Source organism: Entelurus aequoreus, linkage group LG02 (genome assembly GCF_033978785.1).
Source record: "Entelurus aequoreus isolate RoL-2023_Sb linkage group LG02, RoL_Eaeq_v1.1, whole genome shotgun sequence".
NCBI classification, from domain to species: domain Eukaryota; kingdom Metazoa; phylum Chordata; class Actinopteri; order Syngnathiformes; family Syngnathidae; genus Entelurus; species Entelurus aequoreus.
This window is the reverse complement of record NC_084732.1, coordinates 56,198,277-56,319,955: the sequence shown is the minus strand read 5'-3', so window position 1 is coordinate 56,319,955 and position 121,679 is coordinate 56,198,277. Positions and strand designations below refer to the sequence as shown.

The window sequence follows — 121,679 nt, the reverse complement described above, 5'->3', positions numbered from 1 at the left end:
ATTAAGTGTTTCACCGCCGAGTCTGTGGACGAGTTGCGTGCTTGTTGGGAAACGACAGACTGGGAGGCAATTGGAGCGGCCACAAACAATATGGACGAGTATACGGACACTGTGACCTCATACATACAGTTCAATGAGGCGCGCATCATTCCAACGCGCACCAGGGTTTGTTATAACAACGACAAGCCCTGGTTCACACCCAAGCTCCGACAGCTGCGCAAAAAGAAGGAGGCTGCGTGGAGAAGCGGGGACCGAAGTACATACAGAGAAGCGAAGTACCACTTCACCAGGGAAGTGGAGAAAGCTAAATCTGTGTACTCTAACCGTCTACAGGAACAGTTCCGCTCCAATGATTCTGCGGCAGTTTGGAGAGGTCTAAGGGCCCTTACGAACTATAAGCCCAAAACCCCCCAAGCCCTGAATGACCGGACTCTCGCTCAGGGCCTCAACACACATTACTGTCGTCATGAACGGCCTTCAGCTCATCAAAGCCATGCTCCCCCCACCATCACCCTCCCCACCAATGCCAGCACATCATTAAAGGAGTTAAAGGACTCAAAGGACTCCAATGACATCACAGGACTCCAAAAACATCATAAGACTGTAAAGACCCTCTCCATTAAAGAAGAGGATGTACGCCGGCAGTACTTGAAGCTGAATACGCGGAAGGCCCCCGGGCCGGATGGTGTCTCCCCCTCCACTCTCAGACACTGTGCGGACCAGCTGGCTCCTGTCTTCACTGACATTTTTAACACCTCTCTGGAGCTATGCCGCGTGCCGTCCTGCTTTAAGACCTCTACCATTGTCCCTGTCCCCAAGAAAGCATGGATCACAGGACTAAATGACTACAGGCCGGTCGCGCTGACGTCTGTGGTCATGAAGTCCTTTGAGCGCTTGGTCCTGCCCCACCTCAAGGACACCACCGCCCCCCTCCTGGACCCACTGCAGTTCGCCTACCGAGCCAACAGGTCTGTGGATGATGCAGTGAATCTGGCCCTCCACTTCATCCTGGAGCATCTGGACTCCCCAGGAACCTACGCTAGGATCCTGTTTGTGGACTTCAGCTCTGCCTTCAACACCATCCTCCCTGGACTGCTACGAGACAAGCTCTACCAGCTCAGCGTGCCCGACTCCCTCTGCAGTTGGATTAATGACTTCCTGACAGACCGAAGACAGCACGTACGGCTGGGGAAGATTGTCTCGGACAGTCGAACCACAAACACTGGTACTCCTCAGGGCTGTGTACTCTCCCCCTGGCTCTTCTCCCTGTATACAAACTGCTGCACCTCCAGTCACCAATCCGTAAAACTGCTCAAGTTTGCGGATGACACCACCCTAATCAGGCTGATCTCGAATGGCGATGAGTCCGCCTACAGGAGAGAGGTGGACCGGCTGACGTCCTGGTGCAGCCTCAACAACCTGGAGCTGAACGCCCAGAAAACAGTGGGGATGATCATGGACTTCAGGAAAGTCACAGCCCCACCATCCCCCCTCACCCTCACCCTGATTGACTCTCCCACCCCCGTCCCCATTGTGGACTCCTTCCGTTTCTTGGGCACCACCATCACCCAGGACCTCAAGTGGGAGCTGACCATCAGCTCCCTCATCAAGAAGGCCCAGCAGAGGATGTACTTCCTGCGGCAGCTGAGGAAACTTAAGGTGCCGACCGAGATGCTGGTGCAGTTTTACTCAGCCATCATAGAGTCCATCCTGACCTCCTCCATCACAGTGTGGTTCCCCGGCGCCACAGTCCAGGATAAGAATAGACTGCAGCGCATCGTACGTGCTGCTGAGAAGGTGATTGGCTGCAAGCTCCCATCCCTCCAGGACTTGTTCTCCTCCAGGACCAGGAGGCGTGTGGGTCGGATCACAGCTGACTCTTCTCACCCTGGACACACACTATTCTCCCCTCTCCCCTCAGGCAGGAGACTACGCTCCATCCAGACCCACACCTCCCGCCACCTGAACAGTTTTTTCCCCTCAGCCATCAGGCAAATGAACAATAACTCCTAACAGCAGCTCCTTGAATTCCTTGAATCCCTTCTAAGTCTATCTGATAGCTCAGTTACAGCTCTTTTTATTACCAAATATGTGTTATATGTGTTTTATGTCGCACGTTTGCACCAAGAAAAATTCCTAGTTTGTGAACCCGTTCTCAAACAATGGCAATAAAACTATTCTGATTCTGATTCTGATTCTATTAGTGCCCAAGACATGGGTAACTTACACATCTGTGAAGGCACCATTAATGCTGAAAGGTACATACAGGTTTTGGAGCAACATATGTTGCCATCAAAGCAATGTTACCATGGACGCCCCTGCTTATTTCAGCAAGACAATGCCAAGCCACGTGTTACATCAACGTGGCTTCATAGTAAAAGAGTGTGGGTACTAGACTGGCCTGCCTGTAGTCCACACATGTCTCCCATTGAAAATGTGTGGCACATTATGAAGCCTAAAATACCACAACGGAGACCCCCGGACTGTTGAACAACTTAAGCTGTACATCAAGCAAGAATGGGAAAGAATTCCACCTGAGAAGTTTAAAAAATGTGTCTCCTCAGTTCCCAAACGTTTACTGAGTGTTGTTAAAAGGAAAGGCCATGTAACACAGTGGTGAACATGCCCTTTCCCAACTACTTTGGCACTTGTTGCAGCCTAAGTTAATTATTATTTGCAAAAAAAAAAACGTTTATGAGTTTGAACATCAAATATGTTGTCTTTGTAGCATATTCAACTGAATATGGGTTGAAAAGGATTTGCAAATCATTGTATTCCGTTTATATTTACATCTAACACAATTTCCCAACTCATATGGAAACGGGGTTTGTAATAGAGAATGTCTCATTTGCACCCCTGGTGGTGAAATCTATCAAAATTAGGGTGGTCTCAAAAAGGAGGGATTTTTCCAATTGACTGTGTGTCGGTTTTAATAGTGCTCCCCCGCTGGTCAACATATGAAATAACAAGTGTGTGTAAAAAATGGAAGTGCTCCCCCTTTGGCCAACATATGTACTAACAAGTGTGTGTGTAAGAAATTGAAATGCGCCCCCTTTGGCAAAAATGTATTTTAAAAATATATATATACTCCGGCTTCCTCCCACCGCCAAAATCATGCACGTGGGGATAGGTTGATTGGCAACACTAAATTGGCCCTAGTGTGTGAATGTGAGTGTGAATGTTGTCTGCCTATCTGTGTTGGCCCTGCGATGAGTTAGCGACTTGTCCAGAGTGTACCCCACCTTCCGCCTGAATGCAGCTGAGATAGGCTCCAGCACCCCCCGCGACCCCAAAAGGGACAAGCGGTAGAAAATGGATGGATGGATAGTATGTATATATTATTAATGTTGTAAATACAAATCTTTATATATATATAAAGGGTGGTCCTAAAGAGGTAGGCATTTTTCTCAGGTCTCAAGAAGGTAGCATATACAAGAACATGCGTGTGTGTGTGTGTGTGTGTGTGTGTGTGTGTGTGTGTGTGTGTGTGTGTGTGTGTGTGCCCACGGCAATGCACTAGAATGCACAGTGCTGAATATAAATCAGGTGACTGAACAGGCGGGGGTTTTCTTCAGAAGATTGTGTAATGCCCACTCCTACATCACTGCATGTACACACAACCCACTTGGCGAGCAACACAACAGACAAATATCAGTCAGCCTTCACATGAACCAGACTGACTGACTGACTGGACTCTCTTTGCAGCGCTCATACCATCACTGGAAGGAAGGACTACTCTTTTGTGGCTTTTGGTTTGCTGTTTTTTTCTAAAGCTCTGCTGATGCTGAGGTGTGCGGGTGACCCCAAGAGAAAAGGAGGCGAAGTAACCATGTGGATCCCGACCCCCAGCATGACTCGCCCTCAGCGGATGGTCCTGTATGGGACGTGCGTGGTGGCGGTGTTGAATTCTGTAGGTCTCCTGGTGCTCCTGGTCCAGCAGAACCAGCAGCAAGTCTGGCTGAAGCAAACAGGGTCCAGACTGGCAGAGGTGGAGCAGAGCTCGGTGGTGGAGTTCCTCCAGGAAGTGCCAAGAGAACGAGCGGGGATGCAGGGGGCCCTCGGGAAGCCTCAGTATCAATACTCCAGGAACAAGAGGAGTGATGCCCAGGAGCAGGAAAGGGAGTTGGAGAAGGAGGCGCATCAGGAGGAGATCCACCAGCAGGAAGTCAGCCAGGAAGTAGGAGAGAAGGCGAAGACGAAGCATCATCCGAAACACAAGCAGCGTCATAACCGTCATCACGTGCAGGATGACATGATGATGATGCTCACTTACTCTATGGTGCCGGTAAGATGAACAATGTAATAATAATAACGTAATAACACCTGGCATGTTGAATTTTTGAATTCATTTGGAAAAAAATAATAATTAATTCAGTAGTATTTTGCGGTGTTTTTTTCCAGATTAAATTGTTGATGGACATTTGTAACAGCACCCAGGGAGTCTGCATCGCCGGTACAGCCTGACACACACTGTTCACTATTCACCTTCAAAATGTCACATCTTGTTCAATGTTGCTAACAATGTCTGTTGCAGGACCCCCAGGACCACCTGGTAAGTGGAATTTCGGTCTAAAAACGGTTACACGCTGATTACGTGTTCGAGTACCTGGACGCGCTGGGTTTTTTGATTTATCTTAAATAGGTCTGCCAGGTGCGGACGGGATACCTGGGACTAACGGGACTGATGGCGTCCCTGGGATCAATGGGACTCCCGGTGCTGATGGCAAACGAGGGAAAAGAGGTCAGAACTTGTTTACAATATGTCAACTTTTATCGCAAATAAATTACACAACCCAATTATCAGCAGACATTCTACATTCTACTTGAACACAAAAAGGAAAGTTTTCTGATCATGTTGTCGTATTACTAGAAATGCATGGCAGTAGATTGGGGTTCTTAATCTTTTTGACCACGGGGCCCAACTTTTCCACTACAGAGGGGCCCACTCAAATATTAACACTGAATTATCAATCAATCAATCAATCAATGTTTATTTATATAGCCCTAAATCACAAGTGTCTCAAAGGGCTATACAAGCCACAACGACATCCTCGGTACAGAGCCCACATACGGGCAAGGAAAACTCACCCCAGTGGGACGTCAATGTGAATGACTATGAGAAACCTTGGAGAGGACCGCATATGTGGGTAACCCCCCCCCCCCCCCTCTAGGGGAGACCGAAAGCAATGGATGTCGAATGGGTCTGACGTAATATTGTGAAAGTCCAACACATCAGCGAAAGTCCAGTCCATAGTGGGGCCAGCAGGAACCATCCCGAGTGGAGACGGGTCAGCAGCGTAGAGATGTCCCCATCTGATGGACAGGCTAGCGGTCCACCACGGGTTGGGAGCAGAGTAGAAAAGAAAAGAAAAGAAACGGCAGATCTAAAAAGGGAGTCTATTTAAAGGCTAGAGTATACAAATGAGTTTTAAGATGAGACTTAAATGCTTCTACTGAGGTAGCATCTCTAACTTTTACCGGGAGGGCATTCCATAATGTTGGAGCCCGAATAGAAAACGCTCTATAGCCCGCAGACTTTTTTTGGGCTCTGGGAATCACTAATAAGCCGGAGTTCTTTGAACGCAGATTTCTTGCCGGGACATATGGTACAATACAATCGTCAAGATAGGCAGGAGCTTGACCGTGTAGTATTTTATACGTAAGTAGTAAAACCTTAAAGTCGCATCTTAGGTGCACAGGAAGCCAGTGCAGGTGAGCCAGTATAGGCGTAATATGATCAAACTTTCTTGTTTTTGTCAAAAGTCTAGCAGCCGCATTTTGTACCATCTGTAATCTTTTAATGCTAGACATAGGGAGGCCCGAAAACAAAATGTTACAGTAATCGAGACGAGATGTAACGAACGCATGGATAATGATCTCAGCATCGCTTGTGTACAAAATGGAACGAATTTTAGCGATATTACGGAGATGAAAGAAGGCCGTTTTAGTAACACTCTTAATGTGTGACTCAAACGAGAGAGTTGGGTCGAAGATAATACCCAGATTCTTTACCGAGTCGCCTTGTTTAATTGTTTGGTTGTCAAATGTTAAGGTGGTATTATTAAATAGATGTCGGTGTTGAGCAGGACCAATAATCAGCATTTCCGTTTTCTTAGCGTTGAGTTGCAAAAAGTTAGCGGACATCCATTGTTTAATTTCATTAAGACACGCCTCCAGCTGACTACAATCCGGCGTGTTGGTCAGCTTTAGGGGCATGTAGAGTTGGGTGTCATCAGCACAACAGTGAAAGCTAACACTGTATTTGCGTATGATGTCACCTAGCGGCAGCATGTAAATACTAAAGAGTGCAGGGCCAAGAACCGAACCCTGGGGAACTCCGCACGTTACCTTAACATAGTCCGAGGTCACATTGTTATGGGAGACACACTGCATCCTGTCAGTAAGATAAGAGTTAAACCAAGACAAGGCTAAGTCTGTCATCCCAATACGCGTTTTGATACGCTCTAATAAAATATTATGATCAACAGTATCGAAAGCGGCGCTAAGATCAAGAAGCAGCAACATAGATGAAGCATCAGAATCCATCGTTAGCAATAGATCATTAGTCATTTTTGCGAGGGCTGTCTCCGTAGAGTGATTTGCCCTGAAACCGGATTGAAAAGGTTCACAGAGATTGTTAGACTCTAAGTGTTCATTTAGCTGCTGTGCGACAATTTTTTCAAGGATTTTCGAGATAAACGGAAGGTGGGACACCGGCCGGTAGTTTACCATGAGGTCAGGATCGAGGTTAGGTCTTTTGAGTAGAGGATGAATAACCGCTTTTTTGAATGCTAGGGGAACAGTGCCAGAGGAAAGTGATGAGTTTATAATATTTAACACTGATGTACCTAATAATACAAAAAGCTCCTTGATAAGTTTCCCAGGAATTGGGTCAAGTAAACATGTTGTTTGTTTTGTCCCATTTACACATTTTGACAATTCCTCCAATGTTATTTCATCAAAGAGAGAGAAACTATTTTGGAGGGCGGTATCCATCGTATATACAGTCGTATCTGTGTTAATAGAACCCAGTTGTAGCTGAGATGCATTGTCTTTAATCTCTTTTCTAATGACTTCAATTTTCTTATTAAAGAAATTCATAAAGTCATCTGCTGAGTGGGTGGAGCTACTGGGAGGAGTCCCTTGTTGGGTTAGCGATGCTACTGTACTAAACAGAAATTTAGGATCATTTTTGTTGAGGTGGATGAGATTTGAGTAATATTTAGCTTTAGCTGAGGTAAGCATGCGTTTATAAGTTATTAAACTGTCACACCATGCTTGATGGAAAACCTCAAGTTTAGTCGCACGCCATTTGCGTTCCAGCTTTCTACATGATAATTTCTGGGCTTTAGTTTCTTCTGTAAACCATGGGGTAAACCATGGGGTACGCCTTTTAGGGGCCCTTTTTAGCTTTAGTGGTGCTACACTATCAATGGTGTCGCGCAGGGCGTCATTAAAGTTGTTAGTGAGGTTATCAATAGAGCCCACATCATTTGGGAATGGTGCCATTACCGAAGGCAGTAGGTCAGTAAGAGTCGTCGTTGTGGCAGCATTAATGTTGCGGCTGCTATAGTAGTTATTATTATTATTATTAGTTTGTTGACAATGAGTCAGAACTTCGAATTTTATAAGGTAATGATCGGACATTACTTTAGTGTACGGGAGTATCGTAACTTTAGAGGTGGTGACACCCCTGACAAGCACTAGATCTATCGTATTACCGTTGCGATGCGTGGGTTCATTTATTATTTGTGTAAGACCACAGCTATCAATTATAGTCTGGAGCGCCACGCATGGAGGGTCCGATGGGGTATTCATATGGATATTAAAGTCCCCCATTATGATTATATTGTCGGCGTGCGTCACTAGATCAGCAACAAACTCTGAGAATTCACTGATGAAGTCCGAATAGGGCCCAGGGGGGCGGTAGATAACAGCCAGGTGGAGAGGCAGCGGTGTGACAAACCTCAAAGTGAGCACCTCAAACGTGTTATATTTATTATTTAGGTTAGGTGTAAGATTATAGTTTTCATTGTATATTAGTGCGACACCCCCTTCCCCTTTTAAGAGGTCGGGCAACATGTGTATTGGTATAGTTAGTAGGAGATGCCTCATTTAGCGCAAAAAAATCGTCTGGTTTGAGCCAGGTCTCGGCGAGACCAACGACGTCAAGTTTGTTGTCTCTAATGACTTCATTAACTAACAACGTTTTGGAAGATAATGATCTTATGTTTAAAAAGCCCTTATTATAGGTAGTGGGCTGTTTTGAGGATTGTTTGTTGAAATTATCCGAAGTAGCAATATTAATAATGTTGCGTTTATTATGCGTAGTGCACTTTAAATAGTTTCGACCATATCTAGGAATTGATACGACGGGGATATTCAGATTGTTTGCTTGATATTGCGATAAACTGAACGCATCATAGTTAGCTACCTCAGTACAATGTATGTCTGCCTCTGACACGGTCACAAAAGAAGAAACATTATGTGAGTTGTGTTTTATTCTAAGAGAATTGCTATGTGTGCAGGGATTATCCAGCCTGACGCCGGCTAGTTATAGTTTAAATGGCTTCTTACCCGGAGACTCCACGCTTCTTTGGTTAGTGTCACGGCTGGGTTTTTGCAGCTTACTGCAAGGTTAGTTATCCCGGGATGCAAACAGACTATTCCGGACAAGGAGTGCAGGTAGGAACATATTTATTAATCTTCTCAAAACTCAAAGTACTACAAAAAACGGAAAACAAGGCGAAGGCACAACGCACTGATCGCACTTGGAGATATACTAACACTGAGCATAAACTATGACAAGGAAAACTTACTAGCTGTGGCATGAACAAACAAAAACTTACGTATACAAGGCATGAAGCGAACACTTGGCATAAACTTGGAATCAGACATGAACCGAACAATGACGCCACGCCGACTGACTGGCAAAGGCAGGCTTAAATAGTGTCTCTTGATTAGAGCCAGGTGAGCGTCCCGAACACCAGCGGTAGGTGAAAATCATACGCAACCATGGCAACCAAAACAAACGAGACAATTAGTAGCAGTAGCTCTTTGGTGATGGAGGCAAGAAAAAACTGACTTTAAATAAGAGACCTCAAACAGAACTGCATATGTTCTGTCTTTAGTGACTGACAATGGGCATGTGTCATAATACTTTTATGAATAATAGGAGCACTGTTTTGGGTCCGCAGGACTACAAGGTGAGAAGGGAGAAACTGGGGATAAAGGAGATGGAGGAAAGCCTGGTCCCCCTGGAGAGAATGGCCAAGCTTCCAATGATGTCATCATTGAGGGTAAATTGTGATGTCACTCCAGTGATCATGCTACTTGATACACCATCACACTTCTTTGTGCAGGTCCTCCTGGACCAATGGGGCCTCCCGGACCAATGGGGCACCCTGGACCGCCAGGACCTCAAGGGCCTTTAAGAACGAGGCACCACAGAGCCCATCTGCAGGCAGCTCAGACCATGGGTAAGGGGATAAAAATGATTGACTTATTGTATATATCCAATAGATCATTTTAGTTTTTCTACTGTATAAGCATTTCCACCAAATTGATGCCAGGAAATAAAATACAAATGTACGCTTGAATCAATTGTAAAATCCATCCATTTTCTACCGCTTGTCCCTCTGGAGGTGGCAGGGGCTGTTAAAAAAAATCTATTGGGAGGTTAAAATCCCAGTCACAACAGTCTCGTTACCTAAGTTACTTTTTGATGTTATTTTTTATCTTTAAAATATATCTTTTTTTTGTAGAATCACCATAAAGCGTTTTGTGTCAACATGCAATTAGCATAAAGCCATGTGGCTATATTTCATGTACCGGTATTTACTGGTTCTGTGTTTTAAAAAAATACACTCCTGTCACTGAAATTAGTCATCTTGACTTAGTTGCTTGCCCAAAACTACCAATACACATTTTGAGTAGTTCACTATGTGTATGATTACATTTAGAGTTCACATCCGAATCACAATTATCATTCATATCCATTCACAACCGGTTACTTTATTTTTTTTAAATCAATAAAATGTATTTATTTATTGTTGAATATTTTAAAAAAAGGAAGAATTTTTGGCCATCTCTAGCTTACTTGCTGCGCATGTACATCATACATCAACAGCCAAGAGGAGCTTTTGCAACCTGTAACCTGTTTTTAAAAGGTTTTATCATAATTTTTATATAAAATAATAATTGGTTTGAAACGAAAATCGTGTTGAATTAAGAATATATTCTCAATTGAATAGTCACCCCAAGAATTGGGATCGAATCGTGTAAGCTTTACATCCCTAATTGATAGCAATGTTTGACGATGATACTAAGACAAATAAAATCTCTCTTGCAGAACCACTATATTCTATTCCTAATGACGAGACATCATTCACCAAAGGTACAAGCAGAGCTTACGAGAAGGCAACGAGGACCAATGGTGTGTTTAAAGACTGCATGCAAAATAAAAATATGACTTTTTTTCCATTACTCAACTTTGTTTTCCTGTCAGAGTGCATAATAAAGTCACTGATCAACCCCAGAAATGTGACAAAGATGGAGAACACATTTGGCACATGGATGAAAGACACTGCTTTGCTCAACGATGAACGCATTTGGGTTGCAGAACACTTTTCAGGTATGTCGGACACACTTTGAACGAGACATGCTTCTGGTTTGAGGAGTGAAGTCTTTTGGCGCACTTTATTGCAGGTCGTGTGCTGAAGGAGTATCGGAACGTTGCTTCTCTCCGGTCCAACAGCAGCGAGGCAGTGAATGTTCGGAAGTTCTATCAGGGCTGCGGTCACACGGTGCACAATGGCTCCTTTTACTATCAGATTGCTGGCACATGCAGCATTGCCAGGTGAGGCCAATAAGACTCATCCACCATCAACTTAAGAGCATAATTGGTTCTTTGACAGAGCTCTTAACTCAAAACACTTGTATTTGAAATCAACGTCACCCATTGATATGCCACAAGTTTAACATGAAACATGTCTTTGAAAAAGAAAATCTGACTTTTATTCAAGAAATATTGTATACAAATAATACAGTAGAATGTTGTACTAACAGTAGTAGTAAATGAAGTAATACAATAAAATGTACAACATTTACCTTGGAGAGTGGACTTCTACACTGCAAAAAGTCAGTGTTCAAAAACAATAAAAAAAAAAAAATTAGGGGTATTTTATTTGAACTAAGTAAAATTATCTCCCCATGACTGTGTGGGTTCCCTCCGGGTACTCCGGCTTCCTCCCACCTCCAAAGACATGCACCTGGGGATAGGTTGATTGGCAACACTAAATTGGCCCTAGTGTGTGAATGTGAGTGTGAATGTTGTCTGTCTATCTGTGTTGGCCCTGCGATGAGGTGGCGACTTGTCCAGGGTGTACCCCGCTTTCACACACACAAGTGAATGCAAATCATACTTGGTCAACAGCCATACAGGTCACACTGAGGGTGGCCGTATAAAAAACTTTAACACCGTCACAAATATGCGCCACACTGTGAACCCACACCAAACAAGAATGACAAACACATTTCGGGAGAACATGTAACACAACATAAACACAACAGAACAAATACCCAGAACCCCTTGCAGCACTAACTCTTCCGGGACGCTACAATATACACCCCCCGCTACCTCCTACACCCCCCCCCACCCCCCACCCCCCAACCATGCCCACCTCAACCTCCTCATGTCCCAAATTCCAAGCTGCTGTTTTGAGGCATGTTAAAAAATATATTGCACTTTGTGACTTCAATAATAAAAATATGGTAGTGCCATGTTGGCATTTTTTCCATAACTTGAGTTGATTTCTTTTGGAAAACCTTGTTACATAATAAAATGCATCCAGCAGGGCATCACAACAAAATTTGGCATAATAATGTGTTAATTCCACGACTGTATATATCGGTATCGGTTGATATCGGTAATTAAGAGTTGGACAATATCGGAATATCGGCAAAAAAGCCATTATCGGACATCTCTAGAATCTACCAATAGATGGAGCTCGTGTACCATTAGTGGTACTCGTACCACAGTTTGAGTAACAATTAGCCGAAAAACAGCTCCTAAAACACTCTGAAGTTGACAACATAAGTACTCCACATTCTTATAGATTCTTTTAAATAAACATTGATTGATTGATTGATAGAGATTCCCTTCACGGCCAGGTGGTGGCCCAATACTAATAACCATGTTGCATTTTGTTCCACAGATTTGACTTTCACACCCAGAAGCTTCACACGCTCACGATAGAGAACGCTCTCTACCACAACCTGGCCTATCTGCTGCACAACTCCAAAACCTACTTCAAACTGGCGGCCGACGAGAACGGCCTGTGGCTGATCTTTGCCTCCAGCGTGGACGAGAGCATCGTGGTAGCCCAGCTGGACCAGAAAACCTTCTCCATCACCTCCCATATCAACACCACCTATCCCCGCACCAAGGCTGGTAACGCCTTCATTGCCTGCGGGGTTCTGTACGTTACAGACACCAAGGACACAAGAGTCACTTTTGCTTACGATCTTCTCAAGGGCAAACCGGTTAATGTAACCTTTGACCTGAGGCCTCCAGGAGGAGTGCTGGCTATGCTGTCCTATAGTCCCAAGGATAGACATCTGTACGTGTGGGACAACAGCTTTGTCAAGCTCTATGTGGTCCACTTCATCTCGGATGACTAAACAACGCTGATAACTAAACTCCCAGTTTTTACAAACTGCTGAGGTTATACAGGAAGTGGAAATGATGGTTTCAGTCGGCCAATAGACAAGTGTGTCAAAAGAACAGTGCCGTCTTCCCAATCCACATCACAACTGATTTTTTGCACCATGCGTATCAATCAAAACATATTCTTACCTACATTTTCCAAGCTATGTTCAACTATTTGCATGATTTTATTCTATATTCTGTACATACCTTTGTATTTGTGAATGACCTTTACCATTAGGAGTGCACAAAAAATGGTTTCACATCCGAATCACGATTCATGTTTATCCCGATTGTAAATCAATTTATAATTTTCATAAATGTATTTCAATGTTGTTGTTTTTTAATATGAATCAAGTTTTTAAAATATGTTTTAAGGCCATTTATATGCAACCAGGAGTTTTTCTAACCTCTGACCTGTTTTGAAAAAGTTCCACTGCAATTATTATACCAAATAATACATTGTGAGAATCTGTTTGAATCGGGAATCGTGTTGAATCGAGTATCGATTCTGAATCGAATCGTCACCACAGATCAATGGTCTCGCCCCAGCTTACATCAAAGATCTCCTGGACCAACCTACCAGCTCCAGGCTTGGTCTTTGCCTTAGATCTGACAACCAGATGACCCTGAAGGTCCCACGGTCAAACCTAGTGACAAAGGGAGACCGTGCTTTCTCAGTGATGGCACCTAGGCTATGGAATAAGCTCCCTCTGAATATCAAGTCTGCCACCACTCTGGACTCTTTTAGAGCACAGCTTAAAGGCCTACTGAAACCCACTACTACCGACCACGCAGTCTGATAGTTTATATATCAATGATGAAATCTTAACATTGCAACACATGCCAATACGGCCGGGTTAACTTATAAAGTGCAATTTTAAATTTCCCGCTAAACTTCCGGTTGAAAACGCCTTTGGATGATGACGTATGCGCGTGACGTAGCCAGTGAAACAAAAGTATCGGTACCCCATTGAAAACAATACAAAATAGCTCTGTTTTCATCTCATAATTCCACAGTATTCTGGACATCTGTGTTGGTGAATCTTTTGCAATTTGTTTAATGAACAATGGAGACTGCAAAGAAGAAAGTTGTAGGTGGGATCGGTGTATTAGTGGCTGGCTGTAGCAACACAACAAGGAGGACTTACTTGGATAGCAGACGCGTTAGCCGACGCTAGCCGCCAACCGCATCTGTGATCAGGTGAAGTCCTTCGTCGTGCCGTCAATCGCTGGAACGCAGGTGAGCACGAGTGTTGATGAGCAGATGAGGGCTGGCCGGCGTAGGTGAAGCGCTAATGTTTTTATCATAGCTCTGTGAGGTCCGGTTGCTAAGTTGGCTTCAGCGTCGTTAGCAACAGCATTGTTAAGCTTTGCCAGGCTGAGAATTATTAACCGTGTAGTTACATGTCCATGGTTTAATAGTATTGTTGATCTTCTGTCTATCCTTCCAGTCAGGGATTTATTTATTTTGTGTCTATCTGCATTTGAGCCAGATGCTATCACGTTAGCTCAGTAGCTAAAGAGTTTCGCCGATGTATTGTCGTGGGGATAAAAGTCACTGTGAATGTCCATTTCGCGTTCTCGACTCTCATTTTCAAGAGGATATAGTATCCGAGGTGGTTTAAAATACAAATCCGTGATCCACAATAGAAAAAGGAGAGAGTGTGGAATCCAATGAGCCAGCTTGTACCTAAGTTACGGTCAGAGCGAAAAAAGATATGTCTTGCACTGCATTCTAGTCCGTCACTCTAACGTTCCTCATCCACGAATCTTTCATCCTCGCTCAAATTAATGGGGTAATCGTCGCTTTCTCGGTCCGAATCGCTCTAGCTGCGTTGAAAACAATAGGAAAATATGAGGAGGCGAACAACTGACTACGTCGCGCTACTTCCGGTAGGGGCAAGGCTTTTTTTAATCAGAGACCAAAAGTTGCGAACTTTATCGTCGTTGTTCTATACTAAATCCGTTCAGCAAAAATATGGCAATATCGCGAAATGATCAAGTATGACACATAGAATGGATCTGCTATCCCCGTTTAAATAAAAAAAATGTCATTTCAGTAGGCCTTTAAAACTCACCTTACCGCATATGACTTTTGATTTATGTGTTCATTGTGAATCTTAAATGTTTAGTTCAGATTCCTTTGTGTGTCTCAGTCTCTGATTCTGTTTTTTTTTTCTCTACTCGGGCTGATGTAACAGTTGGTTGGGGGGCGCATAATAAAGGAAAATAACATAATATAACATAACACAGGAATCAATCGAATCGCTGGGTGACCAAAGATTCACACCCCTATTTACCATGTTTCCTCAAATAGTGGCCTCGAATCTAATAGTCTCAATTATTGGGAAACAAATATGTGCATCTCTTCAAATAACATGTGAACTCTGTTGCTACATCAAACAAACTACACAGGGAGATACTCTATTCAGCTGCATTTAAAGGGGAACTGCACTTTTTGCCATCATTCACAATCCTCATGTGAGACAAGAAAACACATCTTTGCCCTTTTCTGTATTTTCTAAATCATAAAAGATTGCATTTAAGAGGTGGCTAACAATGCAGGTAATGGGGATATGATTCCGCCTATAAACCACTCCAAAAAGCATCCAAAAACCTCCTATACCAGGGCTGGCCAACCAGTCAGAGTCTGTTACCACAAAGCGCCACATTATACACATGGGCACACATGAACATCACCCCATCCCTCCACGCACTCACACACTTTTGCTCAGCCAGATTGATTGTAAATGTCACACACCAACATGATAATGACATGTATTGGCAGTAGGAAGATGTTCAGTTTTCTAGTGCAGTTAGCTCTTACAATAACAAGGTCACAGCGGGTAAATGGAGTATTGCTGGCGTTTTTTTTTAGAGGGCTTTATAGGCTAAATATTATGAATCCCGTTAGCTGCCTAGTGCTAGATTTTTTTTTTTAAGATTTAGAATACATTAACAAGAGAAATGATAGGCAATATTCCCAATAAAGTGTAGTTCCCTTGAAGTGGGGAGTCTTACAGGATGTTAAGTTTCCAGTGCAGCATTAAAGCTCATCCAACGTTACGCAGAGGTGACGATTTACTTGCAAGTTAAGTTCCCGCTGCCTCATTCGACACGTTGTGTCTCTTAATGGTTCTGTCCAATCTGCCTCTTGTATTCTCTCCATAATAGAGCTTGTACACTCCAGTTTCAATGGGCATATAATTCTAATCACACATTAGGATTTGGGTTAAGTCATTCAAATATAAGATGATTTAATATGACATGTATCAATGTGTTTATACAAATAAACACATGGTCCCTTTTGCAGTTGAGTAATCAAAGCCTCAGGTTACGATATAATAAAACAGTATTTGGTTACCAAAGAAAGAAGCAAGCAACAAATAGCACCAAATCAAGCCAGTGAAATAAAAATAATTTATTCACTTTACAAAGGTAAATCTTCCACCACAACCTGTTCTTTCTTTCTGGCATCGGCACTCTTGTAAGCACCTGTCCAGGATACTAGTTTTGTGTTGCATGCACACACACTCACACACACACGAGGCACCAGTAGGGCCACTGGTAGAACACGAACATTACACATAGTGGGCGGAAAGGGGGGAGCCAAACACAAATTTGTTTAATAAATACCTTACATACATCTAACAAAAGTAAACTAATTCAGCTGGTATGATACAAATCAAAAATAAACAAATGCTTTCATGTTTGTACAAGCTGCTGTGATATTTCATATATTTATATATTAAAACAATTTTAAACATTTGACTACTAGGCCAAATACAGCAAGACATTCATTCGTATTTAACAGATTATTCCTCAATAACCCATTTATTTGAAATAAAACCTTTAGTGTCTCCATAATTTGAGTGCAAATATCTGTTCTTTATAAATAAACCGGTACAAACTAGCAAGGTAACACACATTTACACACAACAAACTGTGTTGCACATCTCCCAGTCAAGTAAAGTCAAACCCCTTACATTCCTAAAATAAAAGGCATTCACTTAAACGGTTTCACAAAGCAATGGTCAATGAAACAAACACAAATAATTTAAATAACACCATTTTTTTTTTTAAACTAAGGAAGAAAAAGACTAGATAATAATTTTGTGCAAAACTAGAAGGGAGGAGCGCGGGGGGGTCTTTGTGGCGGCTTAATGGTACCAGACAGATGGAAACACTGAAATCACAGTCACAAGATTAAAATACATCTTCCCAAACAGGAATGTTCTAGCAGTGATGCTGCCACACAAACAGGCATTTGGAGGCAGGTAGGAGGGCAGACACAGGAAAGTGAACACACAGACAGACACACAAAAGCCAAAACCAGACAGGTCCGTGTGTGTTACTGGGGTGGTCTGTGACAGTGGGGTGGGGGATGTCACTATAGGAGCAATGCACCATCAACTCTTCCATAAGGACTGATAAAAAGCCAGGCATAAAAGAGGGAGGAGTTTAAAAACCATAAAAAGAAAATGTCCAACAACTTGATTCACACTTGGATACCACTGATTTAAGAACAAACCACAGTGCTGCTTACAGTAGATGCTAAGTGGGCACAAAATGACGACAGTTACACATTTTTAAAAGTTTTGCCAGAGCACTTTTACAGAGCACTATCAATAGACCTGTGATTGCACCGCGAAACGAGAACAGGACATGCATAGCTTCTCTATGAAAACGCTCTAAGAGTAGCGATTCTTCAATAAAATTACAATAAAATCTAGCTTTAAAATCAAGTATGTTACCTTTGCTTTCAGCCTTTGGGAAAACTAACATTTGCAGCTCTGTCACTTAAGATATAATCAACTGTTTACTTATGAACACTGAAAGATGCCAAAAGTAAGGTATTCTTCTGACCAGCTCTTTCCCCATCTATTACACTCTTAAAGCCTTGCAAGTGTTATATAAGCTTTTGTGATTCTTTTTTTCCCTATTCCCTCTTTGGGCACGCAAAATTGAAAGCAGAATTTACAGGATGTCAACCAAGTTGCTGGGGATGTTGTAACGGTCAGGGAGGACCCTCATCTTCAGGGTGCCGTCCGCCCCACAGGTAAAGATGCGGTTACCGGGCCGGGTTTCCACCTGCATGACTCCGGCGCCAATGTTGCGGAAGATGGACTGTTTAGCGTGTTCGCTGCCAAAAGAGTGCATGAGCCCGTGGCCAGCTAGCTTCCACACCTGGAGATAGATGACAGCACGGTCAGTAGTCAGACTCACACTCTTCTCAGTGATGCCTTTGCATTAGCAGCAGTGCCACCCAACCACATGGAACTGTTTATCTTTGGCTTTAGATTTAATACTGAGCAATGATTCTGAATTATGTGCAAGAATAGCTTATTGTCATATGAAACCATCTCAACATAGGCCAAAAATTGTATTGATATATATATATATAATATTGAAATGTTATGATATTTCTAATATTTATTCTCATCATAAAGTCAATGCCATTGATCAGGTTGGTTTGAACTGCAGCAGTGTGCATTTAAGGTCCATTCTCTTCTCTTGAAATTAGATTTCAGCAACTCAGTTGCTCAAGGGGCTTTATTTGTACCCAAAGGTAGATTTGTTCAATACAGGAGAATTGCATATGCATATATTAAAATAAACAAAGGTATTAACACAAAACAGATCACAACATGACAAACATGACAAAGTACTCAACAGGCTGCCTGGGACCAGGATCAGGAAAAGAAGAATGATAGAAAAAGTCACAAACGATAAAAAGAGGCAGAGTAAAAGTTAGTAAAGGACAGTAGGATAACACTACAATTAATTAATAAGTACATACAAATAAATAAATATGTGCAATATAGCTATAGTTTGTTTAAAATAATAACTGCGGCTGGAACAAAGCTGTTAATATACTGGGCAGAAAGATTACAACAAAAACTGACAGACATCAAAAGAGTCATAGAAAAACATATACAATAGAAACTGGATGTGCAATGTTCTAAGGCTGCAGCTAATGATTATTTTTCTATCGATTAATCTATAGATTATTTTTTCGATTAATCGGTTAATCTATAGATTATTTTTTTCGATTAATCTATAGATTATTTTTCCTTTTACCGATTATTTTTTTATTCAAAATGAAGATGAAAAAATAAATGTAGGCCCGTTTTTTCAAAAGGCATGGCTTTTATTTACAAAAAAAAAAGAAGTATGGCCACTCAGTCAACATTGACAACAACATGACTAAATATTCTGTAACAATGTAAACATTTAAAACTTTTAACATTTAACAAAATTAAAAGTAGCTTATTTGCTTTTTAATGTGCAAATATAAAAGTCAACATCCAGTGCAAATCTTAATATTCTGCAATAGTATAAGCATTTCAAAAGTAAAAGTATTGCTTATTTTGCTTTAAAATGTGCAAAAATAAAGATAAACATCCAATACAAAAAAGTGCAAAACGAAATATTCTGTAACAACAGTGTAAACATTTCAACAAAAGTGAAAGTATTGCTTGTTTGCTAAAATGTGCAAAAATAAAGATAAACATCCAATACAAAAAAGTGCCAATCTAAATATTCTGGAGCACTGTAAACATTAAGTATTGCTTTTAAAATGTGCAAAATAAACATCCAGTCCAACACAGTACACAATAACCAATTCTACTCATTCCAGTGAGTGACTAACAGTTGTAATGAAGAAAGGTTAGCATGTGTACATGTTTGGTTCTTTTCTTGTTTACAATATTCCCAGCAGCTGAAAATAGGCCCTCAGAAGGGGTCGATGTGGCTGGAACTGAGAGGTAATTAGCCTTCACCTCAAGCCAGGACTGCGAGTGAGCTGAGCTGCAGTTTATATTTCTAGAAGGTCAACGGGCTCATAGTGATGTTACTAGTAGTTGACTGGGAGGTGTTTATTATCATTTGGGGAGAGTCCGCTGCCTGATGCTCACCTGCTAAACACCTATCTGCTCCACGCTGAAGCGCTGACTACATGCGCTCTGAATACACACTGCTGATTGGCTGATAATGCTTCGTGTGTACCAATCAGATGGTTGTGTGGGTGGGACAATGCTGCGTGTGTACCAATCAGATGGTTGTGTGGGTGGGACAATGCTGCGTGCTGAGACAGAGGCAGAGGAGCGAAGCAGCTTGGTAAGACTTTAGCAGCTAAAGTTAGCTTTAGCTTAGAAACTCGTTCGGTACACCCCCGTGCCGAACCGAAAGCCCCGTACCGAAACGGTTCAATACAAAACACGTACCGTTACACCCCTAGCAGATACAAATGACACATTCATGTTTTTGTGTAATGATGACAACGTATGCTCGCGCGGACGATTGACTAGTTGATGGTTTTCTTTTCAAATGTTCGTTCATAGCCGTTGTGCTGCTATGATAGGCCATTTCCGCTCGACACAGTGTGCATACAACAACATTATTAGGCCGTTTATTGAAATACTCCCACACTTTTGACCACTTTTGGCATGCTTTTCCCCCCTCGCTCGCACCGCTCGCATCGTCTGCTTTGATCGTCTGCTTTGCGGTCCGCCATGACGGTAGTGTGACGTAAATATGCGACGCGTCGATGCACAAAAACGGCGTCGACGTATTTACGTAACCGATGACGTCGACTACGTCGACGCGTCGTTTCAGCCTTACAATGTTCATAAGACTGGTGTTCATTGTTTGCTTTCTGCTTTTACTTTAAAGGGGAACTGCACTTTTTGGAATTTGGTTCAGAACAATAACCATAATCCTTATGTGATAGAATAACACACATGTCTATCTCTCTTTTCTCTGCATTCTAAATAGTGAAAAACGGCGAGTAAGAGGCACCTAACATCTATCCATCCATTTTTTATCGCTTGTCCCTCTCGGGTTAGCGGAGGTGCAGGACCCTATCAATGCAAGTAATAGGGATTACGTATTTCTGCAAGGATTGGGATGCATAGCTTGCTGCGTGACCCACAAGGATGCAGAGGACGACAGGCGGGAATGTGAGTAAAAGATAAACAAAATCATTTAGCAACAAACACAAAACAGAGGGACACTGTTTGTAGCTCCGAAGTGCACAAAACAGAATATTTCTAGTGCAGTTAGGGAATGCACAAATAAAAGAATTAGACTTAGGAGAACCGCCATTCATAATGTACAATAAACAACGCTACAATGCTGTCTGAAAGACAGGGCAGGCATATATAGGAGCCTGATTGGCAACCAGAAACAGGTGTGTCCCGGTTGCCAATTGAGGACAGGTGTGAGAGTCAGCGCTTAGACTCAGACAGGGGAAGTGACATTACAAATTAAGAGCACTGGACAGGAACTCAAATGCCACACACAAGAAAAAAACAACACAACACACGCAAGTCCACCAAGAAGCAATACGTAAAGCTTGGTGAATATACGTCAACAGCGCTAAATACTGTATCAATACTAGGACCAAGATTGACATTTGTAAAGCTACAAATGACCTAAAGAGAGAACACACAGAAGCTAATACAAATAACTGAAGAAATTAACAAGTTTAAGAAATAGTTTGACAAAAACAGACTCTTTGAATCTCAGTAAAACTCAAATATTGCTATTTGCCAACAGCAGAAGAGAAGGTGAAACACAAATAGGCGGAGAAGATACTGAAAGAGTAATAGATTAAGAAATAGCCTGGAAATCTAATAATATTATGCAACATAAAATATTTCTATAATGAATAAAGCAAAATATGTTCAAATATGACCAACAATTACTATACATTCTTTACTGCTTTCTAGTGTTACCAAATCTGAGTTATTGTGTAGAAATATGAGAAAATAACTACAAAAGTACCAAAAGAGGTCAGTTAGAATAATACATAATGTTGGATATGGAGAACACACAAACTCTTCATTTATTGAATCAAAAATGTTGAAATTCAATGATTTGGTGCATTTGCAAACAGCTAAAATTATGCAAAGCAAACTATAACATGTTAACTAATAATATACACACATTCTCAACAAAAGAGGAGAAACATAACTTTAGTGAAAATGTAACTTATGCTTGCTGCAATCGTTGAATGCAATATGTATTATTTATTGCTAGTTTTTTGTTTTCTTGTTGTGTTTACCTTGTAGCTGTAAGTGTAGAAATGGCAGCTCTGAAGCGGCAGCTATTGCTCCTTTAATGTCTTTCATGTTCTTTGATGTTTTAAAATTTTTGTGGACTTTTTGTATCTGCACTGCAACCAAAATTTCCCCATTGTGGGATGAATAAAGTCTATCCTAAAACATTTGTATGCCCATACAACACTCACAACCTCTAGCATATACTTATGTGGAATTAAATTATGGAATGGATTGAGCAAACATGTCAAACAACGTACTAATATGATCCAATTTATGAAACTGTGTGTTAAGAGTACAGGAATAGTACAGGAAAAGTACAGGAAACTACGACAAAAGTCTTAAACTTTATTTAAAAAAATATATTATTCAATTCATTTTGTGAATCATAACTGACTTAGCGATTTATGAAGAGAACCGTTGTATTCAGAGTGAATTGATGTACAAATTAAGAACAGGAACTGAACATGTGTTAGTACCGGAATTGCTATGAGGTAGAAAAGGGTTAAGAATAAATAAGCTCTGCTTCTTCCTACTCCTTTTCGGACATGTTGTAAAGGCAAATGAAAATATGTGATGTATCATATTGAAATTGTATACATGATCGTAATAAAATTCAACCAACCGTTACAGAGGTCATAACAATTTTACCTATAAAGCTATAAACCTACAGTATAAGCCCTCTAAAAAAACCTCCATCAACTTTATATAGATCCTGTAAGTATGTATGTGATGTAGTAACAGATATATTCATGATAACATGTAATATTTATAGTATTTTGGTCATTTTAAGCATTACTGGAACTGGAGCAGCTTGTCTTTAATACCTTCAATGTCAGTACTGTGTAGCGTTCATTTATATTTAATCATGTGAAATGCTCCATCACAGTTATACGCTGGTTACTGGGGTTCAATCCCCACCTTCTACCATCCTAGTCTCGTCCGTTGTGTCCTTGGGCAAGACACTTCACCCTTGCTCCTGATGGCTGCTGGTTAGCGCCTTGCATGGCAGCTCCCGCCATCAGTGTGTGAATGGGTGAATGTGGAAATACTGTCAAAGTGCTTTGAGTACTTTGAAGGTAGAAAAGCGCTATACAAGTATAACCCATTTATCATTTATTTATCATTATATTGTTCAGTTAAGACTGATAGCCAAAGAATCATTAACACAAACCCAATGTGTGTTTTTGTGGTTGTAGTTTGCATTAGTGTAAAGCAGCGTTTCTCAAAGTGTGGGGCGCGCCCCACTGGTGGGGAATAGAGACATGACAGGTGGGGCGCGAGGAACGGGAGGAAATTTCACTTTTATTTTTTTTATTTTTTTATTATTATATTCTTTGATTTTTTTTTTTACTATGCTTTCATTTTCTATACACACTGGAAATCACTTTGTGATTCTGTCTGTGAAATCCGCTATATAGATAAATGTAAATTACTTATTTTTCCTGTATGCTTTACATTTCTAGGTAGGAGCGAAAGTTTGACAGACAGCAACAGTAACTAATGGGGGCGGGGCTAAGCGGAAGCTTTGTGAATGGCGAGTCACTGTGCGAGGATTTGCTGTTTTGCAAATACATAAAAAATAGAGCCACTGTTGATGAGCTGTTCAAGATAATGGACAGTTTCCTCAAAGAACACGACCTTAAATGGGAAAACCGTGTGGGCTTTTGCTCTGATGGCGCGCATGGCAAAGTCAAGAAACGGGCTGCAGGCTCTAATAAAGAGGGTTGCGCCAAATGCGCATTGGACACAATGTGTCATTCACCGGGAAACACTCGCGTCAAGGCAGCTCAGCCCCGAATTCAATGAGGTTTTAACAGTGGCAGTGTCAAGCCTGCAACCCCGATTTGAAAATCTGTGCAGTGCAAAACAGGCTCATTGCAGCCACTAATGCTGGAGTACTGTAAAACTCATGTTCACTTGCCCTGTCCTCCTTTTTTTGGCAAAGATTGCAAAGTGGCACTTTTATTTTCATTTATTATTGAACTTGATGCAAGTTATTTGATTTATTATTGAACTTGATGTAAGTTATAACACTTTTATTTGATTTATTATTGAACTTGATGCAAGTTATAACACTTTTTTTGATTTATTATTGAACTTGATGCAAGTTATAACACTTTTGTTTTATTTATTATTGAACTTGATGCAAGTTATAACACTTTTATTTGATTTATTATTGAACTTGGTGCAAGTTATAACACTTTTTTTTTATTTATTATTGAACTTGATGCAAGTTATAACACTTTTGTTTTATTTATTATTGAACTTGATGCAAATTATAACACTTTTGTTTTATTTATAATTGAACTTGATGCAAGTTATTTGATTTATTATTGAACCTGATGCAAGTTATAACACTTTTATTTGATTTATTATTGAACTTGATGCAAGTTATAACACTTTTTTTGATTTATTATTGAACTTGATGCAAGTTATAACACTTTTTTTTATTTATTATTGAACTTGATGCAAGTTATAACACTTTTGTTTTATTTATTATTGAATTGATGCAAGTTATTTTATTTGATATTGAACTTGATGCAAGTTATACCACAGCTGCACAGTTATTTTATTTATTATTGAACTTGATTTTATTTTATGTTATTGAGTTTGAATGTATAAAACTTGATGTTACTTGATGTTCGATAAATTTGAAAATGTTAAGCTTGGCATTAGCGTTCTGTTGGGGCGATGGGGGCAGGTGGGGCTTGAAAACTCCCCCTTGTCCAAAGTGGGGGATGACAAAAAAAGTTTGAGAACCACTGGTGTAAAGCATGGGTGTCAAACTCTGGCCCGCGGGCCAAAATTGGCCCGCCGTGTAATTTCACTTGGCCCTTGAGGCGATATCAAATTAACACTAGAGCTGGCCCGCCGATTACATACAGCGGCGGTGCCGCGGTTACACCGCATTCACCGCTAATTCTCATACTTGACAACCCTCCCGGGAGACTCCCAAATTTCAGTGCCCCTCCCGAAAATCGTCACGTCCGCTTTTCATCCAGTCCAACGAGTCCACATTTCGGGAGAACATCCGCACCGTAACACAACATAAACACAACAGAACAAATACCCAGAATCCTTTGCGGCATTAACTCTTCCGGGACGCTACAAGGTGTGTGTGTGTGTGTGTGTGTGTGTGTGTGTGTGTGTGTGGGGTGTGGGGGGTTTGGTGGTAGCGGGGATTTATTTTGTAGCGTCCCGGAAGAGTTAGTGCTGCAAAGGATTGTGGGTATTTGTTCTGTTGTGTTTATGTTGTGTTACGGTGCGGATGTTCTCCCAAAATGTGTTTGTCATTCTTGTTTGGTGTGGGTTTACAGTGTGGCGTATATTTCTAACAGTATTAAAGTTGTTGATACGGCCACCCTCAGTATAACCTTTATCGCTGTTGATCAAGTATGTGTTGCATTCACGTGTGTGTGCGTACAGAAGCCGCACATTTCTTGTGACTGGGCCGGCACGTTGTTAGAATGGATGAAAAGCGGACGTGACGACAGCTTGTAGAGGACGTTAAAGGCAGTGCCTTTAAGGCACGCCCCCAAGACTGTGGACTACGAGATATAATGACTGATGAACACCTTCGTTCGATAATGAAGGTTGCTTCAGCACAAAGCCTGAGCCCCGACATTAATGAACTAGCATCCAAGAAAAGATGCCAGGTATCTGGCTTGGGCACATCAGATTAGATCAGTGTGTTGCAAACTGAGCAGTTTATAGTCCTGAATGGTTGGTTTATTCATTGTTATTTTATTTTAAAATGTATTAGCCTGTGGAAAAAGTTAATGTTGATATTTACCTCAGAAGGCTGCAAATAGAAAAGAGGCATTCAATTTTTATTTAAATTGTATTTGATATGCTATTGATATTTTTAAATTATTATTATTATTATTATTTGAAACTCGATTTTGCATGTCACTTTAAAGTTATATAAGCCTTGCTTGTTCAATATTCAATGAAAACTTGTTTGGGTCCCTATTAAAAGGTTAATTTGTTCAACCTTGGCCCGCGGCTTTGTTCAGTTTTAAATTTTGGCCCACTCTGTATTTAAGTTTGACACCCCTGGTGTAAAGCATCACAGCATTATACTCCAATATTTAAATACCCTTTCCCTTTTTTCTCTCAAAAATATTCTAAGTTTTCAACATGATATTGAGCCATCTACAACCATAAAAAAATAGAAAATAAGATTGAATAAAATTGCTTTAACTGTGTCAGTCCAAACTGAGTCATCTACGCAAAGGAAGGAGGTTTTGTTTACCCCCTCTTGCTAATTATTAGTCGATTAGTACTTTATTTGTTTATATTTTCAGTTGCATTATAGAGGTCGTATGTCAAAGCAAAGGTGGGACTTTAAAAAAAAAATCATTTATCTTTTTTCAAACATACTGTATAAAATGTTATTCTTGCTTTGTTTTGTGTTGGAGTTCTGTGTTGTAAGAACAGAATGTATGCGTCACCTTCATGTTGCCCTCTGCCGAGCCAGTAACAAAGAAGTCCTCGAAGGCGTCCAGAGCAAGAGCCTTGATGGCGGAGTCATGGGCTTGGAAAGTGTGGAGCAGCTGTCTCTGGCGGATGTCAAACACGCACACAAAGCCCTTTCTGCCTCCAGTGATCAGCAGCTGCTGTTTAGGAGCATACTGCAGCACAGTGGCCCCGTTCTCATGACAAGGAAAGGCTGAAGGGAGAGACAAGAACACATCTTAAATCAATACAGCATAACTTGATATATAGGGAACACATATGAAGTTTTTTGGGATTCCTACCGTGGACCATAGTATTGCTGGGTGAAATCAGAGTGTCCCACAAACACACATTTCTGTAGAACAACAAGTTGTCAGTTGTGTTGCTATGTACTAAAAAGATTAAGATAAGCTCTGGTCAAAGAATAACTTGAGGCACACCTGTTATCATTGGATTGTCCGGCTGTGGCAATGAGACTCGAGGATGTGATGAAAGCAAAATCTCCACAGGTCTTCGTGTGGCACTGCCAACTCTACCAACAATATCAGACACAAGATAACTGGTCAAAAGTCTGTTTTTTTGTTCTCCAATGACGTGTTTGTGCTAGTGAAGCGCTTATTGTAGTGGGACAGTTAGGAGATGACCTCACCAGGTAGGGTTTGGGGTTGGAGGATGTCTGGTTGACTTGCCACAGACTGAGGAATCCCTCACCGTCAGCGACTCCACACTAGAACAAACAGAACAACTTTATCAATAGACAAAACAAAGAGGATGGATATCTGTGTGTGCGCGCACGCACTTTGTTGCCCTGGGAGTTGAAATAGAGTCGGGTGACTCGAGCGTTGCCTGCTTGTCTGAAGCAGATGAGCTGCTGAGGTCTGTTCCATTCAAACATTCTCACACTGCCATCCTGGGCCCCTGTCATGTCTGGCATACAAGCATAGACACAAAGACATACAGTAGATGACAAGTTGACTATGCTCTGGTTATGCCTGACAAGGCATTGGCTTGAAACAAGTGGCTGTTGTGAAATTATGTAGTTGTATAAGAAAACATAATATTTTTATTTTACTTTAAGAAGATAAAACATATATATATTTTGTGACGCTTTTGAGTTTCCATTTAAAAGTAATCACTACATGCTTACCATGTTGCAAGAGTAGGGTTAAAAGGTAAATGGGATTACAGTAAGGAACTAAAGTCTAAAGTAAGGCACCTTTATATTTTTTTGGGTTTCAACAGTTCTGTAATAACGATATAACTAGAATGACAATTAATAAAATATTAGAAAACATACACCAAGGCCAAACTGTTACTAAATGGGTGAGAGTGAGTATAACAGAAGCCAGCTAGTGTGTCTGTGACAATCATTGGTACTTTAACTTTAACTAATGTGGTTATGCAATAGTACGTTGTGTAAACCTCACTTTCTGATGCATCAAAAGCTGTGCTGGACAACGAAGTGACATCTGGTGGCATTTAACTAATGACTTAACTCTTTGTGGACCTGTGTTCAAAGCCGAGGAAGTGTGCTGTGCTAGACACACAGTACAGTGGTATACGTTGCCATGGAAGGAAAGCTCATTTACATACTGATGACAAAGCCTCAGAAGCGATGTGAGGTTGAATATGCGTAAGGATACTTCATGATGGTTGTGCGGAACCGGGGATATAAACTGCAAACTTCAGGTAGAGAGACAGACACTCCACCACCTGAGCCATGTCAGTGGCCCTTGTGAATGGAGCTCATGCAATATAGAGCCGTATGCACAGCAGTAATTTGCAAAATGTATTGTAAATTCTCACTGAAAAAAAATACTTACAATACTGATATATGGGATGGGATGTCATTCTCTTGACATTATTTAGATTTCTCTTCATGATCTGGAAAAGATACAGACAAAAGGTAGTTGGTTAAGACGCTCATCCAACAGAGATGTGTGTCATTCACACTGCACATATTTATCAACACGGCTGGAACAGGGAGAACCCTGACTGTGTGTAAGTGTGACGCAAAGCTGCACCTTGGGCCAGCTGGGAGCGCGGGCACTATCTGTATTTATGTGCATGTCCATCTAAGAGATGCACACAAGTTAGCACACTGTATCAGCCCTCAGACTCAGCAGGCTAGCTGTTTAGGCGGCATGGCTACATTTTGTTCGACAAAGATAAGAGTTAAAAATACTTAAACTCTAAGAAATATGCATGGGTCATAGACAGGCTGAGTAGAAGTATTTAGTAGAGCTAATTAAATGATCTGCAGATGTTGCCAACTATGGGGTGCCAGATATAAAAGTTCAGTCACACTTTTCTAGCAGATATATTTCTCATATTTAACTCCCTTTTTTCAGATTTAAAGGTGCCATATGTAGAAATGTCATGGCAAGTCATCATTAAATTGCCCTGCTATGTCAAAAGGCATTAATAAATAATGTTTTTTTCAAATACCTTTATAACTGATAACGGTAATTCAGCCGGGATATGCTCATTTCAAATTTAGATTTACAGCCCCGAAAGATTGTTATTTTTTTCATTTCGATGCTCCGCCCTCCACCGTTTGACCAATTTAAAAGTTTGTGAGTGTGTCACATCCAAGTTGCCAGTTCGGCACCATCAACTTTGTCGAGCTACTGCCACTGGTAAAGTTACTAAACATGTCAGACCTTAGTAAATCTAAAAGGCCTCGTTACGATTCTCAACTTATTCATGACAAAGCCAGGAACAAAACGAGGATTTGTATCGGGGATGCCTTTGAAAGATGGAGACGATTGAAGGCGGAGAAGATTTTTTCATATGATGCTAAACTTGCTAATTTCCTCCTTGATAGGTAAGTAAGGCATTTACGTTTTCTTATTACTTGTAATAAATGGAAATAGACATTTTGTATGTAAACTATACCAATACAGTCTATAACCTTATCTAACAAAGCTAGTATGTTCGTGCAACGAATGCTTAGCATGCTAGCCCGGTCAATGACACATCGACATATAGGCTAACGGGGGAAATACAGTCGTGGTCAAAAGTTTACATACACTTGTAAAGAAAATAATGTCATGGCTGTCTTGAGTTTCCAATCATTTCTACAACTCTTATTTTTTTCTGATAGTGATTGGAGCACATACTTGGTCACAAAAAACATTCATGAAGTTTGGTTCTTTAATGAATGTATTATGGGTCTACTGAAAATGTGACCAAATCTGCTGGATCAAAAGTATACATACAGCAATAATAATATTTGGTTACATGTCCCTTGGCAAGTTTCACTGCAATAAGGTGCTTTTGGTAGCCATCTACAAGCTTCTGGTTGAATTTTTGACCACTCCTCTTGACAAAATTGGTGCCATTCAGATACATTTGTTGGACATGGATTTGTTTCTTCAGCATTGTCCACACGTTTAAGTCAGGACTTTGGGAAGGCCATTCTAAAACCTTAATTCTAGCCTGATTTAGCCATTCCTTTACCACTTTTGATGTGTGTTTGGGGTCATTGTCCCATTGTCCACAGAACTTTCCTCCAGAAGGTCTTATCTTTGTCCATGTGATGTCAGATGAAACAAAAATTGAGCTGTTTGGCCACAATACACAGCAATATGTTTCGAGGAGAAAAGGCGAGGTCTTTAATCCCAGGAACACCAAGCCTACCGTCAAGCATGGTGGTGGTAGTATTATCCTCTGGGCCTGTTTTGCTGCCAATGGAACTGGTGCTTTACAGAGAGTAAATGGGACAATGAAAAAGGAGGATTACCTCCAAATTGTTCAGGACAAACTAAAATCATAAGCCCAGAGGTTGGGTCTTGGGCACAGTTGGGTGTTCCAACAGGACAATGACCCCAAACACACGTCAAAAGTGGTAAAGGAATGGCTAAATCAGGCGAGAAATAAGGTTTTAGAATGGCCTTCCCAAACTCAGGAAATGAGTTCCAACATTAGCACGGCTAATTGCGGTTTCTGGTACTGTATGTGCATCAGGCACATATAGGGTGGTATTTGCTTGGCACAATATAATGCATTAGATCTAATGATTTTCTACTTTGTGTATTGACATGGTAGTACGCTATTTGATTTATGCATAACGTGGGTTGGCTCATGGAATCGCACTCTGCACTGAAAGATGGTGATGTGCGTACATGGAAGAGAATGCAGTGCGTCAGGTTGGATGCAACATGGAGTTATGCTGAACGAAACGTGGCGGTAATTTATCTGTTGGCCTTGGCTTGCCATCAAAGTAGGCATATGTGATATATAATATATATTATTATACATGATATATTCCGATGGTGGTCCAAACTAGACATTTTAGCAGGGTAATGTCAACAATCTGTCCCGCCTAAAATATTGCTGCATAACTTTACAAATACATTTTGCCAATCGTTAATTAGTAAAATGTGGCATATTTACTTAGTAAACCATCTTGCAAGAAGCATAAACAAGAGAAACCTACAGTGTAGGACTCGTCCATTGCCATTTGAAGTTCCCTTGAGTAGGATTTGGATTCGGCTGCGTATCTTGCAACCTTAGTCATGGAGAGTGGGAGGGGACTACAGAATTTTGACTGTGATTGCAGTACCCTTTCTGGCCACATTACTACATATTTCTCCTTTAACTCCCTTTTCTCAGATGTAGCTAATTTTCATTACATTTAAGCTTGTATTAAATGTTGACCCAAAAAACTATATCTAAATGTTATATCTAAACTTAAATCTTAAATATAAATCTATATGTTAAATCTAAACCTAAATCTTAAATATAATCTATATGTTAAATCTAAATATATATGTTAAAAATAAATCTATATGTTAACTCTAAACCTAAATCTTAAATCTAAATCTGAGCGCTAATTGTTAAATCTAAACCGAAATGTTAAATATAAATCTTAAATCCAAATGTGAGCGCTAAATGTTAAATCTAAACCGAAATGTTAAATCTAAATGCACAAAGCATGTGCAGACACTCCTACACCTTTCTTACTGTGGAAGAAAAAAACATGCCAAATGCTCAATGACAAATAATGCCAATTAAGTTGCAAATCAATAAAAAAATGTTAGCTCCAAACGTGTGCATGGTGTGTTGAGACATTTAGACACTCAAACACAATAAAATATTAAAGATTTATATATAATATTTAGGTTTACATTTAAGAAGGAGGTTTACATTCAAGATTTAGGTTTAGATTAAAAATGTGGGCTCACATTTCGATTTAGCGTAAGATTTAAGATTTAGGTTTAGATTTACCATTTAGCGGTCATATTTAACATTTAGCGCTCACATTTAGATTTAGAATCAACATTTAGGTTTAGATTTAACATTTAGGTTTTGATTTAACACTTAGATTTATATTCAACATTTAAGCTTAGATTTAAGATTTAACATATAAATTTATATTTAAGAATTAGGTTTAGATTTAACATTTACATATAATATTTAGAGTGAACATTTAATTTAAACTTAAATGTAATGAAAATTAGCTAAATCTGAGAAAAAAGTGAGTTAAATCTGAGAAATATATCCGCTACAAAAGTGTGACTGAACTTTTACATTCGGCATCCAATAGCCAACTTTATGTTAGTGAATATACATACTTGTTGATTGCTTGTTTGGCAACACTTCACACTGGGGTCTCTTGCATACACAATTGAGCTTACTTTCTCCCCCGGCAGCGTTGATGATGAACTGCATTTAGTCAGATTCAGTTGAATTGTGTGTGAATGTGTGAACACGGTGTCACAGCAAAAAGGTTCCTATTTTAAATCTATTCTCTGAGTATGGGTTCTCTCAAGATACCCAGTCTTTTTTCAACATGTATGTCAAATTAAATGTGAATGGGTTAATTGTAATGTATTTCCCTAGAATGTGTGAGTCCCAATGGCTGGTGTTTAGCCTCTAATCTTAAATGAGCTGGAGCATGCTTTAGTGTCCAGCCACAACTAGACAAGGCCAGACAAGTGATATAGAATGAATGAAAATAAATGTGTGTGTGTGTGTGTGTGTGTGTGTGTGTGTGTGTGTGTGTGTGTGTGTGTGTGTGTGTGTGTGTGTGTGTGTGCATCACTCTGTACCACGCTGGCTCCCATGCTTGTCTGCCCACTGCCAAGCCATGGCATTGATGCAGAGACGGGCATCTGTGGTGGTGCAAACGGGACAGAACTGGCCTGGGCAATGTTGGTGTGAGATGAGCGGCAGTCAATGTCATCAGAGCTATAAAACAAAGTCACAATTTTAACAATGCTGGCAATGAAATAGCTCCTTTTAAGGAAAGTAAGTATCCATCCGACCTGCGTGACTCTTTATCAAAATCATCCCCTATCCAGGTGTAGGGCTGCACAGCCACAAGCGTAGACACGTCCACCTCCTGGACATCGTGGGTGGAGGCCAGCACTATTTCATTCGAGTTAGCCTGGAAATGAATGTGAACATGTTAGGGAGGAAAAAGGTAACAAGTACTGCAAGAGGATGGTAGAATTCATAGAAAGAGTCCCCTTTTAGCTACTCAGTATTTATCAGTGCAGCTATGCCAAGTGTAATGTTACACCCGAGAGGTTACGTGTCTTGCTTGCGGTGTTGCTCGCTCCCGCTGTCCAAGCTAAGTGCTATCTTTCTATTAGTGTGCTTTTAATTGTTGTATAGCTTGCTTCAATCCTTCTTTAACACATTTAGTAGTCTTACTCAAATTTACAAAGCACCCACTCTCTCTGTTTAACTGCTTCACTTTCAGCTAGCTGGCTGCAAGGCTAGCAAAAGTACGCTAGTCCCAGTCCGAAGCTACTGCGCTCCAAAAACAGCGAGAACTCGACTCGGTGACAGAAATAATGCGAGTATGGCTTCCTGTTCTTCGTGCACCTTTCTCATGGATAGGGTGTCCGCCAGTTACAGCAGAGTAGCGTCGTAAAATTAGACACCGCGGACACGTTTGCTAGCATTAGCTCTAGTTATCTGACTAGCCCAGATTGTAGTAGCCCAAAGCGGCCTACAAGCAATGGTGAACCGGTTAAGACGTATAACAGATTTTAGCCCTTTAGATAGTCCCAGAGGTGTAGTAACACTACATTTACTGCGTTACATTTACTTAAAGGGCTACTGAAACCCACTACTACCGACCACGCAGTCTGATAGTTTATATATCAATGATGAAATCTTAACATTGCAACACATGCGAATACGGCCGGGTTAACTTATAAAGTGCAATTTTAAATTTCCCGCGAAACTTCCGGTTGAAAACGTCTGTGTATGACATACTTGCCAACCTTGAGACCTCCAATATCGGGAGGGGGGGGGGGGCTTGGTGGGGGGCGTGGTTGTGGCGGGGGGCGTGGTTAGGGGCGTGGTTAAGAGGAGAGTATATTTACAGCTAGAATTCACCAACTCAAGTATTTCATATATATATATATATATATATATATATATATATATATATATATATATATATATATATATATATATATATATATATATATATATATATATATATATATATATACTTGACTTTCAGTGAATTCTAGCTATATATATATATATATATATATATATATATATATATATATATATATATATATATATATATATATATATATATATATATATATATATACATATATATTTATTTTATTATATATATAAATAAAAGAAATACTTGAATTTTAGTGTTCATTTATTTACACATATACACACACACCCACACAACACTCATCTACTCATTGTTGTACTTGAAAGTACAATGCTTTGTTAAGGGTTGAATTGTCCATCCTCTTTCTATTCTCTGTCACTATTTTTCTAACCATGCTGAACACCCTCTCTGATGATGCATTGCTGTTTGGCACGCACAAAAGTGCTTTCATCAAATGCACGAGAGTGTGGAATCTTCCATCTCTCCCTAGCATGGCCCAAAACCGGTCAATCCTTGCTTCCTGGGGAAGATCTTCCCTGGCAAGCAATTGGTACTCCAGTACTTGTACCCGGAGGCTGGTCAGGTCCAATCGCAGCTGCGGCAGACTTTTTTTTTTTTGGGCGTGGCCTCCAGCTCCGGCTGAATACCGGAAGTTTGTCGGGAGAGGCGCTGAATATCGGGATTCTCCCGCTAAAAACGGGAGGGTTGGCAAGTATGGTGTATGATGACGTTTGCGTGTGACGTCGATGGTTGAAACGGAAATATTCTGACACATTGTATCCCAATACAAACAGCTCTATTTACATCGCAAAATTCCACAGTATTCTGGACATCTGTGTTGGTGAATCTTTTGCAATTTGTTTAATGAACAATGAAGACTGCAAAGAAGAAAGTTGTAGGTGGGATCGGTGTATTAGCGGCTGGCTGTAGCAACACAACCAGGAGGACTTTGACTTGGATAGCAGACGCGCTATCCGACGCTAGCCGCCGACCGCACGGATGATCGGGTGAAGTCCTTCTTCCTTCCGTCGATCGCTGGAACGCAGGTGAGCACGGGTGTTGATGAGCAGATGAGGGCTGGCTGGCGTAGGTGGAGCGCTAATGTTTTTATCATAGCTCTGTGAGGTCCCGTTGCTAAGTTAGCTTCAATGGTGTCGTTAGCAACAGCATTGTTAAGCTTCACCAAGCTGTATAGCATTAACCGTGTATTTACAGGTCCATGGTTTAATAGTATTGTTGATTTTCTGTCTATCCTTCCAGTCAGGGGTTTATTTCTTTTGTTTCTATCTGCATTTAAGCACGATGCTATCACATTAGCTCCGTAGCTAAAGTGCTTCGCCGATGTATTGTTGTGGAGATAAAAGTCACTGTGAATGTCCATTTCGCATTCTCGACTCTCATTTTCAAGAAGATATAGTATCCGAGGTGGTTTAAAATACAAATCCGTGATCCACAATAGAAAAAGGAGAGAGTGTGGAATCCAATGAGCCAGCTTGTACCTAAGTTACGGTCAGAGCGAAAAAAGATGCATCCTGCACTGCACTCTAGTCCTTCACTCTCACGTTCCTCATCCACGAATCTTTCATCCTGGCTCAAATTAATGGGGTAATCGTCACTTTCTCTGTCCGAATCGCTCTAGCTGCTGGTGTAAACAATGGGGAAATGTGAGGAGCCTTTCAACTTGTGACATCACACAACTTCTGGTACAGGCAAGGCTTTTTTTATCAGCGACCAAAAGTTGCGAACTTTATCGTCGATGTTCTCTACTAAATCCTATATGGCAATATCGCGAAATGATCAAGTATGACACATAGAATGGATCTGCTATCCCCGTTTAAATAAAAAAATGTTATTTCAGTAGGCCTTTAAGTAACTTTTTGAAAAATGTTTACTTGTCAGAGAAGTTTTAATGTAACATACTTTTTACTTTTACTTGAATATTTTTGTGAAGAGCGCTACTTTTACTCTGTTACATTGATTTTCATTCCGATCGTTACATTTATTTACATCTTAATTATTTATAATCGATTGATTAAGACTTGCAAAGAAGAATTCATTGTGCCTGCCAGAAGAAAGCTTGCTGACAAAGTCACATGACTCTGTTTCGCCAATCCAGCGTAAGCATTAGTGACGTTTGACTCTATTTCACCAATCAAACAGAGCCTCATGGCGGGGACCAAATCACAACTACAACTACTGAGAGACACTGCGTTCGGATTTTTCACTGGGAAACAAAACTTCTGTGCATTCTCGTCTTCTACGGTATGTACATTTCCAAATAGCTAAACAAGCTGAATTAACCACAATCGCCCCCTAGTGTACGAGAGACACATTGTGTATGGCCAAGAGTCACATTAGAGATAAGATCATAAAAACTTGAACTTCACATGTAGCTGTGAAAATAGAACAAACTGAATTATTTAACAATTCAGACTAATTCAGTACATAGAAACATACTGACTGTAAAAAGTGCCATGACGTCAGACAAGGCAGCACAAATCTTCAATGGTTACTTTTTTAACTAGTAAAACGAACATTTATATCATGTGCTGTCATCAGTGTCAGTAGAAATGTTCACATTTCAGCCTACAAGAATTCCACTTCTAACTAGAGAAAACATGTTGCGATAAATTGTAAATTATTATTTTTTACACACACATTCTCACATCAATTACAATTGGCGTCCAAGAACCATATAAAAATAGCAACTAAAATATCAGAAGTTACTCACAAGTTTTTCAATACTTTTTCGCAGAATACTTACTTACTCTCAAGTAATTATTTTGATGACTACTTTTTACTTTTACTTGAGTCGTAACCCCAGTCTACCGGACACAACACCTTAGTCATAGGGGACTCCATAACACGCAACATATAGTTTAGTAAACCAGCCACAAATAAGTGTTATTCCCGGGGCCCGAGCACCCGACATTGAAGCTAATCTTAGGGAGCTGACTCGCATTAGGCCTACTAAACAGGTGCGACAGGCTAATCGCACCACTAGCTACGCGAACATAGTTGTACACGTCGGCGCCAATGACACTAGGATGAGACAGTCAGAGATTACAAAGAGGAACATAGCCTGGATTTGTAATCTCGCCAGAAAAATTACTCGGCATCGGGTACTTGTCTCGGGCCTTCTGCCTGCAAAAGGCAGTGATGAGAGGTATGGAAAATTAGTCTCGCTTAACAAGTGGCTGGCGAGTTTTTGTAGAGAACAGGGACAAACGTTCCTTGATAATTCTGGGGCAAATTGTGCTTGCTGCAGAGGGACGCCCTTCACCCTAACTGGGAAGGCGCCATCACTCTTCCTAAAAACATAGATCACTGTTTGAGTCACACTGTTTGAGTCACACTTGACTAACAACACTAGAGCAAGCTAAGCTAAATTAAGCTAGAACTAAACAGCGCCAGGCTGAAAAATTCCTGCACACATAGCATTTCTCGTAGCATAACACATAATGTTTTTTCTCTGGTAACTCTGTCAAAGGAAGACATGCAAAAATGACCGTGAGGTACCTATGGTATAAGATGGCTAACGGCTCAACAAGTCCAATTAAGAACTTTTTAAGACTTTTTTAAGACCATAATAAATATAATTTAAGACCATTACACATTCTTACGGACAAAAAAGTACAAAGACAGAAAGGAAAATCAGAAGACCAGAATAAATTGTAAGTATATGAATTCAACTAACTGAATACACCAGAAGCTTCTCTATTGTAAACTAATTGAAAACAATGTGAGCAAATATAACAGTCATTTTTCAGACTTGCCATAAAACTGTTTTCTTGCAAAAGGTGAAGTGAGCTTCATATCAAGTGTTTTCATGTAACAAAAAACAGAATGTCAACAATGGTAGAAGAAAGCACAACAATATATTGTCTGTAAAAAGGGACTGTTACCATCTCTGCTAAAGCTAAATGGTTAACTTTTGCAGTGTTTTTGCAGTTGTCAGAATTGAGCAAACAGATAAAAACATCTACAGTACTACTACTATATCTGTACAAAGTTGTGAAGAACAAGGAGTGCAGGCAGAGCGATTGTCTAAAAAGAAATAAGGCGATTATGGCTTGCAAGCCTAAAACAGAATTTAGATGTGAATATTGTGGATACAATTCAAATTTGCCCAGCTCATTTTGTATCTGGTATGTATAAATACATTTTCACCAGATTTTGTGTGACTTTTTTGAAAACATTGCTAATAAACAAGGACTAGTTTCTATTTAAGCATGACAAGATGACATTTGTGAATCTTTCTTACTTTCCTCACCCCATCATAAACTAAGTGTAAACACTAAACAGACAACCTTTATAGTTTTTAATGTCAGTTACTGTATAAACGTGGAGAAAAGAGGAGGCATGACAAGCTGACCTGAAATTATTTGAATACATAATTAAAATAATAGAATAGAATTACGTTTTGCCATAATGATCTCCTTCGGCAATTGGCGGTACTTTAACTACATAACATTCCTTTGGGGGGGTTAAGTTGATCCTTGTATTGTTGTGCAAGTGTTTGTGGCGTTTCAGCATCTTTTGACACTGACATATCCCGGATTTTTTACTTTTACATTTTTATTCTATTCACTTTAACTGCAATGTTTACAAACGTTTCCCTCCTCGATGGCTCCACATCCAGGTCCTAAACACGTTTTACGTTTCCATCCACCGGCTTCAACCATGCATTAAATTGATCGTTGAACTTGCACTTCCCCATCTTATGCAAGTAATTTGGCTTTGCTGTGGGCTTTCGTCAAGTTTTCTCCGCTGGTATGCTAAGTTGTAACAACACACCACTGCGCACGCACAGCACACTAGCTACTAGTGCGCGACAAATTCTGACCGAGCAGTACAGCCTACTTTAGTTTTGTTTTGTAGTTAATTTATAACTTCTTTAAAAACCGAAACATTTCAAAGAAAGACTGAATCTTATGTTAAGTTATATTTATAGATTTTTAAAGGCCTACTGAAACCCACTACTACCGACCACGCAGTCTGATAGTTTATATATCAATGATGAAATCTTAACATTGCAACACATGCCAATACGGCCGGGTTAACTTATAAAGTGCAATTTTAAATTTCCCGCAAAACTTCCGGTTGAAAACGTCTATGTACGATGACGTTTGCGCGTGACGTCGATGGTTGAAATGGAAGTATTCGGACACATTGTATCCCAATACAAACAGCTCTGTTTTCATCGCAAAATTCCACAGTATTCTGGACATCTGTGTTGGTGAATCTTTTGCAATTTGTTTAATGAACAATGGAGACTGCATAGAAGAAAGCTGTAGGTGGGACATTAGCGGCTGGCTGCAACAACACAACCAGGAGGACTTTGACTTGGATAGCAGACGCGCTATCCGACGCTAGCCGCCGACGGCATCGATGATCGGGTGAAGTCCTTCGTCGCGCCGTCGATCGCTGGAACGCAGGTGAGCACGGGTATTGATGAGCAGATGAGGGCTGGCGTAGGTGGAGCGCTAATGTTTTTAGCATAGCTCTGACGAGGTCCCGTAGCTAAGTTAGCTTCAATGGCGTCGTTAGCAACAGCATTGCTAGGCTTCGACAGGCGGCACAGCATTAACCGTGTAGTTACAGGTCCAGTGTTTGGTTCGGTGTCTCCTGATAGTAGTATTGTTGATCTTCTGTTTATCCTTCCAGTCATGGGCTTATTTCTTTTGTTTCTATCTGCATTTAAGCACTATGCTATCACGTTAGCTCTGTAGCTAAAGTGCTTCACCGATGTATTGTCATGGAGATAAAAGTCACTGAGAATGTCCATTTCACCTTCTCGACTCTCATTTTCAAGAGGATATAGGTGGTTTAAAATACAAATCCGTGATCCACAATAGAAAAAGGAGATAGTATGGAATCCAATGAGCCCTTTTACCTAAGTTACAGTCAGAGCGAAAAAAGAAACGTCCTGCACTGCACTCTAGTCCTTCACTCTCACGCTCCTCATCCACGAATCTTTCATCCTCGCTCAAATTAATGGGGTAATCGTCGCTTTCTCGGTCCGAATCGCTCTCGCTGCTGGTGTAAACAATGGGGAAATGTGAGGAGCCCTTCAACCTGCGACGTCACGCTACTTCCGGTACAGGCAAGGCTTTTTTTTAATCAGCGACCAAAAGTTGCAAACTTTATCGTCGATGTTCTCTACTAAATCCTTTCAGCAAAAATATGGCAATATCGCGAAATGATCAAGCATGACACATAGAATGGATCTGCTATACCCGGTTAAATAAAAACATTTCATTTCAGTAGGCCTTTAAGACCTTTCAAAATCGTAATTAAGACATTTTATGAAATTTTAGACATTTTAAGGCCCTAAATTCAAATTGTTGGATTTAAACTTTTTTAAGACTTTTTAAGACCCCTGCAGATACCCTGTGTATGATTCAGTCTTTCTCTGACCTTTTGGAACTGACTACTAACGAACATTGAGGTACCGCTGTACCTTGTGGGTCAAATAATTTGTTGTTGAGGATATCTGACCTAATATGCTGAGGTATATTATAGTAAATGAGGTGAAAAGCCGGGTTGTTGTGTACTGTGTATGCTTGCTATTGCCTATACATACTATATCAAGTTTTTAAATAGGAAATTGGCACACATTTTACCTTGTTGATTGCAAATGCCATGATTATGTCAGACTCCTTGTGAATGATTTTTGCTTTGCCTCCTGGATAGCCCAGATCTGCCTCCACCTGGATATTTCAGAAAAGTAGACAGAGTATGTTCAAACAGTGGGTATTTAGAAACCATTAGCCAAAAACATTGTTAGTTAAGTAAGAAGAAGGATGAGCAACCTAACCAATTTTAGCCAAAAAAATATAACCGATACTGTTACCCCATTTTATGTGAAATCAGCATCAAGAAGAAAGACATTCACAGGAAAAAAAGTAGATTAAAAAAAGTCTAGGTGAGTGGTGCATAGTTAAAATCAAAAGTGATTTGGTTTCCTCAGAGAAACCCTGCAAGGTTAGCATACAGTTATGACAGTGAGCATGCAAGTAAACGTTTTAATGAATAAATATAATTATTGTAGGTACCAGTTGATTTTGATAAAAGCTTTAATGCGTTTGCCTCCAAAGGAGTGTCAAAGAGAGTAAAAGAGTATTTGGATAATATCGGATGTGAGGTTATGTGAGTACAACGCAAACACATCCCAGAGTTGTGAAAGATTAGATTTTAAACGTTATGCTTCCACAGTCGTAGGAGCAGTCACTGTAAAGCCAAGCTGGGGAGGAGACTTGATTATTTCAAATCAAAATTGTTTTCAATAAATGTTTAAATGCATAGTATAGCTGCTTCCTCAAGTTAGGCTGTACAGGTACTGTCCCAACCAAATCAGGGACAGGATACTGGGTGACACTACCTTATTGAGACTGCTAGCTCCAGCTATGCAGTTTGGGCTTACATGGTCCATATGGTTCTCTAAAGACTACACAACACACAGGTCGAGGCACAGAACACACAACACAGCACAACACAAAACACATGCACGCACGACAGAAAATAAAACATGGGATGAAAAAAGAAAATCAAAAATACTGATTTTTGACGTATAAAATGCTCTCAGAATTCTGTGGCGACGCATCAACATGCAGTGGTAGTGGCTGTGGAAATTGTAACTCATATTGTTTTAGTCTACTAAAAGTCAATATCGTGACAATACAATAAAAATAAATAAGCATGTCCGTTTTGGGACGGGACATATGGCACTACTGAGCAGTTCCAGACAACATATCACCCAACTATACTGCATTAGCTTAGATATGTCTGAGAAAGTCAAAACAAATATAGTGGCAAGAACAATAGGTACTTAAGTTCTCAGTGTACAAATAACATTGGCAAAAAAAAGTCCATCGATTATTTTAAAAAATTTAATCATCACTGCAAAAAAACAGATAACTATATTTTACAGCTTCAACAAGTGCTGTAAAGTGACAACATATTTGTCAGGTAACAATAAATACTGTATAGCTAGTAAAAAAGTACAAACCCCGTTTCCATATGAGTTGGGAAATTGTGTTAGATGTAAATATAAACGAAATACAATGATTTGCAAATCATTTTCAACCCATATTCAGTTGAATATGCTACAAAGACAACATATTTGATGTTCCAACTGATAAACATTTTTTTTTTTTTTTTGCAAATAATCATTAACTTTAGAATTTGATGCCAGCAACACGTGACAAAGAAGTTGGGAAAGGTGGCAATAAACACTGATAAAGTTGAGGAATGCTCATCAAACATTTATTTGGAACATCCCACATGTGTGCAGGCTAATTGGGAACAGGTGGGTGCCATGATTGGGTATAAAAACAGCTTCCCAAAAAATTCTCAGTCTTTCACAAGAAAAGATGGGGCGAGGTACACCCTTTTGTCCACAACTGCGTGAGCAAATAGTCAAACAGTTTAAGAACAACTTTTCTCAAAGTGCAATTGCAATAAATTTAGAGATTTCAACATCTACGGTCCATAATATCATCAAAAGGTTCAGAGAATCTGGAGAAATCACTCCACGTAAGCGGCATGGCCGGAAACCAACATTGAATGACCGTGACCTTCGATCCCTCAGACGGCACTGTATCAAAAACCGACATCAATCTCTAAAGGATATCACCACATAGGCTCAGGAACACTTCAGAAAACCACTGTCACTAAATACAGTTGGTCGCTACATCTGTAAGTGCAAGTTAAAGCTCTACTATGCAAAGCGAAAGCCATTTATCAACAACATCCAGAAACGCCGCCGGCTTCTCTGGGCCTGAGATCATCTAAGATGGACTCATGCAAAGTGGAAAAGTGTTCTGTGGTCTGACGAGTCCACATTTCAAATTGTTTTTGGAAATATTCGACATCGTGTCATCCGGACCAAAGGGGAAACGAACCATCCAGACTGTTATCGACGCAAAGTTCAAAAGCCAGCCTCTGTGATGGTATGGGGGTGCATTAGTGCCCAAGGCATGGGTAACTTACACATCTGTGAAGGCACCATTAATGCTGAAAGGTACATACAGGTTTTGGAACAACATATGCTGCCATCTAAGCGCCGTCTTTTTCATGGACGCCCCTGCTTATTTCAGCAAGACAATGCCAAGCCACATTCAGCACGTGTCACAACAGCGTGGCTTCGTAAAAAAAGAATGCAGGTATGTTCCTGGCCCGCCTGCAGTCCAGACCTGTCTCCCATCGAAAATGTGTGGCGCATTATTAAGCGTAAAATACGACAACGGAGATCCCGGACTGTTGAACGACTGAAGCTCTACATAAAACAAGAATGGGAAAGAATTCCACTTTCAAAGCTTCAACAATTAGTTTCCTCAGTTCCCAGTCGTTTATCGAGTGTTGTTAAAAGAAAAGGTAATGTAACACAGTGGTGAACATGCCCTTTCCCAACTACTTTGGCACGTGTTGCAGCCATGAAATTCTAAGTTAATTATTATTTGCAAAAAAAAAAAAAAAGTTTATGAGTTTGAACATTAAATATCTTGTCTTTGTAGGGCATTCAATTGAATATGGGTTGAAAAGGATTTGCAAATCATTGTATTCCGTTTATATTTACATCTAACACAATTCCCCAACTCATATGGAAACGGGGTTTGTAATTTAGTAGTAGACTCAATTTGAATTTCCACTTCATCTTTTACATTTCAGTCAATTCTGTGGGGGCATTACAGAAAGTGGAACATTATGGTGTACACCACTGTAAATAAATAATAACACAATGTCTGGTTTCATTATGAGACCTAATCAAAAATAGGAAAAGGAAAACAGATATTGCAAAAGCATGTAAGCAGCTCACCTCGCTCTGCTTCCTTTTCTTGGTGAAGATATAACGAATTAAAGTCTCTTGGAGAACCTCTTGTTTGACCAGGAAATGCCACAGGCGTCGGGCTGGAAAAGACTGGTGATTCTTTGTTCTGAGAAAAAAACAATGACAAAAATTGAACATGTTAGATAGTTCATAAACTCCTTAATTTTATTAGCTACAAATAATGTTAAAATTGATTATGAGTGGAATTATTTTATTCTAGTGTATACACAAAACAAGATAAGCTGAATGACTGTACAATTATTCTCTTAGAAAATGAGTATAACAAAATCATAGTCCCTTTCGATGTAAAAGGGTAATCTGCTGATGTTGCAGTAATAAGCAGTAAGGTCTGCCCCAATGTCAGTGTGTGTGTCAGTGTCATTGATGTACAGTAAGTCTTACTTGAAAGGAGTGTTGTCTGGCTCCAACATGGCCTTGTGCCGCAGTATGGCAGGACCACCTCCAGCACTGAGGTCAGTAGGGTAAGTGTTAATGTAATTGGGAGGTGGTCCATCAAATTTATTCATTGGCTCCAGTAAAAGCTGTTCCCAGTTCTCCAGGGTCTTCAACACAGCATTGGTAGGAGGCGAAGTGACTGGCAAGTCTGTAAATACACACAGTAGACATGTCATGTTTGATGTATTTAGATTTACATTATATTTATTACTTGGTTATGTCTAACAAAAGCGTAAACTAGGTTGTGTGCATTTGTACCTGCAGAGTCGAGGCCAGTGATAGGCAGAAAATTCTTAATGCAGTTATGAGCCAGCTTGACCATGACCAGGCGGATCAGAGCCCAGCTAGGGTGCCAAACAAGAAAAAATTCAGGATTTCTAAAACCTAATGTCTCCCTGAAAGGGTTCACAAAAAAGAGCCTACCTGTAGGAGTTGGGGTCTGAGTGCTCAGTCATCTGTGTGTCAGAAAGGAAGGCATCATCATCATCATCATCATCCTCCTCTGCTCCACTTTCATCAGAGTCGCACAAAGTGTTGCTATCTGACAACGGCAGGAAGGGCTGAGGGGACAAGATTGAAATGAGAGGGGCAAGAAGATGGAATAGTTGGACATGTTGCATTATCTATGCATGCCAATTGTTGTACTCCACTTGCTGCCTACATTATTTGTATACTGTATTTTTTACTGTATATTGCCTGTTATACCTACATTATGCATATTAAGAACGCCATAAACCTCATTTTGTTGCAATGGTCTGTCAATTGTAATGCGATGACAATAACTATTATAGTCTGCAGTCAGTGCCTTACTTTGGCCACAAAATAGTCCCACATGCTGAGCTCTGGAGGAATGAACTTTTCCCTGTATGCGGGTCTCTCTATGGGCACAGGTGGTGGGGTTGCTGGTGTCTCCTTTACGGGGCGTCCAGGAACCAACATCCTCATGTTAAATCTGCGCCTGTATCGATCCACATCCTCTGCAGGGGGCTGAGGGAGCATCACTGGTGGACAGGACAAAGACACAGCGAATTTCGGACTAGCATAACTCCAGTTTTCTGCAATCTGTAAAATCCTGAAAGAGGGTAATGAGGAGTTGAGACATTTTTGTAATAGCAAGATATCAACAAATAAATCAGGAAAAACTGCCATCAACACTCCGTACAGCACATATCCACAATAGAACACTGACAATATGCATATGTTTAAAATGCACTATAGAGACAGACATTCAAAAAACATATATAGACAGGGAAAAAATCACTAAGGTGTGCACAAACCTGCACTAATATCCTGGAGCACTATCACGAGCATTGCACCAGACAAAACAAGACAAGACACAAAACAGTAGACAGTGCGGTTAGACTAACACAGACAATACACAAGCAGTTGTATTAGTGGAAGTAATTGTAGTGTATCATAAATGTATGGACAGTAACACATTAATGATGTTGGGGACTTTGTTGAAGAAAACAAATAATTTAACCAGTGACTGAATCCGTTTCTGTAACAGTGGACAAGGTATTTAGGATAACAACATTAAAATGTGTATGTGGTGTTCTGTTTATGAAATGTTGTGGCTTGTCCTTACATCAGTTCACATGATTCATATTAACACGTATCTCTGGTATAAAGAAACTCTCTACTTTGCCTCTGTTTTTCAAACACTGGTCTGCACTGAGAGGCATCTTCTACTTTAAAAGTCTAAAATGCAAAGCTGTATCTTCCTCCTCAAACACTATCAGAGTGAAGAGGAGTTTGGTCAAATTAACTAGAGTTTTAGAGCAAATTTTAGTCACCTGGTTGAAAAAACTGCTACTTTGAAATCCAATTTAAAAGTCAGCGATGAAAAACTATTGATAATGTTCCAACTAGTGACACACACTACCACTTGTAAATCATTAATAATTAAAAAAAAAAAGCTGTTTAAACAAACACGGGTCTTGATTACTCTTACAACCTCACAGGATGTACCTGGTTTAGCCTCAGCTTCAGGTTTAGTCAGGGGGGGCTCAGCTATGACTTCTGCACCCACCTTGCCTGCCCCAACTGTCACTTTAATGGCACAGTAAGGACAACAGCATGAGTTGAGCATGTAAGACATTGCACGTACATGCGGCATAGTCAATACACAAAGCACATGTACACTACACACAAATTGCGTTCAGGAAAAACACTTCAAAACAAACAGGGTTGGCTGTTTCAACAGGCATTCAGGTGTAATCTTGTGAAAAATTGATGGGGGTGGGAGGAGTCAAACATTTGCAAACCTGTACATTTACCATGCACTTCAATCCTGCAAACCAGCACTGCAATCCACCAGCTTCTTACTCACAGCTGGTTTTAGTTGCTGGTGTCACAGTGCCGGGCCCAACTCCCCGTAAAACGGGAGGAGGGAACTGTTTGAGAGACTGGTTTTCATTGGGAATGGGTTGGGGGATTTTGGTGAGGCTGCCCTGCTCAGGTCTTTGTGTCTCCAGAGACTCTTCTGGCCTGGCTGCCTCAAAATCAGCTGGCACTGGGACACAGGGCATAGGGCACACTCACACAAGACACAACACATCTGCAGAAACATCTTTGGGCTCAACAGAGCTCGGGGGACGATTTTTGCAATTACATCATAATTGAGAGCCATTAGAATGAAGCAGAAAGCGACAAGGAGAAACGGGGTAAGAGTTAAGACAACAGATGAGATGGCCACACAAAAACATCAAAAGTAATAAAGAAGCAACAAAGCCATAATCATACCTGGTGGTGCATCAGGCCTCTTTGGCTTAATAACTACTTTTGCTCCTCCTCCAAAGACAGCAGCCCACATGCGGTTGTTGAGAGGATGAGCTGCAAGGCGAAATAGTTCATTGCTGTTGTGAGTGCCCAGACCATGGATGAGCAAGGCTAGATAAACAGCCATGACTGCCTCGCACAACAGCACATTGAGCCTCGGCTGGTCCTCCTCCCTGGCAGACGTCAACAATGAAATCAGGGACGATACACCTGGAGAAATAAAACATACAAACTATAGTGTATCAGGTAAAAAGTAGCAGAGTAACATCTAAAGAACAAAAATGCTGTCTCTGCACAATATAAAGCTGATTTACTAAGCATTAGTATTATGAGCACAGTCTGTCTTTCTGTTTCCTTTCCAGAGGCCATGAAGCTCCTATTATAGAACACCATCTGCCTCTTTGCATAAACACAGACTTCATGCGTCGCGCTGCTCATCCGCTTCCTCTGCTTTTCATATTCTCTCGCAAAGATGTAGCTGATGCGCTCTAATAGCCCATGTTTTTGAACTCAAAAGATAATTATATAAAATACTTGAAATTAGAAACGCACTCAGGGATCACTGAGCTCCACCAGGCCCTATCTCCTGAATCCAGACAGTGATCTGAATCAATCCCCAAATAATAATCACTTGTTTCTTATTTCACGTCTGACTTTTCCCCAAAAGTCTAATAAAAATCAGCCAATAACGTTTTAGATTGTGTTGCTCACGAACAAGCTAACAACTGACAGACCGATAAACAAACCCCACTGAATACATAACCTCTACATCGAGGAATAAACGAAACTGACATTTCCGTGGGTGTTTGTATTGTTTGTCTGATGCTTCCAAACAGGCTGCAAGAGGGTTCACTGTTTGCATCGGTGTCAGCAACTGAGAGCTTTTGTTCTATAGCAAAATGAGATCAACAAAGTGAACGCTCTTGTAAGTCATCCACACTTTTTCTCTGTGGGTGGAGGCGGAGCCATGGCCGCTAAGACACGCACGCACGCACGCACACATGCACGCACGCACGCACGCACGCACACACACACACACACACAAAGTTCAGTCTCTCCAAATCAAAATCTAATCTAACTAAAAAGCACTCAGAGAGCGCAGATCTCTTCCAGACCTTATCTCCAAAGAGTAAAGAATCTTTTAAAAAGTCCTGAATTCAGACAGTGATCTGGCTCCACTCTCAAAATCAAACCACTTGATCCTTATTGCATTTCCAACATTTCTTGAAGGTTTAATGAAAATCCACTCATAACTTTTTGAGTTATGTTGCTAACTAACTGATAGACACACAAACGCTAGCGATCATATAAGTAAGATCAGTGTTTCCCACACATTCATTTATTTGTGGCGGCCCGCCACGAAAGAATTAAGGCCGCAACAAAAAAAAAAAATTATTATTTTTTTTTTTTTGTCCTGTACAGCTTCTCAGGCAAATCATATAGTTGATGTAGATGCCCATATCGTCGGCTCTTCAGATTTACTTTACAAAAGAGAAGTGTAGGATCAAGATTTTCGGAGCTCTTTGTTCAGTGGATCAGATGTTTGATGAAGCTCTGTGTCTATCTACCACCACTACTGTTTTCTGTTTATTTGTTACTGACTGTGGCAGGACACCTCTGCCTCTGTTTCACTGTGGACTGGACTCCCGCTGATGTGTTGGATCCACTGTGGACTGGACTTTCACAATGTTATGTCAGACCCACTCGACATCCGTTGCTTTCGGTCTCCCCTAGAGGGGGGGGGTTACCCACATATGCGGTCCTCTCCAAGGTTTCTCATAGTCACTCACCGACGTCCCACTGGGGTGAGTTTTTCCTTGCCCGTATGTGGGCTCTGTACCGAGGATGTCGTTGTGGCTTGTACAGCCCTTTGAGACACTTGTGATTTAGGGCTATATAAATAAACATTGATTGATTGATTGATTGATTCACTTTATGTTGCTGGTAAATAATATGGTTGTAGTAGTAGGCTAAAGTTAAATGATTTAGTATGCTCTAATTAAAGGGGCAGAGCTTTAAGAGACATTTTAGCTTTTATATTTTTATAAGATATATTTTTTGTAAGAACCACAATTAATAAATATATTTCAGTGAATAACTTATTGTTCAAATCTGTATATAAATATGTACATAAAAGTGTTGTAATTATATTGTAAAATGGATGGATGGATGGACGTTTAAAACAAAACTGTTATTATTAATTAGTAAGTATACATTTTTTGAGCCTTTTTAGAGAAAATCATATCATTGTAGTAAATTATGCAAATTACTCGATGATGTCATGGTGACCACGCCCATAGCCACGCCCCCACCGCCACAGATATCTTGGCTGTTTATGGGAAACACTGAAGATGTATTAATAATATTTACATTTCTATAGCTACAAATACAAATTGTGTTAGCCAAAATCATTCAATTTAACAAAGAAATAAAATGATCCAGATATTGATTATTTGTTCTTTTTACCTGGCCACTGGGCAGGAGCTGAGTTGGGAGTTACATGTTCCTCTATGCTTTCTGTGCGGAGTCGTTTCCTCTCACTGAGCAACAGGCCCTGGTACACCATGCCAGTAAACTGGTTGGCCTCTGTCTGGCTGCTGCACAGTTCATACCAAAACAAGAATGCAAAAGCATGTGATGAGAGAATATTGGTCACACTTGAACATATTTTTCTCCTAGAGTACAAAATAATATTTCTAATTGACCAAATTTAGCCCTTCTCTGATTAGTATCAATGCACTTAAGCGGCACATGAAAAAGCCAGTAATCAATGAAAAGCATAGGAGAGACTGATAAGAGTACCTGTAACTATGGCTGTCACACAGTGCCTGATAAATGCAAGCAGACAGAGAAGCTGCTAGTGTGTGTAGGGTATTTACCTGACGGAGAGAGACACAATTCACTTTACTGCTATTACATTAACTTAGGGAAGTAGCACAGAGGGACTGCATAGTTAAATTTAAGTTCTGACCCGGTCATCTTTGATGTCTGGATGTGGTGGAAGTTCCATGAGGGTGATGGTGTGGAGGATATCATGAATGTGGTTGCTGAGGTGAAGCACAGGGTTGGCTATAACTGTCTTAGTGGGCGCAATGCAGGCTGACAGCAGAGGCAAGGTGGTTGGTAGAGGGAGGGGAGACTGCAGCTGTTTCACTGTGATCTCCTAAAAAGGAAGATAAGATAACGATTCTTCATTTACTGAAGGCAAAAAAAGATCTGCAATAATTGAGTTGCAAACACATTGGGTACCTTATCCAGTACGTCCAACCTTTTCAAGCCCAATATCTGTGGTCTCAGCCAAAAACCAAAGTAAGATCTACCCCTGCGTCAACTGTTTTATATATATACATATATATATATATATATATATTTTTGCTTTTGTTTTGTTTGTTTGTTTGTTTGTTTGTAAAGACAAAGCTTTGTTTTATCATTGGCTGATGTCAACATTTTGTTTTGTTTTTTACATGTGCTTCTTGCTGTTTTCCCAATTTTTGCTGGTGTTTGTTTTTTTTCCTGTAATGTGCCTACGGCCAATGACAAACGAGTCACGGGCCACAGATGGCCCTTGTGCCGCACTTCCGGCACCACAGATGTAGAAGTTAACTGTTTATGGCTGCTATATTCTTAATATCGTAGTATATTTGTTCATCCTATGGTCAATTATGAGACACGAGTCAGCTTACGTCAGCGTCGGAAGTAGCAAAATCAGCTGTTCATAGGGGATAAATGGGGAAGTCCTTCTTTAGCTGCCGCCTTGTTTTATCATATATTACGGCCTTTGCACATGTCAATGTTTAATTTTGTATGCACAATAAATCAACACAAATACAATAAATCGACACAAAATCCGTACTTTGAAGCAATGTCATGGACATTAGTATTTGGCTTGTTAGCCTCCCGTCGCAGTCGAGCGATGATGGTCGTAGTCATGGTTGAAGGAAAAGTTGTTTGATGCAGAATGCTAGAAAATGTCTGATACGTTACAACAGTCAGCCTTAATGCATTGTTGCAGCTCGATGACTTTTGTGCACGTCATGACATGCGCGTTTGCAAGACGAGCGAGTGTAGTGTGCAGCACCGCTCGGGGGGTGTAGTGGCCTCGGTTTCGAGAGCGGCGAATGTAAGGCTGAAGTGAGCGAGGCGAGGCGTGTGTACGTGTTCAGGAGTTAAAGTGTGTGCCTGTTTGCAGGTTGCTGATTACTCTTCGGGTGGGCGTGTCACTGATGTAATAGTAATATATATTTTTTTTTTCCAATATTTTTGCGATCGACCGGTAGGGTTCCAAAGATGAACTGGTTGACTGCGAACAAAGAGTTGACAATTCTTGGCAAAGCTACTGTAAGAGTATGTGGCTACCTGTTGGCTTTCCTGAAGAAGGAACAGAAGCTCCATCCGCACAGAGGTTACGCCGCCTCCCTTGGCTCCATGAAGGCTGCAGTAAGAAAGGAAGACCCTCAGAAGGGCCTGGTTCTTTCTCAGCCAAGCCTTGCGCCTCTCTGAGTGCTGCTGCTTAGCTTGAAGACGACGGCGTTCCATTTGGTGACGCTCATACGCTCCAGCGTCTATTCTCTCTAACATGTCATCTGATATGTCCACAGATGCTGCTCGCTCTGCCCAGTGCTCTGCCTCTGACGTCTCCTCCTTTCCTTCTACCTTCAGGTCGATGAAAGGATATTAGCACCATCATGAAAAGGTGAATCATTACAAGGGGCTTCATATATTACATGAAAAATGTGTCATACTTTACCTTGTAGTTACATATGTTATGCATGGCAGCTATCTCCTTTTCCAGCCAGCTGTAGAGCTGAAAACGAAGTTTCCCTCCATCTACCTCAAAGCCGGTGGCTAGAGTGCGAAGCTCTGTCATTAGGATTTTCAGACAGGCGCGGAACTTCAGCTGCTCAGCTATCACATCTACCTCAGACTCACCCTTAGATATGACAAAGTGAATTAAGGTCAATTACATTTGTAATTGTATTGGTACAGTTGCTTTGATGAGTTACATTAGCATCTAGTATTGCCTACAATTGATTAATTCCTCCCTACTACTGATTTTATTTTGTCATCGATTAAGAGCCACCATTTGCAGAATTTTGGACTTACAAAAGGAGTGTACAAGAGTCTTACTTGCAAAATGCAGATAATAAAGACTGTCAAGAACAAAAACTTTGCTCTACAGTAGGGATATTGTAGATACCCCGGTATTGCGGTTTCAAAATCTTAATATTGCCGTGACGCGTGACTGCATCAAACGAAAACTTGGTGGGTGTAGTTTTTTTCTGGCACTTTTGATTTGGTGGGTCTTAAAAATAAACTACATCTACCAGAATCTTCTGCACAGCACGGGACCGACAACGTGGGGGGTTGGAGCACCGTAAAGTGGAGAGAGAGGAAGCAGGAACTGAAGCGTAAAACTCATCGTAGTAGATAAGACTTTTTTTTTTTTCTAAATCCTAATAACTGTTTTGAGTTATGTTGGTAACAAACAAACACTGGCGAAAACTTAACATTTGTGGCAGGGGTATTAAAGCCTGACATGTTGCGTTTTCAAGCCAAAACAGACTCGGTCAAGGCGCATGGTGCCGAGGGAAAGCAGCTGCTGCACACAGAAGATACTTGATAAGCTACCATCACCCAAAAAGATGAAGCCAACAAAACTAAATGCTAATTTATGAGGTATTTACATTATCGAAAGTTAAAATGTAAGTTAACTTTTCTGAGAAACTGGGATAGGCTCCAGCGCCCCCCACGACCCTGAGAGAGACAAGTCGTAGAAAATGGATAGATGGATGGATGGATGATTTTTCCAAACTGATACAAATGGGTTATACTTGTATAGCGAAAATGTCCGATGTCAAGGACATTGCTTCTAAGAAAGAGAGACACAGTAGATCAGGGGTGTCAAACTAATTTTAGCTCAGCGTTTTTTTGTCTCACTTTGGCCAAAAATAGAACAAGCACATTCTGAAAATGTACACATTGCAAAAAATCCACTTGGCAAAACACTACAAGTTAGTTGAAAATTCTGAGGAAAGAATTGGTGCAGTTTCAAAAACACCATGACGATCACAATGAACTTAGACTCAGTCTTAGTATATTTACAAAGCCAATAAACTTTAAGCACCTTCTGTTTAGGATTCAACTGTTGGCAGTTCACCATTAAAAACGTGTTTGGAAAACTGCCGCATTGGTGAAATCCAAAACTGCCACAACAAATTCATTTATCGTCATTCAAATATTACAATTATATTATAATCAATCAATCATTCAATGTTTATTTATATAGCCCTAAATCACAAGTGTCTCAAAGGGCTGCACAAGCCACAACGACATCCTCGGTACAGAGCCCACATACGGGCAAGGAAAAACTCACCCCAGTGGGTATCAAAACAATTGTCTATATGACACCATGATAGCCGAATTAAAGATAGCATAAATACAAATTTAACCAATGTGAACATGCTAGATTTAAGCATAAAATAAAATAGAACAAACAACAAATGTAGAAACACACATTTTTACAATGTGGTTCATGGATACACATTGTGCTGTTAACCAATTGCGAACCCTGCACTACTACAAAAATTATGGTCATGTTGACTTAAGTCCTTGCATCTTACCATATCATTACTTTGTCCGTTAAGTGGATAATTTAAAATTAAAGAAGGCATTGCGTTTAGCTACAGCATTAGTCTGCCGCCAGCCACAACAGGAGCAGCTGATTGCTTGCACCTGCGCTGATTGGAATAGGGACAGCCAATCCAGAGGGCGCTTGAAGTCAGCTGACACGTCACCTTAAACAGTGTGACGTGGGTTGCACGTGAATTGCTATTGCAACATCCAGTAGACACATTTAAAACAGCAGTTTATTTCATTAAAAATTGCAGCTCTTTTTTTTCTAAGCAAACTCATTTTGTGTGCCGCGAGCCGGAGTAAACCTGTTTGCTGGCCTGATACGGCGGGCCATACGTATGACACACCTGCAGTAGATGTTCCCGCACAATTCTTTGAATTTAAAAATACGTGTTTGTAGTAATAAATATGATTAGAACATTTTAGCATTATGTTTGTGTTCAATTACACGAAGTGTGTACATCCTAAAAATTACTGCCACTTAATTTCACCTGCTATGGTATATGTAAGGTTTTTTTTTGGACATACGCCACAATAACATTGTACCGTGGCCTTAATACGTGATAATATTGTACCGTGAGATTTTGATATCATTACATCCCTACTATACAGTGAACATTATCATTTCATAAAATTACGTTTTAGAACTGTTACTAATTTTCAAAGAGAAATATTAAAGTATTGTTTCCAATTTTAATGAATTTGCCCAACCTGTGAGTCATCTCTTTGTTTGGATTCAGAGGTTCCTTCCAATTTTTTTTCAGTTTCAGTTTCAAGTTTCTTCATAGTTAGACAGTCATCATCGTCATCATCTTCTTCTTCTTCCTTATCAACACCCCAGTCCAGCTGCAGCTCATTGTCCTGCATTTTGAGCTCAGGTTGGCTCCAGTCCAGGCCTCCTGCACTTTCATTTCCACCCCATGCAGAGGCAGCAGAAGCCCAGTCCAAACCTGTGCTCTGTTCCAGTGGCTCGGTTGAGTTTACATTAGCCTTGGAGGAAGCTTTGCTGAGAGATGAGCCAGATTTCTTGGTAACTTTGGGAATCTTAGAGAGCACCTCCAGGGCCAAAACTGGGCAGCCCACCTGTAAGGTATTCAAATATGTGTTATGACTAATTGCTAAATATCTCTGTCTTATCAGCATTTTATCATGTACAATATACATTATGTAATAGGAAATGAAGAGGTCAAGACTGCCAGATAAGTGAGCCTACCTTGAAATGAGCATTAGCAGTGGTGAAGAACAATTTGCGCTCTATGAGGTTGATCTCATCTGCACTGCTCTTTTCAGCAGTGAAACCCACAGTTGCTGCTGTACCCTCTGAACTTGCAAAGTGGCGCCGGATAATGAGAGGGCGTGTTCTTAGATAGTTGTAGAAACTGAACACCACAGGGTTGCAAGATTTGACCATGACATCTAAAGCAGAGGGTAAAAAAGCAGGAGAAAGAGAGAATGTAAGTTTAGCAAACGAAGCATAAAGTAAAGAAAATATAAAATGTAGTTTAGTTTTCATAAATAGGTGAGTTTCTGAGTGTCTTAAATCAGCTCACCAGAGTTATCATCATCATCTTTGGGGATGCGCTCTAAGAGTGTGTCCAGGGCTTGGGTAAAATCCTTCATGATCCAGTATGCAATACTGCGCAAGAACGGGTCAGGGTGAAGTCTAGAACAGTGGTAACCGCTCCCGTCCCTGTTACAACCAAGAACCTTCTCATAAAGGAGGCCTTGGCAGGTGGGCGAGCTTTCAAAGTCTGCTTCATAAAGCCTTGCCACTATGATGGCTAATTGGAGATCCTCCATCTTTTCCATCAACACCTACATGCCACAAAATAGGAGATAAGAAGCTGCATAAAACTGTATCTAAGTACATGTGTATCAAGTGGATAACATAAATGGCTCATTATGTAATGATAATGATATCATATTTAAATCATATTTGGAAGATGTTTCTCTAGGTTTCAGAGACATGGAAATGAAGCAGGCAATGCTTACCATTTTCTTTCCCTGTCCGGCTATCTATATTTTGACTATGTGGTATTGCAAACACTGGCCAAGGAAAAATATGTGCAGATTAACTACACCTATTCAGTATAATTTAGACTTCTAAGCAGTAACGAAATGTAGCCCCATTTGTGATATATTAATATGAATCATGTATGGACATGATCAATACAATGAACTATACTTATTAATCACACATGCTGCTTAGTGTGAGTCGTTCACACCTCAATGGCGTCTTTGAGTGATCCAGCTAGCAAGAAGAAGGCGGCCGACTGTTCAAAGCGTTGCTTTCCCAGCAGGGAGAAAGCATTTTTTAGAGCTGCCTTTCGCCAGCGGTCTTCACTGAAATTGTTCTTGAAGAATTGAGTCATCTTTTCATCATGTTGGGACCTGAGAGAAACAAACAATTTAACTTGATATCACAATGAGCTTTTCTTTAAGTAAAATAAGGGATATGTCAATAAAATACAGAATTGCTCATTTTTAAAAGCTGATAAGCGTTTCACCTGAAGAGGCCCCAAAGTACAGCCTTTTTCTTCATGGCCAGGTAGAACAGAGCAGCATCTAAAGGGTCGTTGTGCCTCTGGAATGCAGCTTTGCCCAACTATAATATATAAAAATTATCATTACTAAAAAGTAGGTTCAGCATTTACAATGTACTAATAAATTGAAAAGAATATTTAGCAATGCTTTACGCAATTAAGTAAGCTTTGCCCTAATTTTTAATAGTAGAATATTTGGGAACTTTAAGAAGACATTTGCTGACCCAGCTATGCTATACATATAGTACAAGCCTATTTGATGAGAACAACATTTTCAAACATTTTAAAATTGATGTGAAGACAAAACAATAAAGGTGGAAATTAAAGAGGAATTTGGAATTTTGCCTATCATTCACAATCATTACGAAAGACATGATGGATGGAGTTTTTAATGCATTGCAAATATTAAATACCGTAATTTCCGGACTATAAGCCGCTACTTTTTCCCCTCGTTCTGGTCCCTGCGGCTTATACAACGGTGCGGCTTATTTACGGCCTGTTCTTCTCCGACACCGACAAAGAGGATTTCGGTGGTTTTAGTACGCAGGAGGAAGACGATGACACAATGATTAAAGACTGACTTTTCATATACCGGTAGGCTGGTTATTTTGATAACGTACAGGCGAGCACTTTGTCTTACTTTGCACCGTTGTATTATTTGTACTCTGCACGAATGCTGTTCGCCATGTCAAAGATGTGAAAGTTTGATTGAATGATTGAAAGATTTATTGTTAATAAATGGGACGCTCTGCGTTCCCAAACAGTCATCTCTGTACCGACAATCCCCTCCGTGGTAGCAGGAACCCTTATATACTACGGTAATTACACATCAAAACCCTGCGGCTTATAGTCGGGTGCGGCTTATATAATGAGCAATCTGTCTTTTCCTCTAAATTTAGCTGGTGCGGCTTATAGTCAGGTGCGGCTTATAGTCCGGAAATTACGGTACATTATTTCAAAAGTCTGCTTACAATGGAGCATATCTATGGGAGCTGCTCTATTCTGCCTATAGAGTCCTTAAAAACATCTAAACACCTCCATTAAGGTTTTATATACATGATGTAAGTATATACGTAATGTAGTAACGGGCACATTTGTATTAACATTTAATACTTACGTATTTTGATTATTTTAAGCATACACGGGCGGCGGAATAATTTAAAAAATGCATCACAACGTTCGCTTTTTTTTTTATTTTTACAATGTCACTGATTATTGCTCACTGCAGACTTTATGAGAACCAACAAACATAATAAAACATCACTTACTGTATAAGGTCTGCTGTCATGAGGATGCCAACTGCTGTGATTTTCATAGATTTCCAGTTCGATGAAGAATGACTCATAATTCTTGCGAAGAAAAGGGAGGTAGAGCCAAGTGTCTTTACGTGTAGTTCTCGCCATTTCCGAGTAATTTGGCTGTCAAAGTGTACCAACTTAACGGAATACAGACTCAGCCTTTTTCTATCCAGGTAAGAGGCATAATGTATGATCTACAATGGAGTTTGACGAGCAAGGAAGCAAGGAAACAGTGGACCACACAATGATGTAAACATTACATACAACCTTGTGATCACGGCGTTGCTATAAATAGTTTGTCTGTGTTAGCGCTTATAATAACAATATCACTTATACTTGGTTAATATTCAAGTCACAAAATGTAAATGGAGTATTGTTAGCGCTTTTTGAATGTTTTTTAATAGGATTTTTGGCGGGATAGAGAACCTCCCATTGGCTCCACTGTCAATGAATATGAAAGATCTGACAACGGATGGATTTTTTTTAATGCATTCTACATATTAAATAAACGTAAATTAAAGTCCGCTTACAGCGCAGCTAATGGAAGCTTTACTGTTCAGCCCATAAAATCAGATAAATAACATTCAAAAAGCAGCAACAATAAAACATTTACATTTTGTGACTTGAATATTAATCATTAATATTATTGTTATTATAAGTGCTAACGCAGACCATAGCGGCGACTTGATCACTTCGTGTGTGCCTATGTTTACATTGTCGAGTGCTCTGCTGCTTCCTCGCTACCCTGCTCCCTGCAAGTTTATTCTAGATCCTAAATCAAGGCTCTCACCTGAAAAGTAGATGGCTGAGAAGATAATATGACAAGTTGGGACACTTTGACAGCCATTTATGACCTGGAACTGGCAAGAATGACACAAAAAGAACATCTCCCCCCCTTCCCCACCCCGTTTCTTTGCAAGGATATTGAGACATTTTTCATCTAAATGGGAATATATGAACATCCTAGCAGTCTGCATCCTAATGACAGCAGACCTTGTACAGTAAGTGATGTTTTATTATGTTTGTTGGCTCTCATAAAGTCTGCACTGATATCAATGATGAAGAAAAGAAATGCAAATGTTGTGATGCGTTTTAGAAATTAATGGGCTGCGTATGCTTAAAATGATCAAAATACGTAAATATTAAATGTTATTATAAATGTGCCCGTCCGCTACTACATAACATATATACTTACATAATGTAAATAAAACCCTAATGGAGGTGTTTAGATGTTTATTTTAGGGGCTCTATAGGCAGAATTGAACGGCTCCCATAGGCTCCATTGTAAGATGACTTTTGATCAAATGTATTAAAATTTGGAATGCGTAAAAAAAAAAAAAGCAATTCGTTGTCATGTCTTTTATAATGATTGTGAATAATAGGCAAAATTCCAAAAGAAAGTGCAGTTCCCCTTTAAAGGCAGAACTTAAACTGAATCAGAGGTCAAAACTTTAGTATGTAAAAAGCCAATCACGAAAAACTGGTTTAGGTTGTTTTTTATTTTAGTTATTTATTTTAATTAGTCTGTCTTAGTCAAATAATCTGTCCCGGATAAACAATTCAAGTAATTTTCTCAAAGTAAGCTAAATGTTTCTGAGGGTTTTATTTGTAGACGTACCTTTTCCACAATTTTCCGCAAGGTGTTGATGTTGCGTATCCACCAACCGACACCTACGGCCCGGAGTTCAGACCACTGTGGGTCACCTCTCTGCATGGCTGGGATCATGTTGAGCAGCTCCTCCTCAGCCTCAGAGTGGAAGGCCCAGGCAAAGTGGCACGTTGACAGACCTAACGTGGTTAAATAGCATCAGAAAATAAGTGACAGCTGCATAAAAGGATTAACTGAACTGGACAATTCTCATTTAGGTAATTTAGCCTCATTTTAAAAAGTGACATATTTTTACCCTGGTGGAGAAGTTGCATGCGATAGAGTGGGGGCAGAGAGGTGAGAAGACAAGTATGAAGACGCATGGCCAGCAGGTACCTTAGTCCACATTCATCCAGAGCCTCGCCTCCTACAAACGCACAAGGGAGTTGTAAACTTGTGACTTTTATCCTAAAGAGCAAGACATCTCTATATTAAAATATCAACCACAAAAAAGTCCTTCAGTGTCACTCCAGTTCGTGTACTCCTCAGTCTGCGTTTTATGTCCCTGAACCCTTTTACCCTCTTTGTGCTTACTTAGCTCTGGAACAATCTGCTAATGTCTTCTCCTCAAAAGACTAAATAAACAGGATTATGAATTAAAGAAAAAGACAAAAAGATAAGGAAAATGGGATGTTTATATACAGCTACATGAGCACAAACAATGCTGTTTATCACAAATATTTGATGGCTGAAGAATACCTATGTTAAGGAACACACAATCAACCGAAATTATGCTAAACATAATATTCATAACCTTTAACCAACCTAAACACAGTATGATTTCTTACCCAGGACAGACAAAATACAATATGGAGATCTTCAGCAGTATTAATATCTGTATGTGTATATATAGATCGTAATTGCATTAATCTCTTCACAGTTAACATGTGGTTTTCTATCCTCTCTGATAGAGACTGCCGCCACAAATTGACCGTTGGGATTTGTATGACATCGCAAAACACTCAAATCTACTGCGGTCTACACAGCTATTCTAAATACAGTATGAAACAATTTACTAGTCTAAAATTAAACATTCTGTGTTTCGCAATGTATAACAAAAATATAATTCCACATCCACAAAAAAACACTATTTCCGACCTGTATACTGTTGGTCAGTGGAGCTGGTGACTTCAGCACTGGTGGTTGCTACTGTGTCAGCCAGGGCCACCAAGAACATTTGCTCAAGTCGGGTCAGTCCAGGGAGGCTGGAGTGCATAAGGTGACTGGACAACACCTAAACAAACCCAAGATATGTTTAAATAAAGGAGCCGCGTCATGATGATGCTTCAGATCAATCATTGCACTGTAATTACTGTTTCACCATTGCTATGTAGCTCTGTTCAATGCCTCTTATTTTGGCTCACTAAAAAACCTACCGTAATTTCCGGACTATAAGCCGCTACTTTTTCCCCTCGTTCTGGTCCCTGCGGCTTATACAAGGGTGCGGCTTATTTACGGCCTGTTTTTCTCCGACACCGACGAAGAGGATTTCGGTGGTTTTAGTACGCAGGAGGAAGACGATGACACAATGATTAAAGACTGACTTTTCATATACCGGTAGGCTGGTTATTTTGATAACGTACAGGCGAGCACTTTGTATTACTTTGCACCGTTGTATTATTTGTACTCTGCACGAATGCTGTTCGCCATGTCAAAGATGTGAAAGTTTGATTGAATTATTGAAAGATTTATAGTTAATAAATGGGACGCTTTGCGTTCCCAAACAGTCATCTCTGTCCCGACAATCCCCTCCGTGGTAGCAGGAACCCCTATATACTAAGGTAATTACACACCAAAACCCTGCGGCTTATAGTCGGGTGCGGCTTATATATGGAGCAATCTGTATTTTCCCCTAAATTTAGCTGGTGCGGCTTATAGTCAGGTGCGGCTTATAGTCCGGAAATTACGGTAGGTAGGCACAGTAGTAGGTAATACAAAGCCTACTTAATGTTGCCATCCTTGTATGTGGGATCTGCTTTAAAATACCTGTGCATGCTCTGGTCCAAAGTAGGAAGGACCATATTGGGAAAGGTTGATAACGCGGGACTTCTTTTCTGGTTTGTCAGTTGCAAAGTTCACAAAGTCGTCTGTAGTGACTGTTGCCACCTGCAAACATAGCAAGGTAAGTATTAAGAATACAATAACAAAAAATCAGACTTTATCTTTATCTTCTTTATCTTTATCTTCATTATTACTCAGCCTAAACTTCCTAAAACAAAATAATGACAACTAACCTGAAATAGGTCAGAATATTGGTCCTCAGTAGACTTCTGTCCTGCCTCACCATTGGCCACCTTGGGTCCTTTGACAGCTTCTTCTGCTCCTTTGAAGGAAGTATCTTCATCGGCCAGCATGAGTGCATAAAGAGGGAGTGGAGGGATGGAGTTGATTTCGGTGTAGTCCCGTCCTCCATCACGACCAGCTACTATAGTGTCTTTTGCGGTGCTGCCAGTCACACTGATGGTTCGGGACAGATGTCTTCTGGCTCCTCCTTCACCTGCCTCTACGTCCCTTACCACAGCGACCTCTCCAGCAATACACTTCACCAAATGAGCGAGAATGGCCTGACAAAAACATGAAATGAAGCAAGTAAATACAAAGGTAAAATAATAGCTCCATTTGGAGGTACTAAAGGATGGGGATAACTCACCTTGGCACGACGAACCTTTCCCAAATCCATGAGTTCAAGGAGCTGGGTGGGATGATACTGGGGTAGAGTTGGAGACAAGGAATGAGCTGCCTCAAAAAGTCCACCCTCTTCAAGTCCTGCTGGAGCACGTAATGCCTCATCTACTGCAGTGCTCCCTTCGAAAACACTCTTGGATCTCGCTCTCCCTTCAAAAATTGAAGAAGCTGTGGTATGACCGCCGGCAATGTCTGCAGAAGACAAGTTGCCCTCTTCTCCCTCACCAGGCTTCTTGTCCTGGTGCCACTGGGCATACACATGCATCTCACAGTCCATTCCCACCACTAAGATGCCATCCCTCACCCAGGACAATGAGACTGGTAGAGAAGGCGTGCCATCCACAGAGGACAGCAGGTCCACGGTCCGGAGCAGGATCCAGCGAGAGCGGATCCCTTGTTTAATACTGCCCCCTAGAGGAAGTGTGATGACAGCCACACCTTCTTTGCTGCTCGTCTGTTCGTTGACCATGCCAGAGATTCTACCGTACATCAGAATGTTGGATCCAACTCCTACAGTGAGAATGTGTGATCCATCTTCTTTTGACAACCAGTCCAGGTGGACATAGTGCTTGATGTTAGGTGAGTTGTGGTCTCGGCACATGTACAGGTCAGATCTGGAAAGAAAATAAATTTTGTTTTACCTTTTATCGGCCCAGGCAGGGTTTTGCAGGTTTTTTGTGATTGCAACAACTTTTTCAAAAACTTGTGGCAAAATTTGCAATATTATGAGGTTTATATTTTTCAATAACATTGCATCAGCTTGTGAGTTTATTAATTTGTTAACCACAAAAAGTATACAGTAGAAGTTTAACAAATCTAACAAGTGTTTTTTTTTTTTGCACACAAATGTGAGCATAGTTTGGAAAACAAATTCTGTATTGATGTTTCACACGTTTTATTACCACTCAGCATATAAAACCAAACATACAAGTAGAAACTAAATGGCAGTAAAAACGATCTCAATTTATTGTTTTGATCAACTATAATGAATAATTATTAATAACAACTATAAAAGCACTCGGCGTGTGAAGACCTCTGTCGAGAAATTAAAACCCTTTTGTCAGTCATGCACTCTCTTTGTTTCTGTGGGCAGAGGCGTTGCCGCTGGCTTACACACACACACACACGCACACGCACACAAGTTGAGCTTTGTGACATAATCGTAGGGTAACGTAGAAGAAATGATTCTGTAACAAAACTCTAATCACTAGAACCTTATCAAAATTTTGACATTTCCTAAAGGTTTCATCAAAATCAGCCCATTACTTTTTGAGGTATGTTTAGGGCTATCCTGAAATACTACCTTTCAATACCAGTATCGGAGCCTTGAGTAATGGCCCATACAGAATTAATTTAATACGGTATTAGCACAAATCGTAGCACATAATTTTACAATTGTGTAGTGTGTAATGTTCGAAAAGGCTTGATCAAGTGTAATTACTCAAAAAGAGAACACTAGTAGGTAGGAAAAAGAATAAACGACAAGCATGTGAGCACCCTTTAGAGAAAAAAAGAGAACAACTTCTATCGGCACAAAGTGCTGCCACACAGGCCCCAAAAGAAAATTCTGAAAATCAAGACTACATTTCTTGCAATCGGGTACATTTCTACACTATATTTTACTTTTAGATTTATTCTCATCTTCCAACATCTTTTAGCTGTCTTTTTGACACTTACATGTCCCATTTAATGTACCACATAATATTTTGGGGTTTTTAAGACATAATTTACTAACATTATTATCATTGAAATTGTAATGTAAAATTCTATAACAATGCATACAAAGAACTCAGAAAACGTTTGTCATTTGGCAAATCTATGCTGTAGCCACGCCCCCTCGAGTAATATACCTACGGTGTTGTGACTTCTGTGCACGTCCGTCACATCAAAAATATACTTTCTCGCTGGCTACTGATAAATACTAACCGTTTTCGGATTGTAATCATCCAGATATGATTAGCAGCAAGGTGCACAGCCACCAACGCTGTGGCTCGGAGAGCGAACAGAAGCAACAGAAACAAGTAAGTTAGCCAGATGGTTAGCTAACTAGCAAGCTTTATCCTCCTGATTGTCTCCCTGTCCTGCAACTCAGTGCAGCATTTAGGCAAGAGAAACAGCGAGTAACTGGGGCTAAAGCAACAAATTTGGTGTGGATCTTTTTTTTTTTTTTTTGATATTTCATCAAAAAAAAACAACTTATAGTTTGATATGAAAATAACTGTTTAACACATGAACATCTCTGTCTATGTACGTACACCTAAAAGCATTACAACAGCGTTCGAAATATAATATGCGGTAGCCACCTGACCTGCTGTAGACAAAGAGGTTGGAGTCCACGCTGACTCTCGGGTCCAGGGTTGATGAGGGTCTGTTGAAGTCGTCCAAGTGAAGAGTTTGCTCCAAGACCCACTCTGAGCCACCAGTAGATTCACACTCATAAATAGACACATGCATGGAGAACTCCTCCTTAGAAATCTGCAAGAAAAGTTGAGCAATGATTAACATTTATACAATAGTAAAAATTGAGAAGCAATTGAAAAGTAATGTTGATTATAAATTATGCAACATAATCATTTTAAAACACACTGTTATTCATTTGGTATGTATTTACATTTTACATCAATAATTAGATCAATAAAACTATAAACTATTGTTGGATGATTTAGAACAATAATCCCCGAATGGTGGGTAGCAAGTATTTTTTAGGTCTGCACAATTTTGGCTAAAAATAAAATCCCAATTTCTTTCTCTGAAAACTTGATTTTTAAATTATTTTGGTAAAAACTACCAAAAAAACGAATGATGGAACTTGCTGACATTATCATGTTATTTGTAATGAAATAAGTTGATAAAAAGGTTAAACAAACGTTATACATGTGTTTGTATGTATTTGTTGTATCATCATTCATTATTTGTATAAACATTTTAGATTTCTCAATAATTATATTGTTTATATTATTTCTATAATGTGCTATGGGGCCATAAAAAAACTGTCCCACAAATGGCCCCTGGGCCACACTTTAAATATCACTGGTTTAGTACATCACTGGTTTGCATATTTCACCAGGAATGTGTTACAAAAAGACAGAAGGAAGTTGATCTCTACTCATGTGGTGAAAACTTGGCCTGTCGTGACCGCTTGCACTTGATTACAGAATAAATACACGACGCAAGACATACTCTTTTTCAGTATTTCACTTTTAATGCATACAGCACCTCTCTTCGCTAAATGTAGCAACAAAGTTGCAAAATTGGCACCACAGAACCCGCCTGCTGTTTTTTATTCTCTGGCAAAGCAGGTGTGTATGACGCCAGTGCACTATCCATCCATCCATTTTCTACCGCTTATTCCCTTCGGGGTCGCGGGGGGCGCTGGAGCCTATCTCAGCTACAATCGGGCGGAAGGCGGGGTACACCCTGGACAAGTCGCCAATTTAAAACGGAATTATGGTATATCCACCACCGTTTCATTATAATTTGTTTCTAAGACAGGGAGAACCCAGGAGTGCCAAACATGCATTTGTGAGATTCTTTGTGGCCACAAATAAATGTATAAAATGGAAATGTTGACGTGCTTGTGGGAAGCGCCATATGTTTAAGCAGACCGGAGAGTGTTCTCGCAGGACGGAGTAGCGTACGATAGCTTGGAGACGCAAGACATGACGAGAGGAAAAAAAAACTTCTTTTTTTTTTTTACATCGTCATAATTCATTAGATTATGGTTTAAAATTGATTAATTGTGCTACCCTAGTACTCTATTACTGTACCTGTCCTTGGCGTGGTTGTTTAAAAGCCACAGCCAGCCTACCAGTGTAGGAGCAAGACACAGCAACAGGCCGCCCTGGCACCAACACAGCACTGTTATTGTCTTCCTCCTCGTTCATTAGATCCCACGGCTCCCATCGGTAAAACCGCATGTCCTGGTCATTGTCACCATCTCCATCAGCCCCCTCTACAGCACAGCACCAAAACCGCACTCGAGAGTCCGAGCAGGTAGTAACAATCAGATATGGAGCCAGGCAAACTGGGTAAATGGAGGAGGAACTGAGATGACCTAAAACAAGGAAAATTATTAGTTTGAAAAATAGAAAAAAAATTGGTACCAGATTAGCCGTCTTATTCTATACCGTACTATACCAACTTTATTTATAAAGCTCTTTAAAAACAACCACAGTTGTAAAACAAAGGGCTGTACACCACAAACAAAAAACAGAAAAACAGAAAAATACAGGCAAAGGAAAGAATAAAGCATTTAAAACAGAGGTAAAATATACAAAAAAGATCAGATAAAAAACATTATCTTGAGAACCATCAGTCAGATAAAAGGCGGTTCAAAAGTTAAAAACATAAACAGTTCAAAGTCTCATGTTTGGTTAAAAGCCAGTGAGTAAAAGTGGGTTTTAAGAAGTGTTTTGAAAGTAGCCAAAGAAGGGCCCTATCTCACATGGAGAGGGAGATAGTTCTAGGGTTCAGAACCCACAACAGAAAAAGCCCTGTACCCTCTGAGCTCGCGCTTTGATTATGGTACCTCCAGGAGCAGCTGATTAGCTGAACGGAGTGACCTGGTGGGGGCATAGAGGTGGAGCAGCTCAGAGAAGTAAGGCAAGGCAAGACCATGTAGGGATTTAAAACCGAATAAAATAATTTTAAAATGAACTCTAAAAGACACAGGCAGCCAGTGAAGTGAAAACAGGAGTAATATGCTATCTTTTACTTGTGCTTGTTAAAAGTGGGCAGCTGCATTTTGTACCAGCTGTAGGCGAGAGAGAGTACTAGCTAATTCCAAAATACAAAGAGTTACAGTAATCCAAGCGAGATGTAATGAACGCATGGATTACTGTCTCAAACTGTTACCTGGAAAGAAGTTTTTTAACCTTGGCCAGCAAATGAAAAAAAATTGGCTTTCACGACTGTGGCAATCTGACGTCCAATTTAAAATCACTATCAATACAAAAGCCCAGGTTGGTGACAATGGGCTAAAGTGCATCGCCAAGGGGCCTAAGTCAACGGGGAGTGCTCACAAATACCACTACGTCCAAATACTATTACTTCCGATTTCTTATCATTAAAATTTAAAAAATGTAGGGCTATCCAAGCCTTGATATCATCAAAACAAGTGAGTAGTGGCTACATTGAGGAGACATGTTTTCTCTTTAACAGAAAATACATTTGTCTGTCATCGGCATAACAGTGAAAAGTAATGTCATGCTTTCTTTGGATTGAGCCCAGGGGATGTAAATAAATGGAAAATGGTAGTGGCTCTAAAACTGAGCACTGTGGAACCCCACATGTCAAGGGAGCAACAGAAGTTTATCAACCAGCAAAATTTACAAAGAAGGTTCTATTTGTTAAATGTGACTTCAACCAACTGAAGATAGTACCGCAGATGCCCACTTGATGCTGTAGGCGGCTAATTAAAATATTATGATCCAACGCATCAAATGCTGCTGTTAGATCAAGTAAAACTAAAATCACATGATCACCTTAATCAGTTGCTCGGAAAATGTCATTAAAAACCCTTCATAATGCTGACTCAGTACTATGGAGGGGTTTAAAGCAAGACTTCAATTGTTTAACTGGGTAAAAAAAATCTTCTCTAAGATCTTTGGGAGGAAAGGCAGCTTATAAATGGGTCTAAAATAAGCTAAAACAGAATTGTCCAGACCAGGTTTCTTTAAAAGGGGTTGAACCACGGTGTGTTTAAAACTGGTGGGAACCACACCAGACGACAGACCGCTAATTAAATTGTTAAGAGCAGGCTGCCCTATGCAAGAATGAACTACTATTCTTTTGAATTGTGCAAAAATATATGGATATTGATATGAGTGAGGATGATGTTTGCTCATACTTACCAGCAGAAGGTGTGGCTCTGGTAACCTCCACACCATGGGGCAAGTCAAGTCGTTTGCTGTATACCAGTTTGGAACTAAGGATGAGTTTGCTGGCTGATTGCAAGTTGGCCGTGGAGGCTGAGCGGGGCAGAGGCCTGATAGGTGAGGTTTCTGGAGATGAGTCGACATTCATAACTTGATTGGGAACCATTAGCTGGCTCTGGAAGCCATAATCTTGGCTGATATCATCTGTACAAAAAGATATGTCAACATTAAAGCTAGCCTACACCTATACCTGAGCTATGAAAAGTTAATGCAGCACACCTGAACAAATCAACACTACAAAGAAAAACACTGTTTTTTAACAAATATCTGAAGCCCTCCTCTTACCAACACAAGCCTGGACAGACTGTAGGTGCAGGTGCCACATTTGTAGCACAGAGTTCCTGTTGAGATCCTTTTCTATCACCACCAAAAAGAACTTCTCCGAAAAAGGGGGAGGTTGGTAATCTGGTCAGAGCAAAGTTTAATTCAAATACTTCTCATATCATCTGTTTCAATTCAGGTTTACACTGCTATTCAGAATTACAGAAAGTAATGTAAAAATATCAAATGGCACACCTTCACTAGATGGAAAGGTAGTCATGTGTGTTTCTGGTTCCTTCTGAGGTTTATAACCTAAAATGAAATCCTCTTGGAAGACATGCAGTAGCTGAGTGTTGGCACCACACTATAATTGGACATAGAACATAGGATTTTATTATGTTTTGTGTTCACAATTTCAGCATTTAGTTAAATGTCAATGCAGCTTCTCACCTGGTTTGTAATGACATCCAGCTCTATAATACATCCAGGTCTGGCGGTGGACTGCTGGCTGACGATGTTGAATACTTCCCCTACTAGTTTCTGAGTGGTGAAATACATTTAAGAAATGTCAAATGTAAATTAAATGTAGTGACAATTAGGTTGTGTAAACTATATTGATGACATTTTGCAAAAAGGACAAACATTATATAACATTGTAAATATTTTCAAATTACATGTATATTATTGTATTTGACAGCCCACCCAATAAAAAAGTCCACAAAGTACAGTATCTTTACATTTAAACACAGGAAAAAAATGACAAGTTATTATGATTTTATCACATCAGAAATGGCACTTATGTAAGCTAGTCCACTCACAGATGTTTCTGGGTCTGACAGTTCATCTAGTAGTTTTCTGGCATCCACAACAGCTTGGTAGAGGCGTAGATTCTTACCATCTGATGCCACAAAGCAGGCGCTTGCACTATTACAGTAGGTTCCTGAAAAACACAAAATGAGTTGGACAGTTTTCAGCACAGTACATTATTACAGATCGATAATGCTGCAGAATACATACAAACAAGATGGTGATAAGGTAAGGTAGGGAATTTTGTACATCATAGGGGACTAGTGCATCGCATTGAATGCACTCCTAAATGCCAAATGTATGTGTAAATTAACTTAAATATCAGATTCAACCCAAAATCCAAGTGCATTTGTTAAAACATAAATTTAACAATTTATTTTCAATGTAATTTAACAAATGAATTTAAACAATTTGCTATATTTACCAAGTACAGAGCTGGGGACAAGTGAAGGTAACCAAGCAACATTGCTAAAAGCAGAGGTGTGTAGAGAGTTGATACGGGCCAGTTCAGAGACCCCTCCAGTGCATGACAGGGGTCCAATGTGGTCCACTCGCCACAAGATAAGCTCACTATATATGGCATTGGGGTCATGGAAGGTCCTTGTTGCTGCATTACGAAGCTGCTTCCTAATAAACAAAAAGATAAATTGAGTAGTTTGTTCATGGTTGCTTCATTAAGTGCATTTTTTCTGCCTTGTTTTCACTCTTTACCTAGGAAGTCCCTTTGGTATGGGAACGGTGGGAAGTTGTTCTTCTTCCATGCTGCCAGGAGCCGAGGGAGGCGTGAGGAGCGCATTATGGTGTGAAGAGGTGAGCAGCAATGGCAGCACTGTATGACAGGCTTGGTCATTCAGATGGAAACGGTGGCCACAATAGCGAAACTTGTGGGATACGGTCAGTAAATTTGAGAATGCGGAACGCTCAGCAAATGTTACAGCCCACTGAAGATGCAAGATCAACAAGAAATTAGGACGGAATGCTTAATACACACATAACATACTCATCTTATGAAGTTATGGGAAGACTAAAGCCATTTTTCATAACGTGTTGCACTTTGTATACCTGGTTGAGAGATCCATCAACATGCTTGGAAACCATCATGACAGCTGGACTAATGCCAGGTTTAGGGTTAGAAGAAGGTGTCATAACAGGTGAACCAAGGCCAGCTGAGGCTGAGGCAGAGTGGGAGACATGTTGAACCATCTGGCCCTGCGCGCCTGTCCTGGAACTCTCCATTTCCGTCAAAGTACAGGCGTACATCAGGATGTTTTTACTCAGTGAGTTGGCATCACCTGTAGGAAATGCCACTGGTATACGCGAGGAGAAGGACACCTGAAGGGAGAGTTCAAAGGAAAGAAAACCCAAAATCATTCCAACAGACAGAATATGAATTAACCAGCCACAATACTGTATACAATTGCACAGTCAAGAGACAATACAAGTGCCTTATAAAAAAAGGATGTAACTACAAACATCCATTAATTTCCTACCGCTTGTCCCTCTCAGGGTCACAGGGGGTCTGGAGCCTATCCCAGCTGCACTCGGGCGGAAGGCAGGGTACACCCTGGACAAGTCGCCACCTCATCGCAGGGCCAACACAGATCGACAGACAACCATTCACACTCAATTTCGAATGTCACATGGGTCTTTGTTGCGCTGCGCTCTAATATTCTAATATTTTGATTATCAAGCTTCAGGAAAGAGGCTTAAACCTTGTGTGGTATTAAACAATGCGGTTATAAACCACTGCAAACTACAAACACAAAAATAACTGTTGTATTAGATTTTATTTTATTTTGCAGGTGGAACTAATGTGGCCAGTGAGAGTGTGTGCTAGTGTGGCACTGTAATTCCATCCATCCATCCATTTTCTACCGCTTATTCCCTTCGGGGTCGCGGGGGGCGCTGGAGCCTATCTCAGCTACAATCGGGCGGAAGGCGGGGTACACCCTGGACAAGTCGCCACCTCATCGCAGGGCCAACACAGATAGACAGACAACATTCACACATTTACATTCACACACTAGGGCCAATTTAGTGTTGCCAATCAACCTATCCCCAGGTGCATGTCTTTGGAGGTGGGAGGAAGCCGGAGTACCCGGAGGGAACCCACGCAGTCACGGGGAGGACATGCAAACTCCACACAGAAAGATCCTGAGGCCGGGATTGAACTCACGACTACTCAGGACCTTCGTATTGTGAGGCAGACGCACTAACCCCTCTGCCACCATGATGCCCACACTGTAATTCAATACTGTTTAAAGCCTACAAGCTAATAATTAGGAACATGATTTTCACCTACACTTTCATAAAATCAAAAGCCTTTTTTTTTATCATTATCAATTATGTTCTTACCTGAACCTGTCTAAAGATGCCTTGGTTGAATTCATCCAAGTACTTGACATGCCAAACCAGGAAAGAGCCATCAGTTGGGTGGATTGTGAAAAGCATGTCGGGACTCTTGTTCCATTCTGTGGTTAGAATCTCCATTTTCCTCTCCAGCAGCATTGAGGGCAAAGGCAAGCTGGAGCTGGATCCTGGGGAAGATGCCTTTGTACTTCCCTGCTCCCCTGGCTCTTGCTCCTCTCCATGCTCAGATGAGGCTTTGTCAGACATCTCATCCAGGTCTAGAAATTCAAAGAAAATGTGCTTAATCAACAGCTGCATTAAATGTTCCTCTTTATCTGTTGTCCACTGGTCTGGTCGAGGTTCTTACCAAAGTCAAACTTTATAGGGGATCCCTCAGGGTCAATGGTGTATTCTGTGACATTGTCAAGCTGCTGTTCGGAGAGCTTACGAAGCTGTAGCATAAAAACATCCATAGAGGAAGTAAAGCTTAGGTCTTTATTATTGAGCCAGTGAACTACAAATCCTCCTGCCCCTGTGCCATCATCTGTGTTGAACAATGTAGAATCTGCCAGCACTGATGGGATGTCTGATTGAGAAAAAAAGAGTGAAAAGACAAGAGTCTATCAATATATATATAACCATATCGCCGTTACTTTTACTACTAAGGAGTAATCTAATTAATTACTTTTATGTACATCACAACGCCGTTACAGATACGTTTGATGTAACGTGACCAGTGTTGGGACTAACGCGTTACTTTCGGCAGTAAATAGTAATCTAATGCGTTATTTTTTATATCCAGTAACCCAGTTACCGTTACTACATGATGCGTTACTGCGTTATTTTATGTTATTTTTTTATGTAGTATCGGCTAGAAACAGAGGATCTGAGTGTGTTTTATTGGAGCGCTGCAGAAAAGGCAACGGAGAAGAGGCGCGCTGCTCTGTGTGTGGGTGTGGGGCGGGGAGGGGGGCATGTCTGTGTTTACTAACAAGACATGGCAGAGCCAAAGTCGAGTTTCTTAACATGGAGATATTCTCACTACTTTTCTTTTGTCGACCACAAAGAAAAAAACATTTTAGTTAAATGTAAGTTGTCTTGGATCAAAGATCCTATCCTAGCAATTCAAAAGCAACATGCTTCGACGAAGCTAGTAAAGAGAGACACACTTCACCTCCTAAGCAACAGCAGCTGGATTTTAACAAGGCACTGCGCACTGAAGGTACACACACTCTGTCAATTCTCTTATATACTCTTTCATTTTACACTTCTAGAGTGTTTGATTATCACATCACTCTAAATGTATAGACTATAAAGTTCACAAACATAAAGAGGGATGCTAGTGGGCCAGGCCAATCTTTCCTTATCTCTAAACTAAAACTGGGGAAATGTGTAGAGCGTTCTGGGCTTCAGACATGATTTTATTTCAGAAAAAAACGCCTGGTTAGGCTTTGTGTATGTAGTGTGTGCCTACCTTGGTTTACACCTATGTTGTTATTATGCTGTTTGTTACTTATGTATGTTATGTTGCAGCTATTTAAAATAGTTTTGTCAATTTGTTCTGGCCTGAAACAAATTGGCCCTTTGAAACATATCTTTGTCTTTGTGTGTTGTACGTAGACCACATTGCTTAGCAGAGTTTAGTGATGCAAATGCATGTCAAGTTGATCAACAGATTGTATTATTCTCCACTGCAATAACAGTACTGAAATGAAGGCTAAAAGGGCATTAAAGGGGGTCTTAAAAATTTTTTTAAAAATATATAAGTAACTAAATAGTTACTTTTCACAATAACGCATTACTTTTTGGTGTAAGTAACTGAGTTAGTAACTGAGTTACTTTTGAAATAAAGTAATTAGTAACTGTAACTAGTTACTGGTTTTCAGTAACTAACCCAACACTGAACGTGACACGCTACTTTAGATGTGGTTTTATGTCAAGATGTAATCGTCAAAAGCACAGCAAGTATAATGCAGGAAATATATATTTACTTGTGAAAGCAACAACCAGCACTACACTAAAATTAACTTGATATCAAATACAACGAAGAAATGTCACAAAACAAACAACACAAAAGTACACATTCTCATACACACACTACTACATTAAAGTTAAAGTTCCACTGATAGTCACACACACACTAGGTGTGGTGAAATTACTCTCTGCATTTGACCCATCCCCTTGTTCCACCCCCTGGGAGGTGAGGGGAGCAGTGAGCAGCATTAGAATAGTGAACAACAAATCAATGATTGACGTGACAAGCTTGCAATCCTACAATATCCCGTCTGTAGACAAGAAGACTACAGCCATGGCAGCACATCTCTTTATTGACAAGAGGTAACAAAATCCAGTGAAAATATTCTACAGAGCTGCCGTTGCAAGAGCTGACAATCACAGCTAAGCTAATTCTGCTCTGTCTGGCTCTCTTGCTGACGTCACATGGCAACATGCACTGCCTTTGAAAGGCACACATTCTACAATCTGCTTTCATGAAACATCTTTAAACTGCATATGCCAGATATTTTGAGTTTTTTTTCTTTAAAAAGTAACACAATATTTACTTTTCCTAGTAATTATTACATTTATTAAAGCCCAACTTAAGAACTTTCAGTTTTGGTTGATTTGCTAATGGACCAAAGTGGAAGTGTTTCCCAGAACGGAGACCACATTTCACACAAGGACCAACACGTTTTGCGCCAAACTGACACGATAATACCACAATGATTAGGTATGACTGATCGCAGTTTTTTCTTTACGCAGTACTTTTTTTTACGTTTGTTGCGTGGCTGGTCGTGTCAGTGTGGAACTGCGAACGATCAAGCTAGTGGCTATTTATTTCTACCACGCAAATTTCATAAAGGTAACATTAACATTATTATTTTGATTTGAGCATCGAAAGTCACTGACTAGTTTAGCAGGAACAGAGCCAAACCAGCATCAATCTGAAAATCCCTCCTCATTTTTTAACTCACGCCAGCGAGTGAAAGCTGGGTCAATCTTGATCCTTGACTGTCCTTTAATCTGGGTAGCCTCCCTTTTTTTTCTCTCCTCAGACAAAACTTTTTGTTTCTTTTGTTGTTTAACAGCTTCTACTATAATTTCACGTAGGTGTTTGCATCGACTTCCGTCTTCTTAACGAATAGGAAAAGGGAGAGTGATGTATGCCTTAAAGCAAGTCAGCAGTTTTGTATTTTTTTGTGTGGAAGGTTTCATGCCATCCTCCTCAAAGTTGCTTAGTGGCAGTGAGAGCGATACACAACCCTTAGGCCATGACAGAGGTGTCAATCAACAAGTTGTAAATCAATGTACCATCCCAAAAGTTCTGAAAATATTTTGTGAAGATTGAAAAGTTACTTAGTGCTGCTTTAAAGAGTAATTCCATTACTAATGTAATTACTTTTTTGGAAAGGTAACAGCAAACTATATGTAATTACTTTTTAAAATAACTTTCCTACCTCTGGAATATAACCACTGCACATAACTTATCGGATTTTAAGTGGTTCAAAGAGGAAGACAGATACTTCTGAGAAATGAATACCTGTGTTGGGGTTAATGCTGGCTGAGATGTGGAAGTGACACAAAGCATTGGCATGATGTGCAATGTGGCGGTGAGTGTGTGCGTCTTGCGTGCCAAGCTGAGAGGGTAGCAGCTCACTGTGAGCTACCAGAGCAGATGACCGTCGCCTTCCCCGGCGCAGATGCTTCAGGTGGTGAATTGACTGCACAAACAAAGCAAACATTTTATTAGTAAAAATCCAACATATATATTGATAAAAATAATTTTTAATAAATTACTTCTGGTCGATACCTCTAAAGCATGCTGAATCTTGTCCTTATTGCCTGCCAAGCCTGGCAAGCTGGAGCTAAATGAGTGTGTGTTCTCAGATATCTGCCCACCAAGCAAGCTGTCCTCTGGTAGCAGGGTCTCAGACCACAGCCTGCACACGCCATCCTCACAGGATGTCAACAAAACATTGCACACCGAACCCCTAAAGGACAAAGGACAAAAAACAGAATGAGAATACAAGTGTTCTCTCCAGGGGTTCTGAACCTTTTTTCCAGTACAGAGGGTCCCATGAACCACTCAAATATTAACAGTAAACTAGCCATCTTACTCTTGATTTTAATCATATTTACTGTAACTGTTATATCTAACCTACTTACAGTGTCAAACAATATGCAACCGTGTGTTAACCAAAAAGATTAGTATTTATTTGACTCATAAACCAGCATACACAACAAAATGCGGAACAAGGCCAAAGTCAGGCTGATTAAAAAATAAATACTAATCAAAAACAATGGTATCTCAACTGGTTCCACAACCGAGCTTGTAATTTAAAACACTTGTATCTAAACTTAGGCCCGCCCATTGAAACAAACTGAAATCAATTTAATCTGTTATTGTCCCAGCCCCCCCAAAAAAACACCACGATTTGAACACATAACATACCTTTTAAAAAAAGAAAAACAAACTTTTAGATAAGAAATATAGATATAATAAAACATTACATTCACATGTACTATAAATAACTACAGTGGAACCTCACTTTACGAACCCCTCATTGTATGAACTGCAGACCAAAAAAACTATTCTTTTTAGTCGATGTTTTACCCATCCATTGTGTCAGAGCAGGGCAGCCATTTTGTGCCTGGCAGCACAGTCATTGTGGGCGGGCTAATCGCTCTCATCATTATGGTAGCTACCTGGTTGTTAAAATTAAGGAATGTTGTGATTTCAAACTGAGAGTGCATCACAGGTCTTGTGACAGTGTTTCTGTGTTTAAGCAGGATGGCTGTGTAAGGAGGAGGTTTAAGTCAGTGTTTCTTAGCCAATTGTTGGGCCGCCAAAAATATCTGTTTCGGAAATTTCTCATATTTATCTTGTGGAGTGGACTAATCTGTGTCTCTTGTTACTAGACGGGGAAGTGCCGTCGTGTAACAATAGGAACTGTTATTGGAGTTCATGTTGCACACTGACGTCTTTGAGTTATGGACTGGAGAGTTCAGAGTTGACAGCAACTGACATGTATGTCTGCGAAAGACTAGGTAAGCAAGGCTAATGCTCACTCGTCCAGTTTGTAGCGTCATGAGACAGAATGAATTGAAGTGTGGCACACCATTCAGCAGCTTATCGATTTGGATGTTGTTTTAGCACAGACGCTGGATTCTGTTTCAGAGTGGCGCACACTGACACCGCTGTGGTCGGACTGCCTCGCCGGGACACCTACACAACTGGTAACGTTTTTAATCGCTTGTTTTTCTCATTCAGTGTATGTGTTGTCCGCATTATTGCCGCTCTCCTTCTCACTAACATTTTCATTTCAGGTGGTTGGAGGGCAGGATTGTGTCGATTATTACCAGCGGTGGGGATGCTCGTAATTCAAATTCATGCTCAAAACGTAACAAAAAGCAGACAGAACGCTTGTATCTCTATATATATTCAAATATTGGTGTACTTGTAAATTTAGCTACCACTGTATACAGCAAAAGAAAGGACTTTGCAGTAGCATTTTTCACTTGAAATAACTTTACGACAAGAGCCAGCAGGAGTATGAATGTTAACAATGTAGCTGTCTGCTACTAGTAGAGTCGGAAAGCACAACGAAAGCTAAATTAACAAAACCTGAAGAGGAACAGGTGCTAAAGAAGAACTCCTTTGTTTGGATTCAAATTAAAATTATCAGTTATTGACCGCACAACGGTAATCTCAAAATGTGCCGCCAAGGAGTCATTGCTGGCGATTTGAAAACATCTATTCTTTCCTATCACTTGAAGACACGACATGAAGAACAGCACAGAGACAGTGCTACAATGCAACAAAATATGAACGTTACCTCAAAACATTGAAAGGATGAAAAGAAAAATCTCACAAGACAAGCCTAATAGGAGTAGCTGACAAGTAGTCCTGCGGACAACAATACATTACAGATATTTATCTCTAAATTAATGTGTAAACATTATAATAGTATTTACTGTTAAAAAAAAAAAGAAAAAAAGAGTACTTTGTTTTTTAATAGTTTTCTAATTTTTATTTTTATCAAGTTTTGTTTTGTAGATTTAAGTGTTTTGTATATTGTGCTCCTGAGGTAATGTTGCTGATTAATTTGAATGTATTAATATTTATTGAGGTTATTTAATTAAATTTTTCAGTAACAAATGGTTCAAGTCGGTCAAAAAGTGTTTATAGTTTAAATAAAGCTTTTTTTTTCAGGCGAACTGCCGCAATTTAAATCTTTTCTGTTACAGACTAAAAAACAATGTGAATAAAGTTATTCTTTATTGTGAGTTGATCTATACTATATACTTTTCTTTAATGTTAATAAGGATACAATGTTATGCAGAGGTGTACGTATAACAATTTCATAGACAAATTATACTATTTGTAATCGCCACGCAGAGAGTGGGTGCGCGAAATGTACTTCACGGTGGGGCGTTGACAGAAAATAATTGAGACTCACTGCTCTATCTGCACTTCACTAGTCGCACCCCTCTTCACACACACATAGCCCCCACTTTATCAGCAGCGCAGGCTAAATTACCAATAGGCTTACTGCTCTCGTGTTCACTGGAACAATACAATGTCCACATATTTTACTTATCAAACGAATCATCGAAGCAACAAAATACAAAAACAATGCTTTTATCTAATCAAATTCATCGATTTAATCAGTAAATCATTGCAGCCCTAGTTGACTGTATACTATTATAACACATCTGTGCATCAATATAGTGATAAATTACATGTACAATGATGTGTAGATTATATTTATAATCAGAGCAAATTTACATGCAGAGGAATGTTGCTTTAATCGCCAGTGCGCCTCATAAGTCGCACACTCGCGTGTGCGCTGGTGGACAAAATGACATCGCAACTCATAACTAAATAAGTTCCTGTTCTGTCGTTAAATAAGTTTTAAGACATATTGTAGTTAGGGCTGTCAAGGGATTAACATATTTAATCGCGATAATCGCATTTTATTCATAGTTGACTAAAAATGTATCGCAGATAGGTATAATTTTTCATCATTATCAAGTGTATCCTAGACAGATAATATTCAGGGGGAGGGAGGGCTATCGCAGCTGTTATCTTTGATATTTCTACCTGAATAAATGCTTATGATATTCTGTACATTACATGTTGTAGAAGTTAATCGTCTTCATATTGCAGCATGACAATTTTTTAACCGTCTCTAAAAATTTATAAAATGGAATATTGAGCTTGCTAATCATTCTGTAATTGAGAACTCGGCCAGAAAATGTTGTTAGAGAACTTATACAATATTTCAGCCAGCCAGAACCCCCACCCCACTCGTACTCATATTCCTAAACTGATGTACTAGCATTTCTTTAGGTGCAAATATCACAGATTTACATTACAAAACATCTCTGTCAAAGCATGATCATAATGTAAGACATTTTATTTTGTTAATGTCAGGGTTTCCCCTTGATAGCCAAAATACCTGTGGCATTGGGGCGTGGTTGATATGACGTCATCACATGATTTGCTATGATGCATATATTCTTTAAAAAAGGTATAAAATGTGTGAATATACATTTAAAACAAAGCTGTTATTATTAATTATAGTCCCAATATATAAATTTTTAGGCTACAGCACCCCCCACGACTACGACAGAGACAAGTTGTAGAAAATGGATGGATGGATGGAATATCATTGTGTTCTATTTTTAAATTGTTGCTGCTTATTGTACAATGTACTTGTTTTTGTTTGTTTGTTTTAAGAGATTTCTTTAATCATTTTACTTCATTTTTCTGTAATAAAAAGGACTGGCAACAAATCTAGCTTTTTCTGGTGTTATTGGAGACTGTACTCGTGTTTACATTCTGTCGCACCATGTCTCTGACGAAAAGCGAGCCTGACGTCACACTTGCTTCGTGTTGCTGGGAGCCTTTCTCTCATTAAAAGCCGCCAGTGTCATCTTAAATTGTGAAGATCACTGTCCGTGGGTACATCTAGACTTTATTAAAGTATGTGTACAGCGCGGACGCTCTGCCTCCGCTCCAGACACCCTTGTGCATATAGCTTACATCATCACAACATCGGTTTCGGGAGTGCTGTTCCAGTGATGAAAGTACGTCTTTTTCTGGCAAAGATTTTGGTGCATCATTAGTGAATAGTGCACAAATAATAAACTATATATAGCCATTCATACTGTAACTACCTACTGGTGTTAATGTGTAGGTTAGTGTGTTATGATGGTAATTTTTCCCATGGTCTGTAAACACACCGTGTCGGCGGAGAATGAGCAAGTGTGTGTGTAGAAGTGAAGCACGGAGGAAGACGTGTGTGCACGGAGGAAATACGAGTTGGAATTGGGCCCGTTGCCATCATAAAATTGGCAATAAACTCTAAAAAGAAGGTCAGACTTTATTTGTTTTCTCCTGGACGCCACAATACATTATATTACTTTATCTTGTTAGGTGTGGCAGCTAATATGAAGTTGTACATTAGGAGAAACCCTAAATGTAGTTAAACCGGATGTATAGCGTAACGCTTTTATTTTGAAGCCGGAAAAGTGTGTGATTGTTTTCAGAAAGTGTCTTCACATGTTTTAATGTCGAAATAACGGTTTGGATCTGTCCCGATACAGCATCTACATGTACATGTACATACATTAGTAAATGTAAATGTAACTAACTTTGAAAAATACCTGATTAATTATCGTGATTTTAATATTGATAAAAAATAATCGTGGTTATAATTTTGGCCATAATCGTGCAGCCCTGTGTGTAAGACTAGATCTCATATATGAACACTATTTTGATCTAAATCAGGGGTGTCCAAAGTGCGGCCCGGGGGCCATTTGCGGCCCGCAGGTAATTTTTTAACGGCCCCACGGCACATTCTAAAAATACGATGAAAAAAAAATTAAAAACATAAAAAGTGGTATAAAAGAGCAACCAGGTGAAAGGTAACAAGGAAATGTTGCATTATTTACTCTAATAACACAAAGCTGCCATGCAGGCAGTTTCTTTCTTTAAAAAATAATAATGAATCAAAATCAATGTCATTATGAATTATTGACCTATTCAAGGCTCCATTTACTTCACATTAAATATTCCACTTTGAGATATTTTGGGGGTAAAATGTTGCATATTTTTTGGTTGCCATTTAAAAAACAAAGTTTTTTAAAGAAGGGCCTAAAAAGAACAAACAAAAAACATAAACAACAATAAAACTTATAATTGACGGATAGATCTGAAGTTGATCTTGAGACTATTGTGGTAAAAGGTTAAAAAAATGGATTTATTTTTTTAAACTTTACTGAGCAGTACCCTTTTGGATCCCCAATAATTTTAGTAGGACTTTGGTTTTTTTTAAGTGTCATTGCTCAAAAAATAATGAATTAAAACCAATGTTGTCATGAGTTATTGACCTTTTTAAGACTCAAATTATTATATAATCTCAAATATTCCACTTTAAAATTTTATTGGGGGAAAATATTGCATATTTTGTGTTTTTTTTCCATAAAAAAACACGGTTTTCCTTGACAAAAATGGCATACAACTTAAATCTTTAAAAGCGTTATATTGACAGATAGACCTAATGTTGATCTAGAGATTTAAACCTTGAATAATAATAATAATAATAATAATAATAATAATAATAATGACACATTTGTAATTTTTTTTTTTAACAAAACCTTTTGGGGTCCCCGGGATCAAGTATGAGTGGAGGCCTAAATGTATCTTTTTTATACATATATTGTATTGGTTTTTAAAATCAAAAATATCAAAATGGCCCCCACTTGCTTTGTATTTTCAGTGTGCGGCCCTCAGTGGAAAAAGTTTGGACACCCCTGATCTAAATAGACAAAATGTGCAGTTACGTCTTATGGCCATCAGGTGCCATCTTGAAAATATCTTACATTTATTTTAATAGTTCATCTCTTATGTTCATAAAGTGCCATCTTGTACAATTTTCATATATATTAATTTATTTATGCTATTTATTTCTGCCGCATTTCTTTGTTTATAATGCTTGTGTTGCTTTCATATGCACATTTAATTTCTACATTAGGTACATGAAACACAGTGTTCTAATCTACAATGTTTCTTCTACAAAGGAAACCATTTTGAATATGTTGTTTGTGGGGTTTTTTTCAATAAAACTTGGTTAAAAGATTTGACATAAGTACTTTTAGAAAATTTTGAGCACATTTTAAAAAAATACCACGATAATAATCATAACAGTGATCGTTTTGGTCACAATAAACGTGATAAGAAATTGTCATTCAGCGACATCCCTACTTACGACCATTTGATATTTCAGTTTTTATTTTTTAATAAATTTGCTAAAATGTCTACATTAGTTTTTTTTCTGTCAAAATGGGGTGCAGGTGGCGGCCTTCCGCCCGAATGCAGCTGAGATGCACCCCCTGCGACCCCGAAAGGGACAAGCGGTAGAAATGGATGGAAAATGGGGTGCTGATTGTACATTAATGAGAAATAAAATGAACTTGATTTTAGCAAATGGCTGCAATGAAGTAAAGAGTGACAAATTTAAAGGGGTCAGAATACCTTCTGTACCCACTGCATATTTATTTGTTAAATCTGTTCTCATAAATCAATATTGGTAACATATGCTAGCACTGTAATTTATGGGTCTGTTTTATTTATTTTATTTTATCTGAAGTAGACGAAAAAGAACAAGTTCAACATTCAATACTTATTACCCAGAAAATGGTTCTGTTTTTTTATGTCAAATGAAACCGATTGCATATGATCAAGTCAGTTAAAAACAATAGAGGACTTTTAAAAAGCCACTTTATTTGTTTAAATACCTATTTTAATAATAATGTAAGGAATTTATTAGAAAATATCTTAAGTTGAGGGCTTGTCTCATCACTTTTAGGTTTAAAAAAATAGATTCATTAGATTAACTAATTACAGAACAAAACTCCAATGAATGTCTTTCTTAATCACAGAACATAATTAAGTAGTGCCTCATATCAATAGCCATATGAGGCACTGCCATGTCACACCCATGCAGTGTTTGTTTGTTTCTTACTTGGACATGTACTTGCTGGTCTTCCTCCAGGACATACCAGTGACCGAGCGGGGATGTGCCAGGTAAACAAAAGAAAAGTGGACAGCAGGGGGCTTTTTATCAGAAGGGTCCTTGACTACCACTGCAGAACGCCAGCCAGTGGTGGGATACCACACTTTAAGTAAACAGTCATCCTACAAACACAAACATGCACATACAGATATTGTTTATTACAAAGTATTGTTTTATATTGTGTAGATTTATTTTTCCAAGTGACATGGTTAAGATACCTTCCCAACTGTTGCAAAGTACTCTCCATCAGGTGACCATTTGGCTACGTGCACAGATGCAGCAGTCCTGTTGGGCAACAGTGACATTAACTTTATGTACAGGAAAGAAAACGTATTTATAGCTACCAGAATAAGCTGTGAATCTGCAAGTTTTTGAAGGTTTAAGATTAGTGCAACAAATTACAAAACGTTCACTTCCCAATTCTGGTGGTTTACTGAGCAAACATTTTTGCGTAAGATTAAAATTTACTGCTGAGTGTCTACAGGGGAGGTCAAGGTTCGGCCGGAAACACACTTTAAATTTGAAGCACATTACAAATGCTTTAAAATGATATACAGTACACCAAAGTTTTCACCAGTATAAATAAAAATGTTTTTATCAATATTAAAAAATACTTCATAGAGAGCGTCTCACTTTCAAAATATATGTAGATGTTGGGCATATGTTCTGCAGATCTTAAAAAAAGGAACCAAATAGATTTTTTTAGACATACTTGCACTGCCATACACAGTTCCAGTCATTGAGAACTGGATGGCGTTTGTCTTCAGTCATCTGGCCATCCTCCTCCTCAATTAGGGCGTCTGCCAGCGGTGGAGCCCACAGCTGGAGCTTCTCAGTTGCTGCTAGAATACGGTTCCCTGAGGATACAATATCACTAGGTGACACACCTTACGGTCAAAGTTAATTATCAAGGAACACAAAGCATCATGCACACCATGGTGGTTACATAATGCACATGTTGTTCTAGACAAACTGAGGGGATGAGGGAGTACAAGTTTTGTATGAGTAGGATTCATTTTGTGAGGAAAACAAACATACAGTAAGTTGATTTAATGACACAAAAAGCATTAGCATACCCTGTGGATCCCAGACCAGGTTGTAGGTGATGGCATCAAGGAAGAACTGCCCTGTCTTTTGCCACTGACAGTTAAGATGCTGTTAGTGACAGGAGAGCGACACATCCCATGCAACATTATTGGCTCACTGCCCACTTCATTGTATCATTTTTTATTGTGAACTCATGCACTTGTAAAATAAAATGTTACCACTGTATGCCTACCTTGTGGCGTTTATTTGGGTTGGTAGAGAGTGGTTCAAAGATGCAGACTGTGTTTCCGTAGGATGCAGCAATCTACCAATATCCAAAAGTATCATGAATTACAGTAAAATGTAGCTTTAAAAAAAGTTAGATCAAATGAACATGTTAAAACACACGAATGGCACAATTTATAATAATTCAAAATAATAACTAATAAGTAAAAGTATATGCTTATATTCATGATACTGAATATTGAAAATGGAAGTTGGGAATTTTCAGTACTTTTTTTCTGTCCTCAATATTTCATCTGCTGCCACTTAAGTATTGGTCAGATTTTAAGAGTTGCAGCTCAAGTTGTACGGTATACCGGTACTAATAAAGTACCACGGTACTAATGAACTAAAAACTATACTATACTGCTTTCGAAAAATACTGTCATGCGGCGGTGACGTATAGAGCCGAGGAATGATGGCAAAAAAAACAGTATTTCTATTGTTAATAGAGAGGGTACGTGAAGCGCAATATGAAGGTATTTGACCACCCTAGTTGCAGCTAACAAAGTTAAACACACAGAGAGTTTTCAATACATGCCTTCCAGTTTGTGTAACTCAATGACAGATATTGTAGCAACTATCTATTTTTCACTGAGGTTGTAGAGATGCTATATAAACCAATGTCTACATTACAGCATCTAGTCTTAACTCTTCAAATAGCTTGTTTGTATTTGTATTGCATGATTGGCCAAATATCTCTTTCAGGGAATGTTAATTTCACATCAACACTGATCTTATACATGGTGTACTACATTGGATAAATAAATGAGCAAATGCATGTCTAAGTTAACTTCTAAAAGTGAAGAATAATTAAACATACCTACAGGATTAATAATGAAACTAAAACTGTCTTGGAGGAGTGAATCTGAGTGGGAAGTCAACACTTACCCTTCCAAGCTGATGGGAGCACTCCACACAGCCCACCTGGATGTTCCCATTCTGAGCTCCTGGGATTATCTGCACACACTCGAAGTCGCTAGCCAAGATCACTACATCACAACCTGAGCCGTAGGCCTGAAAATGAAATATCTGTATTAAAATGGAGCCTTATTTACCTTGACAATTGCCTATAATTTATAAAAAGCAAAAAAATCACTGGAATATGTAGAAAAATGATTGACATCAGAATCAAAACAACAATTTAATAGTACTACAAACCCCGCTTCCATATGAGTTGGGAAATTGTGTTAGATGTAAATATAAACGGAATACAATGATTTGCAAATCATTTTCAACCCATATTCAGTTGAATATGCTACAAAGACAACATATTTGATGTTCAAACTGATACACTTTTTTTTTTTGCAAATAATCATTAACTTTAGGATTTGATGCTAGCAACACGTGACAAAGAAGTTGGGAAAGATGGCAATAAATACTGATAAAGTTGAGGAATGCTCATCAAACACTTATTTGGAACATCCCACAGGTAAACAGGCTAATCGGGAACAGGTGGGTGCCATGATTGGGTATAAAAGTAGATTCCATGAAATGCTCAGTCATTCACAAACAAGGATGGGGCAAGGGTCACCACATTGTTAACAAATGCGTGAGCAAATTGTTGAACAGTTTAAGAAAAACCTTTCTCAACCAGCTATTGCAAGGAATTTAGGGATTTCACCATCTACGGTCCGTAATACTATCAAAGGGTTCAGAGAATCTGGAGAAATCACTGCACGTAAGCAGCTAAGCCAGTGACCTTCGATCCCTCAGGCTGTACTGCATCAACAAGCGACATCAGTGTGTAAAGGATATCACCACATGGGCTCAGGAACACTTCAGAAACCCACCGTCAGTAACTACAGTTGGTCGCTACATCTGTAAGTGCAAGTTAAAACTCTCCTATACAAGGCGAAAACCGTTAATCAACAACACCCAGAAACGCTGTCGGCTTTGCTGGGCCTGAGCTCATCTAAGATGGACTAATACAAAGTGGAAAAGTGTTCTGTGGTCTGACGAGTCCACATTTCAAATTGTTTTTGGAAACTGTGGACGTCGTGTCCTCCGGACCAAAGAGGAAAAGAACCATCCGGATTGTTATAGGCGCAAAGTTGAAAAGCCAGCATCTGTGATGGTATGGGGGTGTATTAGTGCCCAAGACATGGGTAACTTACAAATCTGTGAAGGCGCCATTAATGCTGAAAGGTACATGCAGGTTTTGGAGCAACATATGTTACCATCCAAGCAACGTTACCATGAACGCCCCTGCTTATTTCAGCAAGACAATGCCAAGCAACGTGTTACATCAACGTGGCTTCATAGTAAAAGAGTGCGGGTACTAGACTGGCCTGCCTGTAGTCCAGACCTGTCTCCCATTGAAAATGTGTGGCGCATTATGAAGCCTAAAATACCACAACGGAGACCCCGGACTTTTGAACAACTTAAGCTGTACATCAAGCAAGAATGGGAAAGAATTCAACCTGAGAAGCTTAAAAAATGTGTCTCCTCATTTCCCAAACGTTTACTGAGTGTTGTTAAAAGGAAAGGCCATGTAACACAGTGGTGAACATGCCCTTTCCAAACTACTTTGGCACGTGTTGCAGCCATGAAATTCTAAGTTAATTATTATTTGCAAAAAAAAAATAAAAGTTTACGAGTTTGAACATCAAATATCTTGTCTTTGTAGTGCATTCAATTGAATATGGGTTGAAAAGGATTTGCAAATAATTGTATTCGGTTTATATTTACATCTAACACAATTTCCCAACTCATATGGAAACGGGGTTTGTAATTGTATAAAACTGTATCTAACAAAACCAAACTGCTTAATGATAGCCTCATTGAGGTCATACATGGCATATGACATTTGCTAATCCTCAGTTGCTAGATCTTGGTTTAAATTTGAATTATGAACAGCAAGGTGAGTTTAAACAAAGACAACCATGTGTAGAGAGTCACCAGAAGCAGGATGTAAACTGGCCTCAGAACAGCACAGCACTGTCAGAATGGCGGCTTATGTCTTTCATTATTCAGGAGAACAGGAGGAGATGGCAGGAACCACTGAGTCACAGGGAAACTTTACAGTCCCTGCTCCAAAACAAACTGTTTCTAGTGTATATCGCTGATGGTTGAAGCGGAATGAAGTCTTTTTACGCTGTACGCGAGAAGCAAGTAAAAGAAGAAAACTGCAGTCTATGCTTTACTACTCCCCTGCTGCATTTGCTGTGGCCCATTACGACTTGGAATTAAAACGCAGTCATCGTCACGCACCGTCTGAGGCCGGTGTGTATGCTATGGACAGGACCCTTTTAAGTCTCCATCCGGACAAAGAAATTCAGAGCTGACGGGACCTTGAGTCAAACAAGTAAACATGAGTCCAGCTGTTATGAACAGGACAGTCTTTCATCACGTCTTTGTTCATCTGGTTTGTGTGTCCTGTTTCTCTTTCATCATCTACATGCACTCACACAACAAATGAGATGAGGAAAGGGTGTACAGTACAAGAAGGGACTGTTTGCTAGATATACAAACATGATACAGATTCATACCACAATTTACTTGCACTTGAAAGCATTGTTCATAACTACTTACAACAAATGAGGCTATGTCTGTGTTCTACTTCGTGACATTCTAGTCATACTGTAGATGGTTATTACAACAAATCTAATGATAGCCTGGAACTTTTACTTAGTATTGTATTTGAAGTTAAAAAACAGACCACTATTAGTTGGAGCCAAGATTTCATCCATCCATCCATCCATTTTCTACCGCTTATTCCCTTCGGGGTTGCGGGGGGCGCTGGAGCCTATCTCAGCTACAATCAGGCGGAAGGCGGGGTACACCCTGGACAAGTCGCCACCTCATCGCAGGGCCAACACAGATAGACAGACAACATTCACTCACATTCACACACTAGGGCCAATTTTAGTGTTGCCAATCAACCTATCCCCAGGTGCATGTCTTTGGAGGTGGGAGGAAGCCGGAGTACCCAGAGGGAACCCACCCAGTCACGGGGAGAACATGCAAACTCCACACAGAAAGATCCCGAGCCCGGGATTGAACCCCAGACTACTCAGCACCTTCGTATTGTGAGGCAGACGCACTAACCCCTCTTCCATCGTGCTGCCCCCAAGATTTCATGAAATAGTTTAAATATTGTGTATGTATGTAGAAGGTTTATGCGTATGCAGAGAGTTTAACATTTGTAATTTGTTGATTTATTCCGCCCAATCCTTACATCATAAAGGGAGGTAATACTGGTTTAGGTGGATTATAAATCAATTCAACACCCACAAAATGGAGATTTAAATCTGCTAAACGAAAAATACAGATGCAGATTCCATCCCGTCAGTCTTCTGAGAGTTTATAGAGACAATGTAATGTAGCTGCCTCAAGATAAATATTTACTTTATGCAGCTGGGATATGCTCCAGCACCCAGAGGGACAAGCGGTAGAACATGGATGGATGGATGGGCAGTCTAACTAAAAGCCCGCTTACAATGGAGCCAATGGGAGGTCCTCTAATCCACCCATAAAACAATAAATAACCGCCCAAAAAACGACAAAAATACTCCATTTACATTTCGCGACTTGATTATTAACCAAGTATTAGATGTATTGTTATTATAGAGGAGGTGTCGTGGGCCTATCATTGAAACACCGGTGAAGAAGGGTGCCCACCTGATGACCCCAATGAAGCTGTCAACCATCCCCCCATCTCCTCTGTCCCCTATTTTGTAATCCCACCCAACTAGGTCCAACACCATAACCGCTTTGAAGCAGCTCCGAAGGAGGTAGCCTACTGTTACCACTCTACTCAGGTTATTTGTATCATGGGATTGTTCCATCTAGTCCTAAAATTGAACTAAGTGCTAACGCAGACAAATTATTTATAGCAACACCGTAATCACTAGCTTATGTGGTTTTGTTGACATCATTGGCTGGTGAGCTGCTTCCTCGCCTTGGTGCTCGTGAAAGTTTGTTTTAGATCATAAATAATGCCTTGATAGTAGAAGGATGAAGACAAATTTTTTATGTGTGTGAGCAAACAAAAACTCCCTGCGTATTAAATTGCGCACATGTAAGCGACATCAAACGTGCACACTGTGGCCATACCAGCAGCACACTCGTCTCAAACCTGACATCATAACAATTTAAATGTCTTATTATTATGATCAAATGACAGCAGTCATTTCCATGTGATTATTTTGTAATATAGGTGATTTGGCCCACTGACAAAGAAAATAACAAAAAATCTTGTTTTTCATCAGCTATGTGCTAGTATTTTATGCCTGGGTTGGGGTGCTGCTTTGGAAAGAATTTGTACCCCTTTCAAAGAATATTCATATATTGCACACTTAAATGTAAGCATGAGATAAAGTGTGCATTCCTGTAACTTTCTGTTTGCATATTGTATCTTTTTGTGAGCATTTCTGTAATCTAGTTACAGTATTTTATGATTAATATCCATAAAGTAACATTCTCAATAAAGTACCGCAAAATAAGCACACATCTGATTGAGGAGTCATAGTGTAAAGACATGGATGACTTTTTGTGTGGCCGTAAACGCATCACTGGCTAAGTGACATGAGTGCGCATGTTGGTGCAAGTGAGAAAGAGCGAGCGGCTGCTGTTGATATGACAGATAACAGAGAGTTGGTTTTGGCCTTAGTGCGCCATAAATTTGCTGTGCATAGAAGACACGTGATGAGTGTGCAATTGCTCACGGGAACGTTAATGAGGACGTAATCCGACAAGTAGGTACACATTGACTGTCAATTTAAACCTGGAGATGGCAGGAAAGACACAAAAAAGTGCAGTGAGTAGTAATCAGTTATGATGTTGTCCAAGAAAAAAGCAAAAGTCATTATGCGTTTTAAAAATGTATGTGCCGCCTAAACTTAAATTGAGCAAACTACGTAAATATTACATGTTATTATAAATGTGTCTGTTACGACATTATATTTATACTTACAGTATGTATATAGAACCTTAATGGAGGTGTTTGGATGTTTTTAAGCGCTTTATAGGCAATATAGAGCGACTCCCATAGGCTCCATTGTAAGCAGATTTTTGATCGCATTTATTTACTAGTTAGAATGTATTAAAAAAAAGAAAAACATGTGTTCTTGTCTTACTGAAGGATTGTGAATGATAGGCAACATTCCAAAAAAAGTGCAGTTCCCCTTTCAAATATAATCGACATGTTACAGTTTTTATTTTTGTATTTTTTTTCTTTTTATTTTAATCAACATAAAAAAAACACAAGATACACTTACCATTAGTGCATCAACCCCAAAAAAACCTCCCTCCCCCATCCACAATCATTTACACAAAAAGGGCTGTCTCTTTCCGTTATTAAAAACTTCTGGTTCCTACAATATAGAATAATATAGTCTGCAAGGGTTACAGTCCTTAAAGTACACCTGATTGTGTGCACTGCTGGTCCACTAACATTTTCATTATTACTATTTTTTATGTAATTGTTTTTAGATTGTTTTACTTTCTCTTTTATTCAAGAAAAAGTATTTTTTTAAATTTATTTATCTTATTCTATATTATCTAAAATAATTTTAAAAAATAAAAAATTTAAATAAAAAAAAAAATAAAAAAAATAAAGGACTTTATCTTCACCAGACCAGGTTGTCAATGAAATCAGATTGTTCAAAAGGGTTCTTAAAACCAGGTCCAGTTCAGATTATGTCCAGATCGGGCTCAGCAACACACACCTTCACCCATGTACACTGAAAACCAGGGAACACAACAGGTTGCCTACAATCCACAAACAAAAATAAATTTTCAAATTAAGCACCCATGTACAGTCCAGATCACATCCAAGTCGGACTCAGCAACTCCCACCTTCATTTTTGTACACTTAAAATAGGGAATACAACAACAGATTGCATATCATATATAAACAAAATTACATTATCAAAATGAGCCTTTTAGGACTTCCCATCTTATTTTTATGTTTTTTGGCATCATTATCGTTTTCAACCATGTAACTTTCTAAAGTTAAAAAATACTGAATAAATGTTTTAAAGAAAGAAATATTAAGTGAATATCTGTTTTTGGCCTTAAAAATAAACCTTTTACCGAGTACTATAATTAAATTTACTAAATCATGACTGTCAATGAACTCTCCTAAAATAACAGAAACCACATCAAGCTTCATAAACAAACCAATCTTCAAACACATTTCTTCAACTTCCACCCAAAACAAAGACACATGTTACAGTTAAATCACAAAAAACACACCACAATAAAGTTGTAAATGTCTCATTTTGACCAGTTGGATTTCTAAATGGCTGCCTTCCTCAGAATTATGAGAAAACATGAATCATTTTTGTAATAACGTATATTCTTCTTTCCTCAACAACAGCTTTGTCATCCACATGACATTTTTTAAATTAGAAGACGGATGACTATTTACAGTACACCATGGTTTTCTAACAGCATCTTTTAATGGCTATTCTGAACAGACACTACCACTACAGGTAATTTGGTTTCTTGAAACCTTTGTATTTGTTTTGTCTTTGAAAAGCAAACCGTGTGAATATGGTCAAACAAGCAATGAAAGTAGATAAGAGGAAGAGTGTGAGAGATCACTTCTGCCTTCCTTCTATCAGATGTCTCCTATTCCCAGTGCCTAACGCAATCATGCAGACATGTTCTGCTTTCGCAGCTGCTACCGGCATTTTCTTGCACGAGCTTGGTTGCTGCAGTCCAAACCCAAAACAGACAATATTCAGAATCCCGAATTAATCGTTTCTCAGCAGCAAGAGAACGCTGTGTATTTATTTCGACAGCCTATAACCCAGAAATGTACTTTGATCTCCACAACTTTGAACCAATAGTCACGCTGTGTGGGGCTCGTTATATTCACTGCAGGATGACTTCAGTAACCATTACGGTGCAAATTTACTCTCAAAACACAATACTGAGTTCGAACCAATACCCATTTTGTATATTGTCAATATAACCATTGCCATTCCTAGCATATTGATTCGTACTGTTGAATATAATCTTATTATCGGTTGGAATGAGTATTGGTGTTGATGTTGATTGCACTAATACAAATGCAAATGCACCAATTATTTCAAAACACACAGTAGCTTCCTCTTCATAATTCTGAGAGTTAAACTGCTCTGACAATGACACCAACCTTTATGCAAGCTAAATAAAAAGAAAAAATGGTGCACTTCAGCATATCAATCCTAGAAACTTTTACCATCTAAATCCAACTCAGGGAACTCCAGAATTCAAGTAAAACGTCACAGAAAGAGTCTGCTTAAGCCTGTCATAATTTATGTTTACACTAGATTCTTCATTAAAATTGTGATGTACATTCTTGGGTACAGGGATTTTACAATTAATAGTATTAATGATACACTAAAGTAAAACTCCTAACAGTTAGTCAATTGCTGTTTTTAATTAAAACAATTGTAAAACCGTGATTGATAACCACACTTTGATGAACTAGTAGAACAGTAACTAAATACAGTGTACCTCAACTTACGAGCACGATTGGTTCCACAACCAAACTCGTGACTTGGAATACTTGTATGTCAAAGTAGCTCTGTCCATTAAAAATGATTTAAATCAATTGAATCCGTACTTGGCTCTCTGAAAACACCACAATCCTTTTTGAAAGAAAAATCAACTTTTAGATAATAAATACCATTTCAAAATCAATACAATAGAATATATTACAAACAACTACAGTAGTTTGATGTAATAATATTGGACAGTTTTTACATTGGGAAGCGGACTAATGTTGTCTCCTTTGGGCTCAGTCCCAGTCCAGTGTTGCAAAGTCTGTGTATTATTCCTTTTTATAAAGAAATGGTTTTCATAGAGCTGGTAGGGTGTTTTTCTCTGAACATCTGGAAACAATGTCTCTGACATCTTTGAGTGACTGTAGGAAGTCAGCGTTGACAAAAGCGATGTGTTTGTCTGTGTACCAAAGCTAGTTCGACCATCCAGTTTGTTGAGTCGGTACTAAACAGAAGCTTCTCATTATTTTTATGGATACATGTTCATTGTTTGGGCGCGGGTGGCATAATGCCGCTAAGGCTGGCTGCAGCTTGTGTGATGTGGCCTTCAAACAGGTAGAAAATATCTGAGCGGTGCTGAAACATGCACGTCAACTGTCTAATCAAAGCATATATTTTTTCTTGTGTAAACAAAGCAAGAACAACAACATGCAACAATATATTAAATCTTTATTGCTCAAACGGTTTTGTTTCTTGTGTAAATGAAGAAGGAACAGCAACATGAAACAATAATTTGACTCTTTTATTGCTCAAACATGCTCGTAACTAAAGGTATTCTCGCAACCTAAAGCGTAACAAAAAGCCAAGAAGACAGCTTGTATATCAAAGTTGAGGTACCACTGTACTGAAGTACTGAAATCAGCCAGTGATGTTTTTTTCCCTATGGGGACTGAAGTTGTTTTGCTTAGGAATTAGCGGTGTAACGACTGATCGATAGATCAAACACCTTAAAACCTAATGTACGGCCTAATGTATGGAAGAATTCTCATTGTGCTTACCGACCTCGAAGCAATTTTATTTAGTACAAGGTGTAATGATAAATGTGACCAGTAGATTGCAGTCACACATTAGAGATATATGTGGATTGCAAGTTAAATGGCGCTAGCATGCAAGCCCAAAACTTTGATGTTCATTGAAAATATAGAACATTACACACAGGGCTGCAAAATCTGTCAAAATGTTATGTAGGATCTGCAAGAGTCCCGAAAATTTGAGCCCGTCCACCATTGTAGTACAACGCCGTAGTCAATAAGGTTTTTCTTTTTCTCTATCCTCTTGTTGTAGGGCATTCATTCTCCGCTGTTGTCATTTCTAATATAAAGTAGCGTACAGTTCTAAATAATATCAGTCAGTAGACTCAATATGGAAGCGCTAAAAACTACCCGTACAACAAAGATGACGGAGAAAGACGCTGTCGAAGTGGAGCCACTTAAATGAGACCGCCCACAAAACAGCGCATCATAAATAAGGAGACAGTTAGAAACTTGTCTTTAAGACATACTTGCCAACCTTGAGACCTCCAATATCGGGAGGTGTGTGGGGGGGGGGTTAGGAGCGTGGTTAAGAGTCACATATATATATATATATATATATATATATATATATATATATATATATATATATATATATATATATATATATATATATATATATATATATATATATACTTGACTTTCAGTGAATTCTAGCTATATATATATATATATATATATATATATATATATATATATATATATATATATATATATATGTGACGGTCCACAACTGTATATGGCAAAATGCAGCTCCACACTGCTGTCGCTTCAACATATCACTGGCACCAGGTGGATTATGAATTTCTTTTATTACAGTGTCCTGCAAAACAGTGCAAATAGTGAGACTGTGAGTCCACTTGGGTGGACTCACAGGAGGAGCGTGGTTAAGAGGAGAGTATATTTACAGCTAGAATTCACCAACTCAAGTATTTTTTATATATATATATATATATATATATATATATATATATATATATATATATATATATATATATATATATATACTTGACTTTCAGTGAATTCTAGCTATATATATATATATATATATATATATATATATATATATATATATATATATATATATATATATATAACTGTATATGGCAAAATGCAGCTCCACACTGCTGTCGCTTCAACATATCACTGGCACCAGGTGGATTATGAATTTCTTTTATTACAGTGTCCTGCAAAACAGTGCAAATAGTGAGACTGTGAGTCCACTTGGGTCACGGGATTATCAATTGGAAGGCGTCACAGTTCTGAGCACTTCCCGCAGGTAAAGTACATACCACTTCTCGCCAGCAACAGGCGCTGTTGCAACACTTCATTCATAATTTAATCAAGCATAATGAACGTCTGTTTCTACATCGTTACACATATATATATATATATATATATATATATATATATATATATATATATATATATATATATATATATATATATATATATTGATTTTATTATATAAATAAAAGAAATACTTGAATTTTAGTGTTCATTTATTTACACATATACACACACACACACACACACACACACAACACTCATCTACTCATTTTTGTACTTGAAAGTACAATGCTTTGTTAAGGGTTGAACTGTCCATCCTCTTTCTATTCTCTGTCACTATTTTTCTAACCATGCTGAACACCCTCTCTGATGATGCATTGCTGTGTGGCACGCACAAAAGTGCTTTCATCAAATGCACGAGAGTGTGGAATCTTCCATCTCTCCTTAGCATGGCCCAAAACCGGTCAATCCTTGCTTCCTGGGGAAGATCTTCCCTGGCAAGCAATTGGTACTCCAGTACTTGTACCCGGAGGCTGGTCAGGTCCAATCGCAGCTGCGGCAGACTTTTTTTGGGGGGGGCGTGGCCTCCAGGTCCGGCTGAATACCGGGAGTTTGTCGGGAGAAAATCTCTGTCGGGAGGTTGTCGGGAGAGGCGCTGAATATCGGGATTCTCCCGCTAAAAACGGGAGGGTTGGCAAGTATGCTTTAAGATTGTAAAACATAACGTATGCTACATTTTGACCAAAGGACCACCATTAATTGTTATGTAAACCACATGTAAGTGTTTTAAATCTAGAAAAAAAATCATAATATGACCTCTTTGTTCTGCTTTATAATCCGGTGCACCTTTAATATAAAAATAGACCTGAATAGACCCGCTCATTGGCAGTGCACTTTATAATCTGGTGCACCTTATGGTCTGAAAAATATGGTACTTGTGCAGAGCTCGAAGGACATACAAAAAGTTTTCTTATGATCGGGCAACCTTAATAAAGCTAATAAAGCGCAGCAATTTCTAAATTTTTGACCCAGCTATGCTGGAGTTAGCATGCTATGCTAACCAGACGCTCAGACTGCTGCAGACGGGGGCAAAAGACAACAACAACTAAAGCGGCAGACAGAGATGAGCTGACTATGGACTCGGGCGCATGGTTAGCAAAGGAAAGCTAAAATTCTTCCGCTTATACTACTGGAAAATGTTCAGTATCTGGGAAATATGATGAACAAGCTTCAACTTCAGCGGCAAGACTTGGGGAAGAGAAACGGCTGCCCTCGTTAAACAAGCGTAATGGACGGACAAGTAAGTTGATTTCAAACTCCTGCTCTGGAAATGTGGAATATCTGACTTTGAAGTTAAGGCCATTTTATTTGCCCAGAGAACTGCAATGTATTGTGAGTGTCATGTAGATCCACCCATCTGCAAAAGAGGAGGCTGCACTGAAAGAAATACATGACGTCGTCATGATGGGCACTAAAATGCTGCTGTAATCATATTGGGTGATTTTAAACACTGTAATCTATGGTAATTCCCTTACAAGAAATTACAGGAATATAGAAAATGTCACCTGCAGTGTCCAGTTTCCAGTATTTATTTCACAGTCACACTGTTTTTTGGCTAAAAATATACATTGATTTCAACTCACTGAATCGATTCGGAACGTATCGTTCTAAAGAAAATAATAACGTCTCTGAATTGTATTGGCAACTACAAACTCTGAATCGAATCCAATCGTTGTTCAAACGAATCATTACACCCCTATTAGGAATTGTGTTTTTGTTTTGTGGGCACAACATGATGTCTCTTTGATGTGTCATTTTTCCTTTTATCCATCCATTTCCTACCGCTTTCCCTTTTGGAGTCGCGGGGGGTGCTATCCTAGCTGCACTCGGGCGGAAGACGGGGTACACCCTGGACAGGTCGACACCTCATCGCAGGGCCAAGACAGACAGACAACATTCACATTCACACACTTGGGTCAATTTAGTGTTGCCAATCAACCAATCAAACAGGTGCATGTCTTTGGAGGTGGGAGGAAACCGGAGTACCCGGAGGTAACCCACGCAGTCACGGGGAGAACATGCAAACTCCACACAGAAATACCCAGAGCCAGGGGATCGAACCCAGGACCTTCGTAGTGTAAGGCACATGCACTAACCCCTGTGCCCCTTATGTTTTTTTAAATGACAAACTTTTTGGCAGAGCATGTGAACACAGCAGCAACTCTCTCCCAGAAGCTGGAAATTTGCTGAGAAATACAGGGTTAGGGAACACGGTATCTCGATTCTTCCGTATGCCTTCCATGTATGGGAAAGATTGACTATAAAGAATCTTTAAAGTCTTTGTCTGCTATAAACTCATTGATGTTTCAGCAACTAAGATATTCAATTGTGCACATTGAACCTACAGGTTGTGTTCTTTTAGGACAAAGGTAAAAACGACACAGAAATGTTTTGACATAGAGAGCAGATACGAACCTAAGTCCTCTATATTCTGTCACTCAAACAGAAATAAGTTGGGCATCACTACAGCATCCTAAAAGATTGAATTACATGAACGGGCACACTCACAACACTGTGCTAGTTCAGGTGGAATGTAAAAAGTAACATTTGCATAAAACACAGCATGCAAAATAGACATCAAGCACTTAAAAAAACTGAAAATGTTGAGGATATTGTCTCATGGGACATACCGTATTTCCTTGAATTGGCGCAGGGAATATAGTATTCGCACGTCTAGAATTACTGCCGGGTCAAACTCGTTTTTCAAAATAATTAACGCATGCTTGGCCTTATCGCCGGTTTATTATTGAAGCTGGATCAAATTCGTTTCGCAAAATATTAATTTTATTATCGCATGTCTATAATTTTCGCCGGGTCAAACTCGTTTCGCAAAATATTTAACATATGGCTAGAACTTCCACCGGGTCAAATTCGTTACGTCACGAGTGACGCATCTGTCCTCATTTTCAAAATGGAGGAAGCTGCTTTCAGATTGAGTGAGCCTATGGCTTTGCACTTTGTTTATATTATATATATGTTTTTTTGCATTCTATTTTAGTTACTTTGAATTTATAACCCCCTGGCGCTGCTTTGTATTCTTTTTGTACTGTTTTGTACTACTTTTGTACTTATTTGATTGTTGAAATGTTGAAATGTATAAATAAAACTTTAAAAAAAAAAAAAAAAGAAAAAAAAAAGGAAGCTGCTTTCAGTAGTTTACAATCGCACAAAGGAAAAAAGATAAAGAGCTTTTCAGTAGGATTTAAGGTCCAAGCTATTGAATACCGGTACAGTATGCTAAAGAGAACAGTAAGCAGCTATGTTTTATTAATATACCGTAGCTGCGTGTGTGAAATACTGTATAAGTCATTAAATGACTCCCGCCTCCTGGTGGTAGAGGGCGCTGCCGCGCTAGTGATCCTTCTTGCGACTTCCGGTACTGCAGAAGAAGTGAACACACGCAGCAAGAGATTTTTTTTTCTTTTAACAAGGATTTCATACCGGTATCTAAAATAAAACAGTTTTCTAAACTGGACTTTCAATCGAAGCTGGATGTAATAATTAAAGGAATATCTCCATCGAAACAGAGACTTTTAAAACTGAAGAAAGAAAATAAGGAAGACTTCTATAAACAAGTTATCGATGCTTTTGGTCAGAAGGAGCTGCAAATGGACTCCATTTATAAGTACAGGTAAGACCATAATAACGTTTTTTTAATTAAATGTGCTTTTCATGATGGTATGCTTACATCACACTCAAAGCGCACGCCTAAATTTTATGGATTCCTTTTGGTAAACGCCGGAGTGAGAAGAGGTTTTAAAATAATTACCGCATGCACGGCCATCCCGCCGGTTTCCGGTAAACGCAGGTGTGACAGGAGGTTTTAAATTAATTAACGCCCCTGCGGCTATTCAAGGAAATACGGTAGTAAAATATCATCCTCTAATAAATGATCTCATTCCAGATTCCCTCATTTGCTTTGCAAGCAATGTGAATAAAACATGTTTTCTTTCACTTGGCGTCTGCTTGCTCTAGGGCTGGGCGATATATCGAGTTTGTAAGATATATCAATATATTTTTAAACAAGATATGAATCAAGAAAATATCGATATAATTTATTTCACGTTAAAATGACCAAACGCCGCTTATTTGTTGTGTTTCTGGTTCTCCCCCCTCCCTCTCATGGCTACTAAACCCCTCCCCTTCCTCCTTCCAAGACGTGCTTGGACGTATAAGAACATCCATGAATGGTTGGTTGTTTACTATGATGAGTCACAATTGGTTGAGATTAGGCCAATCAGAGGCAAGATAGGGCGGGTCATCGAACCAGGAAGGGAAATCACAACAGACATCCCAAATGACTGCGAGAGAGTCGTAAGAGACAACAGCGATTTATATATTAAAAAACTAGTGGTAGATGGCAGAGAGATTCTCTTTTTTAGATTTTACTTTTAGCGATGTAGATGACATCCAGGAAACCCACAATGCGTCTACTTGGCCACATTTGGACATGCGTCTGGATAAAACATTCATTTGAGTTGTTTACCATGTAAGCCCAAATCAAAACTGTTCTCGAGTTGCCAAGCCGGGCATATTTCGCACGAGAAGTGCTGCCAAAAATGTATTATTTGCACAGCTATGTTATTTATTTTATGTAGAAAGAATATTTTTGTATTTTATTTATGTTATGTAATTCTGTGCTACTTAAACAGTTTTTTTCCTGTGCTGTTAATACCCATGTTGACTAACTGGGTTAATAAAAGTGCCTCTGACTGTTTACAGTACAGTTGTCATTCACTTCAATTTCAGTGACTCTTGCTCAAAAAATAATATCTTTATATGTATACTTTCACCGGAAAATATATAAAGATATATATTGAATACGGAGTTTAAGTAAAAATATATCGAGATATACAACTAATTAGGGCTGGGCGATATGGTCTTTTTTTAATATCTCAATATTTTTAGGGCATGTCACGATACACGATATATATCTCGATATTTTGCCTTAGCCTTGAATTAACACTTGATGCATATAATCACACCAGTATGATGATTCTATGTGTCTACATTAAAACATTCTTGTTCATACTGCATTAATATATGCTAATTTTAAACTTTCATGCAGAGAGGGAAATCACAACTAAGTCAATTGACCAAAACTGTATTTATTAAACAGCTATTAAGCAGTGGCACAAACATTCATGTCATTTCAAAACAGAAAGTGCAAGATTGTCAGAGACATTTTAAAACAAACTATTAGTGCACTTTTGTGCATGATGTCACTAAGATGACATATCAAAACAACACTAAATTAAAGAGCACTTTTTGTACAGAATGCCACTACAATAGTTTAAAACAAATTAAGTGCACTTTTGTGCATGATGTCACACAAGATATTTCGATAACTGTCAAATAAAAATTAGCTGCATAATAGGAAATCAAATCGCTACGTGGTAGGTTACTGCGGACGTAATCTCCTTCTGTTGTTCACTATTTTTTTCATACGGTGTTGATGTGTAAATGGTTGCCTCGGCATTTTGTTGGTGTGGCACCGAACGGAGATGTTGACATGCGGAGTAAGCATTCTTTATTCTCCAGGGGGTGACTTTTCAAATTATGCTACATATTAGCAGTAATGCTACTTTTTGTAGCAACGCTTTTGCCCCACACTTGACATATTACGGTTGTCTGTTCGACATATTCTCACTTGAAGCCAAACCACCGCGAGATGATGGACCCCCTGCTGTTTTTCTTGGGAATTAATTCTTCCTTCATTTGTTACCAGATTCGCACCTTCTTTCTCTCGTATTACCACTCGCACCACAGCTAACGTTACCCATGCTGCTACCTCTCTGCTCCGAGAACGCGTATACGTATGTGACGTATGTAAGAAGGTGCGCTTGCTATCTGTGAGAAGGAGAGACAAGAGTGAAAAAAGCCTGTAGTGTAATGCCTGCAGCTAAAAGCAACTGCGTGAGAACCTATACTCGAATATCACGATAGTCATTTTCTATATCGTACAGAGACAACCCTGCGATATATTGAGTATATCGATAGATCGCTCAGCCCTACTACTAATTGCTAATTCAGGTGGAATGTAAAAAGTAACATTTGCATAAAAGACAGCATGCAAATTAGACATCAAGTGCTTAAAAAAACGGAACATTTAGAGGGTATTGTCTCATGGCACATAGTAAAATATCATCCTCAAATAAATTATCTCATTAGCATTATCATTAGCTTTGCAGGCAATGTGAACAAAACACGTTTTCTTTCACTTGGCGTCTGCTTGCTCTATTTCAAACAGTCCAATTGAGGAAAATGAACAACATAATTATGAATGCTCAAGCACACTATTTGCCATCACAAAAGTTGCTGTAACACTATAGGCATCTATTCACGTCTTGTTAAGACAAAATACAATATTAACCGGTCAGCGTGCGGCACAAAGAGAAAGGCTGGGAAGCTGTCAGACTTCAGACAAAGAATATTTATAGCCCTTGGGGTCACCGCATTGCTCATATGAAATCACTAGAACACACTGCATGCTCTGAGAGATGGTTGTTTGAACCCATATTTGTATGATAGGACATAAAACATGTGTTTCCAGAGTTTTGTCATGAGCACCAAATTAATTTTCGTCATTGTTGATTTCCAAGAGTCATATTTGGGCCCTCCGGCATGTGTATCCATATAAGGCTGTCTACGTCATGGCTGATGCTGGGATGACAACGAGCTAATGATTCGTGAGGAGGATTTAATGCCAAATGGTTGAGCGCTACGCCACTTCTACAACCAAATAATGTCTCTTTGACACAACACAACACATCGTTAAGTGCACACCAACACTTCAATCGTCATACAGTAACATCATGGCCGCACGCAGGGATTCCCTTCCAGTAATTGTAACGTGACAAGATGCTGCTAAAGGTCATTTGAGTGACGGACGTTAGGTATTCCAATGCATAAATAGCAGAATATCAGTTGACAGGCGTGGGTATTGAAGTGAAATGATAGACTTATGCTTTTCAAGGCTGTTTGAAGGAGGGTGCTTTGAGCAGTCCCGACTGTTTGTGATTCTCTCGGTACGGCAGTTTGCTAGCTTACTAACCGGTTAGCCGACCGCCTTAGCTGGGTAGCTAGCTAGCCCGCCTTCAGCTAGTTCGGCGCTAGCTAGCTTCCCACTTAGCTAGCTCGCAAATAGGTAGCATCTATCGGAATCATCCTGGGCAAATACTAGAAAAGGAGCTCACCGTGAACGGCACGTCATTCACGCTTCCCACCGAGTAGCAGCAATCTCCGGGGTTCACGGCTCCCGTCAGCACCTGGTGCAGATGCATCTTTCTTATTTTGCAGCAGCAGATGCTTGTTTGTTTTTTTTAATAATTCATTACGAGTCCACCCTGTCGTTTTCTCCACCTAGCAGCGGCTGGGAGTTCCATCAGTGAACCTTTGCCTTCTCCTCGGCCTCGTAACGTCGTCTTTGCTCCACAGACGATCGGGTCGTGGAGGGGTGGGGGGTGTTTGTCTCCGAGCCGTATAATGTGCCTTCACATGGCCGTGTCATGCATTTACAGGAGTAAAAGTGGCCGTCCGTCGCCTCTCGCTGTCAACACATCACTGCGAGTAATGGTGAAAGCCGACGAGCAGAGGCTCTGCAGCAAGGCTGACATGCGCGTTCACGCCGTTGCCAAGGCACGACTGGTTGGGTATAGAAACACATCAACTAGATTACAAAGTATCTGTCAACTTCTTACCTCAGCCTGGTCTGTTGTTAATTAAAATATAATCATTTAACTAGAGCGACCGATGTAGCATAATACGTGTTTTTTTCAAAGGGCGGACTGTTTCTGTCCTCTAGTAGTAGGTTTATACCACATCTATTAACGCTTTTCTATGAGGATGGCGTGCCTGTCGTAGTGCTCGTACCTCGCAGTACATTGATAAAAAAAACGGTAAGGTTGAGTACACGTAGAACACAACTTAATGAATACTTGCCAACCGTCCCGAATTTTCCGGGAGACTCCCAAATTTCAGTGCCTCTCCCGAAACTCTCCCGGGACAACCATTCTCCCGAATTAATCCCGATTTCCAGCCGGGTTTAAGGCACGCCCCCTCCAGGTCCGTGCGGACCTGAGTGACGACAGCCTGTCGTCACTTCCGCTTGGCCAACCAAAAAGTAACCATATAGTGTTCTGTGGTTACTACAGAACACTATATGATTACTTTTTGGTTGGCCAACGGTTTACGTTATATTGCGCACCCTGACGGCAAGTGTGGGAGTCGGTTCTGAAATATGAAGTAAAGAGACGTAACTTCATCACCTCGCCTGGTTATTGACTCCAACCCAGAATATTACACTGTCCATACATATGCTCCTTCAAAGGCTGTGCTACTGACTGCAAAGCATTGCACTTTCAAATACAACAATGAGTAGAAAGAAGTGTTATGTGTGTATATGTGTGAATAAATGAACACTGAAATTCAAGTATTTATTTTATTTATATATATATATACATAATAAAATACTTATATATATATATATATATATATATATATATATATATATATATATATATATATATATATATATATATATATATATATATATATATATATATATATATATTTATATATATATATATATATATATATATATATATATATATATATATATATATATATATATATATATATATATATATATATATATACATATACATATATATATATATAGTGGTTAGAGTGTCCGCCCTGAGATCGGTAGGTTGTGAGTTCAAACCCCGGCCGGGTCATACCAAAGACTATAAAAATGGGACCCATTACCTCTCCGGTTGGCACTCAGCATCAAGGGTTGGAATTGGGGGTTAAATCACCAAAAAAATGATTCCCGGGCGCGGCTACGCTGCTGCCCACTGCTCCCCTCACCTCCCAGGGGGTGATCAAGGGGATGGGTCAAATGCAGAGGACAAATTTCACCACACCTAGTGTGTGTGTGACAATCATTGGTACTTTAACTTTAACTTAATATATATAGCTATAATTCATTGAAAGTCAAGTATTTATTTTATTCATATATATATATATATATATATATATATATATATATATATATATATATATATATATATATATATATATATATATATATATATAGGAAATACTTGAATTTCAGTGAATTCTAGCTATAAATATACTCCTCCCCCCTTAAAACTGACCCCCCCGGCACCGCCCCGCCCCCCCGACCCCGCCCACCTAAACCCAACCCCTATTTTGAAGAATGCAAATTTGTTTGGCAAATAAGAACAAAGAGGAAAATACCATACTAACCATTTTTGGTTCCCAGAGCGTATTTATTACATTCCCTAATGCAGTGTTTTTCAACCTTTTTTGAGCCTAGGCGCATTTTTTTCATAGAAAAAATCCGGAGGCACTCCACCAGCAGAAATCATTAAATGAAACTCAGTAGACAATAAAAAGTCGTTGTCGCAATTGTTGGATATGCATTTCAACCATAACCAACCATGCATCACTATACCTCTTGTCTCAAAGTAGGTGTACTGTCATGACCTGTCACATCACGCCCTGACTTATTTTGAGTTTTTTTGTGTTTTCCTGTGTGTAGTGTTTTAGTTATTGTCTTGCGCTCCTATTTTGTTGGCTTTTCCTTTTTTGTTGGTATTTTTCTGTTGCAGTTTCATGTCTTCCTTTGAGCGATACCCCGCACCTGTTTTGTTTTAGCAATCAACAATATTTAAGTTGTTGCTATCTTTTTTTGTGTGGACATTGTTGATTATCATGTCATGTAAGGATGTACTTTGTGGACACCGTCTCTGCTCCACACGCTGTAAGTCTTTGCTGTCGTCCAGCATTCTGTTTTTGTTTACTTTGTAGTCAGTTCAGTTTTAGTTTCGTTCTGAATAGTCTTCTCTAAGCTTCAATGCCTTTTCTTAGGGCCCCTCACCTATTTTTTATTTTTATTTTTGGTTTAAGCATTAGATACCTTTTTACCTGCACACTGCCTCCTGCTGTTGCCTGCATATTGTGATCACAACAAACCATTGTCGTCTCACATGACCTGTTCCCGACATCTACAAAGCAATTAGCTACCAGCTGCCACCTACTGATATGGAAGAGAATAACATGGTTACTGTGCTAAGCTCTAGACAGCACTGACACTCAACAACAACACATAATTTGCAGACTATAATTACTGGTTTGCAAAAAATATTTTTAACCCAAATAGGTGAAATTAGATAATCTCCCACGACACACCAGACTGTATCCCGCGGCACACAGTGGTTGAAAAACACTGCCCTAATGGATACTTTGGTCATGTTTTGGTTCATTGGTTCAAAAGACAGTTTGTTGGTTCCCGGAACGTTACACTACAAAAAGGAGCTGAAAAAATATAAGATAAAAAGACTAGATTTGAAGAAAAAAAATACTGAAAACGAGTTAAATTATCTGTCGAAGCATCTAGTTATTTTTACTTCGTAATACATCTTGAATTAGGAATTGTATATCTAGAAATTAGCAGGACTTTTAAGATACAAAAGGGTATTTTATTCTGAAAACAAGCATTATTTAATTTGTTATCCTTAAATGACGCATCCTCGGGATGTTGCAGAATCTTTAAACAAGATTTTCTGTGTGGGGAAAGCCAAAGATAATTTGCTTGAATAGTTATTTTCTCGGGCAGCACGGTGGTAAGTGGTTAATACATGTGCCTCACAATAAGAAGGTCCTGGGTTCGATCCCCGGGCTCGGGGTATTTCTGTGTGGAGTTTGCATGTTATCCCTGTGACTGCGGGGGTTCCCTCCAGGTACTCCCACATCCAAAGACATGCACCTGGGGATAGATTGAATGTTGTGAATGTTGTCTATCTGTGTTGACCCTGTGATGAGGTGGCGACTTGTCCAGGGTGTACCCCGCCTTCCGCCCGAATGCCGCTGGGATAGGCTCCAGCCACACCGCTACCCGAGAGGGACAAGCGGTAGAAAAATGGATAAATGAAGTTATTTTCTCAATTTGTAATTTTTTATAGTAGAATAGACACAATATAATTATTCATGCTAAAATTAACTTTATGATGTAAAGGCAATGGCCGCGGCCGCGGTTGTTTGTACTGCGGATGGGCAGTGGTGGTGGTAGTGGTTGCTGTGGTTCTATTGCATTAACTAAGGGAATAAGCGGTAGAAAATGGATGGATGGATGGATAGAATGACTTACAAATTCCTGTACACCAGGGAGTATTGTCATTACCTAACGTTACATTATTATTTTCCATAACAATTTAGCCCCCTCCACAATATTAACCCGACGTTAAAACAGAACTATCTACATTGTTATTGCATTAACTAAGGGAATAAGCGGTAGAAAATGGATGGATGGGTGGATGGAATGACTTACAAATTCCTGTACACCAGGGAGTACTGTAATTACCTAACGTTACATTATTATTTTCCATAACAATTTACCCCCCTCCACAATATTAACCCGACGTTAAAACAGAACTATCTATTTATTGATTAGCAATTGCCGAATCATGTAACATTAGCTTAATGCTAAAAAGCCAGGTTACTATCACATTCTGTAACAGACAAATAATTTCATGTAGGCTAACGTTACCTACCTGCTACCTCTGTCTTTTTCTCGTTTCTCCCCTTCTTTTCTCTTTTTTCTTCCCTGGGCACCTGACAGTTTTGGCCGTTTTGACATCTTGTGTTGATTTTTTTATGTGGTGACGTCCAAAAAGAGTCATGATACGGGAAGGGAGGGGGCGCACCGTGCTGGGGGAGGGGGGGCGTAATGTTGTAACAAATAATATTTATATTAAAAAGGTTTTTCTTTGCATTTTAATTAACGTGGGATTATTTTATGTATTTAGAAATAATAGTACCAACTTTTTTTTTTTTTTCCCTCCAACATTTGTGGCACTGGCGTGGCGCCCCCTGATGGACGGCGCCCTTAGCATTTGCCTATACGGCCTATGCCACGGGCCGGCCCTGATGGCTAGCCTCCTAATTTTAACTACACTCTGGGGGCCTTATGCACTCCCACATCACATGTATGAGTGGTTTGGGATTCGGGGGTGCGGCGTGCCCCTCATAGTCTCCTAGGCCGGCGCAGGCTCCGGGGACTGCGGTCTGGTGGCCTGGTGGCCTGCCATTCCTGTGCAGAGACCTGGTGTGAGTTTTTTTTTTTTTTTCTTTAATTAATTTTTTTATTTTTTTTATGGAGGTGGATTGGCTGGTCAGTTGTCTTCACTTCGGGTTTGTGTGTTTCGCTTAAGTCTGGTGGCTTAGTGACATTACCGTTACGGAGCGGATAAAAGCGCCAAATTTTTTATGGGCCTTCTTTATGACCTACTGAAGGATTTTAGAAGGGTACTCAAACTTAAATATTGAAAATACCTTTATAGTGCACATAAGTTATTTTGATCAATAACTGCAAAAAACGCCTATACTAAAAAAGGACTAATTCTTGTCATGTGTCCTCCTGCTGCTAGTTTTTACATCATACTTGCACAGGGTGTCTACAGGTAGTGTCTTCACATCCCAGAACAGCCAGAATGCCAATATTTGATTCCATTATGAACCATTTGGCTTTCAAATAAGGCCTCATTATGGACGGAAATAGCAAAAAGTATCATTTTCAGATGATGATTCAAGACCCAGCACATGAAGTATTATCCATAAAACCTTTAATGCAATTATAATGTTAGAACTCTGATTGAGGCCAAAAATAAATTAAAGGGGCAAGTCAGCTGGTGCACATGATCAGCATGGGGGCTGAGGACCAATGGCCTGGATGACTCTTCTTACTACACTATGAAGTAATCTGCACGTGAAACAGGCAAGAAAACAATTGTTGTCACAATTTAAACAAATTGACATGCATCATAATGTGGAAACTTGGTGTATTGGTGTGCATAACTGTACCTGGTGTCTATTTGCAGCAGTTGCATTTGCAAAGTGGAGAACAGTCAATATTAGCATTGCTGCATTTACAGCTGGAACAGTCACCTTTACATGAGCATTTTATCAGCTCTCTGCAGGCAATGGAGACCTCGGGAATGGTTATCCAAACTGGAACCCATGACCCTGTTTCGTCCTTGGTCCATCCAAAGTCCTTTGGAGAAGGAATCACTTGCTGTGTGTCTGTGCTGGTTGCCCAGATTCCTGCCTGAAACACAGCCCGTTTTACATGCTGGAGTAGGGCATCCTGCGTGGGAGGTAATCTCTCCATCGGCCGACTGTCTTGACAGAAGAGTTCCTTCCTTGTTTGACTGATGGAGTTCAAAGGACTGGATCTGTTGTACAGGATCACAGTCAGCCTCTCAAGTGTCTGGAAATGCTCAGAGTCAACTTTTAGTTCCTGGAATGGATGCTTTGCCAGATACATAAATGTTTCTGTAGCAGCATCATAGGCTTGCCAGGCCCTCCAAGCTGACTTCTTGCCTTTTCCGTTAAATGCAGATGTTGTGTCACAACCTGAATATGCGTGGAACATAAGCAGACCTTGTGATTTGGGTTCCCCCAGGCTTTTGCAGATGTGGTTTATGTGGTAATATCTGAACCTTTTTCCCATGCCAAAAGCCACCCAGATGTCAGTCAATGGTTGAAGCACCACCAAATCATAAAATAAACCAGCAAGGATCACGATGACATCAGTGTCCACAGTTCGCACAAGAACTGTCTTTGCTCCCTCCTTCAATGCGCATTGTAGATGGACCACTATCCTTGTGTCTGCCTCCTCATGGTTGCAACAGTCCATCATGCTAGTGGAACCAAAAGCTTGTCCTGACACCGCTTGCCCCGATGTGACATACACAGCTTTGGTTGGTGGCCAGCTGAACTCTTGGATCTTGGATGTCAAGAAATCAAACAACTCCTTCTTGTTGATTGGGTCGCGAAGAAAGTCCATCCAGTTGCCTGGCAACTTTGTCGGGCCTGACACTTTCCTGCGAACACCACGTCCTCTTTTTTCTCGGGTGGACTCCTTCAAGCTGTCAGGGATGTACGTGTCCCATACAACATCCAATCGTTTTGCATCCTGCAGCTGCTTCTGCAGGTAGGGGATGAAAACCTCATTTGCATAAGCATCAAATTACTGCCCCATCTAGGACTTTGAAGTCATAGGTTGAGGGTGGCTCTGATTGTGCTGGCTGCTCAAGACATTGTAGCAGGTCTGATTTGGTGCCTGTCAGATGAAGTTTTCCAAAGTCTGAGAGAGATGGAGGGAAGGACTGCACCTCATGTGTAAAGAATTCATCCAAATTACTCTCACGGCTCTGCATAGCTACATATAGCTGGCCAAAGAGTGCCACGTTGTTCTGAAGCACTTTAATCTTTTTCCCATCTTTAGACATTGTCTTGCGTCTAGGTTGCCTGAAGACTGCCAAGGAATTCCTTTTAATCGGATCATGGATAGATTGTGTGCGTTCATCAAGCACCTTCTTGACAAACTCCTGATATTGTCTCTTCCCTGTGTCCTCCAGGATGAGCATGGTATTTGCGACTAATTTATCTGCGCAGTTGCGACTATCAAGAGTCACAAGTTCCTCGAAGACATCCAGGAAAGGGTTTCCCATACGCCTTATGGTATCTGACAGACTGTTGACCTGTCTCTGGAATGTCTTCTGTGTGCCAAGACCCTGCTCATGGTGCTGGAAGCTCTCTTTGTCATCTTGGAGATATTCCTCTTCAAATTCCTTTATCAATCTTGCCATTTCTGGGCCTGTGAGCATCCATCTTCTGAAGGCAGTTGGATTTTACCCACACTACATGCAGAACATGACATTTTTTCAGCTTTTTTCTTAATTCCGCCTATACTGTACAGGACTTTATGGAGGATGTACCTGTACCAGGTGCCTTGGTAATGCATTTTAGACATCATTTTGAATGTTTATCCATCACTGGACCCAATTAAAAGCAAATTTACCTTCCTAAGTGGAAAAAAACAACAATTTATCAGCAATATACCTTTTATGACTCCGGAATAACATTTTTTAAACAATTTTGTGCACTATATGGGTATTTTCAATATTTAAGTTTGAGTACCCTTCTAAAATCCTTCAGTAGGTCATAAAGAAGGCCTGTAAAAAAATTGGCGCTTTTATCCGCTCCGTAACGGTACGCCTAAAAATGTGCGCTAACCCACCGCACTAAGTAGCCCTCTTGTTTGAGCGAGAGAAGTGAGTACTATTTTTATCAATACAGCTACTATCAAAGATATTTGACAAAGCACATCAAGTTAATGCAAAGTGGAGCTGTTATTTATTTTATATTCATTTTTACTTATAAAATGTTCTTAATTACCTGAAATGATCCGAACAGACACGAATAATGTCATCAGCACGTCACATCTCGGTTGATTGTAGCAGTCCATGCTTGCCTTCGCCGTTCACTCCTTTTAATCATTTCACCCAGTACAGAAATAACCTTGGGAATTTAATAAAAGCTAGTTTTATTTCAAGTCGTCGGCATTATGAATATTACTGATTAAATGAACGCCGACCTTAGTCAAGTCACTTTTGGAATGTAACTTCCGCTCTTCAATATCAATCAATCAATCAATCAATGTTTATTTATATAGCCCTAAATCACAAGTGTCTCAAAGGGCTGTACAAGCCACAACGACATCCTCGGTACAGAGCCCACATACGGGCAAGGAAAACTCACCCCAGTGGGACGTCAATGTGAATGACTATGAGAAACCTTGGAGAGGACCGCATATGTGGGTAACCCCCCCCCCCCCCCTCTAGGGGGGGGGGGGGATTACCACAATATGCATTGTGGGAAATGTTTAAAAAAATCCAGACCCTTTTATCTGCAAAATATATGCTGGATCATCAACACACCCACAATACTAAGAGTAGAAGATGCAAATATAATTATTTAGCACGAGCAATGTGATTTATCAACACTCATCACTGTTTTGTATTGACTATTTTGCCTTTTGTTTAGCACGTGTCTCGGTCTGCACCTCTTTCCAATTGCACATGCGGTGTTAGTAGGTCACACGCAACATAGTACATGCTATTTTATTTTTTGCACACAGTGTCTAGCTCTTGGTAATTGTATCTTAGTAAATCAGGCTCTTGGTGCGGCCCAGTGTTACCCAAACTCCACCTGCAGCAGACCCCCAGGGTAAATTGATTTTGAGACCCCTGCATTAAGCAATAATATTTACCATACAGACCTACACACATTAAACTTTTTCCATGTTGAAATGTACAGTAACTAATACAAATGAGTGAGACAGACCTGGCTAAAGTCTAGTCTTCTTTATCTGTTGTCTCTGTTTTATCTGCTCCCCTTTGTCTCGCTGATGAGATCTAATGAAGCAAATCATATGAGACTGTTTCCTTCCTGTTTCCCTTTTGTGACATCCCAGCAGCCCAGCACATATCCATTGTCACATTGCTCTCCTTTATTTTTCTCTTCTTAGTGGTGAATGGGTGTATTCGCATTACAAAACCAATCATGAATGCAGTGGCCTAATTAGTAATCTGCAGTGACATCATCAAAAGGGGCCTGCTTGCCAGCAAACATGACACACAGGACCTCAGAATGGGATATAGTAATACATTATAGTCAGTAACACTGTAGAGCTTAATTCCGCTTGTATAATAATTGAGGGTGAGCAATATTTTGCCATCTATCCACTTTACCAATAGTAATGATTGTGTGATAATTACCATATTGAAAGAACACAATACCTATGAAACTGACAAAGGCAAAACATTCTTCCACATCAAGCATACAAATTCTTTATTGAATAGGATATCAAACTTTACTCTGGTATTAAGCAATGTCCAATTAATGTTTTTTTTAAATGTCAAATTCAGCCCATTATAATGGATGAATAACTGCAATGAAAGCTTTGAAACAGTGTCAAAAGAATGCAATACTGTTTTAAGATCTATTTTTCTTCCAGAAATGAAATACCAGATTACATGTACAGTGTCTCACAAACGTAAGTATACCCCTCATATTTCAGGTGGCATTTATCTAATATTTTCAAGGCACAATCAACTTTGCCATAACTCAGATTAGTCATTGTACACCTTATTCAGCAGTAAGGATTTACAGAACAATCCTCTGAAATTAAGTCAACACACAGCTATTATTGTATAGATATCTGGCAACACAAGTGAGTACACATAACAAAATGTGCAAAATCTTGTATTTGGACTACTGTTAACTACAACTGTTTATTGTATTTCAGTTATTATGTACTGTACTGCAGGGGTCCCCAACCACCGGTACCGGTCCGTGACACATTTGCTACCGAGCGGCACAGAATCATTAAATAATTTATAAACGATTGTATTTTCTCCGACTTAACTTTTGCCGGTCCCACTAAACACACCAATAAGCTTAGATGTACAATAAAACACCTCATAGAAAGTTGCCATTTGACATATTTGTTCTAACTTTGTGACATGATACAATGCACACAAATTAACATATAAAATATAAATGTGACAGATTGTAGCCAAAGGCAGATTTCCGTATGCATTACCATCAACCAGTGGGGGATCTCATTGCAAAGAAACAAGCCCACGGCTCCCACTAATTCAGCGTTATTGTAAGTTGTATTTTTCATGCACTTACATATATATGTAAGTTGTATTTTTCATGCACTTATTTTTGCTGTATTTATCTAGCACAAGTGGAAAACCAGTCCCTGAAAAAACTTCCTACATTAAACCGGTCCGTGATGCAAAAAAGGTTATTATGTACATACATACTAACATTCTTGTGGTAGTTATTGGACCAAATCTGGGACCTAAGGTTCTAAATTCCGTGCCATCTCATGTGTCTCGCGCACTGATATGACAATTAAGTTCCTTGAATCCTTGAATTGAATGTTTAATTTATCCACACATAGAAAATACTACTTATTACTTGAATTCTCTTCCACTCTTATATGTTGACATCATTGAAAGGGTGGATGTTTGACACATTCCCCATGAGGATGCCCCACAGGGGCTGAATTGGGGTCAGGTCTTGAGACATAACCTACTTGGCCACTTCAGCACGTGCTCTTTCAGCTTCTTCAGCGCGGCACTCGTCAACTTGGAGGTGTGTTTGGGTCCCAGCATCCGTAGACTGTGAAATAAATATACATATATATAAATAAGGCTGTCAAGGGATTATTTTTAATCATATTAATCACACTCTTGAATTGTGATTATTCATGATTAATCACAGGTTATTACAGTACTCACTTGTATAATTAAATTTTGGTTAAGAAAATACCCCAATATTTGGACACAAATGCGATTTTGTTGCCAGAATGTAATGCAGGAAACATTTTACTTAAAGGCCTACTGAAACCCACTACTACCGACCACGCAGTCTGATAGTTTATATATCAATGATGAAATCTTAACATTGCAACACATGCCAATACAGCCGGGTTAACTTATAAAGTGCAATTTTAAATTTCCCGGCAAACTTCCAGCTGAAAACGTTTAGATATGATGACGTTTGCGCGTGACATCAACTGTTGAAGCGGAAGTATTCGGAGCCCAATGAATCCAATACAAAAAGCTCTGTTTTCATCTCAAAATTCCACAGTATTCTGGACATCTGTGTTGGTGAATATTTTGCAATTTGTTCAATGAACAATGGAGACTGCAAAGAAGAAAGTTGTAGGTGGGATCGGTGTATTAGCGGCAGACTACAGCAACACAACCAGGAGGACTTTGAAGATAGCAGACGTGCTAGCCGAACGACCTCACCTTGACTTCCTCCGTCTCCGGGCCGCCGACCGCATCGGTGATCGGGTGAAGTCCTTCGTCATACCGTCGATCGCTGGAACGCAGGTGAGCACGGGTCGTGATGAGCAGATGAGAGCTGGCGTAGGTGCAGAGCTAATGTTTTTAGCATAGCTCTGTCGAGGTCCCGTAGCTAAGTTAGCTTCAATGGCGTCGTTAGCAACAGCATTGCTAAGCTTCGCCAAGCTGGAAAGCATTAACCGTGTAGTTACATGTCCAGAGTTTGGTAGTATTGTTGATCTTCTGTCTATCCTTCCAGTCAGGGGCGTATTTGTTTTGTTTCTACATGCAGTTAAGCCCGATGCTATCACGTTAGCTCAGTAGCTAAAGTGCTTCACCGATGTATTGTCGTGGAGATAAAAATCACTGTGAATGTCCATTTCGCGTTCTCGACTCTCATTTTCAAGAGGATATAGTATCTGAGGTGGTTTAAAATACAAATCCATCCATCCATCCATCCATCTTCTTCCGCTTATCCGAGGTCGGGTCGCGGGGGCAGCAGCCTAAGCAGGGAAACCCAGACTTCCCTCTCCCCAGCCACTTCGTCCAGCTCTTCCCGGGGGATCCCGAGGCGTTCCCAGGCCAGCCGGGAGACATAGTCTTCCCAACGTGTCCTGGGTCTTCCCCGTGGCCTCCTACCGGTCGGACGTGACCTAAACACCTCCCTAGGGAGGCGTTCGGGTGGCATCCTGACCAGATGCCCGAACCACCTCAACTGGCTCCTCTCGATGTGGAGGAGCAGCGGCTTTACTTTGAGCTCCCCCCGGATGGCAGAGCTTCTCACCCTATCTCTAAGGGAGAGCCCCGCCACCCGGCGGAGGAAACTCATTTCGGCCGCTTGTACCCGTGATCTTGTCCTTTCGGTCATAACCCAAAGCTCATGACCATAGGTGAGGATGGGAACGTAGATCGACCGGTAAATTGAGAGCTTTGCCTTCCGGCTCAGCTCCTTCTTCACCACAACGGATCGATACAGCTTCCGCATTACTGAAGACGCCGCACCGATCCGCCTGTCGATCTCACGATCCACTCTTCCCTCACTCGTGAACAAGACTCCAAGGTACTTGAACTCCTCCACTTGGGGAAGTGTCTCCTCCGCAACCCGGAGATGGCACTCCACACTTTTCCGGGCGAGAACCATGGATTCGGACTTGGAGGTGCTGATTCTCATCCCAGTCGCTTCACACTCAGCTGCGAACCGATCCAGTGAGAGCTGAAGATCCTGGCCAGATGAAGCCATCAGGACCACATCATCTGCAAAAAGCAGAGACCTAATCCTGCAGCCATCAAACCAGATCCCCTCAACGCCTTGACTGCGCCTAGAAATTCTGTCCAAAAAAGTTATGAACAGAATCGGTGACAAAGGGCAGCCTTGGCGGAGTCCAACCCTCACTGGAAACGTGTCCGACTTACTGCCGGCAATGCGGACCAAACTCTGGCACTGATCATACAGGGAGCGGACCGCCACAATCAGACAGTCCGATACCCCATACTCTCTGAGCACTCCCCACAAGACTTCCCGAGGGACACGGTCGAATGCCTTCTCCAAGTCCACAAAACAGATGTAGACTGGTTGGGCAAACTCCCATGCACCCTCAAGGACCCTGCCGAGAGTATAGAGCTGGTCCACAGTTCCACGACCAGGACGAAAACCACACTGTTTCTCCTGAATCTGAAGTTCGACTATCCGGCGTAGCCTCCTCTACAGCACACCTGAATAGACCTTACCGGGAAGGCTGAGGAGTGTGATCCCACGATAGTTAGAACACACCCTCCGGTTCCCCTTCTTAAAGAGAGGAACCACCACCCCGGTCTGCCAATCCAGAGATACCGCCCCCGATGTCCACGCGATGCTGCAGAGTCTTGTCAACCAAGACAGCCCCTCAGCATCCAGAGCCTTAAGGAACTCCGGGCGGATCTCATCCACCCCTGGGGCCTTGCCACCGAGGAGCTTTTTAACTACCTCAGCAACCTCAGCCCCAGAAATAGGTGAGCCCACCACAGATTCCCCAGGCACTGCTTCCTCATAAGAAGACGTGTTGGTGGGATTGAGGAGGTCTTCGAAGTATTCCCTCCACCGATTCACAACATCCGCAGTCGAGGTCAGCAGAACACCATCCTCACCATACACGGTGTTGATAGTGCACTGCTTCCCCTTCCTGAGGCGGCGGATGGTGGTCCAGAATCGCTTCGAAGCCGTCCGGAAGTCGTTTTCCATGGCTTCCCCGAACTCCTCCCATGTCCGAGTTTTTGCCTCCGCGACCGCTGAAGCTGCACACCGCTTGGCCTGTCGGTACCTGTCCGCTGCCTCAGGAGTCCTATGAGCCAAAAGAACCAGATAGGACTCCTTCTTCAGCTTGACGGCATCCCTCACCGCCAGTGTCCACCAACGGGTTCTGGGCTTACCGCCGCGACAGGCACCAACTACCTTGTGGCCACAGCTCCAATCAGCCGCCTCGACAATAGAGGCGCGGAACATGGTCCATTCGGACTCAATGTCCAGCACCTCCCTCGTGACATGTTCAAAGTTCTTCCGGAGGTGGGAATTGAAACTCTCTCTGACAGGAGACTCTGCCAGACGTTCCCAGCAAACCCTCACAATGCGTTTGGGCCTGCCAGGTCTGTCCGGCATCCTCCCCCACCATCGCAGCCAACTCACCACCAGGTGGTGATCGGTAGAAAGCTCCGCCCCTCTCTTCACCCGAGTGTCCAAAACATGAGGCCGCAAATCCGACGACACAACTACAAAGTCAATCATGGAACTGCGGCCTAGGGTGTCCTGATGCCAAGTGCACATATGGACACCCTTATGTTTGAACATGGTGTTCGTTATGGACAACCTGTGACGGGCACAAAAGTCCAATAACAAAACACCGCTCGGGTTCAGATCCGGGCGGCCATTCTTCCCAATCACGCCTCTCCAGGTTTCACTGTCGCTGCCAACATGAGCGTTGAAGTCCCCCAGTAGAACGAGGGAATCAACTGGGGGCGCACTCTCAAGTACTCCCTCGAGTGAATCCAAAAAGGGTGGGTACTCTGAGCTGCGGTTTGGCGCGTAAGCGCAAACCACAGTCAGGACCCGTCGCCCCACCCGAAGGCGGAGGGAAGCTACCCTCTCGTCCACCGGGTTGAACTCCAAAATGCAGGCTCTGAGCCGGGGGGCAACAAGAATTGCCACCCCAGCCCGTCGCCTCTCTCTGCCGGCAACGCCAGAGTGGAAGAGAGTCCAGCCCCTCTCGAGAGAACTGGTTCCAGAGCCCTTGCTGTGCGTCGAAGTGAGTCCGATTATGTCTAGCCGGAACTTCTCCACCTCGCGCACTAGCTCAGGCTCCTTCCCCCCCAGCGAGGTGACGTTCCACATCCCAAGAGCTAGCTTCTGTAGCCGAGGATCGGACCGCCAAATGCCCTGCCTTCGGCTGCCGCCCAGCTCACATCGCACCCGACCTCTATGACCCCTGCTATGGGTGGTGAGCCCATACAATACATTTATATTTTTCACAGCAAATAATTATTTCATTTTTGAAAGACGGTAAAAGTTAGGAGAACACTAAGATACTTTTTAAGGGCTATGCACAATATGCTCCACACTGCAAGTCCAAGGATGTAAAGTGGAACATCACCAAACCATCATTGTACATACCTTTCGGTTTATGAACCACAGACCAAATAAAATTATGATTTTGTCTACGAACCTTGTCTCAGTGTACAGACGTTTCAGCCACCCATTGTGTGCCTCGCTGTTCTAACTATAAAATTGTGTGTACTACTGTTAAATTAGGCTTTTGCGTGTAGTACTGGATTATAATGCCATGGCATTATAATCCCTCCACATTCATGTTATTGTGCTCTCCCACCTGTGTGCGATGTTGTTGAACTATAGCAGCTCACATCAAAAACACCTTTTCTGCAATACCAAAATACCCAAAATTATATTGCTGAATTGGCCATGTGTTACATTATGACAGGTGAAATATGTTGACAGTGACACACACATAGGACAGAGGATTCCCTGTACATCGCCTGTCTTTGCCAGACCTCCTTTCTTTGTACATACTTTTCAGACATGCTCAATATCAATCAATCACTTTATTTTACTTGGATCATGCCTCACAATACGAAGGTCCTGAGTAGTCCTGAGTTCAATCCCGGGCTCGGGATCTTTCTGTGTGGAGTTTGCATGTTCTCCCAGTGACTGCGTGGGTTCCCTCCGGGTACTTCAGCTTCCTCCCACCTCCAAAGACATGCACCTGGGGATAGGTTGATTGGCAACACTAAATTGGCCCTAGTGTGTGAATGTGAGTGTGAATGTTGTCTGTCTATCTGTGTTGGCCCTGTGATGAGGTGGCGACTTGTCCAGGGTTTACATCACCTTGTGCAGCTGAGATAGGCTCCAGCACCCCCCACGACCCCGAAAGGGACAAGCGGTAGAAAATGAATGGATGTTAAAACTTCACAAGCGCACAAAGAGTGGGAAAAGGCAGAGCTTATTGGGTCCCACCCTTGTGCCATAAGCAGCATTCCAAAAATAAAAAAAGTAATCAATAAAATAAAGACGTAAAATCGAGCAGTGATCAGCCTAGATAAATCACATTGCGCCTGCTGAATGAAAATATTTGCATCTTCTCCTCTCAGTATTGCGGGGGTTCTGGTGATCAGCATGTATTCTGCATATATTAATGAAAACAGACATGCTAAATTAATTGTGTTGATGATTATTCTGCACTCTGCGCACAAGTTTAGAAGATCAGCTTAGCATGTGCTATCAAGGTTGCACATGCCTTAGTACACACTTTTAGTAGAAACCCCGTTTTCATATGAGTTGGGAAGTTGTGTTAGATGTAAATATAAACGGAATACAATGATTTGCAAATCCTTTTCAACCCATATTCAATTGAATGCACTACAAAGACAAGTGGTGAATTATATTTATATAGCGCTTTTCTCTAGTGACTCAAAGCACTTTTACATAGTGAAACCCAATATCTAAGTTACATTTAAACCAGTGTGGGTGGCACTGGGAGCAGGCGGGTAAAGTGTCTTGCCCAAGGACACAATGGCAGTGACTGTAGGTGGAAGCGGGGATCGAACCTGGAACCCTCATGTTGCTGGCACGGCTACTCTACCAACCGAGCTATACCACCCCAGACAAGATATTTGATATTCAAACTCATAAACTTAATTTTTTTTTTTGCAAATAATAATTAACTTAGAATTTCATGGCTGCAACACGTGCCAAAGTAGTTGAGAAAGGGCATGTTCACCACTGTGTTACATGGCCTTTCCTTTTAACAACACTCAGTAAACGTTTGGGAACTGAGGAGACACATTTTTTAAACTTCTCAGGTGGAATTCTTTCCCATTCTTGCTTGATGTACAGCTTAAGTTGTTCAACAGTCCGGGGGTCTCCGTTGTGGTATTTTAGGCTTCATAATGCGGCACACAATTTCAATGGGAGACAGGTCTGGACTACAGGCAGGCCAGTCTAGTATCCGCACTCTTTTACTATGAAGCCACGTTGATGTAACACGTGGCTTGGCATTGTCTTGCTGAAATAAGCAGGGGCGAATTGAGATGGTAACGTTGCTTGGATGGCAACATATGTTGCTCCAAAACCTGTATGTACCTTTCAGCATTAATGGCGCCTTCACAGATGGTTAAGTTACCCATGTCTTGGGCACTAATACACCCCCATACCATCACAGATGCTGGCTTTTCAACTTTGCGCCTATAACAATCCGGATGGTTCTTTTCCTCTTTGGTCCGGAGGACACGACGTGCACAGTTTCCAAAAACAATTTGAAATGTGGACTCGTCAGGCCACAGAACACTTTTCCACTTTGTATCAGTCCATCTTAGATGAGCTCAGGCCCAGCGAAGCCGACGGCGTTTCTGGGTGTTGTTGATAAAGGGTTTTTGCCTTGCATAGGAGAGTTTTAACTTGAACTTACAGATGTAGCGACCAACTGTAGTTACTGACAGTGGGTTTCTGAAGTGTTCCTGAGCCCATGTGGTGATATCCTTTACACACGGATGTCGCTTGTTGATGCAGTACAGCCTGAGGGATCGAAGGTCACGGGCTTAGCTGCTTACGTGCAGTGATTTCTCCAGATTCTCTGAACCCTTTGATGATATTACGGACCATAGATGGTGAAATCCCTAAATTCCTTGCAATAGCTGCTTGAGAAAGGTTGTTCTTAAACTGTTCAACAATTTGCTCACGCATTTGTTGACAAAGTGGTGACCCTCGCCCCATCCTTGTTTGTGAATGACTGAGCATTTCATGGAATCTACTTTTATACCCAATCATGGCACCCACCTGTTCCGAATTAGCCTGTTCACCTGTGGGATGTTCCAAATAAGTGTTTTGATGAGCATCCCTCAACTTTATCAGTATTTATTGCCACCTTTCCCAACTTCTTTGTCACGTGTTGCTGGCATCAAATTCTAAAGTTAATGATTATTTGCAAAAAAATATTTTTTTATCAGTTTGAACGTCAAATATGTTGTCTTTGTAGCATATTCAACTGAATATGGGTTGAAAATGATTTGCAAATCATTGTATTCCGTTTATATTTACATCTAACACAATTTCCCAACTCGTATGGAAACGGGGTTTGTAGATTGGGCCCTAAAAATTGTGTTTAAAGTGTACAAACTTTTACTGAAATATTGACTTTTTTCTAGGTTGGAACCCTTTATTCGTATTTACATTGTTTGTTATGGAGAAAATGTTTCTATTTACTAACCTTGTTTAGGAACCAATTAAGTCCGTAAATCGAGGTCCGACTGTATTTGAAATGAGAAAGCAGGCTCTAATTTCTTAAAAAATACTAGTTGTATTCTGAATTGTTGATCATATCAGCATGGACTTATTCAGCAACAGTATAGTCCTTGACTGTGACATCATTGCCAACCTGTGAATAAGGCTATGTTCAAACTGCAGGGTCACATGTCCAATTCTGATTTTTTTTTAGAGTTTGCATGTTCACCCTGTGACTGCGTGAGTTCCCTCTGGGTACTCCGGCTTCCTCCCACCTCCAAAGACCTGGGGATAGGTTGATTGGCAACTCTAAATTGGCTAGTGTGTGAATGTGAGTGTAAATGTTGTCTGTCTATCTGTGTTCGTCCTGCGATGAGGTGGTGACTTGTCCAGGGTGTACCCCACTGGGATAGTCTCCAGCCACCCGAGAGTGACAAGCGGTAGAAAGTGGATGAATGGACAATTTCTTTAGTGGCCGTTCACATGACAGTGGTACAAGATGGCGCCCCCGTGGCTGACGTCTTTGCGTTGTCCTCCCGACAACAACTACGTTTTTTATTTATTATAGTCCTAATTTGCATCCTAAATGCAAAGTTTTTGCACGCAACAGTGAGATATAGCAGAGATGCACTCCTGGACATTGGAAAAGCTCACAATGAGCTCACTTATAGTCTGACGGACTTAAACTGTCTTCTACGACGAGACCCAGCTAACCACAGCCACACCAAAACAACAACAAGGCGGCGGGGCTACATGCTAGACTAAAGGCTAGAGCAGGGGTGCTCATTATGTCGATCGCGAGCTACCGGTCGATCATGGAGGGTGTGTCAATCGATCGCCAGCCAGGCATTAAAAAAATAGTCCTAAAAATGAGCGATCATACATCTTCACTATGACGTCACTTGATTGACATTCACGGCACCCGAAGGTCTTCTGAGATGACGCTGGCTGCTGCCAGCTCATTATTAAGAAAAAATTACCCGATGGAAGGCAAGAAACACTTTTTATTTCAACAGACTCTGACGCCGTACCTGTCGTCAAAACTCCAAAGACCGACTGCACAGTTGCACAATAAAAGCGCTGCTTCATCCTGCCTGCACTAACAAAATAAGAGTCTCAGAAATCTGGCGTGCACAAGCTAGCAAGCTACTGAGTTTGCCGCCAATGTATTTCTTGTAAAGTGTATACAAAGGAGTACGGAAGCTGGACAAATAAGATGCCAAAAACCAACCACTTTCATGTGGTATTGGGCAGAAAGGAGGACTTTTTTTCTCCTCCATTTGAAAATGCGGACGTTATTAGCACCACTGTCTGATTCCTATCAATGCAAGTCATCAGAATCAGGTAATACACCAACTTATATTCTTGTCTTCATGAAAGAAAGGAATCTATATGTGTTAAACATGCTTGCATTATCTTTAAACACCTTTAACTTGTTAACAATATTAACTATATGTGTTAAACATGTTTGTATTATCTTTAAACACCTTTAACTTGTTAACAATATTAACTACATGTGTTAAACATGCTTGTATTATCTTTAAACACCTTTAACTCATTAACAATATTAACTATATGTGTTAAACATGCTTGTATTATCATTAAACACCTTTAACTTGTTAACAATATTAACTATATGTGTTAAACATGCTTGTATTATCTTTAAACACCTTTAACTTATTAACAATATTAACTATATGCGTTAAACATGCTTGTATTATCATTAAACACCTTTAACTTGTTAACAATATTAACTATATGTGTTAAACATGCTTGCATTATCTTTAAACACCTTTAACTCGTTAACAATATTAACTATACAGTATGTGTTAAACATGCTTGCATTATCTTTAAAGATTAACGATTAAGATTAAAGTACCAATGATTGTCACACACACACTAGATGTGGTGAAATTTGTCCTCTGCATTTGACCCATCCCCTTGGGGAGCAGTGGGCAGCAGCGGCGCCGCGCCCGGGAATCATTTTGGTGATTTAACCCCCAACTCCAACCCTTGATGCTGAGTGCCAAGCAGGGAGGGAAACGGGTCCCATTTTTATAGTCTTTGGTATG

General features: G+C 40.2%; 3 protein-coding genes across 8 annotated transcripts; 1 reads left to right on the top strand and 2 right to left on the bottom strand.

The window, feature by feature from the left end:
- The first annotated feature begins 3,346 nt into the window (after nucleotides 1-3,346).
- gldn (gliomedin) lies at nucleotides 3,347-13,041 on the top strand. The gene is made up of 10 exons (XM_062029477.1): nucleotides 3,347-4,285; nucleotides 4,402-4,453; nucleotides 4,535-4,552; nucleotides 4,643-4,741; nucleotides 9,198-9,299; nucleotides 9,363-9,479; nucleotides 10,352-10,435; nucleotides 10,508-10,633; nucleotides 10,708-10,858; nucleotides 12,216-13,041. Exons 1-10 carry the CDS (start codon nucleotides 3,782-3,784, stop codon nucleotides 12,679-12,681), a joined length of 1,719 nt encoding a protein of 572 aa, XP_061885461.1. The 5' UTR covers nucleotides 3,347-3,781; the 3' UTR covers nucleotides 12,682-13,041.
- Nucleotides 13,042-16,115: 3,074 nt separating this feature from the next.
- Nucleotides 16,116-101,703, bottom strand: dmxl2 (Dmx-like 2). Of its 6 annotated transcripts, none has more exons than XM_062029416.1 (56): nucleotides 101,307-101,703; nucleotides 84,123-84,248; nucleotides 83,203-83,274; nucleotides 83,000-83,078; nucleotides 82,636-82,780; nucleotides 82,142-82,208; nucleotides 81,873-82,045; nucleotides 74,651-74,831; nucleotides 74,381-74,561; nucleotides 71,210-71,428; nucleotides 70,849-71,120; nucleotides 69,556-69,825; nucleotides 69,205-69,434; nucleotides 68,918-69,120; nucleotides 68,505-68,626; nucleotides 68,137-68,226; nucleotides 67,942-68,050; nucleotides 67,711-67,830; nucleotides 67,342-67,569; nucleotides 65,257-65,543; nucleotides 63,798-63,964; nucleotides 61,455-62,103; nucleotides 61,039-61,368; nucleotides 60,791-60,910; nucleotides 59,903-60,038; nucleotides 59,061-59,171; nucleotides 58,775-58,944; nucleotides 55,823-55,920; nucleotides 55,541-55,706; nucleotides 54,866-55,130; nucleotides 54,529-54,731; nucleotides 54,027-54,398; nucleotides 51,430-51,612; nucleotides 51,039-51,335; nucleotides 49,654-49,845; nucleotides 49,485-49,561; nucleotides 49,149-49,279; nucleotides 46,647-46,892; nucleotides 46,234-46,416; nucleotides 45,873-45,953; nucleotides 44,712-44,902; nucleotides 44,325-44,461; nucleotides 44,160-44,245; nucleotides 43,848-44,049; nucleotides 43,434-43,551; nucleotides 40,998-41,063; nucleotides 40,240-40,326; nucleotides 32,505-32,626; nucleotides 32,289-32,427; nucleotides 28,056-28,116; nucleotides 27,032-27,159; nucleotides 26,882-26,959; nucleotides 26,673-26,764; nucleotides 26,535-26,587; nucleotides 26,229-26,446; nucleotides 16,116-17,896 (listed from the first exon to the last, which is right to left on the bottom strand). In XM_062029416.1, exons 1-56 carry the CDS (start codon nucleotides 101,391-101,393, stop codon nucleotides 17,687-17,689), a joined length of 9,426 nt encoding a protein of 3,141 aa, XP_061885400.1. In that variant the 5' UTR covers nucleotides 101,394-101,703; the 3' UTR covers nucleotides 16,116-17,686. The 6 variants fall into 6 exon arrangements, with proteins under 6 accessions (XP_061885400.1, XP_061885409.1, XP_061885418.1 ...); XM_062029425.1 differs by having other exon boundaries at nucleotides 83,000-83,063; XM_062029434.1 differs by lacking the exon at nucleotides 40,998-41,063.
- A 4,677-nt stretch (nucleotides 101,704-106,380) lies between these two features.
- LOC133663623 (uncharacterized) lies at nucleotides 106,381-108,160 on the bottom strand. The gene is made up of 2 exons (XM_062068237.1): nucleotides 106,999-108,160; nucleotides 106,381-106,897 (listed from the first exon to the last, which is right to left on the bottom strand). The coding sequence occupies exon 1, from the start codon at nucleotides 107,981-107,983 to the stop codon at nucleotides 107,006-107,008; it is 978 nt and encodes a 325-aa protein (XP_061924221.1). The 5' UTR covers nucleotides 107,984-108,160; the 3' UTR covers nucleotides 106,381-106,897; nucleotides 106,999-107,005.
- Between the last annotated feature and the right edge of the window lie 13,519 nt (nucleotides 108,161-121,679).

Excerpts from the sequence above, each read along its gene's own strand:
- gldn (XM_062029477.1), top strand. The coding sequence starts at position 3,782 with ATGCTGAGGTGTGCGGGTGACCCCAAGAGAAAAGGAGGCGAAGTAACC. Across the intron at positions 9,300-9,362 it reads CAATGATGTCATCATTGAGG|GTCCTCCTGGACCAATGGGG; the intron begins GTAAATTGTGAT and ends TTCTTTGTGCAG. Across the intron at positions 10,436-10,507 it reads GAAGGCAACGAGGACCAATG|AGTGCATAATAAAGTCACTG; the intron begins GTGTGTTTAAAG and ends TTTTCCTGTCAG.
- dmxl2 (XM_062029416.1), bottom strand. The coding sequence starts at position 101,393 with ATGCATCTGCACCAGGTGCTGACGGGAGCCGTGAACCCCGGAGATTGC. Across the intron at positions 68,051-68,136 it reads TGGATGTCATTACAAACCAG|TGTGGTGCCAACACTCAGCT; the intron begins GTGAGAAGCTGC and ends GTCCAATTATAG. Across the intron at positions 26,960-27,031 it reads TCAACTCCCAGGGCAACAAA|TGTGGAGTCGCTGACGGTGA; the intron begins GTGCGTGCGCGC and ends TGTTTGTTCTAG.
- LOC133663623 (XM_062068237.1), bottom strand. The coding sequence starts at position 107,983 with ATGGACTTTCTTCGCGACCCAATCAACAAGAAGGAGTTGTTTGATTTC.